The following is a 144,179-nucleotide window of genomic DNA, read 5'->3' as shown; positions in this document are numbered from 1 at the left end:
TTCGGAAAGTTCTTCCCAACACTGTTGCAGAAGTTCCCACAATTGTATTGCACTTGTAGGTTGCTTTGCTTTCACCCTTCTGTCCAGTTCATCCCAAACCACCTCGATGGGGTTTAAGTCTGGAGACTCTGCTGGCCATTCCATGATTTGAAGCCTACCGTCTTGTTCTTTTCTTCTAAGGTAGTTCTGACATAGCCCGGAGGTATGTTTTGGGTCATTATCTTGCTGTAGGATGAACCCCTGACCAACTAGGCGTATACCAGAGGGTATTGCATGGCGCTGCAAAATGCTGTGGTAGCAGTTTTGGTTCAGGGTGCCACTCACTCTGTGCAAGTCGCCGATTCTGGATCCAGCAAAAGAGCCCCAGACCATCACGCTTCCTCCTCCATGTTTGACAGTTGGTGTCACACACCGAGGAACCATCCTTTCGCATACTTGACGGCGTACAAAAACCCTGCGTGATTAAGATTTCAAATATCGATTCATCGGTCCATAAGACCTTCTTCCAGTCTTCAGTAGTCCACTGGCGGTGCTTCATGGCCCAGGCAAGCCTCTTTTTCATATTTTGCCATCTTAGCAATGGCTTTCTTACTGCCACTCGACCTGTCAAACCTGCAGCTCGAAGTCTTCTCTTCACAGTTGAAACTGAGACTTGCTTACTTCAAACAGTGTTAAGCTGTGCTTGAAGCTGTTGTCATGTGAGCCGCCTATCACGCAAGCTGTTGACTCTCAGAAACTTGTCTTCTGATTCTGTTGTGGCTTTGGGTCTACCAGACCTCTTCCTGTCAGAGTTTCCTCCAGTTTCCAAGTGCCTTTTGACGGTGTAGGAAACTGCACTCACTGACACCTTGGCTTTCTTTGAATTTCTCTAAAGGAAAGACCTACACTTTTAAGGGTTATAATGGTCTGTCTGTCTTCCTTTGTTAATGCCTTTTTCTCGCCATTATGAGAGCAATATACTACTTCCTGCAGTACAATACTGTCCAAATAATGCTTAAGAGGGTGTAGTAACACAGTCTGTTCCAACACTGCTTTTATACAGACAGAGGGTTTGTAAGTAATCAACAAAAGTTGGAACACCTGTAGGAATTGTTAGCATCAACTTTCAAGGCTTAATTTACTTCCATTGCTGCAGAACAGCTGTAAGTTGTTAACCCATTACTTGTTCCCTGAAAAAGGCCTTTTTGTATAACTCTGAAATGTACATTATTTTTCAGTTTTTGGTAACCTAAACTTTTTTTTTTAACCTCTGGCAGTTTACCACTTATCTTTGTACCATTTCAGGTTATTCACTGGACTTGAACTGCTTAAATTTCAATAAAAACTGGAAAAATGGGGGTGTTCTAAAACTTTTGACCGGTAGTGTACGTATAAAAACTACGACTGGTTTTGCTAAAAAATAAAAATGTCATATATAACCGATAACCCAAAATTTTGCTGAGACTGAAATTGGCTAAAAAAAAAAACAAAACACTGAAATGTTAAAAAAAAAACCATGAACACTGAAAAACCGGAAACCTCAAATATATACTATGATCCATAAAATACTTTCCCTGTTCCTTTCTCCTGAAACCAAAAAAAAAAGTACACTTACGAAGGGCACAAATGCTGCTTTCTTTTGCCCTTTCCTTTCTTTGAAGACTTCTCTTTGGCAGAACCGTCATCTATCCAAAGCGACAAGACCAGGAGAAGAAAGGCCAGCTTTAAGACCTTCATTTTCTGACACATCAACCCTGACAGGAAATGCTTTCTGCAACACAAAAAAGGTAATTAAAGTTTTGAGAATTCAATCTTTTCTGCCAGGGGGAATACATCGGACGTAGGCCTAATACTGGTATACAAGAAAGCTGTGATTTTTTAAATTCATCTGTTAGTGTATTACTAATATATACTTGCAGATTATGTCCCAAACTAGGTTTATTTTAAGTGACCACTTACTGCAATGTGATTGCAGCAAAGCACACAGCACTAAAGTGTGAAGCATGTCACAGGTAACCCATCAGAATAAGCTTGGTGTACAAGTGAATACATCACTAGAATATTTAATTTATAAATAGATTATAAGCCGTTTTAAAATGAAAATACCAGAGAACAGTTCCTCTCTCCAACTAATTTGAAGTTAACCTAAGTGTCAGTTTAAGTATCTTGAGCTCTTTTCCACAAATGAAAGTTGATTATTAGGGTGATTTGTTCTTTAGTTAGAGTTACAAATAGGTTTCAAACACAACACTATAGTTTGAAGCAAAGGCAATATTTCTGAAAAGAATAAAACTAAATTAACAAAAAAGGGTCCTATAAAAAGTCCCTAAATTCTGTAATGCAGGTCCATCTAACTCAAGTGGACCATAGATGCCCCAGTTTAAACTTTCAAAATAGTGCTAAATTAAAACAAACGTTTAAAAACTGCCATTTATGTACATAAGAGAACCTGTGAAAATGTTGCGAATGCCATTAAGAGAAAATAATTTTAAAGCACTGGTTATCACCCCTTTAAATCGCACAGGTACTTTGGTTCACCTACAGGAGTACTATCGAATTGTGCATCACAGATTGTTTGACAGCGAATGTAGGAACATAAACACACAAAGCAGTATTAATAGAATCAACAAAGTGTATGACACCAGTGTAATGCTGTGTTTGATTTCAAAGCTATTTATATAATAAAGAAAAACGTCAGATTACAATTAAGGTTTACCTTCCAGATATAATTTCACTCAATGACGTCCAACTCAGAGAAAGTTTGATAATCCTCAAATTTACAACTAAATAGTGCAACGTGCCTGAATTAAAACTATAAACATTAATCATGTGTTAATCGATTTATCCATGTGTGGTTGAATAACAACCATTGCATTATCTTCAGAAAGGTTGATTTAAGTCTAGTCTGCTCTGAATAGTTGTGTTCTCTTTTAAGCCTATTTTTTTTCCTTATTCTGTTTTTGCTATTCATGCGCACAAAAAAGAACCTGGAAAAACAAATGCACTGTATTGCAATTCAAATCAATGGGGTGTAGAAATCCTTTGAGGTGTATGACCGATACAATGTATGCTTACGCAACATACACCATACTGACAGACAAGCTAATATTTGAATTTTAAACATGATGCGCATATCCCCTAGCTAAGCTGTGCTTATCATCCACACCGAAGTGAGGGTAGGATGCACTAAGGAATGCAGAGAAAACAAAAACGTCAATACTGACTGGAATGGCGTCTCCTCTTAAATTCTACCATGATCACAAACACACCAAAGATTAAAGCACGCATATTAACGACAAACAAAATATCACTCTTACCTTAGTATTATATTTTCTAGCAACAATTATTTTTTGGGACCGTTTACAAACAAATTAATATGGAATTCTACAATACAGCTGATTGCAAATAGCAAGCCATCATTACGAATCGCGCAGTCTCTTCAGTCAGTAGCTTCAGGCGACCGATCAAATAACAGCTATTAGCAGTTTCGTTTATATGTTTTTCACCCACTGCGATATTTATTAATACATGTTAAAAAAAACAACAAAACAAACAGTATATATGTTTTCTTGTCCTCGCTCTGCTCTAGGATGTTCAAGATGGAGGCTGCGTGGACCTGGAACATGCGCAGTAGCTCCAAAGCAGTGACTATTAATCACTGGATCAGCATCAGCAGCAGAAGCAGGAAAGCTTTCAAAGGGATAACCGGCTGTCTGTTTATTGTGCAAAGCAACGTCTCTGCATATGTGTGCATGTTTATTTTGTACAGGATCAGCAACATTGCGGTTAAATCAACAGAATACTCAAGCAAAAGGGCATCTAGTTAAATTGATGCCTCTTGCAAATGCAAAGGAGATCAAAAACAGCGTAGCTTGTGTATTTATATTTCAATATATTAAATGTACCAATATTGACTACTGTAACACATTTTAAATGTATTTCTTTTTTTGTATATATTTTGTAGATATTAAATCCGAATATATTTGAATATGTTAAATATGGCCATTTTGAATATTGCATCAAATTTTAAATATATTTTTAAAATTATGTTTTTTGTATAATAATCAGACTCTATTTCAGTCAAAATTTTAGACTGAAAGTGTATTATTATTATTATTATTATTATTATTATTATTATTATTATTATTATTATTGTAAAGCATGGTAAACTATAGTGTTTTCTATATGTTTACAATAGCTCTTCAAGATGAAAACAAAGATGTTAGAGAAACTGAACAATGCATTAAGGATGTTTCTAGCTGCAATGTGCCTAACTGCAATGTACAGCACACGACCATTCAATGAGTATAACAGACCAACACTGCTTGTGGAGTACAGGACTTCAAGCCCAGGGTGTGTTTGCACCTAGTCACACAAATAGAGAAAATGCTTTACTGGACACACTGTGGCTGCCAGCAGTGTTGATTTCTGGTAATTGAATGTATACTGGTTCCATGTGCTATGTAAAGCAACATGGATGAAGGAAAACATCAGAGCAGACCATTGTGGCCATTGTGGTGTATTCAGTGTAGGTTGAACCATGTCCTGGTCTTTAGAGACTGTTGCTGAAAATGGTTCTCCCAATGGTCTGGCTCCAGCATACTTTACAGACTTACTCCATAAGTCCCTGGTCACACTTTACAATCACTGAGTGCATGTTTGTTAAATAAACAGATTGCAGTTATACCCCATTCCCACCCGACTGCAGTTCCATTCCCAAGATCATCTGAGACCCCAAGGTCAATACACATATTCACATCTGTATTAAAGTTGTTTTGTATTTGTTTTAGCCTAGTCTCTGCATAGTTTCATACTGGGCATGGGGATTCTGTGGGGGTGTCTGGTCTGCTATTTACGGTATGCTCTTATCTCACTGCTTCCTCCGGTTTTGTTTTATTATTACAAACTTACTATTTGATGTAATATATTTATTTTATTTTTTGTCAAATTAAGGAATATAAGAACATTTACAAATGAGAGGAGGCTATTCCATAGCCTCACAACTATCTGTGTAAAGAAATGTCTTCTACCCTCTGTCCTAAGCCTACATAATAGTCCAACTGTGTCCCCTGGTCCTGGTTTCTGTGTTGTGCTTAAAATATTGGTTGGTTTTGAACTTTGTCAGCTCCTTTTAACATTTTAAAGACTTCAGGTTCCACCTAATTCTTCTTTGGATAAATATATTTAGGTCATTCAATTTATCTTCTTAGCTAATTCCCTTAAGCCCTGGGATTAGTCTGGTTGCTCCTTCATTAGATTCTCTAAAAGGCCACAATGTCCTTTTGGTAATTTGGTGACCAGTGTGCTGTACAACCTCCTAAGGTTTGTACTGTTGACAATATAGCATGAAGCATGAAGTTTTAACATCTACTCTCGTGTAATGGAAATCATGAAGATCTGGATACGTCCAGTGACTGCTGTGAATAGTGCAGCTGGCAACAAGGGAAAGACCTTGTGACAGCCTGGAGAGACAGCTGACAGGAGGAAAGAGACCCCATTGGGGCTGGTAAGGGTTAGCTACCCTTGTCGGCAGTATCCAGCTCTGTGTTTACAGGATGCTGGAGACACCCGCCCAAGGCTTCTAAGAAATTAAAGAGAAAAATACCCCTAGAGTCTGCGAGAGCGGGGGCGGAAGATGACTCAACGTTGGACAACACGGTTAACGACTTAGGAACGGAAACGGATATGAGTATGGAGAGTACTTCACAAAAGACTAGTTCAAGATCTGCAGTTAACAAAGACATGGAACTCCAGGTTTGTGTCTGCGGCTGGAGCAAGGCGACAACTGTCAGGGGTTTGAAGATTCATCAAGGGAGAATGAAATGCTTGAGGGAGAAGGGACAAGGGCCTCGCATTGATCAGTACTTCTTACGAAGTCAGTCAAGTCAGTCGAATGAAATCCAGCGACAGGAAGCAAACCACAGTTCGCAGGATATCAGCACCCCTGTCATAGATGTGAGGAGGACTTGCATGGACACAGTTAGTGATGAACCTAATGATCCTTGTGAACCCGGTCAGACAAACCAGCATAAGAGAGAAAAGAACCTCAACGGGCACAAGCCTGGAGTTAAATGGCCAAGAGCTTGTGAGAAAACTGCATGGGACACAGTAAACACAGATCTCTGCGTTGCATTGGAAAGATTAAGTGGAACAGTTGAAAAGAAGCTGGATAAATTTGGGGACATCATCTACGCATATGGAAGTGAGAGGTTTGGAGTTGAAAAAAGGAAGGAAAAAGTACAAACTATTCCTGGAAAGTCTAGACGACAGCAGGAGATTGAACGCTTAGTTAGAGAAAGGAGACAGCTGAGGAACCAATGGAGAAGAGCAGAACAAAGTCAGAAGGAGGGACTCAATCTCTTACAAAGGGTCATAAAAGATAAGCTTGCAACATTGCGCAGAGCTGAGCGCCTACGGAAACGCTACAAAAAGAAGGAGCGTGCGAGAGCTAACTTTTATAAAGACCCATTCAAATTTGTAAAGAAGTTATTCACCAGTGAGAAGAATGGCACACTAAAAGCATCTAAGGTTGAGCTGGAGAGATATTTGGAGGAAACACATACAGATTCAAAAAGGCAGGAGCCTATGTCAATTCCGTCAGACATCCCACCTATCAATCCACCAGAATACCAAATGGAGGACTGTGCACCTAAGTGGAAAGAAATAGAGCAAGCTGTGAAAAAAGCAAGGGCTTCATCATCTCCAGGGCCTAATGGAGTTCCGTACAGAGTGTACAAGAGTGCTTCAGGAGTTCTACGAATTCTGTGGAAATTGATGAAAGTGGCATGGGAAAAACAGGTTGTACCAAGAGCATGGCGCCGAGCAGGTGGAGTCTTTATACCTAAAGAAAAAGATTCTACAAGCATCAGTCAGTTTCGTCCCATTTCCCTATTAAACGTAGAAGGCAAGATTTTCTTCAGCATTATTGCTCAGAGATTGTCAGCTTACCTATTAAAGAACTGCTTCATTGACACTTCAATACAAAAAGCGGGCATTCCAGGTTTCCCAGGTTGCTTAGAACACATCAATGTGATCTGGCAACAAATTCAATCAGCTAAAAAGGAGAGGAAGGAGCTCCATGTGACATTCCTGGATTTGGCTAATGCATATGGTTCAGTGCCACATGAACTACTTTGGGCAGCATTTGATTTTTTCAGTGTACCGATGACAATAACAAATTTAGTGAAAGCCTATTTTGGAGATTTGCAATTCAGTTTTTCAACTTCAGAATTCAGCACTACATGGCAATGCCTAGAGGTTGGAATAATGGCAGGATGCACCATTTCTCCACTGGCTTTTACCATGGCAATGGAAGTAATCATTAGGGCATCAAAATGGGTAGTAGGAGGAGAGCGCTTGGCTTCTGGAATGCGACTACCACCAATTCGAGCATACATGGATGACATGACAACCATGACTACAACAGTAGCCTGCACTAATCGATTATTGGGCAAATTAACCAATAACATTGAATGGGCACGAATGCAATTCAAGCCCACTAAATCAAGGAGCATCTCTATAATTAAAGGCAAAGTAGTAGATAAAACATTCTTCATTAATGGTGAGGCAATACCAACAGTGTCTGAGAAGCCAGTGAAGAGTCTTGGGAGATGGTACGACGGGGATCTAAAGGACACAGTTCGTGTGGGAGAAGTTAGACAACAAGCAGTGGAAGGGTTGAAGAGCATAGACAGCTGCGCTCTACCAGGTAAACTAAAACTCTGGTGCTTTCAGTTTGGTCTACTGCCGAGGTTGCTGTGGCCACTGACTGTGTACGAGGTTTCTTTGACAACAGTAGAGAAGCTGGAAGCTTTAATCAGTTCATACATCAGGAAATGGTTGGGAGTTCCACGCTGCCTCAGCAGAGTGGGACTTTATGGTAAAGGAATACTGCAGCTACCAGTCTCTGCTCTAACCGAGGAGTTTAAGTGCGCCAAGGTCAGACTGGAAATGACATTAGTAGAGTCACGCGATAAATGCGTAAGGGAGGCAGCACCTGTGTTGAAAACTGGAAGAAAGTGGGCGGCAAAGAAAGCTGTGGAAGATGCAAAGGCTGCCCTTCGAATTGGTGATATCATGGGGCAAGTTCAGCATGGAAGAGGGGGTCTTGGTTTCAGTTCAACTCCTCCTACATGGCACAAGGCGGCCCCAGCTCAAAGAAGGAAGCTGGTAGTCAACGAGGTGCAAAAGCAGGAGGAGAGGATGAGGTGTATAAAGGCCATTTCCCAGGCCAAACAGGGAGAATGGATGAGATGGGAGAGTGTGGAACAACGCAAGATTGGCTGGCAAGACCTATGGTCAATGGAACAGAGCAGGATCAGTTTCCTCATCAGGTCAACATATGATGTTCTCCCATCACCACAGAACCTAAACCTCTGGGTAGGAGAGGATCCCTCATGTCCTTTGTGTTCATCACCTGGGCTGAGTTGAGTGGGGGACGGAGGGGGGTGATGCTGGGACGCCAGAATCACCGTCGAGCCCTCTTGAGGTGTCGTGGGCTAGTCGACGAAACACTGAGGATGGAAGGTGCCCACTTGAAAACCCCAGAGATGTACCCTACTTAGCTCAATCCAGACGGTTGTCATGCTGATGCGCTGGGGAGGCCGCACTTTGGTTGATCCCCGGAGCCAGCATCGCAGCCGTTGTGTGTGCTGATGCGCCAGGGAGGCAAAATAAGCTGATCCCTGGAGCCAGCATTACACTTCAGCCATTAACACCAGACAGAAGGATATCTACATCATCATATGGAAGGAAACGTAAATGGATGGAGACGCATATGGATCACATTAGTTTACTGTAAAGCTACGTCTTAGTTGGTGCTTATCTTGGCGAGAGCCGAGTTCAAATCAGCATGAAGTTTTAACATCTACTCTCGTGTAATGGAAATCATAGCTAAGTGTTCTCTTTGCCTTTTTAATTGTTTCCCCACACTGTCTCGTTACTGACCGTGATGGGTCTATTACAACATCAAGGACTTTATCTTGGTGGGCCTGTTCTAGTTCTATACCACCAATTTCAGTTGTCTGGTAATGTGAGATGACTGCATGAAAAAGCATGTTATCAGTGGTTTGTTGGTGGTGGTTGAGTGACTCATCAGGTATCCAAAAGATTCCAGACAGATTTATATTTGTGATAATGCTGACTCATGGTGCTCCTATTTAATTTATACAGATGACTGTCCATTTATGAGATTATATTTATGTGGTGCCCACTATAGGCCAAAGATTACGCCACCTTTAGATATTACCAGGAGTAAGAGGAGCCTGAATACACAATTGGAATTCTCCTCAATTATAATTATTTAAAGTCCACACACACAAATCCTTATCAAATTGAAAGATAAACCAAAGGAAACAGGTATCGTATAGAAACAGATATTTTATTAAGTGCTCCAGCTCCAACACTGGGCACCAACAGAATAAAGAAATCATTTACAAAAAGTCTAAAACAAACAATTACACGGAACTGATCAGTTCGGAAGTGCAATACCAATTGTTACCACAAAAGGATCGACAAAGTGTGAGAATTTTAACATAGCCAGGTTAAACAATATCCCTAAGTGCCTCCGGCGACTGGAACTAGTGGGATCTTCAAAGATAAAACAAAAACAAAACATATAAATAAAACACACAAACAAACCAAGTGCATAAATAATTACCAGTAGTGACTAAAAGGGATGGAATGGAAAGTTTGTATTTTTATTATAATAACAAAACCTTGTCTTCATATTTTCTTTGTATACTATGAATCCTTTAAAAAAAATTAAAATGTGCCAGAAGTAATTTACACAAAGTTGGTATATGAACCAGGTCTATTGCATTACAACCCTAAGTGTTCAGAGGCTTTTGCCCCACCGTATAAAATAAATTCCCCAAAACAACTTCACTTCACCTTGATAGGACTAAGTGTTCCCTATTAAACTGCAATAATTTTGTCCTGGGGAATAATTCCTGAAAATAGGAATTGCCAATCAAAGTACCTCCCCTATATGTTAATTTTGTCCACTGACAATAGATGTTAGTGTTCCGAGGTCTTTGACCCACAATATAAATCAAGTCCCAAAAACAATTACACCTTATGTTAGTAGGACTAAGTGTCCCTGTGAATGGGACAGAATAAATGTGAGTTGCAAATCTCCCTCCCAACCTGTAAGGGTGCTAAGTAAGGTTGGGAGGGAGTACGCCTTTAGAGGGATAGGCCGACTCTTGAGGAAAAGGCGCAGCTGCAGGACTGCTGAATGCCTCTATTGTGATCAGCTGTGTTGTGTGCAGCAATTGGATATGCGTGGCACCACACTGAGCTCAGGGAGGAGTTTAGCAGTACAGAGGGGACACAGCTACGTGAGTACGGACCCTCACGTTGAAACGTGACCCAGCCAGAGCACTGCTCTGTTTTGCTTTGTTTTGCTTTGGCAGACGAAGATCATAGGATTAAACAGTCAGCCCACGGAAGCCATGTTCTCTTTTTGCTTCTCAAGACGGTAAGGTAAGACCTCTGTGTACAAACTGAACGTATTTGAAAAGAGCTTTTCCGAGTCGACTGCAGTTCCCCTGCATTTGTGCTGAAAGCTGGCTTGCCGCTTTCGTGGAATCAGCGGCTCTAAAATAAACCCTGTTTTTCTCCTTTCTTCAGCAGCCTGCCTTGCTTGCGTAGAAGGCTGCCTTTTCTTACTGTCTGTCATATGTGTGCGACTGCCTGTGCAGTATTGATTTAAAGGAGTGTGTGTGTGTCTATTCAAGCCTACACTCTTGGGGAGAACGCGGCTCCTCCGCCAGAGCTAGGCCTTGCTGTACCCCCACCGTTGAGTGATTCCGCCAGCTGCCATGCATTCAGTATTGCAAAATATAAATAAATAAAATTGTACTGTTGTTGTTGCGTGACCGATCGCACAACCCAGCTTGCCTGCATTGTGCTGTGGATTCAGCTGCAGTGCAGTGTTTAAAAACAACAACAACAGCCAGTCAGCCCTGTATTTCCTCCACCGGGGCTGCGTTTTTATCTGCCCCGCTGTAGAGTAGACCTCGCCAGATGCCTTGGCCTGCCCACCCCCTGTTGTTTTTCAATTCGCCCACGGCGGCTTTAGCCTGTGTGTCTCCCTGGTATATGCTACGCTCTGACCAGGTGTGTGACTACACGTGGTCAGGACAGGCATCGCTATTTTAGCTGCCCCCCGGTGCTTCGGTACCTCCGTGCAAGCTCAGCCCTTGGTACTTCGGTGCTTGGTGCACACGGTGCATACAGTGCCTGGTGCTCATGGTGCTCGATGCACTCGGTGACCATGGTACTTCGGTGCCTCGGTGTGTGTAGCGCCTCAGTGTGCTCGGTGCAGACGGTGCTCGGTGCATGCGGTACTCGGTGCGCTTAGCGCACTCGGTGCTCGGAACAAGCAAGGGTCCCCGATGCAGATAAGGCAGCGCTGTTAGACGTGTCCATATCCCTGGGGCATACTTTTGTGCCGGCTGTGGAGACAATCCTGCAGCGCTCCCACCGAGAACGCGAGGCATTTCTGCAAGTGGCCGTGCTACTCCCTCCCAGTGCTCCGGCACCGGGCAGGTTGAGTCATTGGCAATCTCCCCAGGCACGTACTATTACCAGGACGGTTCCCAAGGCTTGTGGCCTCAGACCCATCTGTTTTCTACACACCAGCTGCAATACTGGCGCGCTTGCACCTCGGACACCTGGGTGCTTGCCACAGTGCACAATGATTACGCGCTACAATTCTGCATGGGGCCTACTCTCTTTTGAGTGGTCATGAATACATCCATGACAGACCCTCTTCAGGTCTCGGTCTTCAGGTGCTGTGCAAGTGAGCCATTCGTCTTGTAGACCCCACAGGTGGTGATGACGGACGCCTCCAACTTGGTCGGGCCATTGGACATCCCTGCACATAAACATGCTGGAGTTGCAGGCTGTTTTCCTTGCCCTCCAACACTTTCTCCCGGTGCTGCAAGGAACACATGTGTTGGCCCGGACATACAACGCATGGTGGTGAATGTCAACCACCAGGGTGGCCTTCGGTCCCCGGGGTTGCATTGCCTACTGCCTCTTGATTTGGGCTCAAAGAAACCTGCTGTCCCTACGGGTGAACTGGGCAGTGGACCTCCTTTCGAGGGAGAGTGTGCATCTGTCGGAGTGGCGACTCCACCCTCAAGTGGTGGAGTGCATTTGGGAATGGTTTGAGAAGGCGCAGGTCGATCTCTTCGCCTTGGCGGAGACAACATACTGCCCCCTATGGTACTCCCTCCACTGCTTAGCCGGTCCACTCGACGTCGATGCCCTAGCCCACACGTTGCCTCTGATGCTCCTTTATGCGTTCCTGCTGATACCATTGCTCCTGGCCTTCTTAGAGAAGGTCCGGTTAGAGAAGGCAACAGTTCTCCTAGTTGCCCCCTGGTGCCATCTCTTACAAGGCCAGCCCTGGGAGATCCCGCTTTGCCTTTACCTCCTCAGTCAGGCGAGAGGCATTCTCTGGCATTCGGAACCAGGCAGGTTCTTATTATGGGTCTGGCCCCTGAATGGGACCGCTGGTCAGCCCTAGGGCTATCTGACACTGTACTTTGCAAAACTAGGGCAGGCTCCACTAGGGCATTATACGCCTACAAATGGAGATATTTTCAGAACTGGTGTCTGACTAAGGGTCATCACCCAGTCTCTTGCCCTATGCAAGTTATCTTGCAGTTTCTGCAAGAACTGCTCGATGCCGGTAGGTCACCTTCTACACTGAAGGTGCACTTGGCGGCCATTTCTGCGTGCCATGGCCCCATTAATTCTGTATCTCTGGGTGAGCATTTCTTGGCAACCCGGTTTCTCAAGGGTGCTCAGCGATTACACCCTCCAAGGAAGGTCGTTCTCCCCGAATGGAGCCTTGATATTGTGCTGGAGGCCCTCATTAAGGCCCTGTTTAACCCCATACACTCCATAGATCAGAAATATCTGTCTATGAAGGCAGCCTTCCTCTTGGCTATTACCGCCGCGAAGTGGCGCTGTCGGTGCACAGCTCCTGTATGCGTATTTGGGACGATGGCAGCAGGGTGTCACTACGTACAAACCATGCTTTCCTCCCTAAGGTGATCACAGCATTCCACATGAACTAGTCTGTGGAACTGGAGTCTTTCTATCCACCTCTGTTTTTTTCGGAGGCGGATAGGAGATTGAACTTCCTCTGCCTGGTGCGGGCATTGAGGTGTTACGTGGATAGAACAAGAGCTCTGCATCATTCTGACCAGCTCTTTGTCTGTCACGGGATACAGACCCTAGGACAGCCCCTCTCGAAGCAGCGACTGTCGCACTGGATTGTGGACACAGTCTCGACTGCGTATGATAGTGCCGGCTTGACCCCACCTGGGAGGGTAGCTGCGCATTCTACTAGAGGTTTGGCTACATCTTGGGCCCTCTTCAAAGGGGCCTCGCTGTCCGATATCTTCTCCAGGTTCTATCGCCTCAATGTGATAGATCCTTCCTTGCCTTCATTCGCCCTCACGGGTTCGATGCAAAAAGAGAACATGGCTTCCATGGGCTGACGGTTTAATCCCTCAGTAGGCGGGACCGGACGTCACCCCAGGAAGGGGCCTATTGGCAACTCTGATATAAAGAGCTCAGTGAATATCTGCCAATTGGAAGGCATATCCCATAAGTAATGTTTTGGTCTTCTCTTTCAGGGAACCAGGGTTACGGTAAGTAACCTAACTTTCTGTATACAAAACCCATACGGAACAAAATTAAAAAAAAAGGAATACATAAAAAGAAATGGAAGGAAAACAAGGGTTAACGCTGGAACCAAATAATCCCAAGTAGCTCAAGACACCGCAGCCAAAACCACCTCATTCGGGAACCCTGAAAAGAAACTCATGCCGCACACCTGAAGGGAAGTGGCTTTTATCTGCTGTTAGGCCAATTTACAATTAATTAAGCACGATTGCTGTGTCCCACCCGTTACATTCATTTATGTAATAAATCGCCTTCACTAGGTTAATATAAAATGAAGATGGAGTATGTATATTGCAGGTTGGTTCATGTAACCTGACATACCGCTATTAAGCAATGCCATGTTCACAACCCTAGTAAAGGTATTCCTCATTGGGAAATGGACATTTTTACAGTATTTCATTATTATTATTTTTACAACAGTTGTTTTGATACTTTGGTCATTATTTGTCTCTGTCATGTACTATACAGACACAGACATTGCTGCACGTCTTCTAACTTCTATTATTTAGACAGATATAGAGTAGTACTGTTTTTTTCTTGGCATTTGCTGACCAGCCTGTCACATTTCTAATTGTTTTGTCTTATCACATGATTAAGGGTTTAAAGAGAACATACATTATCCATAAAAAAAAATCTTATTGCCCATTCCTTTTATACAGTATTTTTTAAATTTTATTCACCTTATACTGAAATACTATGGGTAAATATGTATTGACAGATTGTTAATTTAAAAACTGATGAAACATACTTGATTTAAGTTTAGCACTTCAGTATCATCTGCCTTCTGTAGTCAATTTCCCTTTGACAGTTTTTTAAAATATGGTTTCTAGCAACGTTCATATAATGTTGAATTACATAGACGGCTTCACATTTACAGAAGTGTGCCAGCAAATTTAAAAAAGAAAACCTGCTACCCACAAGGTATGACCAGAGCTACAAGCCACTTGTTGAAGACTGTGACTCTATTACAGTTTGTTTCCTGGAAAGCTAACTTGTCTATTATTCAGATTAAATCTAGTCTCTCCTGTTTTTAGTTGAATATTATTTAAAATAAAAAATAAAAAATAAAAACTTGGGAATTGCAAAATTAGATTTGTTGTCTTTTCTAAACAAATTGAAAATATTCAGCTACTAATTATTTTAACAAGTGAGTTCTGTTTTAACTAAATCAACAACAATAACCAGTGTAAAAAAAGTGCCTCCTATTTTCTGTTCTGAATGCCCCTTTATCTAATCTCCATTTATGACCCCTGGTCCTTGTTTCTTTTTTCAGGTCAAAGAAGTCCCCCGGGTCGACATTGTCAATACCTTTTAGGATTTTGAATGCTTGAATCAGATCAACGCGTAGTCTTCTTTGTTCAAGACTGAAGAGATTCAATTCTTTTAGCCTGTCTGCATATGACATGCCTTTTAAACCTGGGATAATTCTGGTTGCTCTTCTTTGCACTCTTTCTAGAGCAGCAATATCCTTTTTGTAACGAGGTGACCAGAACTGAACACAATATTCTAGGTGAGGTCTTACTAATGCATTGTAGAGTTTTAACATTACTTCCCTTGATTTAAATTCAACACTTCTCACAATATATCCAAGCATCTTGTTAGCCTTTTTTATAGCTTCCCCACATTGTCTAGATGAAGACATTTCTGAGTCAACATAAAATCCTAGGTCTTTTTCATAGTTCCCTTCTTCAATTTCACTATCTCCCATATGATATTTATAATGCACATTTTTATTGCCCGCATGCAATACTTTACACTTTTCTCTATTAAATTTCATTTGCCATGTGTCTGCCCAATTTTGAATGCTGTCTAGATCATTTTGAATGACCTTTGCTGCTTCAACAGTGTCTGCCACTCCTCCTATTTTTGTGTCGTCTGCAAATTTAACGAGTTTGCTTACTATATCAGAGTCTAAATCATTAATGTAGATTAGGAATAGTTTCCATAAGTTTCCATATAATAGAAGTCAGGCTTATTGGTCTGTAGTTACCTGGTTCGGTTTTGTCTCCCTTTTTGTGGATTGGTATTACGTTTGCTATTTTCCAGTCTGTTGGTACAACCCCTGTGTCAAGAGACTGTTGCATGATCTTGGTTAGCGGTTTGTAAATAACTTCTTTCATTTCTTTGAGTACTATTGGGAGGATCTCATCTGGCCCAGGGGATTTGTTTATTTTAAGAGCTCCTAGTCCCTTTAACACTTCTGCCTCTGTTATGCTAAAGTAATATATTTGCTATTTTTTTTTCTTCATCTATGATTTTGCCATAGATGAAGTGTACTTATTAGGGTGATTAATTTAACTGTCAATCAGTACGTATACATGACAAAGTGTTTTCCGAAAACTAATGTTTTCGGAAAACTGAATCAGAAAACATGTTTAGGCAGTAAATAGCCTAAAAGTTTCTGTGAGAATGGTCAAGTGGTCTGGTTTGTACAGGAAATACAAATACATCAATCAAACCAAAAACAAAATAAACAAAAATCCTAAATGCAAGTCTATACTTGTTAGTTTCTTTTTAGTAGGCTTACAAAGGGCACTATGTTATCCCTCAGCCTATTCTCACCATCATTCAAATCCACCCCAGACTCAGACTGAAAGTGCCTTATTTATACCCAACAGGTAACCCCGCCTCACGACTAGCCCAGGTGGATGGATGAATTTAAAATCCAAGCATTTTTACACTTTGCTTATAATTCAATAAATAGATTTACATTCCTCATATCACCAAGACAATTATATATGTATAAACATTATTAACATGTTTTACATTTTTAGTTTACCTTACAGCAAGTAACACACCATCAGCCAAACTTATAGAATCCCCCTCTTACTCAGCCATTAATGGTACCTTCCTATAAGCATGACTGATCCTAAGGTAAGTATTATAAGGGCTTGAGCCCAAAATGGCTTCCCTATTGCTCCAAAATGGAGACTTCCCAGGAAAAAACAACCGGGATTGGCCATCCTGGAGTTTGTGTTTTGTCAGTCTGTCTGTCTGCCTGTCTATGCAGTAGTGGGAACGCAGCATTTGAAGTTTGCAGCGATGAGTAAGAGAGACTGAAACGGACCAGTAAATGGAGCATTCAATAAGTATTAGGCTGATTGTATGCCGGTGTTGAATAATGAACGTGAGCGGTTTTAGCCTGTCAGTAGCTGACCGGAGTTTAGGAACTGAAACCAAAGAAAAAGGCTATATTGTAATGCTGTTTTCTCTCGCTGTCTTTTTCTGTGTGTGTTCCCTCCCCTGTAGGTATTGTGTGTGTGTGTGTATTTTAGATTTAGACCGTGGTATCTTGTTTTTATTATTATTGTTTTACTGTGTTTTTAAAATGTATATCCCCTCTATTTGCTGGGTAGCAGTGTTGTTGCATTTGCACTTTGCGAAATAAATTATTCCAGTTAATGTGAACCTTGTTTATTTCTTCGAAATCTCACTACCTGTTTATAGGTGAATGGAATGAGTGTCTTAAACAAGTACTACCTTTTAAACAATGTGTTGCTATTATCGGATTCTTTTTTACAATAAACACACTTCTTTAAAATGTATCTGTGTGTGCAGCATGTTGGCTCGTGTGGTGACGTCAGACGAGGAAGTAGACAGACACAGATAGCACTGGGGTATGAATGTGCTGCTTGCATGTTTTAATGATAAATAAACAAGGTTTGAACAAAACAGAACATTTCACAGAAACAAAACAGCACGATGGCCAAAACAAACAGGTAAAATAAGTCAACAAGTAGTGTGCTGGTGTAAACCCAGCACGGGTAGCAATTGTTATTATTTTATGTTTGAATTCTCTAACTTACGGCTCTTGTTCCACATCTGAACACACTCCACCCCGTTCAGCCAAAGCTGCTTGTTTTTATATTGGGATTAAATAGCTATCAGTTGCCTAGTTTACCCCCCAACCACATTCGGCACAGGGTTTCTCATATGCGTGGTCAACAACCAGTTTGTCAATAATCACTTGCTGTTGACCATGCATTCTGGGCATTTTAACCCCATCCAGTCTGTCAAACAATAATGATCAAAAACATTGTGTTTTTACAAACTAAACCCTAGAGGAAAGTGGGGCACGATGAGACATGGAGCACAGTGAAACAAAGGCTGCCAGCACTTGAATTTTACACCATACCTGGCCTCCCTCTGAAGTCAGAAACAATTACTACAGGGCTTCATTTCAGCCATCTTTGTAAATGGCTACCATGTGTTTTGCCTGGAATGCAGCCCAAGCGTGTCTTTCAAGAGGTGAAAGTAACCTTTTCTCTTTGAAGCAATTTTTTAAACAGTTTTTTATAACTAGTGACAATTACACAGAAAAACAATGATTTGATGGGTGAAATCAATGAGCATAAAGAATGGCAATTTCGATTTCAATCTAGAAAGTGAGGCAGCATTTTGGGGCACAGTGAGACAATGTCCTTGTTGAGTTCTGTGACACAAAGAAAAGTAAGCATAAGGTTTACTACAGTGGCAAAGTACTGAAAGAAAAGGATGAGGATAATGATTATGAATATGAAATCAGCTTCTTGCGTGCTAGCAGAAAAATGTCTGGTAAATTTCTAATGCCAGAAATTCTAGATATCTCATCAGTAAATGAAGAAAGCGTTAGGGCTATATTGCCAAGGCCATTGTTCTCTGGCCACACAAGACGCCAGATGGGAAACTTCTCTTTTGAAGTTGGTTTTGGAAACATTGAAATTCGCTAAACACAGGGGGCAGTACATGTATTACAGTCATTGTTCTTTTGCCAGAGAAAATCCCAGTTGGTGAATTTATATTTTGAGAGAGAGGTTTGTGACCTTAACATTTGTTAAAAGGAACTGAGATTTACTGGAGTAGTAGAGTTCTAGGCCTGATAGAAAGCCAGTTGGCTAATTGTCTCTTTGATTTTGTAATTGCGTTACTGTTATATCTAAGGCAATGTAAGGAGGTAACCTAATCTAACTTTTGTTAATTTTGTTAACAGTTTTGTGTTTAATAAATGGTGTTATGTAAATAAAAGTGATGGCGTTGTCTTTAAGCAATTGCTATATATCTGGGCCTCTCACACACATCGTCTCATTCTGCCCCATGTACTGTCTCAAAGCACCCCACTAGTGGGGCACAGTGAGAAGTTGTGGTCACTCATTTGGATGGCCACAGCTTCCTTGTTTTCCATCTGACAAACCTAATGTCCCTTTTATATATAAATAACTTCATAGCCTACAGCTGCAAGATGTTTTTAATCTCTCAGCATTACAGGTCTGTGCCTGTTTAAAACTTTTGTGTCTCACTGTGCCTCACTTTCCCCTACATTTTAAATAATACAACAAATACAAATACAAAATAACACACACACACATGGGCGGTGTGTACACAGTGTGATTCTTGTTCATTTGGTGTTCATTTGCTGAGGATTGATCACTGAGCACTGAGGTTAAAACTGACGATTTCATGATAGATTAGATGTAATAAAATTCAAGGGCAAAATCATGAGAGAGAGAGAGAGAGAGAGAGAGAGAGAGAGAGAGAGAGAGAGAGAGAGAGAGAGAGAGAGAGAGAGTGAGAGAGAGAGAGAGAGAGAGAGGTCCTTTAATTTCACATTAAAATCCATTACAAATTCAACAAAACAAAAATACAATTATTCATATTAAAATCCATTAGAAAAAATAACTAGAAGGTAAAACCACAAAAATATGAAATCAAGATTCTGCCGAAACCTCCCCAATGCATCAGCATAAAATAATCTTTAAAACAGATATTTTTACCTTATAAAAAACAGATTTCAAAAACAAACAATAACCATTTACCTATTCCAGGTTACGATCCATTAGTAAAAAATACACAACAACGGTACTTTTACTAAAACAGATTTTAACCAAATTCTAATATCTAAAAGCAAATTTACTAAAACAGCACATTGAGCTCTCCCTCCTCACTGACAGAGCATGAGTGTCTCCCACACACCACCTCTCCTGAAAGCCCAGTAGATCATTAACCACATTAAAATAGGTGTAATCCACCTTTAACCTGCTGACCACCAGCACTCTGAACAGCACAACCACATCTGTCAGCCCTGCTCCAGACAGCTTGTTCTTCCGAGATTTTAAAATTGACAGTTTTGCTTGGCCTGTGTCACAGGATGGCTTGAGCGGTGACGTCAGACCCGGAACAAACACACACAGCACTGCGAGTGAAATGAAAGAAAGTGCTGCTTGCACTGTTCAATAAATTAACAAATAAATGTTTTGAACAAAAGCACAAACACTGACACAAAACAAACAGACAAACAAACAGTGGATAATTACTAAACAAGTATTGTGCGAATCCTCTCATACGAGTACACAACCCCGAGTGAGTGAATTGTGCAACTATTTATACAGCTGTGCTGGGATTCTATTACTAATTAGTAATAAAATTAATTAAACCACATGTTCTCCTTCATTTAAAACTATAGGTGGTTCCAAAAATACGGCAGCACTGTCAGGGCAGCGGCCTGAGTCTCTCACAGTTGCTGTATGTATGGAAAACTGTCTCTTCCTGCCCACAGAAACTGAGCTGATTGATTTTTTTGAGGCTGCAACATCGAAAATAGATAATTGCAAAGCATATGACATGGTTTATTTAGATTTCCAGAAAGCTTTTGACAAAGTCCTACATAAAAGATTAATTCTCAAACTGAAAGCAGTAGGGATTCAAGGACATGCAGGCACATGGATTAGGGAGTGGTTAACATGTAGAAAACAGAAAGTACTGATTAGAGGAGAAACCTCAAAATTGAGTGAGGTAACCAGTGGTGTACCACAGGGATCAGTATTAGGTCCTGTGCTATTCCTAATCTACATTATTGATTTAGATTCTGGTATAATAAGCAAACTTGTTAAATTTGTAGACAACACAAAAATAGGAGGAGTGGCAAACACTGTTGCAGCAGCAAAGGTCATTCAAAATGATCTAGACAGCATTCAGAACTAGGCAGACACATGGCAAATGACATTTAATAGAGAAAAGTGTAAAGTACTATATATTGTGAAAAGTGTTGAATTTAAATCAAGGGAAGTAATGTTAAAACTTTACAATGCATTAGTAAGACCTCACCTAGAATATTGTGTTCAGTTCTGGTCACCTTGTTACAAAAGGATATTGCTGCTCTAGAAAGAGTGCAAAGAAGAGCGACCAGAATTATCCCAGGTTTAAAAGGCATGTCGTATGCAGACAGGCTAAAATAATTGAATCTATTCAGTCTTGAACAAATAAGATTACGCGGTGATCTGATTCAAGCATTCAAAATTCTAAAAGGTACTGACAATGTAGACCCTGGGGAATTTTTCGACCTGAAAAAAGAAACAAGGACCAGGGGTCACAAATGGAGATTAGATAAAGGGGCATTCAGAACAGAAAATAGGAGGCACTTTTTTACACAGAGAATTGTGAGGGTCTAGAACCAACTCCCCAGTAATGTTGTTGAAGCTCACCCTGGGATCCTTCAAGAAGCTGCTTGATGAGATTCTTGGATCAATAAGCTACTAACAACCAAACGAGCAAGATGGGCCGATGGCCTCCTCTCGTTTGTAAACTTTCTTATGTTCTTATGATAGCACTATGAGAGTCCACTCTGTGCAGGAACCTCTCTGTGGCCAAAATGCCATGAAGTAGCCTCCATTGTAAGTCTCCAGCTCTCTTATCTAAGGGTGGTTTATATAAGACTCTCCACATTGGGGCTTCCTCCTTTCCCTCAGACAGATGGTCCCTCCATTTGGAGTCAGACACCCCACTAACATTTTAAAACAAGTTATCTTTATATTAAAAATATACAAACTTTTGTTCTTGAGCTCATGAAAAACTCTTTTATCTGACTCTGCTCTTGTCCTCGAATCATCTCCTCCCTCAGGACCTCTCTGAGCCCTGGAGAGAGACAGCTCCTGATCTCAGCCAATATCCTGTCAACCTGTCTCTCGCAGTGCCAGCCCAGCCTGCCACCCAATTCGGCAGCACTGAGCCAACGAGAAAACCCAGGAGACTTAAGGTGGGACAGTGGTCACACCTGCTCTCACCAACCTTGCACACAGTGCCTGTGACTGAAGACAATGTGCTGGAAAAAGACTGTTAAATAAGAGAGGCTCTTCCAACAGACCCTGGCCTGTCAGAATCTTCTCCTCTCTCTTCACCCTTACAGTTTACCAAATTAAAAAAATATTGGCATAAAATAGGGGCAGGTTAGAACAGTTCAGAGTACTGTGGTCAATAACAAACATGTGTCTTCCATCCCCAACCCCCCTACCTTGTTAAGAAAGAAGCAGACTACCTTCCTCCAGTGAGCCTCCTCCCCAGCATACAGGAGCCACTGCACCACCAATCTCCTGAAAGCTGCTACCCTGCTAGTAATGCTGGCCAGCCCTTGCCCTCCTTCATCTCGGGGGAGATACAGCACTGCTGGTTTCAGCCAATGTCTCCCTCCCCAAAAGAACTCCAGAAATAGATTCTGCAACTCCTCTATTATTCCTTTGGGAGGGTCCAGCACATTAGTATGTGCCACAGCATAGAAGCTGCCAAGTTATTAATTACTAAGACCCTCCCCCTGTAGGACAGGCTGATCAGCAACCCTTGCCAACTCTGAAACCTCCCTCTCACTTTATCCACCAGGCCCTCCCAGTTCTGTTCCATAAAGGTATCTGTCCCTACGAAAATTCCTAATACTTTTAGCCCTGTTCTGTCCCATCTCAGAACATGAGGCAGCACAGGAAGGCCATTCTTCTGCCAGCTGCCAGACAGGAAAGTGTCACTCTTGGCCCAATTAACTTTTGCTGATGATGCTTTTTGAAAGGTCTCAAGGCACTGCTGTAAAAACATTCACATCATCAGCATAGGCTGACACCTTCACTGCCACGGGAGGGACGGAGCAGGGCACACAGCAGCCTGACAGCCTGCTCCACAGCATACCCTGCAGAGGCTCAATAGAGAGGGAATACAGCATACCAGACAGGGAGCAGCCTTGTCTGATGCCCCTGAGCACTGGGAATGGACGGCTCAACCCGCTATTCATTTTTTAGAAATGCTAAAACATTACTATATAAAAGTTTAATATGATTAATGAACACATGGCCAAACCCAAGGCTTGCAGGGTTTTAAATAGGTAGTGTGGTCAACACGATCAAACACTTTTTCTTAATCTATGGAGACCAGCCCCACATTAAAATCACCCATTTCGGTCAGATAAAAAAAAATCTCTTATTAAAAACAGATTATTAAAAATTGACCATCCTGGCACACAGTATGTCTGATCAGTGTAAATTATTCAAGCAGTTCTTTAGCTTATTCGACAAACTTTTTGATATTATTTTTAAATATACACATAATAACGAGACTGGTCTCCAGTTCTTAAGTTGGCACAGGTCTCCCTTCTTCGGCAGCAGAGTGATGACAGCCCTGCGGCAACTGAGCAGCAGCTCTCCAGCTTTCAGGCTCTCCTGCAGCACCAGCAGCAGGTCCGGCCCCAGCTCCTTCCAGAAGTGCTGATATAATTCAGCTGGCAGGCCATCAATCCCTGGGGCTTTTCCACTGGCCATCTGCATGACGGTGGTGGTCAGTTCCTGTAAAGACAGCTGTGTTTCCAGACTCCCTTGCTCATCCTGGCCTAAGCTGGGCAGTCCTTGTAGCAACGTATTTGTGTCAGTCTGGTCACAGAGCTCTCTGGAAAACAGCTCAATGTAGAACTGCACCGCCGCCTCGCCAATCTCCTCCTGGCCAAGTAGCTCCCTGCCACTGGTCAGTCGGACAAAGGTCAACCACTTACTGCGCTCTCTCTTTTTTTCAAGTCCTTGGGGGCATCTATGTCTCTGAGCTCAATAAAACAGGATCACACTTGTGCCCCCGCACCTTCTCCTCCAGCAGACTGCCCAGGGCTTGTCTCTGCAATAGTTTTGTATTGAAATGCCAATATGCTGCCCTATGAGTTACTTTGGTTATTATAGCTGTTATCAGGATGCAGGAGATTATAAGGAATCAGGATTATAGGGAATACAAGTTGTTGAACTAATTTAAACCGTGTTGTAAAATTTAAACAATGTCGCGGACCATACAATACTCCGAGCCTCCTACCAATTTTATTACATACATCTTTAATATGTTTTTCAAATTTAAGAGATGTGTCAATATAAACACCTAGATATTTAAAAGGGTCAACTCTCTCCAACGGTGTAGTATTACAAGTAACAATAGTAACATTTGAATTAGTATTTTGTATAATTTTCTCCGAACCAAATAGCATAATATTTGTCTTTTTTCATTTAAGATCAGACCATTTTCATCAAACCTTTTTTGAAGTTCCAGAAAATCACTCTGTAGTATCTTATCTTATATTATCAGAACTATCCGCATACATATGTACAGACCTTTTCTTGCAATTGTTCTAATTTCATAAATAAAAATAGAAAATAAAAGAGGTCCAAGAATTGACCCTTGCGGGACACCTAGGGATATGGGCATGAAGTAAGATTTATTTTTTCCAAAGACAACAGCTTGTGAACGTTCCGATAAATATGATTTAAACCACGACAATGTACTTCCTGTAACTCCAAGATTACTTAACTTATTAAGAAGTATTGTATGGTCAACTAGGTCAAAAGCTTTAGGAAGTCAATAAAAATGGTATCAGTGAGTTTCTTTGCCCCTATTGCCTGATATATATCATTTGTTAGTTTTAATAATGCAGTTGTGGTCGAGTGAGCTTTTCGGAAACCAGACTGATAATCAGTAAATACATTATTTGTTGTTAGATAATAATTAGTCAATTGAGTTTGCATGATTTTTTCAATAGTCTTTGATAATACTGGTAAGACAGATATAGGTCTATAATTACCAAGGGCCGACATCTTCACTTTTAAAGATGGGAGATACTGTAGCTTGTTTTAACTGGTGAGGCATTTCACTAGACATGAGACATATTAATTAATATAGTGAGTGTCTTTTCAAGGGGTAGGCAGCAGCTTTGAGGAGTCTGGGTTCTATTCCATCTGCACCTGCTTTTTTTGGAAACATCAATTTGCATTAAGAGTTTATATACTTCACCCTCATTTAACGGTTTAAATTAAAATTTGAGGCAAGATTCAAAATTGAGGCCAGTAAGGGGTTTATAATCAAAAGTTGTAAAATAGTGGTTAAAAACAAGATCTGCACTGACTGACTACCTATTTTTCCTTGCAGGTTTAAGTGCGAGGTAAAAACCCTTTCCCTCTATTAAATAATGTATTAAAACCTTGCCAGAAGGTATGCAGATTTTTAAAATTTGTATCTATGTAATTTAAGAAATATTCAGCTTTTGCTTTTCGCATTAAGGCTGTACTTTTAGTTCTCAGTTGTCTGTATATTATTTTATCAGAATGATCTCCAGTTAACCTAGATCTCTGCCATGCCTGATCTCTCGTACAAAACAGCTCTATTAGGTCTGGGGTTACCCAAGGTAAGTGATGTGATTTAACGGGGCATGTTTATCGCATACCATTATGAATTCTGAGAAAAAAAAGAGACCAGGCAGATTTTGAGTCCAGAATTATATTTGTTACATCATTAACAAAGGCATTCAGCTCAAATTTATGAAAAGACCTGTACAAGATCATTTTGGCTGGTCCTTTATTTGTTTTAGCCTTCTAAATACAATAGACTGGACGATGGTCGCTAAACTCATCTGCTAGTACCCCACATTGGGTAACTGCCTGTTTTTGAGACCATAATCCAGTCTATAATAGAGTGATTACCTGACTGAGTATTTATCCCAGTAGGCTGATTAATAATTTGATCTAACTGCCAATCATCCAGCAAACTTTATGCTTTTTCAGAACTCCTACCTTGCCTTTTTAGATTTACATCGCCCATTAACATCAATTCCTTGCCTGATATTTGCTAACTCCACTCCATTGCACATTCACTAATGAGCACAGCCTCATCCCTTGAGCCAAACTGCAGTTATGGATCCTTTTTCAAAGAAGCTATGAAACATTTTGGCACGTGGTTCATGTAAATAAAAAAATCTGATGATGTTTCAATAATATACAAAACCAACAACTTTAATTTACAATCATAATGGCTTTAAAATCGTATCTGCATTAAAGGTATACAAAGTGGATAAACTGCTTTATTAATTTCTGCTAATGAAATTTAACTGATATCTTGTGTGGCTCATATCATCTGTAAATTTAATGTTGTGGTGTTATATAATAAAGTTAATATCTGTGTAGTTTATCATTAGATTTTACAGTGGCTTCAAAATAATGTAACTTATGAAAAAAAAGAAGCAGAAGAGTTACTGTACTTGGTATAATGTCATGTTTAAAACACGTATACAGTATAAGAGAATAGCACAGGCAGCTTCATATAGGGCAATCTCAAGGGGCTCTCTTGGTGATTTTAATAACTAACTAAATCTTTAATAAATAAATAAATAAATACATAAATAAATAAAGACTCCCCCCCCCCCCCCAACTCCAACAAATTGTAATTTTTTTTTTTTTTTTCATAGTGAGAGACTGGTGATGGTGAGAACAACTTCATGTCCCACTTTAGTTTTTGTACTGGTTGTTAGGGGTGTGCAGGAATTGAGATTTAACTGGGCATTTGCTCTTCCAATACAGGTCTTAAATGAAATAACTGTAGTGGAATTGCCATCCTAATAGTAAGGGCAGTCACTGTTTTAAAATAAACTTTTAAATGATCGTTAAAAATGAATAGTGTAATTACAATATTTTGCCACCAGGTAGCACCAAGCGCTAAGTAAAAATCAATAATAAATCAAACATCTCAATATAAAACAAATGTTAGGGTAGGATGAATATAATCTTAAAATCAAGGGCTGCAGCTTTTTTCAGTGCTTACTAAGGAGATCAAGTAGGAACTTGAAGGAGCTTTGTGGGTTAACTTCTAGCATGTTTAGCTGGAAAATAGCATTCAAACAAAAGTATTTCTGTGGAAAAGATCAACAGAAAGAATGTAGCAACTAAAGGTTAAAATGTTTAGGTAGAACATAACTGAGTAAATCCAATGCACCTAAATGGTGGTGGGTCTTATTATTGCAACTGTTTAATAATAATAATACAATTTTAAAAAAACAGGACCTAATGTTTGTAGACAAATGAGACTCCATATACTCAGACGTGGCTCTGAGGCTCAAGGTAAATGCTAGTGGTATCTAAAGGTGACATTATTTCCTAAGGGGACATTTTCCAAAGTTGTGCTATTAAACCTTCTTCTCTCTTCTTTTCCATGACCATTTAATATGGTGTTATACACAAAACACATCTTTGTGTCTTACCTAACCACATTAATATTGAACACTAATGCAAAAACTGAAATGCCCTTTTAGCCAGATACATATTTTTGTTTACACCTCTTATCTTTCCTTCATTTTCCTATGGCGGGGTTCACTTAGGAGCCTCACTATTCAGAAGAACAAAAAGACAAACATAAAATGCACTCAAGAAGCACTGACATCTATGTAGAAGAATATCTGACTAATATTATACCATATGCACATGTGACAAATATTTATTTCTGATATCCATGCATATATTGTTTAGTATAGCAATATAACTAGAAACATGAATTAATTAGAATGTTTATAAACTATTTGTCTATATAATACTAAAATGCAGATTATTAACATTATAAAATTTTATTACTGTGTGTTTCCTTGACTTCAAATACCGTATGAAGTACTTGTGAAAATGTGGTGTAAAGTGAGACATCATAAGGGGATTCCACAGTTAATATTGAAAGAAAAACAAATAATTATTGTTGGTACTTTTTAAAAGCCGCTAAATGATACGATATAATCATATTATTATTATTATTATTATTATTATTATTATTATTATTATTATTATTATTATTATTATTATTGTATAATAATAATAATAATAATAATAATAATAATAATAATAATAATAATAATAATAATATACTTTGAATTGATTGAAATCTGCATGCAGAAGATCCAGTACATCAATGGTTAATAGTTCCCCGGGGGAGTTTCCTGTGTTGGGAAAGTTTTACTTTATATTATACCACCTGTTGTGTCGCCAGTTGGCAGTCTGTGTTCACCCAGGAGTCAGACACTGCAGTCTCAGCATTGCAACTCTATTCCATTTTCTGTACAGGAGATCAGACTTCACACAACTCTGGGAATCCTTCTTTACTGGATCAGCCGGAATTTCACCCGCGGGCTCACAGATAAATCTTTAGCTACGGCGCGAGATACATCTCTACTTGGAATGCACGACTTTGGAAGTTATTTTTAAGAGGTGGACAATACAGTTTATGGTTTAAAAAAAGAACACTTTTGAAAGGCATAAGCATACAAATGGAAAGTAAAGCAAAGTCAATTTACCAGGTTATTTAAAATTAAATGAAACGTACCGTAACATTTTTTTTTTTGCATGAATATGATCATGCTTTCTTTGTTCAAACATGATTGACCCTGCCTGTTATTTATATTGCTAAGTAAATATTTCGGCGGACAGTTTATATGTGTCAAACGTAAAGCTATCATCGAGTTTCTACAAGTTGTGCCAAGTTTTTATAAAGCTGACAGGTGCTTTGCACTAACTTCTCATCCTGCCTCTGGTGAAGTACGTCCATCATTTCTTGGAGAATTGTTTAGTCTCAGGGTGCCAGCGAAGGTCCCGGTTTCTATTTCTTTAGCCTTTTGGATGGGATATTATAGATACTACCCTGTGATTATCTGCTACAAATGTTGCCAAGCCAGGATCAAAGTTTTCTTCCTACTGAAGTTAGTGCATGGTAAAATTGACTCCGAAACAACAATTGTGAAGTGCATATAGCTGCCGCAACATTCATCCAAATGATCCCATCATTATTATTACTCCTATTATCTTCACTCCAACAACATGGATCAGAAGCTGAATCCAGCATCAGCAACAAGTTTCAGCTTTCCAGTATGAAAGAAGCAAACGGTAAGAACCCTACTGTAATACATTCAGCAATGCCGTGTTGACTGCACGCCTCTACTGTTCTTTAAATAATTTTTGCAACTCGGGGTTGAAAAGTGCAACACAGCTTGGGAAGCAGGCGTGTACATATTCCATTGAATTTTATGTTGGTTCTTAAAAAAAAAAAAATACTGTCTTTTTCAAGGCAGTAACTTCCCCTGAGAGCTAATGTTAGTGAATGGACACGTTTTGTTTCCTACAAACTGCCCTATCCTGCGTAGGAAGTGGAAATTACTTTAGCTTTCAAGTGTACCAAAAGAAACGCTAAAATCCTTATTCTCATGGGAGCAAGTTTCTTCAAAGCTGTACAAGGCTTCTTTCATACAGAGGGCAGCTTCAGGGTGTGTAATTTGCTTACCCTCTGAACCTCTCCTAATTTACACTGTTTTTCTAAATCAGTTCCTGAACTAAGGTTATTACCTCCGTTTATCAATAAATAAATAAATAAATTAAGATTTTGGTATACTTGAGATCTGACAACAAGCAAGGTGTTGGGTTATCTTTTCACCATTTCCCCAAGCAATTTAGCATATACATTGATGTCAAGGTTAGTGCATCATAAAGACTGGATTTGAAACAAAAAAAAAAAGTGATTGCGATTTTAAATACTCCATTGAAATGCACTGTCTTAAAATTAAGAAAAATGTTCTAAAATATCAATCAATCAATCAATTTATTTTTATATAGCAACTTTCATGGCACACCATTCCAAAGCGCTTTACAAAACAAGGAACAAAAAAAAAAAACATTATTTACAACGATTAAAATACTAACACAAATATTACATTTCTATTTTCCATATGCTTGAAAAAAACAGTACATTTTTAATAAAGATTTAAATTCCTCCAGTGTGCCAGAGTTTCTGACAACTGGAGGCAGGGAATTCCAGAGGGAGGGAGCACAAGTAGAAAAACTATGACATCCCAGAGTGACATACCTAAATGAAGGAATGGTGAGCAACTTAAAACCCGAAGAGCGCAGGTGACGTATAGGGATATAGGGATGCAGCAAATTAGATAAATATGTAGGCCCTATTCCCTGAACAGCTTTATAAGTCAAGAGTAAGATCTGAAATGTAATACGAAACTTGACGGGCAGCCAGTGCATTTTGGACCAGTTGTAACCAAATCACCGAGTGAGAAGACAGACCAATCAGCAATACTTTACAGTAATCAATAGGCGATGTCTAAGACCAGAATCTATGGTTACTCCCAGATTCCTGGCTGAAGCAGATACAGCAATGTCCAGACCACAGAAGGTCAGGGATAGTGATGTAGTTTGAAGTTGTTTCCTAGTGCCTACCAAAATAATGTATCTCTTATTAAGAACATAAGAACATAAGAACATAAGAAAGTTTACAAACGAGAGGAGGCCATTCAGCCCATCTTGCTCGTTTGGTTGTTAGTAGCTTATTGATCCCAGAATCTCATCAAGCAGCTTCTTGAAGGATCCCAGGGTGTCAGCTTCAACAACATTACTGGGGAGTTGGTTCCAGACCCTCACAATTCTCTGTGTAAAAAAGTGCCTCCTATTTTCTGTTCTGAATGCCCCTTTATCTAATCTCCATTTGTGACCCCTGGTCCTTGTTTCTTTTTTCAGGTCGAAAAATTCCCCAGGGTCTACATTGTCAGTACCTTTTAGAATTTTGAATGCTTGAATCAGATCACCGCGTAGTCTTCTTTGTTCAAGACTGAATAGATTAAATTATTTTAGCCTGTCTGCATACGACATGCCTTTTAAACCTGGGATAATTCTGGTTGCTCTTCTTTGCACTCTTTCTAGAGCAGCAATATCCTTTTTGTAACGAGGTGACCAGAACTGAACACAATATTCTAGGTGAGGTCTTACTAATGCATTGTAGAGTTTTAACATTACTTCCCTTGATTTAAATTCAACACTTCTCACAATATATCCAAGCATCTTGTTAGCCTTTTTTATAGCTTCCCCACATTGTCTAGATGAAGACATTTCTGAGTCAACATAAACTCCTAGGTCTTTTTCATAGTTCCCTTCTTCAATTTCAGTATCTCCCATATGATATTTATAATGCACATTTTTACTGCCCGCATGCAATACTTTTCTCTTTTACACTTTTCTCTATTAAATTTCATTTGCCATGTGTCTGCCCAATTTTGAATGCTGTCTAGATCATTTTGAATGACCTTTGCTGCTTCAACAGTGTCTGCCACTCCTCCTATTTTTGTGTCGTCTGCAAATTTAACGAGTTTGCTTACTATATCAGAGTCTAAATCATTAATGTAGATTAGGAATAGCAGAGGACCTAATACTGATCCATGTGGTACACCACTAGTTACCTCACTCCATTTTGAGGTTTCTCCTCTAATCAGTACTTTCTGTTTTCTACCTGTTAACCACTCCCTAATCCATGTGCATGCATTTCCTTGAATCCCTACTGCGTTCAGTTTGAGAATTAATCTTTTATTCGGGACTTTGTCAAAAGCTTTCTGGAAATCTAAATAAACCATGTCGTATGCTTTGCAGTTATCCATTTTCAATGTTGCATCCTCAAAAAAGTCAAGCAGGTTAGTTAGACATGATCTCCCTTTCCTAAAACCATGCTGGCTGTCTCCCAGGATATTGTTACCATATAAGTAATTTTCCATTTTGGATCTTATTATAGTTTCCATAAGTTTACATATAATAGAAGTCAGGCTTATTGGTCTGTAGTTACCTGGTTCGGTTTTGTCTCCCTTTTTGTGGATTGGTATTACATTTGCTATTTTCCAGTCTGTTGGTACAACCCCTGTGTCAAGAGACTGTTGCATGATCTTGGTTAGCGGTTTGTAAATAACTTCTTTCATTTCTTTGAGTACTATTGGGAGGATCTCATCCGGCCCAGGGGATTTGTTTATTTTAAGAGCTCCTAGTCCCTTTAACACTTCTGCCTCTGTTATGCTAAAGTTATTTAAAACTGGATAGGAACAGGTCGACATGTGGGGCATGTTGTCTGTGTCTCCTTTGTAAAAACCTGTGAAAAGTAATCATTTAATATATTTGCTATTTTTTTTCTTGATCTATGATTTTGCCATTTGTGTCTCTTAGACATTTAACCTCCTCTTTGAATGTTCTCTTGCTGTTATAATATTGGAAAAACATTTTGGAATTGGTTTTAGCCCCCTTAGCAATATTGATTTCTATCTCTCTCTTGGCCTTTCTAACTTCCTTTTTTACTTGTGTTTGCAGTTCCAAGTACTCTTTCTGTGTGCTTTGTTTTTGGTCCCTTTTAAACGCTCTGTAAAGTGCCTTTTTTCGCTGAATATTTTTTTTAATTGATCTATTAAACCATTTTGGCCATTTTGTTTTAGATTTAGATTTGTCTACTTTTGGGATGTAATTGTTTTGTGCCTCTAGTACTACATTTTTAAAAAACAGCCACCCTTTTTCTGTGGATGTTTTCTCTATTTTACTCCAATCTACTTCTGTTAGTCTCTGTTTCATACCTTTGTAGTTTGCTTTTCTAAAATTGTAAACCTTAGCTTTAGTTATTACTTTTGGGGTTTTAAAAAATATTTCAAATGAGACCATGTTGTGGTCTGAGTTTGCCAATGGCTCTCTGACCTCTGTTTTAGTTATTCTGTCTTCATTATTTGAAAAGACTAAGTCAAGGCATGCCTCCCCTCTAGTCGGTGCCTTGACAAATTGCGTTAGGAAGCAGTCATTTGTCATTTCCACCATTTCAATTTCGTCCGTCGTGCCCCCCATTGGGTTTTCCCATTTTATATGTGGGAAGTTGAAATCCCCCTTTAGTATGGCTAATTAGTATTAGAATTCAACTGTAGAAAGTTTTTAGTCATCCAAACTACAATATCATCCAAACAAGCAGATAACCTACAATCAGCATTTGTAGTGCCAGTAGTAAATTCAATATACACTTGTGTGTAATCAGCATAACTTTAATCCATGCTTTCGAATTACGTTTCCTTGTGGGAGCATATAGAGATTAAAAAGCAAAGGGCCTAGAACAGATCACTGCGGGTCAGCCGATGACACATTAGACATAGTACAGTTAGCACCAACTTAGGATACAGAATGCTTCCGATTGGATAAGTAAGAACTAAACCAGGAGAGCACAGTTCCACTCAATCCAACATACTTATCCAGTTGATCTAGTGAAATGTAATGATCAATGGTATCGAAGGCAGCAGTGATGTCTAATAAAATAAGTGCTGATGGCTTGCCATTATCTGCTGACTCAGTAGTGTGCTTTGTCCAAAATCCAGATAGAAATTGTTTCAAGAACATCATTATTAGAAAGATATTCTAGTAATTGTTTAGTGTAAATAGTTTTCTCCAGAACCTTAGCCCAAAAAGGGAGGTTCGATATTGGGACGGTAATTGTTTAAAACATCAGAATCCAATGAGGGTTTTTTTAAGAATAGGAGTTACAGTGGAAAGTTTTAGGCTGCTGGAACCACCCCAGATTCCAAAGACAGCTTTTTTAGTTTTGGTAATAAAGGAAGCAAGATAGTCAATGCATTGAAGCTTAGTTGGCCAAGGATCCAGAGAACAGGTCGAGGTACAGGTAGAGAGCACAAATTATTCATTGTAGTAACAATATTGTCAACCTTAGCTACAGTAAAATTAGAAAGGTTTAGAGTAGATTAATTTTCTATGGTAAAATTAATGTCTTGAGCATTAAGTGACAGCAAATAAGTTCTAATGGATTCAACTTTATCTGTAAAAAATTTAGCAAAATCCTCACAATGTAGAGAGGAAGTAGAGCCAGCATTATGGTTAGGACGTAGAATTTTGCTAAAGGTCCTGAACAATACTTTAGAGTTGCCATGACCCTTAATAATAATGTCAGAGTAATGAACAGTTCTGAGCATGATTATAAGTAGATACATGGTCCTTCCAGATCTCCCTATGGACAGTCACAGCGAGCTACTCCATTTACGTTCCAGGTTACGTCCAGTCCTTTTTAAATTTCTAAGACGGTCTGTATACTAGGACAAGGATGGACATGAGTTACATTCCTAGTTTTCTAGAGGAGCAACGTGATCAATAATGTCAGTAAGGGTGGAGTTATAGATGGTAACTGCATCATCAACACATGTAGGTTCTGTATTAAAAGTGGAAAACAAGAGGAAATCAAGAAGGTTAGAGGCAGACAGTAGTGCCTTAGAACGGTAGGTTATAAGTTTTGAAGTTGGTCTTAAGGGGGAGAAGAAGCATTTATGTTAGGACTAATAATGAAGTGATCAGAGTTAGTCAGATCTTTTATGGTAATGTTTGGGAGAGTAAAACCCTGAGAAATAAGAAGATAATGTATGACCATGAACATGTGTTGGAGAGTGTATAGACTGTATGAGACCAAAACAATCAAGAACAGGTTGTAAACCTGCAGCCAAAGGAGAAGATAAGGAGTCAATATGGATATTAATATCTCCAGTAATCAGTAAGTCATTTGAGTCAATAGAAATTAAAGATAACAACTCTGACAATTCTGTAATAAAACTTGAACAGTATTTTAGTGGACAATAGATAAACGACTAGAGAATTTAATTGTGAGTTAATTTTCCTGGTTTTAAATATTTTCAGTCCGATTTTCATAGAAATAAATAGTTTTATGATCTTCATTCCCTACACTAAAAGGCATGAGTGAGGACGTTTAGGATAAAGTCGAATCTGAATCATATCTCACTAATAGCTTCCTTCCTATCGGACAGCAGTTTCAAAGAGTAGCCATTACAGTCACTTCAATCAAATCTGTAATCGAGAAATGTGTTAGAGAAATGTGAAAAATTCAGTAGAATTATCCCTTCCTCCACACTCCCAAACTGTTAATTCATCTTCCAATACATAAAGAGACAAATGTAGTTGTTGGAAAGTATAACCACATAAGCGTTATTTATTTATTTATTTATTTATGTATTTGTTGTTTGAAGAAAATCATTTTTTAAGTATCTTTGTATAATATAGAGTAAGTATGTTACTTTTCACACTAGGCTGTGAAAAATTAAATTATACACTACATATTTCTTGGCTATGTATCAATTGGATATTATCTCATTCATTACAGAATAGCTCCACAGGTTATAGGCAACAATTCTTATTACAAGTATAAGGACTTGTGGTTCTGCATAGTGTTTTCAGCATCACAAATGACGTCTTATGCAAGTTCAAAACAAGGCAGTGCAGCAATGTTTAAAGTGCTGTTTTTCAATACTATCAAGTTCTGTCATGCACTGCAGCCAAGTCAGCTATGTGGCATAGTTATCTGTCTTTAAAAGTCAAGGGCAGAGCAAATGCTTCACAGTCTTCTGTGAAATTTTTGCTTATTTAAGCAGGCAACTGTGTTTAGCCAAAGAAATTAATGTTGTTCTTCCATGCTGTTTGTTAACGTGATGACATGTGGCACCAGCAGACTGCCAGGGCTACTGATCAAAGAGCTCCCCTGGGATCAATCTATAATCAGTGTGGCTTGGAAAAAAACAGGGTGGGGAAAGCGATCAAAATAGGCTGGATACCAGCGCCACATTGAGTGAAAACTAGCCAGGGTATAACCTTTGACATAAACATGCAGTCCTCCTTTTTGGATGACTGAAATCAGATGCCACTAGGAACCCTGCTATTGATGTGTGAAAATGTAGCTTGCATTCATAATGGCCATTGTATAGTGCCTCCTGGGTTCAGTGTGATCATTTGTGCATGCTGTGCCACGTGGTGGCTTCATAACTTGAAGAAAACATGGTAACTTTAAGTAGATTGAAAAAGCCATACATAATTTGGAACTTTAGTTATTCAATTGGTGTTTTTTTTCACATAGACTCCATAAGGTGGACATAATTGAATTATTCCCTAATTTAGAGTTTATTACCATTTAACTAGATGGAATTATAATTTTACACCAGGTTAATACACTTAGGCCACATTAAAGAGGGATTTGTGGATTAGAACCCTGCTTACGAAGGATTAGTTTGTGAGTTTTACTCAGTATGGGCTTGGCCTGTGTAAACTTGGCCCAATTGGCATATTATTTTGTGTTTTATCTTTCTTAAAGTAAACAGACCTGGACACAAATGACAAGGCTTCTGGGAGTGCTGTTTATGCTTTTAGAAATTTGGTGTCGTTGTTAAAAAAATAAAGTATGAAAAGGAATCTAACAACTTACTATGTTCACATGCAGTGCAGGGCATTCAAGACCAGGGTCTTTTAGTCATGAATCTGTTCTAGACCGTTTTGGGCTTATTTAACAACCTGGATAACACCATTTCATGAATATCAAACTTTGTTTTATTCATAAAATACACATTATTTACAATAGACAAATGCAAGGCAAGCTTTGTGCATAATTCTTTCGTGACATCTTAAACGCTTCCCCATCCCGTCTCGACTTGGAGAAAATACTTTCTAATTAGGCCGGATTCTCAAATAGATATACACATGTAAATCCACTGGGTCTCTGTTGGTCTTGTTTGCTTGCACGCATCCCTTTGAAAGACAGGCATATTGGGGGTGATGTAAGTATAGGCGCAGTGCAAATAATTGTGGATGCAAAATTCAAATTGCATTGTGGGCAGGCAATTATTTTGCACTGTGCCCTATGGAAGCTTAAGAGCAATGCAAATGACTCAACACGCACAAATAATGATCCGCAATTATGATAATGAGGGTCTCAATGAGCACATTGGTCTATTTAGCAGCCGCACTTGCAGAGTTAGGAGTACAGAGAGCAGTAGTCGCTGTATGACATTTGTGGAGCTTGAACATGCAAACCAGTGGCCCTAGGTTGATACTGGGGTCCAGCTCATCCCTCAATTCAGTTATGAGGTCAAGGATGACCTGCGGAGTGAGACGATAATGCTTTAGCAACGCATCCTCCGGCATCCCAAACAAAGTGCCCTGGGATTGAATATACGGGGTCTCCTTTGCCTTGCCTTTCTCCTCCGAACGTGTTCCTGTCTCTCCTCAACAAGAGCCAAGTGTGGTCGCATCAGGAGGTGTACCACAGCAGCCATCCTGAAGCCAATGACAGGTCTCTGCAGGTGTGTGCTTTTATGCAGCTCTTAGTTACTCACTTCTACAATGGTTTGCACCTTGTAAGAAGAGGTGTAAAGATTTTGGAGGGTCAGCATTTGCCTAAGTGCAAGGCAAAATTCTTACGTCACATTATAATGTTTTCACCTGCTTAGGATCCAGATCTCATCTTCATTTGAATGCATTTCAATATAATTTTAATGGAAACCCTTTGCTGCCTACGCAGAATGACCATATTTAGTCATGAATATAAACACTTTGTGTTTAAGCGCTTGTAGTTTCCAGTGAGATCATTTATTTTGTTGTGGGATCTATTATATTTTTTTATATAAGCTACACTTCCCAAAAAATATTGAAAAATGTAAAATAATAAAAAAAACTAATAGTAAAAACTATTTTTAAAAACTGCCAATTTCAACCTCTTTCCAAGTTCTATATAAAAAAATTGGAGCATATGGTAGCTGCGCGATGTTCCAAGGATTTCAAATTTGAAATCAGAATTGAAATATCTTGTACAGTTCCAGAGCTAGACAAGGTTTTATAATGCGTAATTATTACTCTTCTTCTTCTTCTTCTTCTTCTTCTTCTTCTTCTTCTTCTTCTTCTTCTTCTTCTTCGTGCAAAAAAGAATGGTAACTGCATTTTGGTCAAGTGCTACTATCTCTAAACCAAATATATCTCCTGTTATTGGCACAGCAGTCTGACATTTATTTTAAATAAATACAGCCAAAGTTTTCACTCCTTATTAAGTCTTTTTACTCCATACCAAGATCCTATCCTACTGTATACTGTACATCCTGTTTCAATCACAAAATATTTTAGATACACTTCTTTAAAACATTTGGTACATGCTAAGCCCTTTTTCAAATGATCTCTTTACAATGAAGAGTACATGAATTCTAAATCATAAAAACAGTCATTACAGCTAGTGCATCTAATAACACACTGCATGAGCCAAGAGAGAGACACGTGGAGGTCAATGGAACAGTGTACCAAAATAAACTCTGGTTCTGCATAGTAGCAAGAGGAGAAAACTATTAGTAAAAATGACACCAAAACGAGCTCTGTATAAAAAAACAGATCATCTTTACTATCTAGTGCTTATCCTCTAAGTTCAGAAATGTGTGACAATCTTCTGAAAACTCTTATAAAGTACTTAAGAAATACAAACATATATCCCAGGTGAAATGGCTCATTTATTCCAAAGATTTTAGATATACTATAAGGATAATGTAATGCTGTGATGGATAGCCAATGTTTAACTTTTACAATGTTCTTCGGTCAGAATTGCAAGTGCTGTTTGCCAGTTACAAACACTCTATCACTGGCTGAACAGTGAATAACATTGTGACAACAATATTCCTAAAACTGAAAAACATTTGATGGATGATTCATGTTTTTGTATTCAAAATTGAAATTCTAATATAATTTAATTTTTGTTATTTAAAACGTTCTCAGTCAGCGTTAATTACAAAATTAAAGCAGTGTTGTAATTCAATTAAGCAGTATTTAAATTTGACATTATTAATTCATTAAATTATCCCCTTTAAAAGTTTACCACATAATTTTTTTCACAGTATTTTTACACTTTTCCCATATTATAGTCTGTCTTTACCATCATGTAACCTGGTTTGCCATGCTTTTAAATATGCTTTACTGTACCTCTCTGTACTTTGCATGCTTACCCATGCGTTCCACTTTGCTATGCTTTTACTATGGGAAACTTTTATAAGGGATGGTCCTTGTCATGAAACTATATGCCTTTCATCCCAACATATCAGTAAGAATTCCAAAACTAATTCGACCTTAGACAGCCACTGTTTTTTACGTGTACATTTTGAAATATAAAATACACACACAAATGCCTTGATATTTATTTATTTATTTATTTTTTCTGTAAACTACAACTGCTTTATAAGTATTTAGCAGTACATCACAGATGAAAGTCCTAAATTAGACAAAATATTGTTGCATTCCAAGTAGTACATTGAAAGGCGAACATAGAAAATGAGCAACAAATGAGTAACAAATGAGCCTGTGTGTTAAAGAGAATGAACCATTATAAAAGGGGGATTTGTTACGTGTGGGTCGTCACTGGATAATAATGAGGCAGACACAGAGCACTGGGTGTTGACACGCTGCACAGGCACACAGATTTAATTACACACAGGTGTTGACACTTGGGTACCAGCAATGGTAGGCCTAGTGTCACATTAATAAAGAAAATAAAGCAAAAGAAATCTAAAAATAAAAGTTTGCCACACAAATGGCGAGTGCTAGTCTCACTAAAAGAAACGTCCCACTTCAGGAACCTACAACCCTATGAAAACCCTCTCTATACACTGTTTGGGATCAACCTCCCCAAAACTAACCTACTTCTGGGCTCCCGGAGTCCCGTTCTTCTCACAGCGTCTCCTACCTCTTCACACGGCCTTGGCTGGGCAATTCCTTCTGTCTTGCAGTTCAAAGGTTCTGTAGTAGTTCTCTCCATGGAGCAGATGCTCTCCTCCTCAATGTCAACAAAGCACAAGCTTTCGCTCAGCACCCGTCTGTGCAGCAATGGCCATGCAGCAGCCTCGAACTGTGTCACAAATGCTTTTTGAGCTCCGTGCACCTTTCCGGACACATCCCCTAGCCAATACGCACCTCCCGATCAGCTCAGCGCCGGGCGAGCCTAAGTGCTCAATTAGTTGCCTAGCAACATGTCTCAGCTGCACACACTTGTGCAAGAATCAGCGACAGGGCTCTCCCTGCCACAACCATTGATATGCATATTTTTAGGTAATTTATCAAACTGCCACTTAGATGTAAATTCCAATGTTAAACCTTTAAAATACTTTTTAAGAGGCAAAAATAAATTATTAACAAGCTATGTTTTGATTTCTGTCAGGACCTTTGAAGAGACATATTACCGCTTTCAGACAGTTCTCAAATACATGGCCCCTTGAATCAACATGAAATAGCTGAAGTCATGTTTAAGACACATACTTCTTGTGAGAAGTTGTGTGATTATATTTTGACCTAATAAAACCAAACTACAAAGGGTTAAAACAGATCTAATGTGATTCCCTTTTTTGCTTAAAACATACAACCCTTATTCATAAAACAAACCAATACTGTATCAGTGAGCACATTCCAGAAACGAGGAAGGTCCAAATGTGTGTATGTCACTATTCAAGCATGAAACTTTTTCAAACCACTAAATCCTGGATATGTGTGCCTAGCTTGGTAAGTCTCATCAGGTGCCTGAGCAGAAGGCAAGGTTAGAAATCACTGCACCCATTCCTGGGTTTTAGAATTACTGTCATTTTGGTATATTAATCAAATGATCTGTGGAATAAATCATCTCCAAAAGCTGCATTAACAATTCATAATAGTACATTTACAGACTCAGGTGGGACATATTCATGCTATGATAGCTATTCTAACCCTGCATGAATTGCAAAATCCAATCTATCTCAGCACAGACATGATTGGAATGATTTAATATGTAGCTTTCTTCACTCTAAGCAGCAGTGATTTTACTAGGTAAGACACCGGGGACTCCCAACTATGCAGTTCAATGCACCACTGAAGAAGAATTGCCATGTTGTGTTCTTTAACCAGAGGTTTCCTGAGTGGTATTGCTAACACTCACCATGGTGAGCAGTTGCATCATGGTGTGATTTTTATATGGGTCTTGGTCATTCAGAGTGCTTGGGTTGAACAAGCGTATTCATCCGGCCTAATTCTGTGCTGGATACATGCTGTTCATAACTTTTACTGGTGGGGTTAGTCAGCCGTCCTTGATGTTTAGGTTGCATTCACATACACAGATACACCAACCAGCTGGGAACCTTTTGAGGGGTATGCCTATTAAAGTGACTGTACCCTTATAAAGTACCACATAGTCTTTTCCAAATTACAGAAGTTGCTTTATTTTTAATTTATATTTTTGTTTTTCATTCCACCTTAAAGTAATAAAGTTGTGTGTTAAAATAAAGGTCCAGTCATCAGGGCTGTGTGGCTTAGTGGAGTTGAGTGGGATATGAAGCTGTTGCAGGACCAAGCTGGTTCACCAGGCAACACAAAGAAAGGCACTTGCAGGAAAGGAAATGTGTTTTAGCGCACTTTTATTATTTTAAAATAACAAAGCAACTTAAACAAAACTGGCGTACCATAAGTTTTCACTACAGCTAGGTTCTTGGTTCCTCTGGAGTTTCTGTGTGAACTAAGGACTCCCTGCTCTCTTTATGTGCATGTGGCCAGGTTAAATTGGCAATTGATTACCCTGTTTAACCTGACCATATTCACACCTGCCTTTGGCTCCTCTACAAACAGCAGAGGAGGCATTCTCACATGACTGGATTGCCTGCCTGATGGAGAGGAAGCAAACACAACTAATACATGAACTAAACACTGTCCCTACCAAAACATACCTAATAATACCATTAGGTGTTTTATAGTTTTATAGTTTGTCCCCATTCACTTTTTAAAACAGAAACTGAAGAGGCAAGATTCAAATATATAATCCTGGTATCTTCAACTGCCCTGTTTATACATTGTGAAGCACAGTACTGTATATTTCATTCCATTTTATATTATGACTTTTAAAATGTGGTGTCAAATCGTATCTAGAGTATTGGTGTTGACACAGTTGTCATCTTAATCTGTCAACAGTAAGAAATGTTATTGGCAAACTGTCAACCTTAATAACAAATGTTGATAAAAAATGTCAGCACTTTTACAGTTTTATCTAGCTTGTTATATACTGAAAGAATATGAATTTGTCATAACTGTGATTCAAGTTTGCTTACACTCAGATACATACAGTGCACATGGTCATGGTTTTGTATCAGTTGGATATTTTTTTGTGTTTTAAAACTGAACACACTCACATCAACAAGTCGGTTATTTCCCTAACAGCTAGTCCAAACAGGCAAATTAGCTTATTATATCTTTACAACAGACTTACAGAGACACAGTTCAGCTTCAGCAGACAAGATTAAACATGCCTTGAAGAACATTCAATATGTGTGTCTTCCTAGCAAGACAGGAAAGTACATATATCGTGATGTATTGCCCTTCTTCATTTGGTGCAATTGTACAAGTTGATGGGCTTCATAAAGCACAGGATTCTCTGCTATGATCAACACCACACCTAAGAGGATGCCATCATCAGTGGAGAAGATACAGACCACTAGCAATGCCTCACTTGCATGATTAATTATTCAGTTTTTTTTATTTTATTTTTTTTGCCAAATATTAAGAATATAATTCTTCTACAGCAGCTGAAGACTTTTCCAAAGGATTTTTGTTGGGTTACACCATGGCCTAAAAAATAGTCATCCACATCAGCAACTGTAGATTAAAATAAATGGTGTAGGATCTTGTAAAATCTTGAGATGTATATTCACTGAATACTTAATTACTTAAGTTAATTACTGTACTATTACATACTGATTATCATTTCACCAATTTCAAATCATCCTTTTCTTGGGAGTACTCTTTTCATGATAACAGAATTTTATATTAATGTTATTGTGGCAGGGCTGAGGCCCTGCGTGTGTAAATAATATGTTTTGTTGGGTTTATAAATAGCATTTGTAAGTACAGTTTGTACTATATATGACGGGGCTGAGAGGTTAGAATTCCCTCCCTGCCTAATTGAAATCCATGTGCAGCAGGTGGGCAGGTGTTGATTGACCAATTGATTATCAATGAACCCTGGCCACATGCTTTTAAAAAGGAGCTGAAAAAGCCAGTCGCTTGTTCTTGGTTCTTGGTTTGTTGTTTGTCAACAAGCTGGCGGTGTGTTTTAACTGGGATCTGAGTGCTCAGAATAGGGATTAATTTCAGGGATTTAAATCCCACAACAGTGTATTTTAGTTGTGTCAGGGAATTGACCACTGTTGGGTCAACTTAACTTTTGTAGTTGTTTTGAACAGTGTTTTATTTTTGTATTTTTTGTATAATGTTCACGTACACGTGTGTGTATGACCTCCCACACTAGGGTTACCATTGCTGATACCCTAGTGGCAGCCACCTAACAGTGCACCTGCCTGTGTGTTAATTGTTTAATAAAACCTGGACGCTTGAGTGGCATTTCAACATTTCAATACCCACACAGTAACAGAACACCGCTGTTACAGTTACGTATTGTATTGCTTTCTCTTTTTTTATGTATTTATGTGCATTTGCAGTATGTTAAGAGTATAGCAACACATTAATACAGTGTATCAATACATTATAACAATAATGTAAGACTCAGGAGTCAACTTAAAGCAGTAATTCATTTTATTTATTTTGGTGCCAAGCAAGTTTCTGTTTTAACAAGGCAAATGGGAGAAATACTTTTGGATGTGGAATTTTCTTGGGTAGTTTTGCACCCCATTATGCTTTTGGAAGCCAGTCCTTGCTTGTGTTGGCAGCGGGTTGGTGTCTTTTTGTTCTTTTTTTCTCTCATGGCTACTTTTATAGGGGAGTGTGAACAGGATGGCTGCAGGGGTGACGTCAGACCAGAAACAGAAACCACAACAAGGGATGGCAGGGCAAACCAAGACGCTACGGCACTCAGTATTTTATCAAACAAACAAAAGTAAATGTTTTAACAAAACAAAACACTCAAAACAAAAGGGAACGTTGGCCAAACAAATAAACAATAACAATAACAAGTATCATGCCGGTTTAGACCCAGCACATTTAGCAATTGTTATCTCTTTTAATTAAATTATGACCTCCTTTCCACACCCGTTCTCCACTCTCGAACACCCTTCCTCGAACAAGCAAAGCTGCAGGCTTTTATATCTGTGATCGAGGGATTAACCAGCTATAACGATCTTATTCTGTCACATTCTGCACGGGTTTAATAAGGATGCGTGACTGTCAGCTAGTTAAATAATCAGTAGCTGATCAGTCACGCATCCTCATGAGGTTTTTAAAATAAAACAATAACAATACCATGGTGGCCAGCATCTTGCTTATCCGGCCAAACAATAATAAAATACCATTAACACAGCTTTTTGCCGTCATATACAAAACATAAATCATAATAATACAAGTAATAAACAAAGGGGCGGGACACTTCGCCACAGGGAGTGTCCAGTTTTTCCTGGATTCAAGTTAAATTTGTTTCTGGTTATTTTTAAATCTGTGCATAAAACAGCTGCCATTTTTATGTCTAGTGAAAGTTGATCAGCCCATACTTTCAATGTGGTGAAAATAAAAACCATATCCTGTGCTTCAAGACCTGTTTGCCACTCATTTAAAGCAGCTTTAAATGTAGCTATTTTGTTTTTTGCTTAACACACACTACCCATATTTGAAAAAGAAAAACCACACTAGAACTTAAACTGACTCTTTACTGGTATGGTGTAATTGTGCAAACAGACACTTGCGCTGGTGCAAGAAATCCATATTATTGACTTTAATCATCAATCAGTTTTATCAACTCAACTTGCCAAGCTGTTGTATAGCAATGCAGATTATAAACATCTTGGCCCCTTACTTGCATTTACTTACCTTCAGTTGTGGGGACACATACTTGGAGACAGAGGCATGGGCTTATAAATGAAACAGAATTTTCTTAGAAAACTGTAGGTACCTGTGTATAAGCATGTGCACTGAATAGTTCACAACAGTATCAAAATACTTTAATATGTTTACTTACTTGCAAGGCCAATTACACTAGTGTTCTTGTGAGGTAGCAGTATGAAATGCCTTAGGCTATGAAAACAGTATCTCTATTGTTAATAAAATCAATAGAGGTCTATCCTGAGGTCTTAAGGAAGGGGTATCAATACTTCAATTCCTTTGAAAGGAATACACTCCTTTAAAGCTTTGGTAACAATTTGAATCTTGTAATTCAGTCTTGGATAAAACATGGTTTAGGTGTTGTAGGATCATTACAATGTGGTATGCCAAATAGTGATTGTGGGTGACCAATAAGACAAGGGGGTCCTCCTCACTAAGCTTTAACTTTTGTTTGTGTGTGTGAATGAACTATTCGATACTGCAACTGACACATGAATATCAAATAGCAATTTACTTTTGAAAACAGAAAACATTGGTTCATGGTTTAAAGCTTTAAAAAGCTATATGTAACTATATAGGGCAGCAGTGTGGAGTAGTGGTTAGGGTTCTGGACTCTTGACCGGAGGGTTGTGGGTTCAATCCCCAGTGGGGGACACTGCTGTTGTACCCTTGAGCAAGGTACTTTACCTAGATTGCTCCAGTAAAAACCCAACTGTATAAATGGGTAATTGTATGTAAAGTAATGTGATATCTGTATAATGTGAAATAATGTAATATCTTGTAACAATTGTAAGTCGCCCTGGATAAGGGCGTCTGCTAATAAATAAATAATAATAATGTGATATATTTAATCTCCAAAATAGGATTAACATTGTTGTGATAAAGGCAATGCACTAAATGGTAAGAATCAGAGTTGGAGTCTATGGAGAGTTTTAAACTTGTTATTGTTAGCTGCAGAAGTACATACTCTGAGAACCAGAGGCTAAATGTAACACACTAAATGCAAACAGAAATACAAATCTAAACCTAGCAAATGAAGACAGCTTGTGCCCCATTTAAAGACAGGGCTTAATGTCTGCAATCTTTGCAGCTCTATCTTTCCAGTAGTAACATGATCTGTGTTTTTTGTAACCTTTGGGCATTTTTATTGTTACTACTTGAAGGCTTTGGCGTAAAAAAAAGTATCAGATTGGTGTCAGAAGAATATAATATATAAAAAGAAAGAAGAAAAAACAGGAAAAATTTGGGATCTATCCAGAGCACAAGTCTGTGTCTTCTGAGTCAGGGCAGATGTCTGCATACATTAACTGGTCTGCTTTCATATTCCTGTTCAAGGTAATTTAACTTTACTTGTAATATAAGAGAGATCAATTAAAGTACTGTTGCCCAAAGCTTTCACATAGGAGGACATGTCAATGGCCTGAGTGCCAGTAAAAGCATATCAACGTCTCCCTGTATCTAATTACTCCAGGAGTTAGTGAGGTATTCAGCTATTCATATCTATTTCAAGAACCAGGCTAAATTGAACATTTTGTACTGACACAATACACAAATGCATACTTAAAATCAAAAGCTTGACAGTAAAAGGTTTATTTGAAAACAATTACATTGTGCTTTTGTTCAATAAAAAACTGAGTTCTCTGTTGTCTGTATTTTACATGCCTGGTATATTTGTTTAAGAAACTGTCAGCTGAGTAGTACTGGGTAAAACAAAAAGATGACAACTGACACATTTTGGCCCTGATGAATTGTTTTCAACAGGAAACCTTATCAAAAGGCCACTTGATTTTGGCGTTGCCATTTATTACTGGCAAGGAACAATAGCTACCCAATGCTGGTTTTGAATTCTAACTGATTAACTGATTTACTGTATCACCCTGAGCAAGTCACTTAATCTGAACAGTGCTTTATGTTTACCACACTGTAGAACCTGGAAAAAGCTATTTTATTGTGAGGGAATTAGAGGGTGGTGAGAAAGGCAGAAGTCTGCTTTGATCAATTTCACAAACGTCAATAAATTTCCCCCATAATTTTTTTCTTTGTGGTTATTCTGATGTACTTTATGCACAAATTACAGTGACGTTTGTTTAGTGAGCAGATGTGTCAGTCATCCTGTATTTCCCAATCTGTATCTCATGTTGTGCAATATGTATCTGTGTTATTGCATCAGTATATGATTGTGATGTCAAGTTTGCTCAGCCTGTAGGGAGAGGGTGGATGCCAATTAGAGGATATATGATGCAGGCTATATCTGGACATAGTCAGGCTTATCTCTGTCTGCTGTACAAAAAGCTAAATTTCCCCATTTGACGACAGTCTTTCACCTTAACTGCTCAGATCCAAATACAGTATCATCTGTAGTGCAGACATTTCAAAACAATACATCTTTTGCCAAGACAATACCTTCTAAAGTGTTATGGTTTGACATCATCTGTAATTCTGATTACCCTTTAAAATGAATGAATCGATTCCAAAGAATTGAGGGCAATATACTGTTAAACAGACTAAGGGGTAGTGACAGTTTTTAGAGAACTGAAGAGTGGGAATCAGGCCCGCCGGCAGCAATTCCGGGCCCCAAGGCAGATCAGTCAAAGGCCCCCCTAGAAAAGGATGGCTGAGGGTTATGACACTACGTTTTATCCTAAATAACACATTAGAACCCAATATGCGTAAGTTGTGGAAGCACAAAGCACAAAGAAAACATCCAAAACATCATTTAGGCTAATTAAACACCAAATCGTGATTCATGATCATGTAATCTAAAAATAAACAAACAAAAAAACTAACGAAAAAATATACAAAATGTAACTGAATTATTATTATTTATTTCTTAGCAGACCCCCTTATCTAGGGCAACTTACAATTGTTACAAGATATCACATTATTTTTACATACAATTACACATTTATACAGTTGGGTTTTTACTGGAGCAATCTAGGTAAAGTACCTTGCTCAAGGGTACAGCAGCAGCGTCCCCCACCTGGGATTGAACCCACGACCCTCCAGTCAAGAGTCATAACCACTACTCCACACTGCCGCCCAACAAAGTTAAAATATACAATAATAAAACAGGTATTTAAAAAGGTATAATACTCTCATAATATGGGGAAGGGGTCCTAAAACCGGGTATGGTACAGAAAATCCGCAGAGCCACAGTGACATTAGGAAAAATACATTCCAACTTAAGCTCATGAAGTTTATTTAACAGTTCTAGTGGTTTGAGAGGTGCACTTCCAAAGTTTGCCTTATAAATTGCTTTCATGTGTTTCACCTCATCGATGATGTCCATGGATACATCGTTGTCATATTCTCTGCAGAAAGCTGAACACTTTAGAATCAAACACTTTTCAATTTGAGTATCAGTGAATTCCAAAAATAACCACAAAAAGCTGAAAGAATTATTGATATCTTTGGCCAAGACAAACCGCTGTGTTAACCCCCCGATTACACAGTCAACAAGCTTGTAAAAAATATTCACTTTAAAGTCTCCCTCATTGACTTCTCCCAGTTGGACTTCTGGTGTTTCATCGTGAAACAGTTTTCTCTTTTTTGTGCGCTTCTCTGGGATTTCAGTTTCGGTTGGGCAGGTCTGTTGACACGGCTTCGGCTGCACGCTTGACTTTTGAAAGAAGAGTTTCCCACTTATCACGAAACTCTTTAAGCTCCTCAATCAAGTTGTCAATGTTTTGTACTTCCACGTCAAGAGTTGCCTCTCTTGATTGAAGAACCTTATTATGTTGATCTATGGCAACCAGTATTTTGAGCCATATTGTTGCCATCAAAGTACACTTAAATGACTGTATGTAGCGTTGAATTCCCTTTAGCTCTGTTTTGCACTCAGAAGACAGATTTAGTTCCTGGCACTCGATAATTGCATGAGAGACTGTGCAACGAACATCCAATCTTTGCTTACAATATCTCCCATCGTTGAGGGCTGGTAGCAAAAAAATTGTAGATTTTTTGTATGATTCCAAAAAATGTTATCATGTCATCACAGCATTCAGCAGCATTTGAGCCACACAAATTTAAGCTATGAGCTCCACAATTAGAACATTTGGCGAAATCGTTCTTTGATAACAAAACATGTATTGTTGTCTAAAACGTATGTTAGGATTATCGTAGTTTGCTCTGTGTGAGAAGAATCAGGGGTAGCATCGACAAGCACAGAAAAATATTTTCGTCTTTCCGATAGTATTTATTTAACTACTTTTGCACTACATGTCTGGATAAACTCATTCTGGCAGTCTGCAGAAAGATAATGAGCTTGAAGTTGTTTTCCATCGTCTTGAGATTGCCTCACTTTAGTAACATTATCCTGAAGAACTGGATCGTACTTGGCAAGCAATTCAATAATTTCAAGAAAATTACTATTATTGCTGTTTCCGATTTTATTAGAAGTTCCCCTGAAAGCAAGTCCTCTCTCACCCAGGAACAGAGTCCCTGACAGAATTCGATTTAGCAAATCCCTCCAGTACTTCGCTTTAGCTTCTATTTCTTTATCTAGCTGTGAATTTATATCAGTTCCTTGGGCAAGTCTTCTCCCTAAATCTCGCCATTTCAGATAACATTGCTTGTGATGATCACTGACTTCGTGAGCAGGCAATTTATCATACAATTTGCGCCATGACATTTCTTTTTTCCAGCCGTTGTCACTTGCCAAAACCTATTTGCAAGAAACGGGGTTTGAACTGAATAGTCTACACAGAAAACAAAAGAGCAATTCTGCACTTTCACTCCACACAAGCCAGTCCCTGTCAGCAACGTCTCTGTTTTTTTTTTTTTGGTTGATTTTAATATGGAATTTGGAAACTTTTTCCATCATTAGGAAATGTGTCTGGATGCCTAGATGGCCCTTTTCAAACAACAGTTTCTATCAGAGTTGCAGATAGCGCAGTGTTTGATAATAGCCCAATATCAAATCCATATCCTTCATTCTCTTGAAGTGCAATATTACTTTCAACAGTGTTTGTTTTGCCAATCTCGTTTGTATCAAGTCTTTCTTCCCATTCAACAGTACTAGCTTGGACTGTTTTTATACTTAAATCAGTCATTTTAACATAATCATAGGTTAGCAGTTCTGCCTGATCTTCTTTACTAGGCCTAACCCCACATTCAAATAAAGTGTGACAACCCTTCTTACTTTTTTGAAGTCTGGCTTCTTTGTCTTGTTTGTCTCTCCTCTTCTGAGCTCCGAATTTATGTTTGTATTCCATAATGACTAATAAGATAAACCAGGACTGATTCGCAATACCAAATTTCAGTTGAGACGTCACACTTAGATATCGTACTCAGGCTGCTGTTGCTGACGGTCTGTCAGACCAGCAGGGGGAGGGCAGCAGTTATAACACAGTGTAGAGTGGAATGCCAGTGACGTATCATCTAGTGTATTATTATGTATATCTACGGCAGCGCTGTTACAGCGTTCTGCACAGGGCAGCAGCAGCAGGAAACCAATTTTTTTGTTTTTTTTGCAAATCTTAATTTTAAATGAAAAATACATATCTATCCCATCTGCCCGGGCCCCTGGGCAATAGCCCCCTTTGCACCCCCTTTCGGCAGGCCTGGTGGGAATTATGATACTGTAGTGTGCTACGGGGGTAGGGGTCAGGGTTGGTAGGTGACGCAATCAAATATGAAGACATAAGCCCGATACCAGTTCCTGCAAGGGAGCCAGCTCTTTTGTACATTGGTATCAGCACTATGCTTCAGAGCGGGAGGTCCCGGGTTCACGTCCCACCTCCCACCCTGCCTTGCCACAATACTTTCATTTTTAATCGCAGCTAGGGGGGAGACTGTTCACCTGCTTGTGTCTTGGTTTGCCCTCGCTGTAGGAGGCTGTGTGGTCCAGTGGTTAAAGAAAAGGGCTTGTAACCAGGAGGTCCCCGGTTCAAATCCCACCTCAGCCACAGACTCATTGTGTGACCATAAGCAAGTCACTTAACCTCCTTGTGCTCTGTCTTTCGGGTGAGACGTATTTGTAAGTGATTCTGCAGCTGATGCATAGTTCACACACCCTAGTCTCTGTAAGTCGCCTTGGATAAAGGCGTCCGCTAAATAATAATACTGTAATGATCTCAATATAAATTGCCAATTTAAATATTCTACATACTGTACATTGACACCTCTTTCTAAAAATGTGATTCCAGTGTCAGTTTACCCCATTTTTCCATCGTTTAGCATTCTGTGTACTTAACTTCTGTAGATGGTACACCATGTTTACAATCTAGTTTTTTTTTGTACCTTATTTTTTTATTGTAGTATACCATGAATAAGCATACAGTGTCAGAAAACATACTGAAAGCATTTGCAAAAGTTGTTAAATCATGACAAAGCCATTGATGTTTACTGAATATAATTTCAGACTGGTTTCTGTGCAACACAAGGGACTGAAAGGTCTTTTAAAGTTATAGGTACTTGAGCTCTGCTTTAGTATTCCTATACCAACATACTAACTATCTGATACTCTGACTTCTAACTAGTACCAGTACTAAAAGCTTTAAGTAGCCCTTGGAGATCAAATATAATATTTTCAGCACTCATTTCAACATTTGAAACTTTTAAGTGGAATTTGATCCCCATGGTTCCAAAAACCTATGCAGACATTAAGGCACACCCATTATGAATGACCTTTGTAACTGTTAAAATGTTTCTTTGTCTGTAGCAGTGGACTGAGAATCTGAGATAGCAACATGAACTCCTGAAAATGTGCAATATTAACATAAATACCATATGACCTGATAAAATCAATGCTTCGATGTCTGCTAGGGTAATTGAAAACCACTTGGGTTGTATTTCACATTAAAGAGCAGCACAGTTTAAGTAATCCTTAGTTTTGCCCCCATTTTTGACAAAATGTCTTTTAAAAAAGGAGAGTTCATTAGAATCAGTATTGGAATAGACATTGACACACCTTATAACAATATCAAACACCAAGGGCTAAGTTCAATAAAGCTTATGCAGTTTGCCAGTTAAAAATAACTTTATTATGTCTTGAGTTTGTCAGAAGATTATGTTAAATAAAATAAGGATGTAAGTAAACAATGATAAAACCTTGAGAAAAGCTTGCTAATCATGTGAGTGCTTGTTGTATTGTACCTCCAGTGCATAGCTGTTGTAGGAATATATGCTCTTCAGCATGTAACTGCAGGTAACATAATATGAAACCATATTTACTGCACTGGAATGTTGAACTTACACTGTATGTACTTTGATAGTTTTAAAATTTTGTAGTTTTTGAAATACAGTGCTGTGTTTTTGGGGACTGTATATCTACATACTACATTATGACGTCCAAAAGAATGTACCATAACATTTTCTGAAAAGCATTCCAGCTGATGATTTTTTTTATAGGGTAGGTCTGCATTACCATTTACTAAGTTAGGCTCACTTGTTATTTAAAGACTGTTTTTTAAAGTGAGATACATTAAATAACGTGGTGTATTTATTGAGCCTTTATACAACAGTCAAGAACAGTTCAGAAATATCGAGAGGAACAGTAGTTCCTCGTGCCAAGTTATAGCGAAGTGCGAGAACTGCCAGTGACTATTTGACTATCTTCTTTTTCTTCTTACATACATGTAGTAATACTAAAACAAGGGTATAATTCTTTGACAAGGAAAAAAAAAAACATTTGTCTCTCCCCTTTTCTCTGATAAGTGGCAGAAACAACACATCTCAAAGATTAACTTTCCAATTATTTCATTATTAGGAGGCTGTTCTTGCTATCCTATATACTGACTCAAAGGATTCAAGATAATATCAGTAGTTCTGTCTGACCTCTGTAGGTTTACCAATCCTCAGCAATGAATATCCAAGTAACCTCAGGTCAAGCATTGCATTTTTTTAATGATTGTGGTTATAATCTAGGCTTGGCATAATCTAAAGGTAAATCTGAAAGTGCAATTTAGGACACAAAGGCTGCCAGACTTTTGTAATTACTATTTAGTAATATGATAAAATAGCCACATATTTGGTTTGTTGATCATTTATTTTCAGTAGAAGTACAATACAAAAATTAAAAAAAGCATACAACACTGTCTGCTAGAGCAGTGTGTTTTTCAGTAAACCTCAGATTGTTTTGAAGTTGCTCATTATCACAACCTTGATGTTTAACAATATTTTTAAGATGCGGCAGCTCATTATTGATACAATCTAGATAGAATCTATGTTGTAATATTTTAAAAAACAGTCCTAGCTTTCAGCTGGAGAAGTGAGTGAACTGTTTACATCATATCAAGGCAAACAATTATTTTCTGCTCCCCAGATTAATGTATTTTCTATCTTGATACATCTCTCAAGGTTTCAGTTTGTATAAATGTATTTACAGCCTTAATGATTCCTTGCCCACTGCCATGTGTAAGAGCCACTTGCTTCTCCTTCGCAGAATCTACTGGAAAATGACGTTGTAGCACATTTTGTCCCCCAAAACAAGTCCAGGTACAGGCTGAATTAAGAAAGGGATGTTGAACAAGACATAACAAGTCTAGTTGTAGCAAAACCATTTATAAAATCAGATTTGGGCTTGACACAGGAATTCATGAAAAGGGAACTAAACTAGATAAAATTAGTTCATTTCATCCACAGTTTTTTCAATGCCTTCTGGGTTTTTATCATACTGAAACTGTTATACTGAAAAAAAAATTAAGAAATGTTATAATTCCCCAGACTTTCCAATCTCAAACATATGCATTTTTGTATCTTTTAAACTGATTACTTCTCCAAATAATTAACATCCTTGTTTTCTTAACAGGAGAAGTAAAACAATCTTCAGTTTGAAAGTGTACAATTGTCACAAGGCTTTGCTTGCACTTCACTTAAAAGCAATGGAATTCTGTTAATTTCTCAGAGTTTCAAACAAAAAAAGGTTGCCTGGGGCAGTGTTAGTGATTGTTTGACAGCCTGGTAATATCACACCCTTTACATAAAAAAAACAAAAAACAAAAAAAATGCATTGTGGAGGATCAATCAGAGCTAATACAGTTTGTGTCATGCCTAGATTTCATTCAGTGTTGTGGTGGTGTCTATTTATGAAGATTGGCTTGGTCTGTGCTCTGCTGCTGCTGTTTGGCAAAAAAATGAATTCTGGTTTAAGAAAGCATTTCTGATAAACATTCATGAGTAGCAGATGCTACAGAGAGCATTTAAACCAAAAAACAAGCAATAATTAGAAGCCCTAACAACTGATGTTAAGTTTTCATGCTATTATCAAGCTGTTTCCATGATGATATTCACATGTGATGAAACATTTTCCCTACATTAATATCTAGAACATTTAAAAATAGTAAGACAATATTATTTTGCATGTACTGAACTACAAGGAGTATACATTTTCCCCACATTATTGGTTTCAGTACCATGAAAATGACATCAACTGCATTAAGAATTGCTCATAAAAATGCTTTTAGTTTTTAAAACAAATTAAGTGCATCCTAAAATATCAGACCTTGTTTTAAAGCAGACACCTACAGTAAGGCAAATCACAGTACAGTGCTTATTTATTTATTTATTTATTTATTTATTTATTTGACAGACATTTTGAAAAAATAAGTAATGTACATTTCAGGGCAAAAAGTTTTTAAAAAAAATTACCCCCCGCTTACTGTATGTGTGTTGTGTTCATTCTGTGTAAGAGAAGTAGATTGTAATAAGTTAAAATGTCACGCACTGTAAAATTCAATTCAACCCAATAATTATTGATGTGACGTGTTTCAGTTCAAACACAGCACGTGTTGGTTTCCTTACTAATGTTCCATATCACCATCAACCTGAGTTCTGTACCTTTTCTGTGCTGAAGCTCACAGCATATGTCCTTTACCGCACAGATAAAAGGAGCTGTCAACTCTAATATTATTGCAAATTTATTTTATGGTAAAGGATAATAAATGACCCAATAAGTTATGAAAAAGGACAGGACATGTGAAAGAAAAACCAAATACATATATAGCAAAATGTAACATTTAATATAGTACAACTGTCACCAAAATTAATATACATAGATATTTGCCCCATATTCAGAATATATATATAGGAGCTTATTTATTTATTCAGTGTGTAACCCTCCTTTATCTGTGACAGATTTGACAGCTGTGGTCTTCAAAATACAAGCTACACATTTTAGCTTCTCAATTAACTGGTTCAAACAACTAAACTCTCAATCGTGCTAAATTTAGAGATACTCAAAGAAACTTAAATTTAGTGACAAACATTTAGATGGGACATCACAGTGTTACCCAGACAGGTTTGCTCTATACCATGTTACAGCCAAATCAGCAGGTTTGTTTTCCGTTACCATAATAAAGAATATGTACTCAAACGCAGTTAAATTAAACGTCTTTTTCTTGTTCTGCTCACAATGTTTTGATAAAGGGGCTGCCCATGGAGGATTAGACCTCATTACAGACAATGGGCCAATGTAGCCTATGGAGACCAGAGATCTTTCAAGCTTGGTACTTTTATTTCATTCTTCTCAATTGAAGTCATCCTCGTGGTCCTAGGTAAGTTACATAGTGTGAATGATAGGAGTCTGCAGTCCTTACCATGGTGAAAGATGGAAGGCTGATGGCCGGTGGCTTAAACAAAATTCACAGCAGTAGGTTAGGCTCTGGCTCTGGAACATTCCTTAAATCTCACAAGGGGATTATTTTCACTTAATACAGGCTTTATGAAAGTCTAGTATGCTTAACTTGTAGCAGTTTTTAGTTCCTCTGACCATGCCCCATGTATTTTAACAAACTTTCCACAGTCCTCCTACATACAGTGTTTACTAGATAGTGAAATACAGGTCACAAAGACTCTTTTGTAAACTGCCCTATGCATATTTGTACATTATAGATATTTAAGGAAACCAAAATAAAAGCTACCCCAGACTGGCATTCTGTCAATTGTTTAATCGCTTATCAATCTCAATTTGTGTGTTTTAGAGCCAATAAATTAATGGTAGATCTGAATAACTTACATGTACTATATAATTAGAGATTGAACTAAAATCTTTTAGATGTAAGATACACAGTATTTATAGCTTGAACTTTCAAATTCTTCTTCTTTTCATTTTGATCAGCTTCATTAAACAGTGCCTGACTCGGTGGACTAGGGGTGATATTGAGAGCATGCAACTTGAATGTCAATCATAAATTATGACCTCTTTCTTATCAGCACAATTCATCAATAAGGACCTAGGGTCTAATAGCATATTCATGTTTACCCGCATATTCAAACACAGGGTCACTTTGTTTGGGATGGATTGTCCTCTCCACTTGTCTCTCCAGTGGTGTCAGCTGTGATGTGGACGGTGGCCATCCTCCTATTCCTGCTGCATGCCTGTGCTGCATTGCGAGCTTCACTTTTGTTCGCCATCGCAGGTCCTGCCATCTTTTCATCACCTGGTTGGCTGTCCTCCTGGTAACACCGACAGCATTGACTTTCTCCATTATAGAGGACCATATGGTCTCTTTGGAGGCATAACTGATGTTTCATGCTGAAATGTTTCATGAACTAAATTTCATGCTGAGTGACCTCAGCTGTGAGGACTCTCAGTTCCTCCTCAGAAGACTTTTCTTTTCCATGTGCAAAGAGGACTTTGCTGCCCTTCCTCTGACATATGTTTTTGTTTGGATTGACTTTCATGCTCCACAAATCTCATACAGCGTCTTCTGCTCTCTGTACTCCTCACCTTTGGGCTGTAAGCCTGGTCGCTAAATAACCCGATGCACCGGCAGCTACTCATTGCAACCTTGTGGCTTATTATTTGTCCGTATAGTAATCTGCATTGCTCTTAAGCTTACACAGGCCGCAGTGCAAAATAATTGCCTGGCTGCTAGGCAATTTGGATTTTGCAGCTGCAATTGTTGGCACTGTGGCTATCCTTACATCAGCCCCATAGTGTTACAGTTTCAAATCCTTATTTTAGGTGACAGAATGCCTTGACGAGCAGAGTTGAATTTAAAACGGAAGTGCATTATTATTCTATGCAGGTTAATATATCTCATGCAGCAAGTGCTCCTGCCCCATTGGGTTCTTAATTTGTTTTTGAAAAAATAATTATGAGCTATGTACTGTATATAGGTGCTATATAATTGAAAATTAATTGCAGCTTAATTAAATATAATGTAGCCTAACATTTTCAGGCTTGGAGGGGGCTAGGTGAGTTCCAGTTACTGAGAATGTATTATTATTATTATTATTATTTATTTCTTAGCAGACGCCCTTATCCAGGGCGACTTACAATTGTTACAACATATCACATTATACATTATTTCACATTATACAGATATCACATCATTTTTACATACAATTACCCATTTATACAGTTGGGTTTTTACTGGAGCAATCTAGGCTACCTTGCTCAAGGGTACAACAGCAGCGTCCCCCACTGGGGATTGAACCCACAACCCTCCGGTCAAGAGTCCAGAGCCCTAACCACTACTCCACACTGCTGCCCTGTAAGTTCGTATCCAGTAATTCATCCTGGTCTGACGACTCTTGGTTAATTTTTAAATGAGTGGCATGTTTATATTTAGGGAAGCACGATGAAGTTCACAATCTGGAGCATTTGCTGGCATTCGTTTAGGATGATTGAAGGTTTTCAAGCATGCTGCTTGTCCACAGATTTAACTACCTGATAAGGTGACCCTCAGCAAGATAACAGCAGCTGTCAAGATGACAACACAGTTGTCCACATGGCTGCATGTTTGAAGAAGAACATCATAATATGTCCCTGCATTTGTACTGACATTAACCCCAACAAGCCTTTATGATATGTTTGTGAAAGTATTGGCCTGTACTCGACTGTCAATATCTTTAATGGGATTGGAACAATTAAGCCATGCACGACTATTGATCATAGATACTAGCAGCTGTGTACCATAAATATTATACACCCAGTCCATGCAGTGTAAACACCAACTGTTCTGAGTACCCGTAGAGGACCATCCACATATTGAATCATATTATATATTGTAATGTTTTGTGTAAACTGTAATTTAGCTCAAAGAAAAGATAGGAACTAGAAACCAAATTAAAACAATTTTACAACATAGCCTATACCAGCTTTGACTGGACTTTCTCGCCACACACAAAACACTTAAGGTTAAGGTTATTCCCATAAGAGTAAGGTGGAGCATTTTTATATGAGAGATCAACATTTTCTTTGCATTTCTAAAGCTTAAGCAAAGGGAAGGTTAGGGGTAACAAAAAAAGTAATTGCAACCAGCATCTATTTTATAATTTTAAACAGGAGTCAGGTGAGCTATGTCAGTTTTAGAGTTAATGCATTTGTAGTAATTTAATATTCAATTTATATTACCTACAGATACACTTCTCCAAATCCAACATGGGGTATTAATTTACTGAAAAGGGACACACTATAAACTGCTAGTGATTTATATCTACTGTTCTAAATCCAAGTTTAAACCTTATATGATTTTGGACAGAGCCATTGCTAAATTGAGCTAAACTTTAAACCCAAAACACAGTATGATGTATGGAATGTCACTCATCAAAGACATTTAGTTCTGGATCTTTAATCAGTCGTAATAACAGTATCTTGAGCTTGCAATGCAAGCTGCCAGCTAATATTGCTGGGCTGGATAACATTGTAATTTACTCCCTGATTCCAGCTGCTAGTGTCTGACAGCTGTGACTACCAAGGCTGTAGAGCTAACTCTATAAAGGCAGAAGGTGTGTTAATTTATTCTCACAGCTTTTGCAGTTTTTTTTTTAAAGAAGCAATTAATACGTATTTTGTGCCACAGTCTGTTCTAAAATTATGTGCAATTTTCAAATTAACACCTAAAGTCAGTAAAGAAGTTTCTTCATTGATTTTCCTGTCTCCATTCTGTTGGCCCTTGATGGATTGGACATTAGGCCATTCTTGGAGATTTGTTTTCTGACAGGCTAACCTGTTTTTTGCAATGACATCAGATTTTTTTCCAGCTCTGTCACTGCTACTGATGTTGGTTTTTATTTTGCATACCTAGGTGTTTCATATATTTACAGAGTTCAGTAAATCAAATCACACAAATAAGTACAGAAAAATAATAGAACAGCCCGGTTGTGAATTATGGATTGTATAATGCACAATTCTCCTTTAAACAGTATTGGAATTGCAAAGATGATGTCAGGACTAAGTTAAGACTAAGGATCAAGGTGGAGGTCAAGTGGCACCTGCCATATCCATATACATAGGAATTCTCAATGGAGGTGTGACTGCAAGGCCTGTCAAAATGTAAACTGACACAGAAAACTCAGCGGTGGAGGTATATTAACTTCTGACACAAAGGCGTAGATGTACTAAACCAGATGCAAACGAGTCGGAAGTCTAGAGTGAAATGTACAAAACAAGCGCAATGTTGTTAGCGTTCCTGCATACATTCGCAAAAATGCGGTGGAGATAGTGTAAATGAGGGTTCTCAAGTATTATAATGAGATGTACTAAAGCTGCCGGCAATTACGAACTTACAATTGCATCAATTTGTTAAGAACTTTTGAAAAACATGTTTTAAACACTTTTCACAATATATCCGAGCATCTTGTTGGCCTTTTTTTATAGCTTCCCCACATTGGCTAGATGAAGACATTTCAAATTTTGTCATTTGTATCTCTTAGACATTTAACCTCCTCTTTTGAATGTTCTCTTGCTGTTATAATATTGGAAAAACATTTTGGAATTGGTTTTAGCCCCCTTAGCAATGTTCATTTCTATCTCTCTCTTGGCCTTTCTAACTTCCTTTTTGACTTGTGTTTGCAGTTCCAAGTACTCTTTCTGTGTACTTTGTTTTTAGTCCCTTTTAAACGCTCTGTAAAGTGCCTTTTTTGCTGATTTTTTTTTTAATTGATCTATTAAACCATTTTGGCCATTTTGTTTTAGATTTAGATTTGTTTACTTTTGCGCCTCTAGTACTACATTTTTGAAAAACAGCCAACCTTTTTCTGTGGATGTTTTCTCTATTTTACTCCAATCTACTTCTGTTAGTCTCTGTTTCATACCTTCATAGTTTGTTTGCTTTTCTAAAATTGTGAACCTTAGCTTTAGTCATTACTTTTTGGGTTTTAAAAATCACTTCAAATGAGACCATGTTGTGGTCTGAGTTTGCCAATGGTTCTCTGACCTCTGTTTCAGTTATTCTGTCTTTGTTATTTGAAAAGACTAAATCAAGGCATGCCTCCCCTCTAGTCAGTGCCTTGACAAATTGTGTTAGGAAGCAGTCATTTGTTATTTTCACCATTTCAATTTCATCCATCGTGCTCCCCACCGGGTTTTCCCATTTTATATGGGAGAAGTTGAAATCCCCCATTAGTATGGCTTCTCTTTTGCTACACGCATTTCTAATTTCATTGTATAACAGATTATTTTGCTCGGCGTCTGAATTTGGCTGCCTATAAATAAAAACTGACAGTATACATTTGGCTTATAGGCTACTCATGATAATACAAAAGTGGTATAATGCAACATTTGTTGCTGGTCCCTTGAAATTCATATTAAAGAGAATTAGCTGTCCTCCTGTAAGTATCATAACTTGTCAATGCGGCACCATGATCTATTTTGTGTTAATTGTCTAGGTTACTAAGTAGGCCAAGTTCATAATAATAACTAAACAATGATAAAATCATTTAATTTCAATTTAAAATAATCTTTTATTCGCATTATACACCAATGTGTACAATGCAGCAGCAACATGATTTATTTAGCTAAAGTAAAAAGAAAGTGTGCTAGTTATTCATTTGATTTCACTACTACTGTAATGTGTAGCCTACCCAAAACACATTACTGTCATTTCAGTGCAATGATTAATATATTTAAAATACATCAAGCACTGTAAATGTATGATTTTATTGTATTTTTGTAAACCTGACACGTCCTTTTGTCAGACAAACATATCCGGTTTAGCGACGGCCTACTGTATGATTATGAAAAGCTTTTTGATAGAAACACATTTTTTATTTGGGGGAGAAGGTGGGGGCCCCACTATAGAATCTGATGGCATTAAATTGCCTTTCACTATTTATTCGAAAAAATGTCTCACACAAGAAGGCATTTACCAAACGTTGGCAAGCCAGATAAAGAAAAAAGACAAAAATAAAAATGTAATGCAAATGTTTACAGAAAATGTGGGATACTTGCATAGATCTAGACTGTGTTTGCTATTATATATTAAGAGAATAATATATTGTTGCCTGAATGCTGGTTAGCAGGAATATTTTGTATAACATGACCACAACCTAAATGTATGTGTGTGGTGGATTGATCAGCCTTATCTGTAAGGAGCAAAAACTAAATGGTATTATTCCTAAGAAATATGGGTCTCCAGGGGACTTGCTGATAAATTAATATTTAGGAATATGAACCTGAAATATGAATATTTGTAATTCCGGACATATACAATGGCAGGACACTTACTATACGAGTGTCAGAATGATAAAAACATCACAAATAGGGGTCTCCAGGCATTATTTATAAAGAAATATTTAGGAACATGTACCTGAAATATGAGTGTTCTTTAGGCTGTAGGGAGTAATCCGGACATATATAATGGCAGGACATGTACAATGTTAAGAGTGGCAGAATGTGTTAAGGCTGGTGAAGTTGGCAAGAAGTTCCTTTGAAAGCCATCTCTAAGGACCTGTGGTAGATAAAGGCCCCTGTATAATTTGGTAACCTGGAGTATGTATTGAGTTTGTTTTCAATAACTTTATACAATGTTTTGCCTGTCCACAATGACATGACTTTGACCCTGGAACACCATTGCAAATACGTAATGTAGCTTATAGCATAATATAAATGATTTCTGTACAAGGAAGTCTTTAGTCTGGTGGGGAAGTCTGTAGACCAAGATGTAGCACAGTGTGCATCTGACATTTTGTAATGATTAGCTGAAGACAGAGGAAAGCCTTACAGAAGTTAAAGGAATGCAGCAACAAGCCTGGAAGCAGTAATGCTTCTACAGTATACATAGCTCCGTCAGCACTTCCATAGATTATAATGAATGTAATGGCATTTCCACAGCTGTTACTTCTTGTAAACCATTTTTGTCAGGTGTCACATTCCAGTTCTAGTTTGTAAAATACTATAACACAATATGCAGACAAGAGGCCCAAACTTTACTTGAGTAAAAAGTAGGTTTTCGAAGTTAATGGCACTAGTTTGGGAAACATTAAAAAAAAAACATAAACAATCCCAGCATATTCAATATATATATATATATATATATATATATATATATATATATATATATATATATATACAGTGTTTGCTCCAGGACTTACAGACTGAGGGTCAATGTGGCCCCCCCTCAAAATTTTAGGGGGACATTTTCTTCAGTGAGGGGGTCAATATGTTTGATTCAGAACCAACCACCAATTCTTCTTTTTGTTTATTTTAAATATGCCAACAGAGTTTAATGACCTTTTGTTTCTGAAGAACAAAAAATAAAAATGTAAAGCTGTAGATACAACCAAGGTGTCTCTACAATACTCACTGTCACTTTTGGGGAAAATATTGGGAAATGTGTCACAGTGATGCTGGTGTATCACTGAGTTGAGGATATTCATTGTACCAAATCACATTAGAACAGGGGTTTTCAATCTTTTTAAGCTGCGTGCCCCTTTCCAAAAAATGTAGTCCACCGCGTACCCCCATCTGAGACAGAGTCGTAATAAAATGAAAACAGAAAAAAAGGTCTGTGCAAAAACATGATACAACAAAACTCGCAAGCCTAGGAAAAGTTATAGTATTACAATGGAAAAAAAATATTATATTTACTTTTGGATTAAAATAGTCCCTCAAACAGGTTTCTAGTTGTTGGAAACAGCAACATCATTTTATTGTAATTACTAATTAATTAAAATCAATAAAGCCTCCATGCTAGCCTCAATCACTCAGAAATGACACCTCCGTGCTAGCCTCAATCACTCAGAAATGACATAGGACTATTCCGTAATAGCAAATGGCAATCATGTATTTTTATTGATAACAAAATTACAGAAAAGAAGGCAAAGAAAAGTTCACTATCCACGCATCTCTACAGCTGACCTCATTACGAAAACATATTATTGGCATTGTTAAATGCTTGGTGACTAAAATGTACAGTACTGATGCTAATTAAAAAACGCTTACCTAGTATCAATGTGATGGATGTCCCTGCTTGTTACCACACAAGTCACTGATGATGGCAGGGAAAGTGGAGTGAGCTTCAGTCGCAAGACATTTTTGGCGATTTTTAATCTCTGACTATATTATTTCGTCTTGATTGCCCTTTGCTAGTAATGTACTAGTATTGAGCCAACAATCCATGTTTTTTTCACTGGATTGAAAGTTAAAAACTCGTAACTCTCACACCAGACGTAACGGCTTGTCAAATTAGACCGCATTGCAATACTTCGGTTTCTGATTGACCCTACATTCTGTATTTTGAAATATGGATTTGCAGGCACGAACGCACACAGGAAATAAAATTACTAAAAAACTAGGCTTTTAGTTTTTTAAAATATGTATATATATATTTTTTTATCCCACATGTGCAGCTAACCCCTCCATTCTGAACATCTGTATATATATATAGGAAATACACCTATTCTATTAATGTGCCGGTGGTTTATAATTGTGCATAATTTAGCACGCGCCACTAAGAACATAAGAACATAAGAAAGTTTACAAACGAGAGGAGGCCATTCGGCCCATCTTGCTCATTTGGTTGTTAGTAGCTTAATCCCAGAATCTCATCAAGCAGCTTCTTGAAGGATCCCGGGGTGTCAGCTTCAACAACATTACTGGGGAGTTGGTTCCAGACCCTCCTCCAAAAAGTGCCTCCTATTTTCTGTTCTGAATGCCCCTTTATCTAATCTCCATTTGTGACCCCTGGTCCTTGTTTCTTTTTTCAGGTCGAAAAAGTCCCCTGGGTCGACATTGTCTATACCTTTTAGAATTTTGAATGCTTGAATCAGATCACCATGTAGTCTTCTTTGTTCAAGACTGAACAGATTCAATTCTTTTAGCCTGTCTGCATACGACATGCCTTTTAAACCCGGGATAATTCTGGCCGCTCTTCTTTGCACTCTTTCTTGAGCAGTAATATCCTTTTTGCAGTGAGGTGACCAGAACTGAACACAATATTCTAGGTGAGGTCTTACTAATGCATTGTAAAGTTTTAACATTTCTTCCCTTGATTTAAATTCAACACTTTTCACAGACTGCAGTAACCGCCCAACTGTTTATATGACATAACAACAGGGCTTATTTAAAAACTTACATATTTAATATGTAAATTAGTCATGTGTGCACTGAACGCTCTGTCACAGCACATCAGTCTGGTGTTAGTGATTAAATGTTGATTACATTACAAGTTTGTAATAGATTGGCAAGTGGTACTAAATAAAATGCGTTGTCCGCTATTTCAGAATTTCTCGCGTACCCCAGTTTGAAAACCGCTGCATTAGAATAAACCACATTACCAACAGATACAGTTTAATAGTACTGACTGGTAAATTCTTACCTTCCAGTTATTTTGACAATTTCCATATCAAAAATGGCATTTTTATTCTTTACATTTTTCATTCTTAACCCCCAAGTAAATATTTTGGACTGAGTAGAAAGCTAACTTAGTTATGTTTTTTGTCAAGACACCAAGGCAATAGTAAAATACACTTCACAAGTTTTTTTTTTTTAAATATTTTTAAACATCGATAAAGTAAGCTCAAAGCAGCTCAATCTGACATCTGTCCATTGACTGTCAGTAGAAAATCTTCTTCCGAGCTCTATATCCCACAACCCTTTAGACACAACTTGAAAGAGGTTCCCATAGAGAATCAGTGGAGTTGAGTATATTGGTGTAATACAGAATATTTTTTATGCAAGTGTATCGATATAAACCATCTTAAATGTGGACAGGTATATCGCAACAGTATCGGTCTTGTACTGGTGTTGAAAAGTGAATTAGGACAGAAAGTGGTATTGTATCGGTATATTCTAAACAGAAACTAATTTTACCAGTGTTGTTCTGATGCAAGTATGAACAGAGCAGTGTGTCCATGGCAGCAGCAGACACTTGGCAGGATTTTCAAAAGATCGTAAATGATAACTCCAGTGTTAATCAAAAAATTGGTATAGCATTGATTTTGGCATTTTCAAGCAGCCGTTAAGCCTATTTCTTTATTAAATAATTGTGTTAATATGATTTCCAAAATTATGTTAATTTACGAAATAATGTTAATATCTTAACAAGCAGTGCTTCTTGTGACTATTTATTTTGTTTCCGTGGGAATTTAAAAGGAAATCCATGTTAATTGTCATAATTTATCAGGAGTTAATTTGCACTTGGCAGCAGCAGTCGCAGCAAATACAATTTTAGAGCGTGTGTGAGAGCTTGAGATTGACAGACCTCGGCTGAGGCGCCGACGATACAGAGAGACAGTGTACAGGACGGGGGTTAATTTCTTAGATTTACCAGATGCCAATCTAAAAACTAGATTGCGTCTGTATAGGGCATTTTGTCGACCTCTGTCAGACTCTGCGGGAGGACCTTGAATTGCCTACGAAATGAGGCCGTGCCGTACCCCCGCATATCAAGGGCTTGGCAGCATTGTCCTTCTATGTCTCTGGGTTATTTCAGAGGGGCATGGGTGACTTGATAAACAGGGTAAAAGATTATGTCAGTATCCCACTTAATCAGTAGCAGCTGCAAAATTTTAAAAGGGAGGTGTGGCAATGTGGCTTGCATTGTGCAAGTGTAGTTGGTGCAGTGCTCAGGAATAACACACACAAGACAGTGAAAGCTCATTTGTTTGTCTGGGTTGTGTGTCAACAACACTTAAATAATAAGCACAGGCTCTACACAGCAATGTGTATCGCTCCGTGCAAAACAAGGGTTTCAGTCCCGAAATACTCTAGGATCATACGACCACTTCTCCAGACAGTGAGTGCTCAAGTGCAGGTGGGTGAAATACAGCCGTTCATGAAACAGTGCTGCAGTGTGGTCAGTTCATGAAACAGTGGTACAGTGTAGTCAGTTCATGAATCAGTGGTGCAGTGTAGTCAGTTCATGAAACAGTGGTACAGTGTAGTCAGTTCATGAAACAGTGGTACAGTGTAGTCAGTTCATGAAACAGTGGTACAGTGTAGTCAGTTCATGAAACAGTGGTGCAGTGTAGTCAGTTCATGAAACAGTGCTGCAGTGTAGTCAGTTCATGAAACAGTGGTGCAGTGTAGTCAGTTCATGAAACAGTGGTGCAGTGTAGTCAGTTCATGAAACAGAGGTGCAGTATAGTCAGTTCATGAAACAGTGCTGCAGTGTAGTCAGTTCATGAAACAGTGCTGCAGTGTAGTCAGTTCATGAAACAGTGGTGCAGTGTAGTCAGTTCATGAAACAGTGGTGCAGTGTAGTCAGTTCATGAAACAGAGGTGCAGTATAGTCAGTTCATGAAACAGTGCTGCAGTGTAGTCAGTTCATGAAACAGAGGTGCAGTGTAGTCAGTTCATGAAACAGTGGTGCAGTGTAGTCAGTTCATGAAACAGTGGTGCAGTGTAGTCAGTTCATGAAACAGTGGTGCAGTGTAGTCAGTTCATGAAACAGTGCTGCAGTGTAGTCAGTTCATGAAACAGTGGTGCAGTGTAGTCAGTTCATGAAACAGTGCTGCAGTGTAGTCAGTTCATGAAACAGTGCTGCAGTGTAGTTAGTTCATGAAACAGTGGTGCAGTGTAGTCAGTTCATGAAACAGTGCTGCAGTGTAGTTAGTTCATGAAACAGTGGTGCAGTGTAGTCAGTTCATGAAACAGTGGTGCAGTGTAGTCTGGGTTTTGGTGCTGGCTAGTAGCGACAGCTCCCGGTTTTGACAGGGCCTCATTCACTAAAATTAAATTCACAGTGAAAATAAAACAATTTAGCCGATTAATTTTCACAGTACCTAATTCCACTAATTCACAAACCCAATGCATCTGATTTTCTTCATGCAATTTTTTTCCTCCCATTATACTCCCATTTCTATCAGTTGTAGGTGAAAAAGCAGAAAAACTTTCCAAAAAGGCCAAACCTGTGATTCCAGATTTACAATGGAAGAACCCGTTTGGGGAATTGTTCAGAAAGTATAAGGCTGACAGAATAGAAAAAAGGAAAAACATGGAAAAAGGTCATAAGCCACAGCTTAAAAAAACGAAAATGGTGAATGAGCTCCTTACTAGCAAATACTTTCCCATTTTAAAATGGATGTGATATTTTATTAGTAATAAACATTTTATAGAAACTGTTGGAATTTTGATGAATGTCAGGCACGTATATAAAAACACAAACAATAAACCAGACAGCTTTAAATGGCAACAGCATGTATTGTTAACAATGTTAATTAAAGCAATTACTCTACAAACCACTGCTGAGCTTACTGATTATCAGCTTTAATTGAAGAATGCACTTGTCCAGCCTTTGGGAAGTATTCTATAATGTTAGATAGATGCAGAACATAAAAAAAGGACACAGATAAACACAATACGTGTCCTTCCGGGTCGTTCCTTAACCATAAACGAAGGTACAGATCACGTCGCTCTATTTGTACCGTCACACATGACCCCTTGGTAAACGATTGCAGCTGCTTCTCCAATCCGCGGCTTCCACATCGTTTCCCTTCCAGGTCGATGAGTTAGTGCGGCAAAGTTCCACCCCCTTTCTAGATGACCTGGGAATGAATTGTCAGGCCAACCAGTCCAGGGTACTCTGTTCCTGTTACTTAGCGCCCTCACAGGTTGGGAGGGAGATTTACTACCAAGAATCATTCTATTTCTGTCACACCAACTCTCGCAGCTCATCTTGCCGTTGTTTAGCTTGGGCAAACAACAGTCTATTGGTCTCTTGTTGAGCCTCCATGAGTCTCGCAGTTCGCTCTTGGTGAACCCTAAGAACATAAGAAAGTTTACAAACGAGAGGAGGCCATTCAGCCCATCTTGCTCGTTTGGTTGTTAGTAGCTTATTGATCCCAGAATCTCATCAAGCAGCTTCTTGAAGGATCCCAGGGTGTCAGCTTCAACAACATTACTGGGGAGTTGGTTCCAGACCCTCACAATTCTCTGTGTAAAAAAGTGCCTCCTATTTTCTGCTCTGAATGCCCCTTTATCTAATCTCCATTTGTGACCCCTGGTCCTTGTTTCTTTTTTCAGGTCAAAGAAGTCCCCTGTTTGTCTCTTGCTGAACTGTAGTGGCTTGTACTAACGCTTGTAGTAGTTCTTCCATGTTTCACACTTTGTTTCCAACCTACACACAGACAAAAAGAGCAGTAGATGCCTGCATTCTCCACCATATGTGGTAAAGTGGGGGAGCTTTGTCCACAGTTCAGGATGTTTTACTACTTTCTTCTACTGTAAGAAATAAATGTCTTTACAAAACCGCATGAGTTTAAACAGGGCAGTACCTGTATATTTATTATTATTATTACTGTCCCTGTGCAAAGGGTTAAAGTAACAAACACAAAATCAAATACAACTAGAGTTGCCAGCAACTTTACAGCTTCCAGTACCAGTACCAATAACATTACCAGTACCAAATTTAGTAAATAGTGCACAATGCCAGTACCAGTACCAAACACTAGCAAATAGTGCACAATGCCAGTACCAGTACCAGTACCAAACACTTTAGCAAATAGTGCAGAATGCCATTTTTAAATAGTAACCATGACCCTATGCACTCTATAAGGAGTTGTTAGCCTGTTTTTTTTTATTGTAGCAACTTCCCTTTAACACCCTTTAAAGACAATCACACTAAGATCATGTGTGCCAATTTTTGGTTCAATCAGACTAACGGTTTCAGTTTTTGTAAGCCAGTTGTGTATGTTGATGATGTCATCCAACATGGCTGCCATGTTTTTTATTGTAGCAACTTCCCTTTAACACCCTTTAAAGACAACCACACTACGATCATATGTGCCATTGGGTTTGTTTCAATCAGACTAGCGGTTTGGGAGAAGAGGATCGTGATTATGATGTCTGTACCATGCAATTTTGATGTCATGCAGCATGGCCACCATACCACAAAATCAGCTTCTTACGAACACCAGTTAATCTTGGACTATCCGTCAACAAGTTTACCAACTTTTAGGACTCTGCAATAAGTGGTTTGCGAAAGACTAATTTTTACATTTAGACTAAATGTTTTTTTTCAATCCAATATGGCGGCCAAACCATGTGACCTAAGACATTATTCAGTTAACAGTTCAATTAACATTTACCAACTTCCCATAAGCATCTACCATCCTACCAAATTTTGTCAGTTTTCAATCAACTTTTGGTGGAAATAATAATAATAATAATAATAATAATAATAATAATAATAATAATAATAATAATAATAATAATAATAATAGGCTTCCCAGCCTATAGTCTGGAAGCCTAATAATAATAATGACTAAAGTTGCCAGCAACTTCAAGGCTTCCAGTACCAGTACCAGTAACAGTACCAGTAACAAACACTTTAGCAAATAGTGTAGAATGCAGTACCAGTACCAAACACTTTAGCAAATCGTGCAAAATGCCAATTTTACATAGTAACCATGACCCTATGTGCACTCTCTCAGGACTTATAAGCCAGTTTTATATTTGACCTTTAGGAAAGGTCAGAGGTCACAGGCAATGACATATTTTGATAGAGCATACATGGGTTACTATGTGTGTTCCATAGTAACCATGGCCCTATCTGCACTCTACAAGGAGTTATTAGCCAGTTTTGTAAGTTGATGATGTCATCCAACATGGCCGCCATGTTTTTTTTATTGTTGCAACTTCCCTTGAACAACATTTAAAGACAACAACACTAGGATCATGCGTGCTATTGGGTTTATTTCAATTGGACTAGCGGTTTGGGAGAAGATCTTTGTAGTTTGTGATTATGACGTCTGTACCGTGTGATTTTGACATCATGCAGCATGGCCACCATACCACACAACCTATCAGCTTCTTACGAACACCAGTTAATCTTGGACTATCCCTCCACAATTATACCAACTTTCAGCACTCTGCAATAAGTGGTTTTTGAAAGACACATTTTTACATTTAGGCAAAATGTTTTTTTTTCAATCCAATATGGCAGCTTCAGTTGGTCTGATTGTCTGTGGGTGATTGTGACAATGTGCCCCACCCCTGTGCATTTCTGTGTTGTATGTTGCGTGTGGTGTGTTAATGTTGGTGTATAGATATGGCTGCACGGGATATAAATAGGTGTGTGCAGCACGAGTTATTTAAAATGTATAGTTGTATTTAAGCACGGGGATTGCACATCACTTCAAGTGCATTTAAAGTAATTAATATGCGAGCACAAGGTTGCACATAATTAATTCACGTGCTGGGATTCAAGTGAATAATTAATTAGTAATTGAATCCCGGCACAACAGTATATATAGATGCACATTTCATTCACTCGGGGTGTTCGGTGAGTGGAGAACGAGTGTGGAGAAGGAGAAACTAAAAAGTTTATAACAATTGCTATCGCGTGCTGGTAGGACCAGCACGATACTTGTTTGTTTATTTGTACTTGCCGTGTTTGTGTGTCTGTCCGTCCACCATTTAAGTGTTAGTCAGTTTTGTTTGTCTGTTTTATTTGGCCTCAAGTGCCGTGTCCTGTCTTCTGTTTTCTGTTTAAAACCTTTTGTTTGTTTATTAAACGCACTGAGCGCAGCCATTGCGTCTCAGTTTCAAGCTCAGTACCGTCTGTCTGTGTGTTTCTTTCTGGCCTGAAGTCCTCCCTGCAGCTAGCCTGTCACAGTGATTGATAAAGACAGATTTGTAGATGTATTCTATTCAAAAAAAGAAAAGAAAAGAAATAAATTATGTAATTAGTACCATGCAGATCTTTCCCTGTTGTTATGTCTTCCTCCCGCTAAGAAATGATGTACTTCAAACTGTAATCTGTAATGTTGCACTGGCACTCCTAAACTTCAATAGTTTTGAGTTTGGCTAACAGTATTAGTGCAATACCTGCCAAAAACAATTCATGCTATTGCTGGTACAGTACATCTAATATTACCTGAAATATTAGGCATTGTTGCTTGCTATTTATATGGTGTGGGGGTTATATTTTATTAAACAACCTTTATGAAAGTTTATTTCAGTACAATTTATCAAGGTAACTCAGCAATGCAGTAAAGTATAATAAAAGAATTATGAAAGCACGGTTAAGAACAAGCAAGCTAGGTGGATTTTGGACCATAACAGTTGTTTTAAAATACTTCATTTTATATAAACATGATAACATTTTTGTGGGGGTCTTATTTTTATGTAATTAATTCATTTAAAAGAAATGAACAAATAATCGTTGTACTGAATTGGGGCCATGTCAAGATGATGTCATCATGCCAGGTTAAAAATGTTCAGAGTGAATCAAGTTATATGACATTGTGAGGCATGTGAGTATTAATGGAATGTCCAGACAACAATTTATGTGCAACCAAATATGTTTTTTATTATTTTTAGTTACACGATAAAATAAAAGAATGGTGTGAGGGAGGGGGTGCTGGAATAAATAACAAAAAGAATGGAGGGTTCGTATTTCAGTCCTCTTCACGATATCCCGAACATGAAAGGGATAAAAACAAAAGAGCCGTTATTGTATTTTCCAAACACCGTGATAAGAAACCAAAAACAAACCACTGTGTCTCTCCCTCAAGCCCAATAACCCCGCCTATGTTTTCAAGGACCAACCCGGAACACAGTAGCGTGTTCTCTTTAGTATGCAAAGCCCTGCCCCTGTAGTCAGTGGAACACCAATCCCAAACTGACAAGTGTCCTTGCAACTCACTTGACTCGTGGCCGGGATTTACATACTCGCACTTCCGCCCCTAACCAAGGTGATGCCCCTCATAAAGATGACTTTCATCATGGTCACGAGACCTTGGTAAGGGAAGTCCCAAGTTAGCTTGATGCCTTCTACTGTCAGGAGGCTGAATTACAGACCGAAAACCCATTTGACTCATCACAGACGCATACACTGCTTATCATCAGCATAACTTTAAATGCCTTCATTCAGACATTAATTGTTACATATTTTGAAAACTGCACCTAGTAAATTCCATCAAAACTGTCAATAGTTTCAAATGATTCAACAGCATTAGAACAGCAACAAAAGCCCCATATGTTTTGACAAAAGCAATAAAAAAACCTATACAATCCAGAAATGATAAGCTTTATGAAATGTTTTTAATTATTTTATTATTGTGTTCTTGTTGACGCACATTGTAATGTTATTATAGGTTCTGTTAAAGCGTCTTGGCTTCTTTGACTCTAGTGATGGTTATGATGACGTTTTGTATTCACGCTCACACTGTTGATATGCACCTGTGCTACTATAGCTTGAGGGGCACAACGTGAGAAAACTAAACTATAATTTGAATGCTGGTTGCTTTGGAAGAATAATTAGTTTATGTCTATTTCTCTTGTGCTATAAAAAAGTTTTCTCATAAAAAGTTGATGATTTCTTGGGCTACTTAGTTTGGATTTAATTACATTACGTCTTAAAAATGCAATGTGTGTTTGTGATTAGCAATATTGGCTTACCAAAAACTTAAATCATGCAACAAAGGGATAATATTTCTTCATATAAACCCCAAATGTTCTTACTTTAATTACCATAGCGGTTGTTAGAATTTCCATATAAAATGTGCATCATTTGCCTCCTAATTTGAGGGTACATACAATTTAAGTTTTAGAAAGTTAATGATTACCATTGGTTTCTTGGTAGGAGACCTAGTAATATGTAACAAAGCACAAAGGGAATATTGTACCACTATATTATCTCTGTTTTTTGTTGTGATCACAGTTGTTCAGCTAAAAAATGGTGTCAAAGAAAAATCATGTTTGATGTAATTAGCTAAAGAGATCAACTTGTGCAGTTTAATGTAACATGATTTAACCAGAACAGGGGTGTGTGGTAGAGTGGCTGGGTGTCTACGGTAGTCAGGAGACAGAAAGGGAGACTCAGGACTTGAAGACTGCAGGTTTATTTTTTTAATGAATCACAATTAACAACAAAACTTAACTCAACAAGCCAAAATAAAAGGTTTAAACAAAAACAAATCGTAAACACAAAAGGCAACAATAAATCCCTCACCCAAGTCTTGCACTATTGTGGTGCGGTTTTAAATGAAAATTACAGGCGCGGTCGGTCGGTCGGTCGGTCGGTCGGTCAGTCGGTCGGTCGGTCGGTCGGTCGGTCGCAAACCTCTGAGTTTCCAGATCTCTGGTCGCCGCCCTAATGGAGCTCTGGGCTCTCCTTTTATATGACATGGCTGCTACTAATTAGCACCAATTATTCTATTAAGGAGCAGCCACATTCTCACATGATTTTGGCAGGGACAGGAATTAACCCCATCCCTGCCAACCACCACCAAAACACAAAAACACACTTTATTTATAGGCAGAGCTCTCGCTCTGCCACAGGGGGTCTCTAAGTCTATCCTTTTCTTAAAATAAATGGGAAACTAGCTCAATCATATACAAAACAACCCTTAGAAACCTAGCCATTGCTGACACATAGTTCACCTTTGCTTTACAGAGCTACTTTTGTTATCGGCTGTTGTGTGTTTCTATGAGAATAGGGTTGTTTTTTCCTTGTTTGTAACTATACTGGGTTTGTATGTATTAACATGGTTTTGGATGGTAATGGTCTAAAGCCATCCTCCAACCGGGTGGAAGGGGATAAAATTTCCATTGCTCAAGGAGTCAGACAAAACTCAACAATACTGAACTCGTCCATTGCCACTTCCATGTAAAAAGACTCAAATTCCTGTTTCCCACTAGTTAATTCATAAGCGAGCGAAAAAGAACAAAAACTGAACATTTCAATATATTCTATCATCGTCTGGTTTGAGGAGGGCTTCATGGATTTATGGATTTATTTCATTATCTCAAAAACTGTAATAGATCACAAGCATTTGCTTAACTCAGCTATTCACACCAATGTGTGGGATACTATAATTATGCTTACATCTATTAATAGCCAGTTGGTAGGTTTTCTAGGTTTTGGTGGAATGCTTTGTTATAACAATCTGCAATTGAGCATATTTCATTCCACCACCATTATGAAGGTGCTTATAACACAAGTTCTAAAGATCATTGAAACAAACTTCCAAACATAAACCAGAACATCCATAAAAGAAAGCATATAAAACCACCCTTGCGCTGCAGGTTTGTGTACAAAAATATGCACCTTTGGCAGGAATAATCTGTTATAGATTAATTTATAGAAAAAAAAAGGTTTTTAGGCAAATCATAGAATCTATAAAACCCCCACCCCACAATGTTCTGTAATCTGTTTAAATATTAATTTCTTACTGATTGACTGACTGTTAACATTGGGGTTTGATTTATTTAAAACTTTGATTTCAATTATGTTATGTTTAATTAGGTTCTTTAAGAACTATTGTTAGAACTATTTTAGGTGCAATAGTTCTTAAATGAGTTACTTGGCAGATTTTCTTTGAAACCCTACTGTATAGAGTCAGTTCTTGTTTAATTACCATAGTGTGTAAAGGGAGGCTTTCATTGCATTACAACCAAATGTACTCCATATACACCACGAGTCAAATACCTGTACATGGCGGTATCTAAAATGCATATTTACAGTAATCAATGTGTAAGAAATTGGCCAGGTTTTTGCTCAAGTGTAATTCCAATGTAATTAAAAGCATGTTGGCATTATGGGAGCAGATGCCTCTGTGGTAATGACGGATTGTGCGCCAGTAGTTTCTCACTCAAGCATATCAAACTGGGTAGGGAATACTATAGAAAAACAAAACAGTGAAAGGGATCAAATAGAAATGCATTGCTGTTTGGAACTAGCTGAACAAGATTAAAGGAACTAACCAACTTTGTCATGGAAAATAAACCACCAACACATACTTTGCCGAAGCCACTATAAAATGACCCTGTTTATATAACTTTAAATTGTAAGTGTATTTGTTCCTGTACAGGAGCTGTGTTTGCAATATATAGCAACCAATATATAACCGTTACATTGTTGTCTGGGTGATTGTCAAATTGAGTGTTTTATTGCACAATTTATCTAATGATAATACTCCATGTACAGGTCATGCATTGCAGGAATGAGCTTGTGATAGTTTACCAAACATAACATACAATGTGTATTTTACATTAGGCATTAGTTTATAGAGTATATACTGAAGGACATAAATATGTGTAGAAAGGTTACCATGCTTAAAGTGCTCAAACGGGCAGGTGAACCGCTGGAAATCAATTTGAATAAATTAAATTGAAATATTTTAAATTTTTTCCCCAAAGTGAAAATAAATGGAAAAACACCTTCAAAGCTGACAAATGATGTGAACAGCTGAGCACAATGTAGTGCTCTAATAATAGGACACATCAAATAAATATTAAACTGGTTACTCCTGTGAGCGGTAGAGATGAAAATAAAGCAACACATTCTAGCTATGATAGTGAAAAACCCTGGGTAGGGGGGTTTTATTGAATTTAAACAAAAATAATTTAGTTAGGTGGTGAGGGAAACAAGAGGTGACGAAAAATAAATACAGCAGAGCCCAGCCTCCAGCGGGTCCGCCTTCGGGATTTATAAGGTAGCGTATTCAGCCTTCCTCAAAATATGCTGTGTGCAAAACACACACACACAAGTTTAAATTTCCCTTCTCTCATCCTGAGTACAACAATGCATTCCCTTTGTACTCGAAACTACACCCCTGAGATCAGTGGAACACCAGTCTGCTAGCCTCAGGTGTTCTTAATACACGTGACCTAAGTGCACAGGGTTAGCATAACCTTCTTAAAAGGTTTGATATTATTATAATAATTTGGAATGTATTCAGTAGGAAATCATATGCCTGTTAAAAATTCAAGCAACCAGCAATGGTCTATCCTGGCCATTTTTAAATGACCATGCTGGTTCAAGAGCTAGTTAGACTGGTCCAAAAAAAAAAAAAAAAAGCTAATTTGCGGTATTTCAATTGTAAGAAACCAGTACACATTTATTCCAATTCCCAACTTCTTACACTAGCCACTTTTAAACCGGGTTTGAGGCAGCTTAGGTCTTTTTTTTTGTAATATAAACTTAGCCATTCCAGGTCCTGGCTAGGTCCAGCTGTCCTAAAAGTGGCCTGCTCCAGAATAATTGTTTTGGTTTATTGTGAATGCAGCGGTCCGTGAGATGGCTCAGGTTTGCCACATACGCTCATGGGCTACGCCTCCAAAGCAGCACAAACAACAGCAACAGGAAGTTGGGATAGCAACTAAGATAACAAAACCAAAATACTTTGACAGAACGCTAAGAGAGACAGAGGCAGACAATTCAAAAATACAAATAGACTTTTATATTTGTGCTATAATGTAAAAAATACATTCAAACATGTATAATGTATGTGGGATAAATGTGAAACAAGTCTAGTTACCCCAAAACTGTATTGTCAGAAATATTATTTTGTATACAAATCTACAAACATAACCTGTGATCGCATTATGATATGTATCATTATGAGGAATTGTTCGTTTTTGTGGGGACCTCTATCTAGAATTAAAAATGAAAAAGTAGTTTCCTTCATAAAAATGTTTTTAGACCTACACATAGCACTTGTATTTGCATCATAGCACTAACAATTTGACAAATAAAGCCGCAAGCTTGTGGAAGTTTAATACATTTAAATGTATAGGCTTTATTTTTGAAAGTGATATGAATACATAAGTGATGTGAAATTGTGTCATTGTAAGTGATGTGAATATGTGTATAAGCACTAACTTCAGGTCCAGAAGCACTTACTTTTAAACAAAGGACTGTATTCACCCCTAGAAGGACATCTTTGGATTTACAAATGGTTTTAAAATGGTATCATCGATAGTACCGTGATGTGTTTTTAGTATATGGCTCGGGGGAGAAGGTACACAATTGAAAGTTGCAGATGTTTCTTTTTAGCTATTAAACAAATTAGTTTTGCTTATGTTAAATAGCAAAAGTGAATATTTTTCATGGATACGATAATAATATTACTTACATTATGTATAAGAAGAGTTGTCAGACATGATGTGTAAATGTATATAATAACACCCATCTCTTTAAATGTCCACATACCCCTGAAGAAGAGACTTTGGAAGTGGAAATTTAAAACTACAGATGAGCCTGACAGTATTGATATTCAAGTTTTCAATGCTTTGCTCCATTTCTTGAGGTCAAAATTAAATCTTGATTAGCACGGACCATCTTGAAGTAGAAACACACAAGTGGCACAAATGACATGCTTGTTCTTAATTTAAACACTTCCGCCTCTGTGTTTTGTGGCGGGGAAATGTCTACACGCAAGGGGCAGTTTTTATGAAGTCATCGGGCATGCACGACAGTTCAGACTACTGTGGATGAAAATGATTTATTTATCTAAAAAATGAGTAATACCATCAAGGAGTCCATATAATAAGACCATTGTACCAGCATCCCCCAGTCTTGTTGATATTGCAGATCTCTGTCAAAATACAAGAATGGACCTTTCTACCCTAAGGCCTGTTTATGAAGCACTGACTGACAGTTCTTTTTAGTCTTCAGAGGTGAGTCATGGAGACTATGCTACTCTACTCTACGTGATATATTGACTAAATGTCTGAAGTGCTAACACTGATGAAGTAATTTGGAAACACATTTCTTCAACTATTATTTGACCTAAGTGAAAATCAAGGTGCTTTCATATTTTGTTTTAGTGATGGGTTACTTTAGTGCTTGAACAGCAGCTTATTGACTGTGTCTCCTTCCTGCTAATAACATCTTGGGCCACAGCGCTATCCTGTCACAAAGTCAAGAGTCAAGAAGCTGCATTTCAAGTGCTAAAGCGCACATTTATTAAACAAACAGAAAATAAAATAAGCACAGCATGAAGGCCAAAATAAAAGGCTAACACAAAACAATACAGGCTGGGCATTCACCATCACTATAAAGTTTACACTCCAAAACACAGGTACACTCTCCCACACAAAGGATTTCTCCTCACGTTTAAATAGGTGGCCATTCTCCAATTAGCACTCAAGTACTGGTGGAGTAGTGGTTAGGGCTCTGGACTCTTGACTGGAGGGTCGTGGGTTCAATCCCAGGTGGGGGACACTGCTGCTGTACCCTTGAGCAAGGTACTTTACCTAGATTGCTCCAGTAAAAACCCAGCTGTATAAATGGGTAATTGTATGTAAAAATAATGTGTAAAAAAATAATGTGATATCTTGTAACAATTGTAAGCCACCCTGGATAAGGGCGTCTGCTAAGAAATAAATCATAATAATATGATTGGTGGCAGGGAGAGAATTAACCCCGTCCCTGCCAACCTTACATACTATTTAAACAAGCAGGGCTTTTGCCACAGCAGATTCTAGAAAAAAAGCAAAGCTTTGTTGTAAACCTGAATATAAATTAAAGATCAGACACAGTCCTAAAATATATCCAATTTTACTGATATTTATGTCATACTGTCCCCTGTGAAGCTAGTTGTATCATGGTTTTTTTAAACAAGCCAACAGAACATATTGTATTGTCTCAGGTGAGAAGTGAAGCTTGTATTACAGCACTCATTCAGATCAGAAGAGCACAGCTATTACAAGACAGCTCTAATTAATCTGGGGAATAAACTATATGGTGGAGATAGTTGTTATCTGTGGTTGTTTTTATGAAACAGTATTAAATAAGCTGTATCATAAGTTGGAGTATGTAAAATATTAAAAGTTCAGGTGATTTTGTAAAATCCCTTACCATATTTTTGTTCACACTGAAAACATATTACTTTAGTAATACTGTTTTCATATTAATATTAATTTATAGTGATTCAGTGCCATCTCAGCAGAAGGGTACCTAAAGAATCAATAGAAGTTCAAGCGAAATCTAGATTTTAAAGAGTTGTTTTAGAGAAAATAATGAGAAAAAACATTTTTTAATCGCGATAGCCCTCTCGATGAAGGCTGTACCATGTGGTAGTTGACTTTGACTTTCGTTAGTGACCTCTTCTTTGGCTCGGGACGCATAACTCCCATTGCAGTCATCTACCGCACTGTAGAGCCTTCATTGACGGGAACTATAGTCTAAAACAGGGGTCTCCAATCCTGGTCCTGGAGAGTCTCTGTCCAGCAGGTTTTTTAGGTGTCTTTATATCATCAGTGGCTAAAGATCTGGAACACCTGTTAATCTTGACTAATTAAGCCAATAACTGGTTCAATTAAGTAACTGAGAGATTGGTTGAAACGAAAACCAGCAGCCCCAGTAGCTCTCCAGGACCAGGGTTGGAGACCCCTGGTCTAAAAGAACCACACATTCAGTGCGTTTACATGAGCATAAGAATTCAGATATTTTTCGGAAAACTTATTCCGATATCAAAAGACATGTAAATACAGTTTTTGGAAAATGTATCGGAATATTCCGAAAGTCAGTTTTCAGAAAATAGCACCTAGAAATATCCGAAAACTAACAAAATGTATATCACGTAAACACACTTTTCGGAAAACTTATTCCGATAGCGTACTATTTTACCTTCATTCCTGCATGTGGTTTTACAAAACAGAGAAAATAATAATCTGTAGTCAGTCTGCATGCATCCATTTGTCTAGTTAGGGATAAAGTAATACATTTGTTAAAGTCTGTATGTATTTGTTAATAGCCCATACTGAAGCAGCAAATGTTTTCCAGTTTTAAAATGACGTGATAATTTAAAATAATGTCTGCAAAAGAAACTGGTAATATAGAACAGGATGAGCTGTTGGAAAGGTTGATTGCACATTGTGGGGAATCTGAATAGAGGTATCAGATAGTAATCTTTGAATTTAAGTCTGACACTTCGATAAAGCACTATATTGGATTGGTCTCCGTTCTATCGCAGAAATGTCCGGTCAGTTCAAATTGTACTTAGGCTACTACAGTACTTTGCATGTGAAAATATCCTGCGTTTTCTGAAAACTTCAATCCATGTATACAGTTGAATTCTGATTAGATTTTCTATCGTTAATCATGTAAACACAGAAAAATGATGTTTTAAGAAAATCAGTTTTCTGATTCAGTTTTCCTGCAACATTAGTTTTCGGAAAACGCTTTGTCATGTAAAGGTACTGATTGACTGCCTGGCCTCTCTTTAGGAATTTTAATCATAGTTTGTATAAGCCTGCTTTTAGAAACATATTATTGTACTTAGCAATATATATATATATATATATATATATATATATATATATATATATATATATATATATATATATATATATATATATACAATTCTCATTAATACGTATTTCAAGGGACCAGCAAAAGAAATGTGTCTTATCAGTAATTAGTATTATCAGAAATTTAAAGCAAAATGTATAATGTCAGTTTTTATTGAAGTAACAGCAACAAGACATCAAATTTAAATTACAGAACAATGAAAAGTATTATACATTTTAAAGTACTGTGCATTTTATTAAAAATAAGACTGTAAGTGAACTTTTAAAAAGTATACATTGCAAACTGCACTTGAAACCTGCATGTCCCATTCTGATCACAGGCATTTTTAAACAATAAAAGCAAGGTGTCTTCAACATCAGGGTATTAAGCAAATCAGAAACATTTCTGACTTGCATCCACAATTTGCTGCTCATAAGCCTGTTGTATTGTATCCTGTTTTTTTAGAATGGTTCATAAAGTATTCGTGGGAATGTTGAAATCTGTAGCAACATCTTTCTTTTCCTTGTACAACGGTGCATTATCCATCGATTTCAACACCTCCACTTTGGTCTGCAAGGATAGTACATATTTCTGCATGAGCACTATGGCAACTCAAAATCCATCACAGGATCTGTAGTCCACAAACAGCACTACAATACAGTAAAGAGGCACTAATGTGGATGCAAGTTAATACATTTCCCAATATCCTTTACACTCAGTGGTTCGAACTAAGGCATTTAGTTTTATTCAAATTTTTCTTCCCTGGGAGGACTCCAAAATAATTTGCACTAACAGGAGATTCGTGTTAAGTGAATTTATATTATAAGAAGTAGTTTACAATAAGCAACTGCCGGGACCTTATAGAAAATTCATTTTAATGAGAACTGATTAAGAGAAAAACCAGCATACTGTATTGGGAATTGACTATGTGTGTGTGTGTGTGTGTGTGTGTGTGTGTGGTAGTGACTGAGGATTGGACCTGGATTGGTAATTCTTTATGGGAGGCTATGTACTATTGTAACAGAGATAACCTCTTTATTCAGAGCAGATGTTTATATAGTCACTACTGAACTCAGTCAACTACTGGCAAGAATTCATTGCACATTCCCCAGCTTAAGAAAGCTTGTACACACATGTCTTGTCTACCGAGGCTCAGGTAGCATTGAACTTGGGGCTTGTCACTGTGACCACTTAGCCAGTCGTCAGGGAAGGAAATGTGTAAATGCTGCTCAATTATGCAGAAAACAAAGTGACATAGGCAATTATGTGAGAAGGATAATATCTTTGCCATTTACTTTAATTTTGTTTCCAAATTCTGTTATCCAAAGTCTTCCCTTCACAGCACAGCTGTGAAAAAGGAAAGCCTAAAGCACATACCATATAACAGCTACAGTATAACCAGAGGACTTATTGAGTGTGCATGGAGACAGCCATCTCCCTCGATGGTATAACATTCTTGCCTGATTTTATCAACTCAAAATATTGCTTGTACATTTGATGCGCCTGGTAGCTGCTGCCTAAATATCTGCAGAAAATAAATTACCATTTTCAGCCATCGGGGGAGGATTGTTTTTTTAGGCTCCACTTTAAGGAGCTACTGGGAATTTACATCAGTTTCATATACAGTAGGCGCTAGTGGGTCGAATGTGGGTCTCTTGGACCAGAAACTAACATGCTGCCTGCTGCACTAAAATAGACAAGCTGTTAACAAAGCTGACTGATGATGAAGTCTGTATAGTTACTACTCATTCAAAATGGGGGCAGTAAAGTGTAAGGCATTGCTACCTGGAACAGTAATGAGGCTGTATAATAAAGAGCCAGGCTATAAATACAGGAATGAGGGAAGGCAAGCAAGCAGCAGGAAGCCAATGAAACTTGGATGCAGAGGCAGGGAGCCTGAATGTAACGTACAAAAGACAAGGAAAGGCAAACAGTCTGCAGGTACCTACAAGCAAGCTCTATTTTTCAACAGCTATAAGGTCTGCCAGCTTCTACATCTATCAGTTAGCTGGCAAGATCACAGAACTGTTTTTGTTTCAATCACACAGAGAAAGCACAAGAACTGTCTAGAGTTGAAATTCACAGAATTTTAGAAGTACCTAGTTTTCTGTCATCACTGCACTTAATATGTAATAGATGTCAAATAGGATATTGTTTTAATTATTATTATCATTATTATTATTATTTATTTCTTAGCAGACGCCCTTATACAGGGCGACTTACAATCGTAAGCAAATACATTTCAAGTGTTACAATACAAGTAATACAATAAGAGCAAGAAATACAATAACTTTTGTTCAAGCAAAGTACAAGTGTGACAAACCAAAATTCAATAATACAGCAGATAATAGTGATAGTTACATCAGGATATGATTAAATAGTGATAGTTACATCAGGATATGATTAAATACAAAGTGCTACAGGTTAAACACTTGGCAGATTACAGTATTCTGAAGTACAGGATTAAATGCAGTAAAATAGGGGGCAGATAAGAGCAAAATAAAGCACATTTACATGAAGGGTGATAGTGTCCCAGGATACAAACAGAGGAGTTCTACAGGTGCTGTTTGAAGAGGTGAGTCTTAAGGAGGCGCCGGAATGTGGTCAGGGACTGGGCAGTCCTGACATCTGTAGGAAGGTCATTCCACCACTGCGGAGCAAGGGTGGAGAAGGAGCGGGCTCTGGAGGCAGGGGAGCGTAGCGGAGGTAGAGCCAGTCTTCTAGTGCAGGCGGAGCGGAGAGGTCGAGTGGGGGTGTAGGGAGAGATGAGGGTCTGGAGGTAGCTGGGTGCAGTCTGGTCAAGGCATCTGTAGGCTAGTACAAGAGTCTTGAACTGGATGCGAGCGGTGATCGGGAGCCAGTGGAGCGAGCGGAGTAGTGGAGTAGCGTGGGCGAAGCGAGGCAGAGAGAACACCAGGCGGGCAGCAGAGTTCTGGATGAGCTGGAGCGGACGGGTGGCGGATGCAGGGAGGCCAGCCAGGAGGGAGTTGCAGTAGTCTAGGTGGGAAAGTACCAGGGCCTGGACCAGGAGCTGAGTAGCATAGTTGGTGAGGAAGGGTCGGATTCTTCGGATGTTGCTCAGGAAGAATCGGCAAGTGTGTGCCAGAGTGGAGATGTGCTGGGAATAAGAGAGGCAGGGGTTCAGGGTGACTCCAAGGTTCTTAGCTGAGGAAGAGGGAGAGAGTGTGGTAGATTCCAGAGGAACAGAGATAGAGAGATCAGAGGAGGGGGAGGAGGAGGGAAAGAAAAGGAGGTCAGATTAATCAGTGATGCTGCGCCTAATTGAACTTGCCACATACACTTTGGAAGTAAAACACCAGAACCAGCATATTAGCCTTCAGCTACTTTTAGCTTAAGTGTATTGCTTACTTAGTCCATGTGGCTAGATACAGATATATATCATAGCTGCTGGCAAAAGCACTTAATAACGTAATACCCATTTCAGGTCTATGTTCTGTGATGACAGAAGAATAAATAAGTAAACTGGAGGGTGATTTTTCTATTTCTTTTTCACATGCATAGGTGGACATATTTTTGATAAAATGGCTTTGATAAATTAAACGCCGTGATTGGTTGAACAAGATCACACGACCCTGCAGTAAGAATTGTGTTATGCAAGGCTAGATCAAAGCACCCCTGTGTCAGCTACAGTATGGTCTCCTGCCTCACAACGCACCCATCCGTGCGTGCGATATGTCTACCTGCACACCCTGTCATGGCTTATAAAATGGTTATATGTTTACTTTATAAAAAGAAAACATATCCCCTACAGTCCCTTTTATGCTCATGATTTTAAACTACTTTTCACAGAAGAGTAATTTTGAACACAGCATTTAATATTGCTGAAATAATCGTGGGGTTTGCATGTTTGAGTACTATTTCAAAATTTAAATGTATATTTTTAAATTTTTAATTGAACCATTTTACAGTATAAAAAAAAAAATGCATGTGTAAAATAAACCCGCTGGAACACCATCAAATGACCTATTAAAGAAAGACGTGAAACACTGTTCTGTACAGTAGAATATGTGTTATTCATTTTAGACGTATGTAGAAATACTAAAACAAACTGAAAATCAATGATAAATGTTTCCACTAGAAGCCTGGAAAGGCTTTGAAAAAGACTTCTAGTCGAAATGTTTGTCATTGAATTTCGGATTATTCTAGCATTTCTAAATTCAGCACTATTGAGTGTTTAATTGTTAAGGAACACTTAATTTATGTACTGGTTTCCTTTGCATGATATCTTTCTGATGAAAACATTTCGAAATTCTGTACGGATATGGCTATTTTGTGCAACAAATTAAATTCAAGCAGTGTTATTATTTATTTGTTTATATTCCAATATTTGGTCCAGCATTTTAATTCTGTTCTCACATATGTGAACCCAGGGCCCAAAGGTGATACACGTCTTTGAAAAGTGGAAAACAGACTCTTTCAGACATATTCTGTTGTGGCACAATTGCCAACATAAGAAACATATTGCCAGAACATCCTCATCTGAATGCCCTCGTTATTAAATAGCTGAAATTCACACTAAATCTCTTGGCTTCCCTTTTTCTTTGGCATGACATGCTAGGGCAGTTCCTTACCACATCAAAGTGCTTATATATGATTTGTAGTTACCCTCCCAAGTGAACCATTCAAAGGAAAAAGCCATTGCAACCCTATTTAATAGATGTTATCACAACCTGCTCCTGTGGTCACCACCTGCTCAATCATGTATATATAGGGCAGCAGTGTGGAGTAGTGGTTAGGGCTCTGGACTCTTGACCAGAGGGTCATGGGTTCAATCCCAGGTGGGGGACACGGCTGTTATACCCTTGAGCAAGGTACTTTACCTAGATTGCTCCTGTATAAATGGGTAATTGTATGTAAAATAATAACAATAATAATGTGATATCTTGTAACAATTGTAAGTCGCCCTGGATAAGGGCATCTGCTAAGAAATAAATAATAATATAAGATATTTGTTTTGTAATGCTGTAATTTGCAACCATATGCTGTGTGCCATTTCTCATGCAGCAATTTAATTATTTTCTATCTCACACCTGGATCCTGTTGATCAGGTGTTAAGTTAGAGCAGGATGTGAACTGTAAAGCAATGAATGTATCCAAGTTTTTTTTTTTTAGTTTTTTTTTTCTGGTTGATGGGTGTTATTCACTGGATGACCAGCTTCATGACTTGACGTGGAAATTACAGAAACAGAACCACAGTTTACAAAATAAAATCAAATAATATTATCTTTGTCAGATCATGCAGATGCTGTCATAACCGCCTTTGGAAAAGGGAGCTAACAAGCTGCAATTAACTTTATTTGAACCTTTAAACAGTTTACTGAAGGCAGGACTTTACAAATAAAATAAGTAATCATCAGATTGCACTGTTACTGTCTAATAGTAGACTAATAACTCGAGAGCTAATGGTGTTCTTAAGCGTTGCCAAGGTATTAAGGTCACTGATCCTTTAATGGACTGACTGTCTATCTATAGTAGGTTGTTAAAGTTGATGATAGGAGTACCAGTGACACAATCACACCGGTGCTGTTCTTACTGCAATATCTAAGCTCGATTACTCATGACTACTCCACTACTCCGCTCGCTCCACTGGCTCCCGATCACCGCTCGCATCCAGTTCAAGACTCTTGTACTAGCCTACAGATGCCTTGACCAGACTGCACCCAGCTACCTCCAGACCCTCATTCATCTCTCCCTACACCCCCACTCGACCTCTCCACTCCGCCTGCACTAGAAGACTGGCTCTACCTCCGCTACGCTCCCGTCTCCAGAGCCCGCTCCTTCTCCACCCTTGCTCCGCAGTGGTGGAATGACCTTCCTACAGGTGTCAGGACTGCCCAGTCCCTGACCACATTCCGGCGCCTCCTTAAGACTCACCTCTTCAAAGAGCACCTGTAGAACTCCTCTGTTTGTATCCTGGGACACTATCACCCTTCATGTAAATGTGCTTTATTTTGCTCTTATCTGCCCCCTATTTTACTGCATTTAATCCTATACTTCAGAATACTGTAATCTGCCAAGTGTTTAACCTGTAGTATTTTGTATTTAATCATATCCTGATGTAACTATCACTATTATCTGCTGTACTATTGAATTGTGGTTTGTCACACTTGAACAAAAGTTATTTTATTTCTTGCTCTTATTGTATTACTTGTATTGTAACACTTGAAATGTATTTGCTTACGATTGTAAGTCGCCCTGGATAAGGGCGTCTGCTAAGAAATAAATAATAATAATAATAATAATAATGACTGATGCCCATGTTTTAATATATGTAATTATTTATGTTTTGTTTTATGTATAACATGAACTTTTTAAGCCAGACACATTTAAACTGCTAGTTCTTGTTTTGATTCCAGCAATTGCATTCATATTATTTTAAGACTTAAAAGACCAAATTCACAAAGGAATATAAGCCTCCAAAAAATCAGCCAGAAAATCTCCATTTTAGGAACCTTCATGAGAGGACTTCTCCACTTATCACATAGGGTCTATGTTAATGTTAATGATGCAGGGGTTGATCTTAATGTTGCTACCATGGGTGATTATTATTAGACCGTAACTAAAAACAATAACTATCCAGTGGAAAGAGTTCCATATACAGGTTTTACAAATTTAAGATAGGCAAGACAAGATCATTACAATAAACACTATTATATATCGTAAATATTTAACCCAAGACTGATTGTCAGGGTATACAGCATTAAATACATCCCCAAAAGTACTATTTCTAAATCTCCCCTTCTGTTTTTCCATAGGAGTACAAGATTCACAGCATGAGAAAATCATTACAGTATCAGGAGATGGAGTAGTCCACAGTCCAGAGTTCCCGCGTGCTTACCCTCGCAACAAGGTGTTAGTGTGGAGGCTAATCGCACTGGATGAAGGCATGCAAATACAGCTGACATTTGATGAAAGGTTTGGGCTGGAGGACCCAGAGGATGGCATATGCAAGTAAGCAGCTTATCTGGGAATGATGTGCTATTTAAATGAGCAGTAATCTTTTCAGAGTCAAAATATATGGGAACCAAGTTGTGTTTCACAAGGTCACCTTTAAATCTAACAGCATGTACTGTACAGCATAGTGAAAATTGGGGACGCTGAAATAGCATTAATTAAGCAATAACACCCAAAGCAAGTAGCCGTCTTTACTTGCTAGGTAATTGACTCTGGGGACATTTAAGAGACTGAAGCCAAAGACAAGGTCACATTTTGTCAACAAATTAGAGCAGAAGTGTATGTTTAAGTGAATGTTTATGTGTTTTTTTTTTTTAAGTGACATATGAATGATATGCTTAAGCAGGTCTTTTTAAAACAGAACTGCTAAGCAGTGTTGTCAGTTTAGGTGTGTTGTTGGTTCTAGTATCAACAATATCCAGATCCTCTATAATTTTTTTTTTAAAAAAACAGAAAAAGGTTGTTAAGCAACATTTATTTATAAACACTGCAATAAAAGAGAAAACTGGCACATTAAATGGCATAAACATATTTTGTTATAAATATCTTCATTATGCTACTGGTCAGTGGTTTACCACAGTAGTTTTTGCATTTGAAACATATTTTTATTTTGCAGTGTAGACTGTGGTGACATTTTCATTACCAAGCTTTCAAAACCATGCCAATAATCCAACAACAAGCGAGTTAAAGGTTTTTGATTGGTTACTAGTATCAAATGGTCATCTAATGGGGGACTATTTTGTTAAAAGACAATAATTAGTTAGGAGAGTAGGTATTCACACCAACTATAAAACACACTTATTGATCATTCAAAAAACATTAAGTGAACTAGAATGAGCTATAGTATGATACATACCTCTATTATGATACAATATTCATGAATAATGTAAATAAAATATCATGATTCATCGACACACAATTAATCGTTACACCCCACAACAGTAGAGCTTCTTTTAAGGTACCTATTGGAGAAAACAATTGGACATTGTAAAAAAAAAAAGTATTATACATGTATTTGAAACCTCCATAACTCTTAAACTTAACATTTTTGCTAAATAAATTACTTTTTTGGTTGCTAAGTAGCATTATCTTTATCTATATGTAACACATTTGACTTATATATCCCCTTCATACAAGTATGTAGAGTAGGGAAGTTTCTTTATATTACAACTCGTCATTTTACCTCATATACTTCAGGCACATCTGTCGATTCCATACTTGCCATGGACAGTACTGACCCACTGCTCTATGTAATGTCCCAGGTCATTTACCTACAGCTGCTTTTCATTTTATCAGGCAGCTAAAAGAATGCTGTCTGCGCTAAAAACTTATATTTATCATAAAATCCAAATGAACTCAAGACTTGCTGATGTATTGTGAACCACTACATAAACATTGGCTCTTTAAACGAATGAGCTTGAACTCAGAATTCCTGAGTAATTACCACCTAATGTGAAGCTGGTGAAACTCAGAACTCAGTTCATAGCAAAGAGAGCCGTCATTTGCAAATGTCCCGCCTCTGAGAATTATGAAATCGTAAATTAATTCCAGGTAGTGGGTATCTTTACAGCACAATTAAAATATTGTAGTTTTAAAATGCTTTCAGGTGTTCTCAACATTTTTTGATGCAGATACATTAAGAACAGTTATTTTTTTATTTTTTTAAATAATTGGGATTATTTACATTTTTGGAGCAGTGATCCTGGAGTACTTTACATTTTTAGACTGTGACTGTCTCTTTTTAAGTAGATTAAACCTTATGATTTCGAAGTCTCTGCAGTGAATATATCATCATTTTAGATTGTATTTTTTTTACTTTCTTTCTGTCCTTCAACTTTTGTAATTCCATTTCTCTTTCTCAAAGAGCCTGATCTGCATCACCTATAAATGAGAATATTTACTTTCCTGTGTATTTTTTCCACTGCTGGTTTGTGTACAAGCACTGAGAGAGCAGCATGTTGCAGCTCAGTTTTGCTGTAAATGTGATAAGAACACTCAAGTTAGTGTCCTTTCTACAGTCAGTAAGAAGCCTTTTGTGAGTGTATGTTTTCTTACCCCCGGGTTAGATCCAGTAACTATGTAGACATAGTATTATTGCTGCCAATAGGATCTGTTTCTGCGAGGCATATTTCCTGTAACTTTTAATATTATAAAACTTGTTATAATGTATTTTCTTGTCCTTGCTTGGTCTATACTGTTAACTATTTTACTCTTCTCTGAAATTTCTATTTGACTTCAGAAAATACTGGACCCTCCTCATCTTACCATAACTAATTTCAGTTACATTGCACTATGATTTAAAAAGATTTAAAAACAATGTAACACACACACACACAACTGTTATTCCAAATACTGTAAACATTCTGTATAAGAACAGTACATACGTTTGAACTGCAGACATCTGTCCCTGAATACTCACACACTATTAACAGAGTGATAAGTGACTACTGTGAAACTAAACATAGTGGAGCCACCCTTATAAAAGTTTATCATAGGTAAAGAATAGTTATAAACCTGAGGTAAGCATTGTAAAGCAAAGAGGAATGGCATAGCATATTAAAAAACATGAGACATCTTGGTAAACTATGGAAATGCATGGGAAAACTGGCAAATTAGCATGCAAATTTACTGTGGTAAACTTTTATAAGGGTAAATACGGTAACTACACAACTTTTTGAAGACTCAAAATTTGTCAAACAAGGTTAGATTTATGTTCATCCCATTATTTTTTAATTAAACCTATTTTAATTGTGTATGTAACATTTTCTTACGGGAGGGAAATGCCAAGTTTATACTTTTGCCTGTAGCTTCTTGCTATGCTTATTGTGTGAGTGTGTGTGTGTTTCTTTCAGAATAACTTGCGTACATAAACAAGGTTTAGAATCCTATTGAAAAAGCATTCGAATCCCAAGTCTGGGTCAAATCTGTTACTATTAACTGTATCACAATACAATTTCACAACACAACCTGAACCTGGCAAGTCATATATAATAAAATTCTAGAACCTTATTAAACAGCAGTTTGGTTACCACTATCAAAGTGTAAATATTCCATTACCACAGATGATGTTACTGCAATGGCTCTATTTTGACAAAACAACCTGAAACTTGGTAGAAAGTCAGATTGAATCAAGGTCCAAAACCCTACTTAAAAGCAGTTTGATCACAAGTTTCTAAGTGGGTAAAAAGTATTTATGAACTCAAAAACTCACTTGACAGCTGTGTGTAAAGGTTTTCCAAAATGGTAATCATGTTTATAGAGCTAATAGAGAAATGTTGGCAGATCTCCACAATGGCATTCCTATTTGAAATGTATAATAACATTAGACTGAGGGCAAAATTGGAAGATATTTAGAAGACTGCTTTGTTGATGTGACAGGTATTTTAAAGTCATAGGCAGACATGAAAAAAAAAAACATTCTAAAAATAGGAAAATAAAGGGGATTTGAACTGAAAAACCCTACCGCATCCCCCACAATACTCAAAGCTAGTTTCGTGCTTAGAATCTGTGCTGCAAACGACCCAGGTGTGTTTTTTATGACAATGATGACTTCAGTAAAGATTTTAAACAAAAATACAAACCATTTGTCAGCATATAATTATGCTTCATTTCAGAATATATATATATATATATATATATATATATATATATATATATAGTAAATATGGACTGGAGAGGAGGGCTATAGTAGAAAATGATTGACCAGAGGGAAGACTATGATTACTGACAGGGGGCTATAATTAAGACTGTGAAAATCATGGGAAATGTGCACTGAACTATTTTATAAATTATGTGTACAGATTTTCTGGTTTTTTTTTTAAAGATCAAATATAAAGATAAAGGCAATGACATCAAAATCAACATAAAAGTTATTCAAGCACTTTACAATAGCTTGTGAAACAGTGTTGTAATTAACAGTCTGTATGTAAAGTGTATCTGCAGGGACAGCTTTCAGTTCTAGTACGTACGTCAGATGCATGTTCACCATTTAGGTCTTGCAAAACAAATACAATGTGTAACCCATACTGATCTTGTGCATCAGTCGACTCATCAGTGACCACTGACAAATAACCAGACTGTTTTACCAATTCCATAATCTCCTGCTTGTAATACTCGGCAGCTTTAGGTAGGCCTAAGTATTCATGTCTCAGCTGGGCTGATGATGGAATCACTCCACCATTTGCTACACTCAGTCTGAAGAATTTACGTAACTTTTGGTTGTCCAATTTTTCAAGAGGGATATTTGCGCAAACAAACGCATCTGTCAGGTCAAAATGTAATGTGTTTCGTGCTTCACGGTTTTCAGTGGACCTTTGAAACATGGAAGTCACCGTTTTCTGTTTCTTTGCAAGTAAAGCAGTTGCAGTACTGCTCTAGAGTTCTGCCTTTCTCTTTTGGTGAATACTTGAATCTAAATGCTTGTCAACAGCCAATTCTCGATAGTGATCTACAGTAACGTTGCAGGACGTACAGAAGAGCTTACCTCCATCGCCGTGTAAATCTGCTACAGACACATTTTTAGAGACATCCATTTTCTTGTTTACAGTGTGTAGTATTTTAATTTCCTGCCAAGGTGGCATATAGTCACATGACAATCACTGCACAGCACTACGTGCATGGCGAATAGTAAACGCAAGCACACAGCAGAGCTGTACAGTTTCGTTAATGTGATTTTTTTTGTATGAAATACAAATTATGAAAAATATTTTTATTTCTTAATATTGTAAGAATCACATATCATTTCACAATTTTCCATGCAGCCTGAAAATAAAATATTTTTTGAATCTTTTAAACCTTGTGTAAATTTTTTGAAAACCTTTTCTTTCACATGCCTTCAATTTTGTACACTATTCAGCAAGTGATGTGATACTATATATATATATATATATATATATATATATATATAGTAGTTTGAGAAAAAGGAAAACTGCTGTGTACCAAAATGATCAATAAGAAAAAAGAAAAGGATAGTTCAGCTACTTAAAAAGGTAGAATAATTGATTACAAATCAATTATCAGGACGTTTCGGACTACAAGTCCTTCATCGGCTGAATACAAAAAAACAGTGCTTTAAGAAGTTGATAAAAAACAAACAAGTAGTCTTTTAAACAAAATTCCAGAATGTTGATGATGATGATGATGATGATGACGACCTCAGAATAGAATGTTCATTCCAAATGGCTCCAAAGTGCCTCGTTTGAAAATAAGTTCACATTCCTTTTGTTTCCTGACAGCATTAGTTCCAAAGCATTGAACCATCCCACAAATTGTGATGTCTTCTATAGTGTGGTCATTTCTGTTAAAATGTCTAACGACAGGAAAGGCAGGTATATATATATATATATATATATATATATATATATAAAACAAAACTGCTACTACTCTGGTTCGTTACTCCTTTAAAAACAGACCCAGGACACAGGAAATGGAGGTTTAAAGCGCTCTTGCGCTTTTTTTAATAATAACAAAAACAAAAATAAACAAAACAAACACCTGGCTCTTTCTTGAGCACTAACTAAACACCACACAGGAACCTAACTAAAAAACAGGACAGCTAAGCTGTTTACCTGTAACACAAAAACAAAAGATTCAAACAAAAACAAAACCAGACAGGTTTACACTACCTTTTGTTGTCATTTGCTTGTGCACACTAACAAGCAGGCTCCTATACACACCACACAGCAACCCTGAACAGACTGGCTGCTTTCTTTAAATACCCTGCACCTGGGTCTAATTTACAATGATAGCCAGGTGCAGGGGATCATTACTAATCAAACAATTAAACATAATTACAGCTTTTCAGCCTGTGTTCTTCTGGGAAGTGTAGTTCTTTTTTTCCCCCAAGACTACGCTCTCACAATATACATATCTCCTTGTTTTAATTGAAGTCTATGGAGACCTAGCATGAGATGAAGGGATAAAACAGAATCCTTTGAGGCCAAATATACATATTGACAGAATAGTACTAATGCATAAAATATACACATCAGTCACACTTTAAGGATTAATTCCAGTCTTGCCAGCTTCCCTGAATAGACCAACATTTCATGAGCATGCAATTACTTTAACTAGTTAACTGTCTAAATTTGTTTGGGGGCTGATGTGGGCAGACGGGATTTCCCCTGCCTATGTAATGGCAGACGTCTTCCTACTACTCTAGAGTATAAGAATGGGATTAATACTTCATTTTTTAAAAGCTGACTTCTCTTGGTTTTAATAATGCTCTACTGAGAAGGTGCTAACATGTGTCCTATACCTTTGTTTTAATTATATAATTATAACAGGAATTTCCCAATTGTGTTCACAAATCGCTATTAAGAAAACATGGCCTAATTCAAACACACAGACTGTGGGTTAGATCACTTGCTGAAGAAGGGTATTATTACTGATATTAAACCAGAAATGTTAGTATCAGCAACAAAACCATTCTGTGAATCAAGCAGCAAATAGTAAACAGGTAACATTTTGGGGGTAGGACTGCATCGTTCAGGAAATTTCACTTACACCCCTAGTCGTCCTTTATTTATTCTCCTGTGCTGTGGGGTCATTTGTCATAAATCATTGTATGCATCACTGGAGCTTCTCTGAGTGTAAACAGGGCTGTCACTTCAAATTAACGTTAACATAAAAATGTCTGCAGACTAGTGTTGTGTTTCAAGGAAAATGTTTGCTGTGCATTTCTCCAAGCTCTTAGAAGCTCATTTTTTTCAGTCTGCAATGCATCTATAATGGAGGCCCTGTCTTTTTAAAGCTTGTCTTGTTATTATATAGCTAATTATTATATAATGCTGAAAACGTCAGTGTCCTTCAGTGAGTAATGACATTTACATGCAAAACGTGGTGTGCATGTGCGTCATTTCTATTTTGTTCTCGAAGAAAACCTCAATTTGTATACCCCTTAGATAAATATTTCCCTTTCAATTTACATTTTTGTTCTCTTTTAAAGTGTTCATTTCATTTTAGTTATGTGCAGTCTGTAATACTAATGTAACATCAAGGGCAGTTTTGTGATAACAAAGTTAGTCATACATTTAATGGGTTTCTCTTTTTTCTCAGTTCTGCTGCCCACTCGTGAATAACATACTCCTGAAGATGTTATAAATGAAGACAAGAGACAACTAAGACTAATAAACAATTAACCATGCTTTCAAAAGCTTATTATTATGAATGCATGAGCAAGAGTACAATGCTTTATTTATTTATTTATTTATTTATTTATTTATTTTTATTAAAACATAATGGGATTTTTTTCTGTAACAAATTATGAAAATAATCTCTTTGGTACAAATAGAGGAATTGAGGGATTGGAAGATAAATACAAACACAAACCAACTGAGAAATAATGTCTGAAATCTGCACACTAAACACCCAGGTAAAAGAGAGGGTTCAGAGGGTGTGCCAGTCTTTATCTGTGCAAATAATGTTTTCTCTCACATCATTTAATAAAAAGCCAGGAAAGGTAAACTCATGTTAAACTATCCTATGTTTGTACAAGAGATACATACATTTACAAAGTACCAAAGCAAAGTAACCTGTATTGTATGCGACAAGCATTTTCTTTTATCATACTTTTGTAGCGTTTCACAGGGCAGCCAGAAAACAGGAGAGACAGACATGCTTGTTTCTAGTTCCAAAAGCTTTATTCAGCGGTTTCTTCCCTCGCACACTCAGAGTCCACAGCTCCACCGAGGAGATCTTCCAGTCTGCCTTCCCACCAGGTCTGGGATCTCTCCGCAGCTCTCTGTCAGCTTCTCCGGAACCATGGCAACAAGAACACAACAACAACAACCGGGCGTCGCAGTGTCTCTTATAATCCCAGCCCTGCCCCTTTATTCTAAGTTTACACATCCCTTTGGTCCTCAGTCGCACACTTTGGGCCAATGGGAACACACAGAACACGTGAACACATAGTGACTCACAGATGGGACCAATCACAGGGGAGACACAGACCATGCATTACACGACTGAAACAACGGGACAGGACCAATCACAGGGGAGACACAGACCATGCATTTCACCACTGATACAACAGGACAGGACCAATCACAGGGGAGACGCAGAACATGCCCCCGCGCACAGGCTAGGGTCACACAGCAACAGAGGCAAAGTTAAACAATGGCGGGAAATACAGAGGGGGAAGGGAACACAATTACAAACAACGGAAACGACATAAGACACACACAGCACGTAAACACACATACACATACACAGCCGAATTACGGTACAAACACAAATGCACAGATCGTTACAGTAACTTACATAAACCTTTTTCTAGTGCTCCTGGCACACAGGAGGAAACCCCTGCAGGCATTTTTAATACAATAATAGCAAACTTCTTACTGTCACACTGAAGAGAAGAAAGGGCGTACAATGAATTTTATGTGCGTGTGACAGTGTCTAATGGAGATTAAATACCCCCCAAAATATCTTATATTAAAAATGTCGTCCAAATCATAAAACGTTTAAAAATAAATATTTTAAAATTACAGCTGCTTGGGGGGCAATTACTGTCATTGTCACTAAACAAATGCAATGGTGCTTATTGCTTTTAGTTCCCCTCTGAGGTTATATATTGTATAGATTTTACTGAGCTTGTTTTTTACATTTAATAAAAACAGTAAATAATACATTTCCACCAGGTCCTCGGGTACATAAAAGCAATGTTTGTAAACCACTTAACTGCATATTGTTGCCCTACGAGTACTGCGAAAGCAAGTTGAGTAAATACTAGACATAGTAATTTGGGCAATTGTCTGCTGTGCAATGCAGTTTGCTTAAGTGGGTTTCCGAAATTGCACTGCTTTCAAAACAGTCGCATAACAACACAATTTTGTAATTTGTTGTTGAAAAGGCAAAAAGCCTGGTGTGATTACAGAAGTTTAACGTCTTTTTTTGTCTTTTTTTTTATGAATGAAGTACCGTAGTTTAATTTGAATTAATTTTCTTCATAAGTTTGTTGGCTTCTTTATATGTTCTATATACAGTATAACAAATATGATTTAACTTATACAAACCGTAAAAAACAAAGGTCTTTAAATATCAAGTTTTGTAAATAGGTCCCTAATATAAATGTCCAAGGTCTCAGCAGAACATCTTTACAATGTCTCCCTTCCTTTGTCCTGTACAGGTATGACTTTGTAGAAATTGAAGAGCCTGCTGATGGCACTATTTTAGGCCGATGGTGTGGATCCAAGCCAATACCTGGAAAACAGGTATCCAAAGGGAACCAGATTAGGATTCACTTTATATCTGATGAATACTTTCCTTCAGAACCAGGATTCTGCATTCACTACTCCCTACTTCCATTGGTAAGAATATTTCCTTCATTTACACAGTATCTAAATGAAACACAAAATCCCCAAAGATGGTAATTATAATGTGTTGTAGAACAACGGCATGCCTATGGGATAATGGCATATAGTGCAACTAGCATTCTTGCAAGAGACTGACATTAAAGCAGACGATACAATAGTTTGAGCATGTACTTTAATAGGCATTAATTTTATTTCATACATCATGTATACTATACAAACACATTGCATACATTAAACTGATAACAGCAAGTAGAATTATAATAAAATAACAAGATAGATCTTGATTGTGGTTGAATTGCAGATATTTGATTGTATATTGGGAGGTTTAGTTTTATTTAGTTGTTTTATATTGCTAACAAAACACATTTTCTTGTGTTCCAAACTTTTCTCCCTATTTCTGTCATGTTGCTTTCTCAAAAACTGGTGAGAAAGAAAAGTAGTGTGCTCCTCTGCATTTTGACATATTTAAAAAGCTTGTTGGCCTCTTGAGCATGGATAAGTTAATTCTCTGATTAATTGGAAAAGTGACATAAAGGATTAGTCTAACTCTGCTAAAGGTTGATCAGGCAGGCAAAAGCTGACAATGTAGTACAGCAATGTGAGGCTGTTTCTTTTAGTGTTGGACCACACAGGGTTAGGGACACTCACCTTTGGCACTGGTTATTCCTTTAAAGTTAAACAGTATTAAGCTGAATTAAAAAAGGGATATGTTTGTTTTCACAGATAGGGCTCGCTGGGCTCTGCATTGACAGCGACAACCAATACCATAATGGTTACACTTCAAAATACGTGCTTGAATAAGTGTGGTAGAATGATGTAATGCAAATAAGCTTGTTTCACATGTAGGTGTTTATACTTATTACGAAATGAATAGGAATTCAACATTAAGTCATTCATAATTAAATCTGTGATGTGGCTGACACTATAATGACATCAGTATTAACTGCTATGAAATTATTCTTACAGTATAAGGCTGTAAAAATATGCTGTCAAGCACATTACTATAATATTGGAGGGACAAAAATAAACATGCTATACAAATAGGAATAGAAGGTTAGATAAGTCTAGGTCAAAAGCTCTGTTGAGGAGCTCATTAAAATCTTAGAAAATGTGGGCACTGTTTAGTGTTTAATGCATTAAAGGGCTATCATATAACAGTCTGGTGCCACAGGTACAAGCTCCATCAGGATTTAGAAAGGGTGATGGCAAAAGAAACACAATCTGATATCAAAATCAATAATCAAAAACATACATTACTGCCCAATTGTTCTTCCAACAGAGATAAGTGGTGACCTGTTTTTCTCCTTTGGAGCGTGGCAGAAATGGAAAAGTGTTACCCAATGTTTAAACAATAAGACAGTGGGGAATTTGTTCACAGTGAAACTTAAATTCATGATGAAAGCTTTTGTAATGGGCTTAAGTTTATGTTGTTTGAACAGTTTATGCATACCACATGTAAAGCAGTTTAAACAAATGTACTCTCACTGAGTAAATTAACATAAGACATCTGGTAACATTAAGGACTTGAAAAGACAGTTAAGCAGCCAAGCAGACAGGTAGACATGGATATAGAAACATGACTAAGTAGAAAAAAAATGCATTTTAACAAATATTTATTGTACCTGTGAAGGCTAAATGTTTCACCCAGTGTTTTTGATCTGTTGTAACCCTGGTTCATATTGTTCTAAAGTCTTAACATGATGGTTGTTTTTGTGTGTTGGGACTGGTCGAAACCCAGCACCTAGATTAGATTTTGTTATTTATACAGTATACAGGACACATACTGAAGAATATCTTGTTTACATAGTAATCTTTTTAGCAGCAGCATCAGCACACTATACAGGTGCCTAGACATTAAATATCAATTTTCTTGTTGTTTTTTTATCCTTCTCTACACTCCAGTAGTACCGGTCATTGTTTTTTCATATTTAAATGGACAGCTTGTAGCACTGACGTCACATTAGTAAATTCCACAAGCTTTGAATTCATCAATCTATCATCATAAGAAAATGGTTAAAGAGTAAGTATACTAGTTTCACCTTCATTGTGATAGTTAGGGAGTGTAGGGAGTGATGAGGGTGTGGAGGTAGCTGGGTGCAGTCTGGTCAAGGCATCTGTAGGCTAGTACAAGAGTCTTGAACTGGATGCGAGCCAGCCAGGAGGGAGTTGCAGTAGTCTAGGCGGGAGAGTACCAGGGCCTGGACCAGGAGCTGGGTAGCATAGTTGGTGAGGAAGGGTCGGATTCTTCGGATGTTGCTCAGGAAGAATCGGCAAGTGCGTGCCAGAGTGGAGATGTGCTGGGAATATGAGAGGCAGGAGTCCAGGGTGACTCCAAGGTTCTTAGCGGAGGAAGAGGGAGAGAGTGTGGTAGATTCCAGAGGAACAGAGATAGAGAGATCAGAGGAGGGGGAGGAGGAGGGAAAGAAAAGGAGGTCAGATTTAGAGAGGTTGAGTTTGAGGTGCATGTATCCTTTATTCAATTCTGAACTTTTATAAGGTTAGACCTAAACCATCAATTTTCTGGCACACCTGCCTGCTTCTGTACAGAACCTTTTTTTATTGATTTGATCAGTGGCAGATCTAAATACTTCTGTCTTTTAACTGTATATTAATTTTCCTTGTGTTTTACCTCAACTGTGATTTACTGACTCCAGATACAATATACAATATGTAAAATAAGGACTGCAGAACATTAGATACATTTTTGTGTATCTGTCTATAGATAATTAAAAGAGACCCCTTTGGCTACAAGGCCTAATGCATGTTAAGGGTGAAAAGCCCTGCTGAGTCAACTGGCTCGTGATGTGTTTATTGTTTCCAACGTGGACTGACGTCTCTATCTTTACATGCACTATTTAGTCTATCGTTAGGTCTGCAACTTATCAAACAATGACTAAGCAACATTGACTATGTTTTCTCAGGCTAGGCATGACCTGATTCTGCCTGTGTTTTTTTATTTTTTTTGTTTAAATATATACAGTAATCCGTCTCATATCAGACTGCGGTTGGACCAGAGTAAGGGCAGATATGTAAAAAGTAAAATAAAGGAATCCTGTTTTAAATACCCTTATACACAGCTGTAACAATTACTATATTCACACAATTATTGTTTTGAGATTCAGCTTTTATTAGGCAGCTCCCCTAAATCCCTGGTTTAGAAAGATACAGGGTAGTAATGCTTGCGACAGGGTAGCCGTCTGCCATGTGGGTGCGTACATTTGCTGCTGAGTGACAGGCAGGAGGTCGAGCCGGAGGTTGAAGTTGATACACCCCACAGGTGAACAGGACTTATTTACATATCAACACACTGAACAGCTCACGTGACACTACCAGCAATGGTTGCGCACAGATCACATACAACACAGTGTACGAAAACTTCGGTAGGATCTACAATATCTGAACTAATCTTCTCTTTTCAATAATAAACTAACATTGCTGAAGAGCCTAACCATGGCAGATAAACTGTTAGGGTGGATATATGACAGGCGGATACGCAATGGATTACTGTACTGTCATTATCCCTACATTACTAAGTAAGTGAGCACATCAAAGTGAATGCGTCTAGATTCTAAGAACTATTTCCTGACACAGTGGAGGAGAAGCTGTGATTATTTCTATTTCTATAGAAGCTGTCATTTTCTATAACTTTAATTCACATTATGACTCAATGTATATTTATTTTAAAACGTTTTTATGCAATGTTTTGTACTGTGAAGCTGTTAGATTATGGAGTCTCACTAGGCTATAACAAAGATAGCATTATTATCCCCTGCAGGGGCTGAAATCCCTGGCGATGGGGGTAAAGTGGAGCTAGGTGTACATACATGGCACACTTTACATTTTTCCCTATATCTGGAAACCGGTTATCCAACAATACCTAATTTGCTTACCTAATGATATATAGGTCTTAAATACCACTTATCCAATTTTCATTGGACTGTTCATTGCCATTTCTTATTCTATACTATTCTGTACACTGTTGATATATGTCATGGCCATAACGATAGCTCCAATTTATTAGCTGTGGCAGGGGATATATGTAATTGACATATATCTTTATTTAAGAAGTCCATTATTCTTGCATTATGTGATTTGTTTTTAAAGATAAAAAATGTAGATTTTTTTTATCAGCACGACATGTCACTAGTTTTCACATCATCACAGATTGTCTCTTTTGCTTCATAGAACCGGGGCAAGATTATTTACTCTAAATGGTCATTTGCACATTTAATTAAGGGGCTTCGAAAATCAAGCCAAGGTTGTTGTCCTAACATACACATAGAATAGGGGGGGGGGGGGGGGGCAAGACATTTGATGTCTTATTCATTAAACACTCAAAACATTAGACATACTAGAGGTACTAAAAAGGAGTTAGTAATTCTTAGACAATTACATTTACAGAATACATTAATATAGACTTATCAAGTAATTATATACGTTCTGCAAGACATTTTAGGCATCTTGCAGACTCCAACACTTCATTGAGGTGGGCCAACCCAATATTATCTGTGGGGACCTAAAAAAAGTGTCCAGAATGGGCCAATGAGTTCTATGAACTAAAACCATCCCATAAAGTTACCCGTGTGGACTCCGGTATACAGAAGCTCAAGAAACTACAGTGCACTGTTTTGATCTAGTAAGCCAGACCAGTGTAGTATTCCCAAAGAGCAAAGATCATTCTCCAACAAGTGAATGGACATAGTAAGTAAGGGTTAAGCCAGTCTGCCTTTCTCATGAGGGCAGCTTGCCAGTGTTCTGTTGGAATACAAATGAGAGAGAAGCCAGATTGCTAAGGCACTGCCTGGCTTTTCATATACATTCCTTACTAGTGGAAACCCAGGCACACAGCAGCCCTCTGTTTCTCTGTGGTAAACCAAGCTACTGGGACCTTGGTCCATGGAGCAGCAGTAAGTTTATATTTAAACTGACATAATTCTTCTTCACCACTTCCATGAAAGGAAAAGAAAACAGGCTGTATTTTAAAGGAAGAGATTTTGGAAACACTAAGGCCATGCAGAGGTTGTAAAAACATTGCTCTCAGAAGTAAGATTCACTTGAACGGCTTGAAATAAAATTGTCTTTTTAGACATCAAGCTCCAGTGACCTGCATCTAGAAGCTTCTACAGGCTGGCCATTGTCCACTGCACTATGACTCATTGCATATATGCCCTTAACTCTCCACAGTGGTTATCCTGTCAACAGGGAAAATGGGAAGTGTTTCTGTGATTTTGAAAAGGGAAAAAAAACAAGTCAAGGGAGAAGTAATTGTAGTTTCTGAGTGCATTATGGGGGTGTGTATGTAAGTGGATTGGCAAGGTAATTTGCTGTTAAGTTGCCACTTCAATTACAACTGATTGTGTCTAACTAACCTGCTTGACTTTTTTGAGAATGAAACATCGACAATGGATAACTGCAAAGCATATGACATGGTTTATTTAGATTTCCCGAAAACTTTTGACAAAGTCCCACATAAAAGATTAATTCTCAAACTTTCAAGGAAATGCATGCACATGGATTAGGGAATGGTTAACATGTAGAAAACAGAAAATACTGATTAGAGAAGAAACCTCAAAATGGAGCAAAGTAACCAGTGGAGTACCACAGGGATCAGTATTAGGTCCTCTGCTATTCGTAATCTACATTAACGACTTAGATTCTGGTATAGTAAGCAAACTTGTTAAATTTGCAGACGACACAAAAATAGGAGAAGTGGCAAACACCGTTGCAGCAGCAAAGGTCATTCAAGATGATCTAGACAGCATTCAGAACTGGGCAGACACATGGCAAATTACATTTAATAGAGAAAAGTGTAAGGTACTGCACGCAGGCAATAACAATGTGCATTATAAATATCATATGGGAGATACTGAAATTGAAGGAGGAATCTATGAAAAAGACCTAAGAGTTTATGTTGACTCAGAAATGTCTTCATCACAAAAAAAAGGCCAACAAGATGCTTGGATATATAATGAAAGTGTTGAATTTAAATCAAGGAAGTAATGTTAAAACTGTACACTGCATTAGTAAGACCCATCTAGAATATTGTGTTCAGTTCTGGTCACCTCGTTACAAAAAGGATATTGCTACTCTAGAAAGAGTGCAAAGAAGAGCGACCAGAATTATCCTGGGTTTAAAAGGCATGTCATATGCAGACAGGCTAAAAGAATTGAATCTATTCAGTCTAGAACAAAGAAGAATATGTGGCGATCCGATTCAAGCAATCAAAATTCTAAAAGGTATTGACAATGTTGACCCAAGAGACCTGAAAAAAGAAACAAAGACCAGGGGTCACAAATGGAGATTAGATAAAGGGGCATTCAGAACAGAAAATAGGAGGCACTTTTTTACACAGAGAATTGTGAGGATCTGGAACCAACTCCCCAGTAATGTTGTTGAAGCCGACACCCTGGCATCCTTCAAGAAGCTGCTTGATGAGATTCTGGGATGCTCGGATATATTGTGAGAAGTGTTGAATTTAAATCAAGGGAAGTAATGTTAAAACTTTACAATGCATTAGTAAGACCTCGCCTAGAATATTGTGTTCAGTTCTGGTCATCTCGTTACAAAAAGGATATTGCTGCTCTAGAAAGAGTGCAAAGAAGAGGGACCAGAATTATCCCGGGTTTAAAAGGCATGTCGTATGTAGACAGGCTAAAATAATTGAATCTCTTCAGTCTTGAACAAAGAAGACTACGCGGTGATCTGATTCAAGCATTCAAAATTCTAAAAGGTATAGACAATGTCGACCCGGGGGACTTTTTTGACCTGAAAAAAGAAAAAAGGACCATGGGTTACAAATGGAGATTAGATAAAGGGGCATTCAGAACAGAATATAGGAGGCACTTTTTTACACAGAGAATTGTGAGGGTCTGGAACCAACTCCCCAGTAATGTTGTTGAAGCTGACACCCTGGGATCCTTCAAGAAGCTGCTTGATGAGATTCTTGGATTAATAAGCTACTAACAACTGTAAACGAGCGACCCTCGCTCGGGTTCGTTGCCCCTTTAAAAATACAACCCAGGACACTGAAATGGATTTTTCTTGCACGTTTGCGCTAATTTTTAATAAACACAAACATAAATACAAAGCAAAACAAACACCTAGCTCCTCTTGGAGCGCTAACTCAACTTTCAGGAACCCTTCTTAACACGGGACAGCTAAGCTGTTTTCCCGTCTTCACAAAACCCAGGTTTAACACTGCACTTACTCTTCTCTCTTCAATGGTACGCTTTTCACCTCCTCCCTAGGCTCCAGAAGTGGCAGCTCCTCCCCTCTGGGCTCTGGCAGCGGCAGCTCCTCCCCTCTGGGCTCTGGCAGCGGCAGCTCCTCCCCTCTGGGCTCTGGCAGCGGCAGCTCCTCCCCTCTGGGCTCTGGGCTCCGGCAGCTCCTCCCCTCTGGGCTCCGGCAGCTCCTCCCCTCTGGGCTCCGGCAGCTCCTCCCCTCTGGGCTCCGGCAGCGGCGGCTCCTCCCCTCTGGGCTCCGGCAGCGGCAGCTCCTCCCCCTCTGGCTCGGGAGGCTGCTGAGCTCCGCTAGCCTGCTCCCACTCTTGGAGCAACAGCTCCAATTCTGTTGGCTCCCTTCTCTTCATTGGAGCCAACCCCATCTCTCTCTCCCATCTCTTAAGTTGCTCTCCCTGAGCAACAGCATTCCTGGTGATCTGCTCAATCATCTTCTCTGGGTCTTAGGGGCGCCCACACTCTCTGACACCAAATGTAAAAAATTGACCCTCGCTCGGGTTCGTTGCCCCTTTAAAAATACGACCCAGGACACTGAAATGGATTTTTCTTGCGCGTTTGCGCTAATTTTTAATAAACACAAACAACATAAATACAAAGCAAAACAAACACCTAGCTCCTCTTGGAGCGCTAACTCAACTTTCAGGAACCCTTCCAAACACGGGACAGCTAAGCTGTTTTCCCGTCTTCACAAAACCCAGGTTTAACACTGCACTTACTCTTCTCTCTTCTCTCTTCTCTCTTCTCTCTTCTCTCTTCTCTCTTCTCTCTTCTCTCTTCTCTCTTCTCTCTTCTCTCTTCTCTCTTCAATGGCTACTCGGAGACAGCGCACCTCTCTGCCTCCTTCCCCTCAGCAGCCTCTAGCAGACTGCCTGCTCTCCTTTTAAATCCCGCACCTGGGTCTAATTCCCCAATAACGCCCAGGTGAGGATGATAATTAATAATCAACAATTAAACAATAATACAATTAACAAATCAATTAGAAAATTAAATGAAACAATAAAGCAACACAAATCAAACAAAAAGGTGCATTTTCACATGTTTTTTTCTTTTTTTCTTTGCAGGGAGGTTTTAACCCCCTCCCTGCCGTCTCTCACAACCCGCTATATTACACAACCAAACGAGCAAGATGGGCTGAATGGCCTCCTCTCGTCTGTAAACTTTCTTATGTTCTTATATTCTTAACAATAAGCTACTAATAACCAAACGAGCAAGATGGGCTGAATGGCCTCCTCTCATTTGTAAACTTTCTTATGTTCTTAATGATGGAAACTCATTTCCTTATAATGACTAATTTAGGCAGAGCAATAGTTTTCTTATTGAGGTGTTTTAATTTCTAAGATTGTTATCTTTTTTCCAACAACATTGTATGAAATTGGTATGGGTCTTGGATAAAGTAGGGCAAATTGAATTGGCTGCAGGGTATATGAAACATACATCTGATATTTATTTGTGACATTTATTCATGTGTTGACCTATTTATGGAAATGACGAGTCATGGCTATAAATGGCTTCCTCTTGCAACTAGACACATTAGACACATATCAACCAGGGCAGCAGTGTGGAGTAGTGGTTAGGGCTCTGGACTCTTGCCTGAAGGGTTGTGGGTTCAATCCCAGGTGGGGAACACCACTGCTGTACCCTTGAGCAAGGTACTTTACCTAGATTGCTCCAGTAAAAACCCAGCTGTATAAATGGGTAATTGTATGTAAAAAAAAAAATAATAATAATAATGTGTAAAAAAAATAAAATAATTATAATGTAATTGTATGTAAAAATAATGTGATATCTTGTAACAATTGTAAGTTGCCCTAGATAAGGGCATCTGCTAAGAAATAAATATTAATAATAGACCACATGACTAGTCCAATTCCATTGCTGAATTACACACTGTAGTTTTGGCGCCCTATTTGAAAAGCGAGAAATAAAATTCCTGACCTAAACTAATGCACTGTACAGTACCTATTGGGTTACCACCACTTACTGAAATGTGGGTAAATGTGTTTTGGGTAGTCCCAGTTTGGAATAAAAGGAATATAGGTTTATATGTTTGGATATACAGCACAAAATAAATAATTTTTGTCTTTAGAAACACTTGTATGGAAAACACAGAGTGCTTACTTTCATTGAATTAAACTATATCAATATTTTGACCTTTCACCATTTTAATCGTGATTAATTAAAAAAAACAAAAAAAAACTTTGGGGCTTCCAGTAAAGGCGCTCCACGCGGAGTGCAGGATGTGCCCTATAGCCTGGAGATCGCAGGTTCGAATCCAGGCTATGTCACAGCCGGCCGTGACCGGGAGTTCCTAGGGGGCGGCGCTCAATTGGCTGAGCGCTGCCCGGGTAGGGAGGGCTTAGGTCGGCAGGGGAATCCACGGCTCACCGCGCATCAGCGACCCCTGTGGCCGATAGGGCGCCTGTAGTTCTGCAGTGGAGCTGCCAGATCTGTGTTGTCCTCCGGCACTATAGGTCTGGTGGCATTGCTGTGGATCTGCAGTGCGAAAAATGACGGCTTGGCTGGAGCACGTTTCGGAGGACGCGTGTTCCAGCCGCCGTTTCCCGAGTCGGCGGGGGGGTTGCGAGCGGTGAGCCGAGGATACAGATAATAATTGGGCATACTAAATTGGGGAGAAAAACCGGGGTAAAAAAATTGGCAACGACTAAATTATAAAAATATATTATTATTATTATTATTCGAGTGGGGGTGTAGGAAGAGATGAGGGTCTGGAGGTAGCTGGGTGCAGACTGGTCAAGGCATCTGTAGGCTAGTACAAGAGTCTTGAACTGGATGCGAGCGGTGATCGGGAGCCAGTGGAGCGAGCGGAGTAGTGGAGTAGCGTGGGCGAAGCGAGGCAGAGAGAACACCAGGCGGGCATATATATGAAAAAAAAAAAAAAAAACTTTTACAATTAATGCCAGACATTATCTGGAGCTTTAATGGGCATCCTCTCATTTCTCTTACATAACCCTCAATACCTTCAGTAAGTTGCCAGGTTATGTCTGACACAGGCATTTTAGCCTGTGGCTATTATCAAAGTAAACCATATGAAGCTAACAAGGTTAAAAACTCAAGAATAATGTATGTATTTGATTTTTACTGTCTCTCACATATATCTTGCATGGCATATTTAATTATTTATAGCAAGAAAAAAAACAGTAATATCTAAAAACATTATTACATATTCATTTTTAAAACAAAGTCCTGGAAACAGACATATTACATTGCCCCTGGTAAACACTGTACAACAGTTTTGCCTCAAGCTAGTTCTCTAATTAAACTTTAATAACACAAGGTATATCACAACGATTCGGAAATGACTTACAATGGTTTCTTCTTTTTTCTGAGAAATAAATGTTGTTGTTTTAAAACTAGATTTTTTTTCCCTGCTGGTTTTGTTCATTGCCAGTAACGGTGACACTAGCTCATTGTACGGTGTATTGCACAGAATGTTCTGTTTAAGCACCCAGTTAAATAAAACAGTGAGTGACTATTGAATGAATGCTCAATTTGCTCTGTATAATTTTAAATACTGTTATTTGGCTTCTGCCCTGAAGGAAGGACAAGCTGTGATTTGCAGCTCTTGTTCCTGTGGAATGTGGGGTAGGAGCTTGCAGCAATGTACATCACAGAACTAAACAAACAGAGAAGCGGCTTAAATAAAATGAGTTTTGGAAAGCAAATGAAAACAAGAAAGAGGATGAAACATAAAGGAATGCATGCTACCTACTTGTTTGAACACTTACTTCTCAACATACAGGGTAGAAGAGTCAGTTTTAATTTTCCACCATTGGCACATTCATGCAATAGTGTAATATACAGTAGTAATAAAACAAACTATAGAACCATTTGTAAGTTCATCTGGGATATGTCCTTGGGGATATAGAAAATTAGAAGTTACCAGAACAATAATGCAGATTAAGAGTTCTGCAGATTCAGGTCTAGTTAAAGACTTACCCAAAAAGACAGCTGTAATTGCTGCCAAAGGTGCTTCTACCAAGTATTGACTCAGGGGGGTGAATACTTATGCAACCAACAAATGTCTTTTTTTTTGGTTTAATTAACTTTTGTGTCACAATAAAAAATATTTTACACCTTCAAAGTGTTAAGTATGTTGTGTAAATCAAATGGTAAAAATCCATTTTAATTCTAGGTTGTAACACTACAAAATGTGGGAAAGTCCAAGAGGGGTGAATACTTATGCAAGGCACAAATTATATATATATATATATATATATATATATATATATATATATATATATATATATATATATATGTGTGTATATATATATATATATATATATATATATATATATATATATATATATATATATATATATAATGTGGAGTAAGGGTTAGGGCTCTGGACTCTTGACCGGAGGGTCGTGGGTTCAATCCCAGGTGGGGGACACTACTACTGTACCCTTGAGCAAGGTACTTTACCTAGATTGCTCCAGTAAAAACCCAACTGTATAAATGGGTAATTGTATGTAAAAAATAATGTGATATCTTCTAACAATTGTAAGTCACCCTGGGTAAGGGTGACTGCTAAGAAATAAATAATAATAATTATATATATATATATATATATATATATATATATATATATATATATATATATATATATATATATACAGGTATATACAGTATATATATATAAGAACATAAGAACTTAAGAAAGTTTACAAACGAGAGGAGGCCATTCGGCGCATTCTGCTCATTTGGTTGTTAGCAGCTTCTTGAAGGATCCCAGGGTGTCAGCTTCAGACCCTCACAATTCTCTGTGTAAGAACTGAACACAATATTCTAGGTGAGGTCTTACTAATGCATTGTAAAGTTTTAACATTACTTCCCTTGATTTAAATTCAACACTTCTCACAATATATCCGAGCATCCCAGAATCTCATCAAGCAGCTTCTTGAAGGATGCCAGGGTGTCGGCTTCAACCACAGTACTGGGGAGTTGGTTCCAGATCCTCACAATTCTCTGTGTAAAAAAGTGCCTCCTATTTTCTGTTCTGAATGCCCCTTTATCTAATCTCCATTTGTGACCCCTGGTCTTTGTTTCTTTTTTCAGGTCCCTTGGGTCAACATTGTCAATACCTTTTAGAATTTTGATTGCTTGAATTGGATCGCCACATAGTCTTCTTTGTTCAAGACTGAAGAGATTCAATTCTTTTAGCCTGTCTGCATACGACATGCCTTTTAAAACCAGGATAATTCTTGTCGCTCTTCTTTGCACTCTTTCTAGAGCAGCAATATCCTTTTTGTAACGAGGTGACCAGAACTGAACACAATATTCTAGATGGGTCTTACTAATGCATTGTAAAGTTTTAACATTTGTTAAGTGTTTGCCACTCCTCCTATTTTTGTGTCGTCTGCAAATTTAACAAGTTTGCTTACTATACCAGAATCTAAATCATTAATGTAGATTAGGAATAGCAGAGGACCTAATACTGATTCCTGTGGTACTCCACTGGTTACCTCACTCTATTTTGAGGTTTCTCCTCTAATCAGTACTTTCTGTTTTCTACATGTTAACCACTCCCTAATCCATGTGCATGCATTTCCTTGAATCCCTACTGCGTTCAGTTTGAGAATTAATCTTTTATGCGGGACTTTGTCAAAAGCTTTCTGGAAATCTAAATAAACCATGTCATATGCTTTGCGATTATCCATTGTCGATGTTGCATCCTCAAAAAAATCAAGCAGGTTAGTTAGACACGATCTCCCTTTCCTAAAACCATGCTGACTGTCTCCCAGGAAACTGTTACCATATAGGTAATTTTCCATTTTGGTTCTTATTATAGTTTCCATAAGTTTACATATAATAGAAGTCAGGCTTATTGGTCTGTAGTTACCTGGTTCGGTTTTGTCTCCCTTTTTGTGGATCAGTATTATGTTTGCAATTCTCCAGTCTGTTGGTACAACCCCTGTGTCAAGAGACTGTTGCATGATCTTGGTTAGAGGTTTGTAAATAACTTCTTTCATTATAGATGCATGATGAGCCAAGTTGATTTTGTAATATTGATGAATAGTAAATTCATAACAATGGTACCGATAAATAGTGCATACATATAATGTACTTTTTTTTATTTAATCAAGGTACAGTTGTGTAATATTTTGTTGCAAGAAAATAATCACTTGTTTTTCCACCGATACCGAACATCTCATCTGTGTGTTTTGGCACTCCAGGAAATGTCTCAGTAAATGACAAAGACACATATACGACTCCTTAGACATGCGTACATTTTTAATCCAGTCATTTGGAAACCACTCAAGCAGTGGTGTAGTCCAGGGTATACACAGGTAAACGGTGTTTACCTACTTCTGATTTGGGTGATATACCTACTTCTCATATAAGGGGCAGACGTAGGACCTATACTTTTGCTGTGACCAGCGACATGTCTGTTATGTTGCTGCGCGCTCACTTCATAAAATCATACGTACAGCACTCATATAGCTTTGGACCCTGAGAATATATATTTTTCTGGATATTAACGCTGCACCGCCACAGAGGTATCAATCACCTGCTTTGCATATATCAGTTTGGACAGCAGGGAAATCCTATTGGTTAAGAGATGCAAAGAGCTAACTCTTGTATCCATTTTTTAGTACATGAAACATAAATCCCTACAACACAATTGACCTTGCTGTCTTAAAACTTATAGAGATGGCATCATCTTTACAACACCATTTAAAATAAAAAATAAAAAAATACAAATGCCTATAATCTCTGTTATGTTTACAGTTTTGCATGTTCGATGCTACAGCGGTGACGTAATGGGGGACTGCGGAAATGGGGTGATGAATGTTGTTCCTGTGAAGACAGCGTGAGCTAGGAGCACAGTCAAACAGTCAGACAGTCAAAAATAAAGCTAAGTGTTAGTGAGTGTTTGTTCTGACATTTAATAAACAACAACGTTTGTAAGTACAAGAGTCTTGCATCTACCTGACACAACATTTGGCAATGAGGATGGTTGATTATTCGTTACCTCCGCCGGCATTATTCTTGTCCGTCCCAGGCGAGACCACAGTCCCACGGCGCCAGTGGTATCAATCCTTCCAAACTTACTTAATAGCGCTGAGTTTACAAGATGTGGCGGATGCATGGAAGAGAGCCATTCTTTTACACTGTTTGGGCGCGGAAGGCCAGCGCATTTTCTCTACTTTGGAACTGGTGGACGACACGTTTAAAGCATCTGTTGATGCCCTGTCTGCACATTTCGGCCCCTGGCAGAGTGTTCTTCTCAACCGCTTTCAGTTTCGTCAGAGAGCTTAGCAGCCAGGTGAGCCAATTATACAGTTCATATCAGCATTGAGAGAGCTAGTACAGCACTGCAAATTTGGAGCGCTGCAGGACGAATTAATAAGGGATAAGTTAATTGAAAAAATGTCTTGTGCACAACTGAGGGCATGCCTGTTATTAGAATCTGATGACTTATCATTGGGGAAAGCAGTGGGTATCAGGAAGCAAGTGGACGCTGCATTAGCAGCTGCTAGTAAACTAGCAGGCTCCTCAACACCGCCATCTTTAGACATAACAGCACAAGTGCCTGTACAAAAAGTGCAAAATAATTCTCCATCACGTCCCAGGCAGTGCACTAATTGTGGGTCACTCAGGCATGCTACTCATTCTCCTGAGTGTCCAGCAACTGGCCAGTGATGTAGGAACTGCCAAAGATTGAATCACTTTCCCCGGTGGTGCCGTTCCGACACTACAACTTCATCACCAGTAGCATTCAACTCAGTGTCCCAGCCAGCCACTCCCTTTAACCCCTTGCGGTCCATTGTCGGACTGGGTCCGACATTGCAATTATTCCTCTCAGGTCCTTTGTCGGACTGGGTCCGACATCATTATAGCAACGCAAAAAACGGGTTTCTAGTCGTTTTTTCTCCGGAAAAAGCCGAGAAAACCATTCAATTGCCGAGTGGTAGCGACAGGAGCCGAGACAAGTCGGAAAAAAAAAAAAAAAAAAAGGCGTATCTCATGATATGGCCCTGGTATCAGATAACGGGGCGGTCATAGTAAACAAGCTGGCTGAGTGCGTCAGCGCACAGAGACTATCATGGACTTTTTTCAGATGTTATAGTAATAAAATAATGACTTTGATCGCAATATTGAGGAGTTTGGTGATAAAACGAGTGATCCGGAAATGATTGATCGGTAAGTACGACTATTATTTTTATTATTATTTATTTCTTACATAGATGAAAGCGATAGCGAACGAAAGGGTGGGGCGGGGCTGGAGAAGCCTAGTGAGTGCTTGGTTGATATGCAGGGCCATTTAAACCCGTTTGACTGTGAAAAAAATACATTTTAAACAGCGCATCTAAAATTAACTGCGCGTGTGAAAATAAATTGGACCTGACGCACCTGACGCGCACTTAATAAATGGACTGCAAAGGGTTAAAACCTGTGGTTGCTATGTGAATGACATTTTGATTCCGCTGCTGGTTGATACTCGCTCATAAATAAGACAACTTATGATTTTTTTTCACACATTTCCCTACAGCAGACTTCAGTGACTCTCTCTGGTTATGGCCATGCCCCAATCACTGTGCTGGGCACTGTCTGCCTGTCTGTGCAGTACAAAAACCACACCCCTGACCCTTTGATTTTCTACATCACTGCTACTGGTGCCAATTTGATGGGGCTGGACTTATTTCAAAGCCTACACTTTCGTCTGTCTGATTCTTGTGGCACAGACATCCTGCATGTCACAACCACCTGGCACCAAACGTTCCCCGCATTGTTTACAGGCCTGGGGTGCATCACTGACTTTGTACACCAGCCCACAGTCAACACGGCTGTAACCCCAGTCATCCAACCCCTGTGGAGAGTGTCTCTATCCCTCCGAGATCAGGTCACAGCAGAACTACAGCGCCTCCTTGACTCGGACATCATCGAATCCATCAACGCCTCCCCTTGGATTTCAAACCTGGTCATCGCACACAAAAAAGCTGGAGAACTGCTCCTGTGTGTGGACCGCCGTGCAGTCAACAAAGCCATAATTCCAGATAAATACCCCCTGCCCATCACAGAAGAACTCACCACACATTTCAATGGCTCCACTGTTTTCAGCAAACTTTATTTAAAGCAGGGCTATCTTCAAGTGCCCCTTGCACCTGCCAGCTGAGACCTCACGGCTTTTGTCACACATATGGGGGTTTTCCGATATAAACGTATACCCTTTGGCCTCAGCTCCGCCCCCCAGCTGCTTCCAGAAGATAATGTCCCTTCTTCTAGCTGGCATACCTGGGGTGTCCATCTACTTGGACGATATTGTAGTTCATGGAACCATCCAGTCTCAACATGATGCCCGTCTACTTCAGGTTTTCCGTCAGCTGTCTGCCCATCACGTCATGCTCAACACTGAGAAGTGCCTACTCAGTGTTCCGGAGATAGAGTTTGTAGGGTACAAGCTCACAGGGCAAGGCATCACTCCTATCTTCTCGCATGTGGACGCCATCCAGACCCTCCCTGACCCACAGTCAGTATCCCAAATGGCATCTTTTCTGGGCATGGCCACATATTACCTGATGACGGTGTAGAGAAACCGGTGACATTTGCTTCCTGCTTCCTCACTCCAGCTGAACAAAAGTACTCGGTAGGTGAGAGGGAAGCGTTGGACTGCATTTGGGCGTGTGAGCGCTGGCATCTCTACCTCTATGGCAGAGCCTTCACAATGCGAACTGACCATCAAGCTCTCACTGCACTTTTGTCCACTAGCAGCTTGGGACATAAACCACTACAGCTACTGAGATGGGCTGACTGCTTAAACCAGTACAATTATACATTGAGAGCAGAGTTATCCTGCTGCGAGGACGTCTGTATCGCCAGGGGTTACTGCACCCTGATTCCAGCAGCTCTGAGGGCACAGGTCTTGAGAATGGCACATGAAGGACATCTTGTGGTGGTTAAACTTAAACAGCGCTGCAGAGACATTGTCTGGTGGCCAAACATCGACCAAGACATCGAGCTGATGGTCAAGGATTGCACTGCATGCCTCCTCAGCAACAATTCTTCTCCACCGACTCCTGCCCCTCTGTCTCCTGTGCAGTGGCCGTCCGCACCTTGGAAGCATCTCCACGTAGACCTCTGTAGAGAACTGCATGGCGCTCCAGCTCATGCTCGATACCTCTTAGTGGTGCATGACCTTCATTCAAAATGGCCAGAAGCTCTGTAGATGAGGTCAGTCACCACTCAAGCAGTGATTCAAAGGCTGGATTCATTGTTTGCTCGTTGGGGCCTACCAGATCATTACCACAGACAACGGGCCCCAATTCATCTCAGCCACCTTTACCATGTACCTGGCACAAAAAGCTATAAAACACATCAGGACAGCCATATACCACCCCCAGGCTAACGGAGATGTGGAGCGCCTCAACCAGACGCTAAAGAATGGCATTCGTGTTTACCAAACTGAGGGCTGGCAGTTTGAAGCAGCTCTCCTGCAAACGCTCCTACACTTCTGTGCCTCTATGCACACAACTACAGGGGTGTCTCCAGCGTTGCTGATGCTGAGGTTTGACCACTCCAGAAAGGCCAAACCACCTACATTGCAGGAGCTAGACTGGGTGCGTGTCTGGCTTCCCCGGCATCACAGCAAGCTACAGCCTCAATGGTCAGAACCGTCACAGATCATGAAAAAGCTGGGTCCAGCTACTTACTGTCTGCAGGATGGGTCACGATGGCATGCAGATCGCCTGAGGAAGGTTCCTGTGCCGACAGAAGCACAGGGGGGGGGGGGGGGGAGCGCTCCTTCACTTCTTTCCTGGCAGCCCCCGGCTGTGATTGACAACAGGCCTGCAGTCCCACCTGCACCTCCGAAAGCTCCTCAAGTTGTACAGCGACCTCAGAGGGCCAAACAGCATACTTGGATGAAGGACTATGTGACTGGCTAATTGTGTTTAAAAAGGCAGGGGGAATGTTATGTTTACAGTTTTACATGTTTGATGCTACAGGGGTGACGTAATGGGGGGCTGCAGAAATTGGGTGACAAGTGTTGTCCCTGTAGAGACAGCGTGGGCTACGAACACAGAGTCAGACAGTCTAAAATAAAGCTACGTGTTAGTGAGTGTTTGTTCTGAGTTCTGACGACATTTATAAGTACAAGAGTCTTCCATCTTACCTGACACAACAGTCTCTTAGAAAAGTTTGAGTATATAGTAGTATGTGGACTTTTTGATTAACTGCAAAGGTGTGTGAATACTGCGTTTCTCTTCATTTTACCGTAGATAATACTGTGTGTGACTCAGTGCGATGTTACTTATTTGGTTTGGTAATTAATAGGATGGCGCTGAAAGGATGACAAGTGTAGTCGGATGATGTTAAAAAAACTGTCATGAAAACCCAATTTAAAAAATGTGAACAATGGTCAACCCAAGTTCCTACCATGCCACTGTCTGGCCTGGAGCACCGAACAGGGGAGTTTACCCACTTTTTCATTTACCACTACACCACTGCACTCAAGTCGTTCCCACCAGCTTTCTGGTCGGAAGATCGCCAAAATGTTTCGATCTACCGTCATGGTACTGCAGATCATTGCCACTGTATTTAGCAGTGCAGAAAAAGCAAAACAGTGTCTCCGCTGGTTTTACAGAAAAGAGCAGAGCTGTGCTTGACGAGCTCTCGATCGATTATGTACAGTAATTTCTTCCAAAAGCATAAACAAAAACACAGCCTCCATGTTGTCAGACAAAACCTCACGATCGGCATGTAATGATGGCACGAGTTCAGTGGTTTGTTTAAACAGGGAGTGACTCACTTCAGTAATGAAAGGTGTGTGTGTACAACAAACAACCGCAGCGAGTGCTGTTTGTAAATACGGTTGTCGAGCCAATTGCATTGTGTGTGTACGTAATGGTACTACAGTACGGGTAATTGACAAAATGTGTATTAATAACAAAAAATAACTTACAAACACCTGTAAAATTAACTACAGGAGGTTGATATTTTAATAAGTCAAACATGTGTTTGTAAGTTGTTTATTATTATTATTACAATAACATTACCGTAACAAAAAATTACAAAAGAATAAATAGCCTAAACAAAATGTCAAAATGACAGTTCTGAGTGACTAGGCTTCTGGTTAAGAGCAGGGCACAAGATGACAACCCAACACTAGTTCTGACCTGAGCTCACAACCTGCAGTCTTGGCATTGCATTTATGTATACAATTTACGGAAATTAAAAAATTTAATTTTGATGGTGCTAAAAATACAAAATATAACCGATAGGCCCTGGAGTTCATTTATCCCAGATGACTCTGCTCGTGACTCCAGGCAGACTGTATCCTCGAATCCTGAGCAGCATCTGTAAAAGTTATTTTGGGGGAACTCTTGAGTGTGAATAATAGGTGCATCAACTTTTATTGACGACTTTTGTCGTGGTGCACCATGCTACCAGCTGTCTGAAAAAATTAAGACGTTCATTTCAGGATGGCTATTTAATGGCACATCAAGGGATCTGCAGCGATTTCCAGTTCTGCTTTAACGTCAGAGAAATGAATGGGAGACAGTCCATCCCAACAAAATTCAACTCAGACCATTAACAAGCTCTCTAGCTCCCTTTTCATCTGAAACCAAAGACAGGACCACACTGTAAATTTGACTTAACTGGATATGTCAACAAATGAGTAATGAGTAATTGTATAATGAAAGGCACGTGTATTGCTGCTCTGACTGGGCACATAGCTCAGTGTTTACCGAAACTGGGTACTGATGTCCCCCACATAGCAGGCTTTGTTTTAAGCTTCTTTTCCATGTGACGCTGTCATCACTTTTGAGGCAGTTCCTTGTGACGCATAAGTAATTTGTGTAGTGTGGGGACGATGGCTCACTGTTAAAGTCTGTGAGATCTGCGGTCTTACTTATGACAAACAACTGGATGTAGATGCATTCTTTAAATAGTACATGATGATAAGGACATTCAATTTACACACGTTGCAAAGCTAGTAAGAAAGCTAAAGGTGCAGTTTGCATCTGTTGTCAGCAAGAGAAAATCCTCACCCAGAATCTCTAGTGGACTTGTACATTGCAGTTACATTTTGTCCTTTTTATTTTGTTACTGCTTTCTTTTTATACCTACAGTTGTTAATTTTACATGTTCTTGTGCTCCTGAAAAAATATATATAATACAGTGGTCTCCTATTATACTGCAACATGTCTTCAGTTAGCTGTTCCTTTGTTGATTTATGCCTACACAGAGCCTATTGTCAGTTGTTCCTGGCATACATTTGTGTCTGTGTGCCCCTGTCTGCTTTCTAAGCCATTTTCCCTTTTAAAGATTGACACAGCCTGCAACAAATTTGAAACACCTTTTAGTCAGGGCAGCAAAGTACAATGGAAGTTATTCTTTATTTACTAGATGAAAACTTTTTTTTCATACCTTAGAAGAGTAATCCACTCTGCATTTTTGTCCTTTCTGTGAGGTATGCTGGAGGTTAAAGTTATCATATCAGTTTTAAATTTAAAGAATTATTTTGGCAGAGGAGGCACAAACATAAATCTCATATGTGTAGGAGCCCAAATATGTTGCAGCTGTTGCTAGGTTAGGTAAGGTAATCTTTATCAAGTCTGCAAACAAAAGGGATGTAAACACAGGGTTGTATAAACCTACAGTGGTTTTATAGCCGCATTAACTCAGCATAGTGTTTTGTACTACAGGTAAGTTAATATGCTGTGGTTAATAGCAATAAACCATGGTTAACCACAAGTTTTTAAATCTGTCATCATGATACTTAATCGTAAACTTTACTTACTTTGGTGAGAATTAAATATAGCAGGGGTGCAAATTTGGTGCTATGGCACCAGTGTGCCTTTTTTAAAAATGTTATTTTATAACAACCATAGAGGAAGATAGTTTCTGATTGGGTATGAACAACTCACATGACCCACCCACACTCAGTAGAGAAAGTTTGTGTCATGTGGGAAGTTTTAACTGCAGAAGCTGGTTGCAAACAGGTCTTCTCAGTGCACTTTTTCCCAATTACCAATTCAATCTTTGTTCAGCAAGTCCAAAAGGTATGTGGGCAATAGTAGACCTGACAAGCAATGATAAATGCATTTCATAAAACACTACAAACTCATTGAAGAGAGGGGGAGGGGGCTTGATAAGGGAAAGGTTTTATAATTTAGCACCAGTATGCTCTCTGCTGCTAAACCTTTAAAACAGTTTAGCACCAATTTTCAAAACAATTTGCATCCCTGACAGTTTTCCATAAGCTTCAGATATAAACCAATATTTCTTAATAAGCAGTGATATACAGTATGCAATGCAAATTGCTCTTTAGGTCATACACTGTACATTTTCTACACATGGGAAATGTGGGGAAATTCCTCTGATATCAGCCAAAAGTTCATTACAATGTAAGCCAGTAGCAAGGTACAGAGAGGTCAAGACTAAATATATTGGCATTTTTGCTCTGATAACACACCTAACCAAAAAAACAAAAATAACAGAAACTTATTTTGGATACAAAGTAAGCTTATGCCATAACTACAAGATAAGGGTGAATGCTTTTTTTTCAGGAAAAACACAGAAGATTAAGGAATGGTAGAAAAGGAGATGACAACGTCAGTGAAAACCTCTTGCAAAGTTTAACTGTGGATGGAATACTTTTGACATGTATTTTATTATCATAGGAGTAAGTGACTAATGTATTTGTGTAAATAGTATAGCTGCACTTCACAGCAACAGAGTAAACAACATAAATGCCAATATAAAAATGGATGCCCGCACAGTCCCTATGGTTTAGTATGCTTACATTTTGGTCAAAAGGCAACAGGGTCTTGGAAGCATTTCATCTGGTTTAGCTCTGTTTTATTATCACCCATGAGAGATGGTATCCTTGGAAACAGGGATAAAGTGGAGGTACCTCTGAATGTTTAAATGTGCCTTTATGTCACTCTGTCCATTTTAGCTTGAGAACCACCCAAGATTTTGCATATTGTGACAAACAATTTTTAAGGATGACATGATGATCAATGTATCACTGTACTGAACCTTATTAGCTGAGCTATGGAATACTAGATCTTGGGAAGCACTTGAAACACACTAGAACAAATGATAAAATTTGATCATGACAGTAGACACTGACATCATGTCTTGGGTAAATGATTTATTTATTTATTTACTATTTATTTACTATTTATTTCTTAGCAGACGCCCTTATCCAGGGCGACTTACAATTGTTACAAGATGTCACATTATTTTTACATACAGTTACCCATTTATACAGTTGGGTTTTTACTGGAGCAATCTAGGTAAAGTACCTTGCTCAAGGGTACAACAGCGGTGTCCCCTACCAGGGATTGAACCCATGACCCTCCGGTCAAGAGTCCAGAGCCCTAACCACTACTCCACACTGCTGCCCATAAATATTTATTTCTTAGCAGACGCCCTTATCCAGGGTGACTTACAAGTGTTCACAGCACAAAGTATCGCATTATAAAATAGTACATTACAGAATATCATAACACAGATAAGAGCAGTTATGAAAGTGCAATAAGATCAAATTCAAGTAAGACCAAAATAAAGAATACAGTAAATTATAAGTAAGAGTGAGTTTGAGTAAGAGCAGTTAAAACTTATAGTAAATATCTGCTTATATGAGTAAAGTCCAGTAAGAATACGTGGGCGGGTACAGCTAGTCTGTTAAATGTATTGTTATGTATTATTAGAGCTACAAGATGAATTACAACTTCAACACTGGTATGTGCAGCATGCATCCATCTGTCATGTTGACTCCTCTACTGTTACAGTCCTGCTTTTCATTTTTACCTTAACGTAAATCAGATTTGATCAAAGGATATAAGGTTGTCATTGTGCACTGTAATTACTGAAAGTTTATTACTGTAACTGTAGTGTGAATTATTTTTTATTTGAACCAATTCAAATTCTAGAGCATTGTTGAAACACATTTTGTGGGGTTTGTTAGGTGAAAGGATTCTCAGTATATCAACGGATGTGACAGAAAAGGAGAAAAACAACACAACACAGTATAAATTATTCTGCAATGATCAATGGATGCAGAGAAAGAGGCAGACAGATACGTAGATATTGTTACATTCAGTGTATAAGGTATTTTTTTTTGGTTTTGGATTCACCCACACTTTATAAAATACAGGTATTCATTTTAACAAAATTGTTAATTGTTACATTATTAAGTGACATATTCATTGAAGAAAAGGGAAATATCTTTTAAACTTCTAGGAATCATAATTCAAGGGTTTATCAGATGTTAATTACACTAGAAACAAATTTCAGTTAAGCCACTATATCTCTACTGTTATCCTAATTGTAAAATCAAGTCATGATATTAGAAGAGTAAAGGATGAATTACTTACCCCGAAATAGAGTAAATCTATTACACAGAGATTGAATCAAATAAATTGATGTGACACTAAGATAGAAGCACATACATTATATTGTTTGAATTGTAGTTCATCAAAATTAGAATACTTCTTTCTAATATTTCATTTTTTGATAAGCTGAAGAATGCTCATGTTCATCCTTGTACTGCGTGGCATAAAGACTTTTTGTTATGAAAAGTTTTACATTACTCTTCACCTCCCCTGTTCATTTCATACTTTGATCAAGTAGAAGCAGCGCTACAGTAGCTGTAGTGTACACGGTCCGGTGTCAATGCATTTGTTTACTATGGCAACGGGGTCAAACAAATACCGGCTTCATGATTGGTGAATTCCTTATACTGGACAATGACGTAACATGCGAGTCAGAGGCGGGAAGATAAAATGGTTGTTTAGATATTGTTGAAGTGTTAGTTTGCAGTGTAAGATTAACATTAAAAATGCAGACAGCTGACAAAAAAAGCTAAATTAATTTCAACAGAAGATCGCGTTCAGAGCTATGAAAAGGGGACATTGCATGCAGATGGTGGGATTATGTTTTGCTCAACTTGTAATTTGTCTTTGGATCATCTAAGAAAAGGTACTATTGACAAGCATCTTGACAGCACAGTAAAAAAAAAAACAAGAACATTAAACTTGAAGTTCAGGCTAAACAATTACTGAACAGATCACAATCACAGGATTGTTTAAAAATTATTATTATTATTATTTATTTCTTAGCAGGCCCCCTTATCCAGGGCGACTTACAATTGTTACAAGATATCACAATTACCCATTTATACAGTTGGGTTTTTACTGGAGCAATCTAAGTAAAGTACCTTGCTCAAGGGTACAGCAGCAGTGTCCCCCACCTGGGATTGAACCAACGACCATCCGGTCAAGAGTCCAGAGCCCTAACCACTACTCCACACTGCTGCCCTAAAAAGAGCACAGAAAGTGGAGAAACATGTAATGTCAACACGTTTGATTCAGTGGAAGCTTTTAGTGAAGCAAACAAACATACCACTACAAGGCTGGTCAATTAAATATTATGAAGATTTTTAATGAAAAAAAAAAAATCCCAAATTGTGGAGCCATGCCTAACACGTCCCGCTGAACACGGAGCCATATGGTCACCTTACTTTAGTGTCAGAACACTTTGATGTTGTACTTGAATATGTTAGCAACCAACTTGCTCCTAAAGTGCTGCCCAACAATTGGATTGGGCAACCAATGTTTTTGGCCTAGGAGCCATGGATTTTAGTGGGTTTGGGGGTCTCTTGAAAAAAATAGAAACACAAGGCATATAGAAATGAGCTTTTTATTGCTACATAACACAACATGGCAATCTATTTTACAACAGTATCTGGCAGTGTGGCATACTGTTTATCAGACTGCCACTGAATTTAGCATTTAATCCATGGTCTTTTTTTGCATGCATCTCATTAATGTCAGTGTATGTTTCAACAAGGTGGTTCTTTGCAATCTCACTGGTTTAGTTTTAGAAAAGGCTTCTCATGGACCTTTACACATTCAGTATAGAGTGTAAAATATGTCCAATCATGTAACATGTATGAGGTGGAAGATTAAAACACTATAGAGCAGTGAACAGCTTTTGACTTTTATAAGTTAAATGCAATTAATTTAAGTGTTTCATGTGCCCTGAGCAATATTAATTAATTGATGCATTCCCTTCAAAATGTCTCATCGTCTCTTATTCTGTGTTAAAAATAAAGCCCTTATCAGCCATCAAAACCGATGACCAGTGATGTGGTTAAAAAAAAAAACAACAAAAAAAAAAAACTTTTATTTAGATAAAGTATGGAGCAATTTGACATTAAACAATTATAGCAGTAACATGCATCCCCTGTCACGGCTGTACATTTAAAATAAGAGCTCTCGAAAAAGTTTGTACAGAATAGTATATAAGAAGAAATGGTAATGAATAGTTTAATACACATTGAATAAGTGCTATTTAAGAACCTTGGTACAGTAAGTGTGATGTATTTAATAATAAAAAATAAAAAAATAAAAAATAAATCATTGATATAAGAAATCAGATATCTAATTGTACAGGCAATTTAAGAAATCCGATATTTAATAGTACAGGCAATTTAAACAAGCCGTCCTACATCACTGACAAAACTATTTCTCTGGGCCCTGCTACACCAGACCAAACTTTTGATTCTTTCACCTTAATTAATTAGCTACATTTAATTGACTTAGTAAGTAACACAAAATCCATTACATGTGCTTTAGACCCTGTTCCTACTAAACCGCTTTTAGATCTAAGTGCAGCATTTGACACTAGTGATCGTCCTATTTTGATTGAATGTCTCAAGAGTCTTCTAAGATTGTCAGGTAGTGTACTGTCCTGGTTTAAATCCTATCTTTCAAATAGGCTACAATATGTTAAAATTGAGGAAGATTCTTCCATTCTATCTGAAGTTACATGTGGCGTCCCCCAGGTTTCTGTTCTCAGGCCTGTTTTATTTTCCACTATGCTGCCCTTGGGCGGTACTGTCTGTAGGCATGAGGTCAATTTTCATTGCTATGCTGATGATACTCAATTATATTTGGCTCTAAAACCGGGTGATACTTTATCTTCAATTATGCTGACTACCTGCCTCGCTGATGTTAAGCTATGGATGTCGGACAACGTTTTATTGTTAAATTCAGATAAAACAGGTAATGCTTTTGGGACCAAAGGGTCAACTAAACAATAGAAATCCATGTGTTTTTCCAGTGGGCCGCTTCCCTTGCTCGCTGAAAGCTGAAATGAGGAACTTGGGTGTCATTTTTGACCCAGATCTTTCATTTGAACTGCATATCAGGAATGTAACCACTTCAAAATTTTTTCACCTTACAAATATTGCTAAAGTAAGACCCTTTCTTTCACTGCAGGATGCTGAGAGATTGATGCGTACCTTTGTATCATCTAGTCTTGATTATTGCAACACCAGAAAATACCATATATCCCATGCTAGCAGCCCTACATTGGCTCCCGGTGTGGTCTAGGATTGATTTTAAGGTCCTACTGTCCCAAGGGCTTTTAAGAAAAACACAGGTGGTAGAGTGTTCAGTTGTAGGGCCCCTGTACTGTGGAACTTTCTCCCTGGCTCTATAAGAGAGGCCTCAACCATTGCCAAGTCAAGATTGAAAACCCATTTGTATGATCTATCGTTTCCATTTTAATCTGGCTGTCATTTTTATTTTACTGTTTTGTTGTTTTTACTGTTTTCATTTTATTTTATGTACTAGTATTACTGTTTTTATGTTTTTTGCAGTTTTATTGTTGATGTTTTGAACTGTTTTCTGTTAAACACCTTGAGGTGGCTCTGCCATGAAAGGTGCTATATAAATAAAGTTTGATTTGATACAGATGGACAAGTGTATGGACAGACAGCTAATAATAGCTGTGGAGCATACCTAATTAACTCATAACACTTCAGAACTTCATAAGTCCAGGAAATATTAAACAATTCAAAACAGCAGACCAGTAGCACTAATCATATTTTATATACAGTTGTAGTCAAAAGTTTACATACCCCAATGGAAATGTACAATTTCTAGAAATGTCTCAAAAACAAATAGTTATAGGAAAAATCTTCTGTAGCAAAAGTTTTGCTTTTGTGGATGAGGAAAAAAGTTACAAGAAATAGATAGTTATTTAGTTCAGCAATTTGCAAATTTTGCTGAAATAAATATTTTTTATTTCTAATTCAAAAGTATTCCTACCCTGACAAGGAAAATGAAATTAATATCTAGTTGAGCCGCCTTTAGCAGTAATAACCTATTTTAATGATTAGGATATTTGTCAATGAGTTTTTGGCAAGATTCTTTAATGATTTCTGACCATTCTTCAACGCAAAATTGTTCCAGTTCATTCACATTCCGAGGACTTCTCATGTGCACAACATTCAACTCATACCAAAGATTCTCAATCGGATTTAGATCAGGACTTTGACTAGGTCATTCCAGAACCTTGTTGAAGTAGATTTTGATGTGTGCTTTGGATTGTGCGTTGTCGTGTTGGAACGTCCAGTTGCGCTTTAAACCAAGTTTTGTAGTGGAGGGTTTCAGATGATTGGCCAATATCTTTTGGTATTATGGAATCCATTTTACCATGTATTGGAACTAAATGTCCTGTGCCAAACGTAACGACTATCAGTGTGACCAAATAGCTCGATTTTTGTTTCATCACTCCACAAAACCTTTGACCAGAACTCATATCCGTCATTCAAATGCCATTTTGTTAACTTTAAGCGATTGTCCTTGTGACGTTTTCCTAAGAGTGGCTTTTTCCTTGGCCTGCGACCATTGAGACCTTTACCATGCAATACTCGACCTATGGTTGAAATGGAAACCCCAGTCCCACTTGTAGCCAATTCACTTTGAATATCTTTGGCAGTCAATCTCGGATTGTTATTAACCCTCACAATTCTTCTACTTGTTCTTGGTGAAAGAACCTTCTTTCTTCCTGAGTGAGCGTTGTAACAGTACCACGAGTCTTGTACTTCTTGATAATAGAAACAATAGTTGAAATTGGGATACTCAAATGCTTGGAAATCTTCTTGTATCATTCTCCAGCTTTATGACAATAAATACATTTTCTGATTAAGGTCTTCAGATAGCGCTTTACTTTTTCCCATATTGACTTATTGGTAATGACAGCAATCATCCTATGCCTCACCCTTTTATACTCTTTAAGAATGACTTTTCTAGAATTAAGTTCTGTATTATCATATTGCAATTTCTAGCACCTTGTAGACAATACTATGATAGCATCAAAGGGTATGAATACTTTTGAATTAGCATTTTTGGAGTTTTGCAAAAAATTGCTGAAATAAATCCTTGTAGACATCTTTCTTGTAACTTTTTTCCTCATCCACAAAAGCAAAACTTTTGCTACAAAAGATTCTTCCTATAAAGGGCTAAACACACTACAGTGTTTATTCACTGCGTTTTTTACGCCAGCTGATTTTTGTATTCACACATGAGCGTTTTTCTCTTCTTCAAATGTCCATTGGAACGTCTGCTTCTAGCAGTGCATTGTTCTGTATAAGCAGCACAATACACATCTTGTTATGCAATACAAACAGAAAATAAGGGAAAATATGTGAGGAAATCGAAATTACAGTTAACACTATTTTAATTTTAAAATAAATAATTCTGCTAAGCCTCTCCTAAGTGGTCTTGATTAAAGGGGGTTAGGAGAAGTCTCTTGATTGGCTAGTTACTATCAGAGTTGACACATCCTAGTATTAAAAGAGTTAAGTGCTGTATGAATGTAAGAATGATCTTAAATATTTTGGGACTGCAACCTGTTGTTTTGGAACAGTGCAATACACATTGCTGTGTATTGTCTGGGATTATTTTTTGTGGTCGCCAGACCAGGATTATAAAATAAAACCTGTTTGTTGTCTGTCTTCTGTTTCACAATCACATCACCTGCGCACTGTAAACCACTTTGCCACACACTCCCAGTATATATTAGGTCTTATTTATATTTTCCTATAAATATATCTTTCTTTTGTATAGAACATGTCGAGGTTCAATTAAGGTGGATGAGGGCTTTCATTTAGTTATTTTTTAAGTTATTCTTAATGCTATCTTACTTATTATTATTTATTTCTTAGCAGACGTCCTTATCCAGGGCGACTTACAATTGTTACAAGATATTACCTAGCAATCTAGGTAAAGTACCTTGCTCAAGGGTACAGCAGTAGTGTTCCCCACCTGGGATTGAACCCACGACGCTCCGGTCAAGAGTTCAGAGCCCTAACCACTACTCCACACTGCTACCCCTGCTATTACAGCTATTTATTACTAATTTGTTTGGTTCATATCTATGTGATATCTTTTTTTTAGTATCAGTTTTTTTTTCTTTTTCTATGGACTTTATTTATTACCTATTTTGTTTGAAATCTTTTCATTTTCCTAAATATCTTTTAGGAAATTGACTATGGTTCTATTAGCCCTACCGGGACCTTGAGGGGCCAGCGAGTATATATCGTTATCAGGTTTGCCAAGAGATCTTCCTTTGAAGCAAATGTGTTAAGCCTTACTGCTTTGACTGGTGTTGCTTTCGTTTACTTTCTGAACAATTTACCTTAAGGAATCTTTATTTGAAAGACTAGTCATAGTGTTGCTGAAATTGTAGTCTTAAAGTAGTTACTTAGATTACTTATCTGTCTGTATTGTTAAAATAAGTCAATATGACCTACATAGTTTTCATTTAGTGTCATGTTGTTTAAAATGAATACTAGTCTTGGAGTTGCAGGACACGGCTGCAATTACCATATAGAATTACAAACATTTTCATAAAGCTTTTTCAGATGCACACCCTGGGCAGAAATGCTGGTATCAAGAAGAAAAAAAAAAAACTATTGTACTGTACATATGCTTCTACAGTAAGTTGCCATTATACAATATTACACTTTTTATGCATTCGTCTATGTTACTGTGTGAAAAGTTATGCCTAAAAAAAACAGATATGCCCAACAGGAAGGACAATTTAAACTGCTGCGTTAACTGTAACGTTGCTTTTTGACTGAAACATACCTGTACTGGCCATGTCACAACAGCCTTTCTCTTTCATAATTTTGCCCAATCGTGTTTGTCCATCCATCTGTCTCTGCCTGTCACACTCTACATGGTGAACACGATAACTGGCTTCATTTTGCACAAATCTTCAGCAAACTGTTATTGTACCCTCCTAGCCTCATACAGACCTTTCAAATGGATTTGGCTGTAACCCGATAAATGTGTACACATATTTTAACCAGTACATGCACTCTTTCACGTTCTTTGAGGACCCATTGGTTACAAGTAATGGTCGCATGTAACTTTATTCAATGACAGCAGCTGGACCTGTTCATTTACAGGAGGGAGTGGGTGAAATCAGGACCAAAACAAAACTAAAATAATGCACATTGTCTTGAAAACTATACCACGTGATTACTCCTGTCTATAGTCTATATGATTTGTGTGTGCAAATGATTTTTAAAAGCACAAATAGTCATTTATTTTAAAAGAAAATATATACACGATAAACCACTTGAAGTAGGATAGATGTTTTTTAAGCATAAGGTGTAAGCTACATAAAATCTTAGACCATAATGAGGTTTACAAATAAATTCAAACACATTTTTTAGCTTGTATGCAAGGAACAAAAAATTATATAATCTAATAAAATTAAAATAAAATCTACTTGCATGTCTATTTTATAATCTCCATAATAACTACCTTAAAATGACTCAATATATGAAAACATGACTATATCAAAGTGGTATTTAAAATAAAACTTGAAACAAATTACTCTACAATAGTGATATATCAGTACTTGAATTTCTTATCAAACTGGGATGCGTTCTTGCAGAACTCCACACATCACTCTGGTTTGGACAGAAAACACTGCTCTGAGAATTGTAAACTTGGTTGCTTTTCTGCAAAGGAGAATCCGCCCCTAACCAACACGTCATCAGCAAGCGCATAAAAGCTCTGTGTGTTATTCTTTCATGTCGCTTCTTTTTGTTTCGGCTGCTCAGTCAAGCGCTGGGAGGCCGAAACGGGAGTTGACCACTTAGAGCCTGGAGGAAGGGATCCCCTCAGCCACAGATACCCTGAGGTTTCCCCCTAAAAATTAAAAAAATATGTGTTTAGGGTTTTTTTCCTTACCTGAGCGCTGAGCACTTAGTTCGTATTTAGTTCTGCAGGGTGCGTGGTCGGGCTGGAGAGGCTGGGCTCTCTCCCCCAGCGCAGTCATGCTCTGGGGGACGGGCCGTGTCTCAGCTGTTGATTTTGATTAAGTTCAATATTTGGGGGATAGGTGGCTGTGTGCCACTGTGGAGCCCGTTAATTATTTATTACATTCATGGTTTGGCGGCCTCGTCTTTTTGGGGGGAGGTGGCCACAGCCACTTCCTATCTGCGGCACTGGGATGCATGTAACTGTTCATGTTTTTCCAGCCGGCCTCACGCATGTAGCAGTCAGGTACCCACGGACGAGGCCTCCGGCCAAATTTATCTCGCCATTGTGGAGTGCGTTAATTATTTATTATTATTCTCCATTCATGGTTTGGCAGCCTTGTCTTTTTGGGGGGAGATGGCCCATAGCCACTTCCTATTTGCGGCACTGGGATGCATGTAACTGTTCATGTTTTTCCAGTCGGCCTCACGCAGGTCATCAGGGCCCTGAGCGCCCTTCACAGTTCATAAATCATCTGCAATTGCAATCATCATCATTCATTCATTGCCATTCATTCATAGCGGATTCTCCGTGCTGAATTGTAAACTTGGTTGCTTTTCTGCAACAGAGAATCCGCCCCTAACCAACACGTCATCAGCAAGCGCATAAAAGCTCTGTGTGTTATTCTTTCATGTCGCTTCTTTTTGTTTCGACCTCCATCCTTCCCAGCCACCACCTCGCAGCGTGCCTCGTCACAGTTCATAAATCATCTGCAATTGCAATCATGTAATTTGTATTTTTGTTTACGACTGTAAGTCGCCCTGGATAAGGTTGTCTGCTAAGAAATAAATAAATAAATAAATAATAATAATAATAATAATAATAATAATAATAATAATAATAATAATAATAATAATAATAATAATAATAATAATAATACTAGACTGCCAGCAATTGCAACACTTACAATTGCATCAATTTGTTAAGAACTTTTGAAAGCATGTTTTAAACAGTCGCAATTGTTGCTGGCATGCAGGCAAACACCCAAATATCGATTTTTCAGTATAAGCAGAGTGTACTTACAAGCTTTGAAAACAAATTTCTATGACATTTCTGGTTTCCTCAACGTGTTGGAAGCAATAGAACCCGTGTTGGAACCCTTCCAGCTCATTCTGAACATCTGTATAGGATTAGTAAACACAATTATTCTATTAATGTGCAGGTGGTTTGTAATTGTGCACAATTTAGCAATGCACCCGACTAACTTAAATAAAAACTGACACTATACACTTGGCTTATAGGCTACTCATGATAATACAAATTAGTGGGATAATGCAAAATTTGTTGTTGGTCCCTTGAAATTCGTATTAATGAAAATTGACTGTCCTGTAAGTATCATAACTTGTCAATGCGGCACCATGATCTATTTTGTATTAATTGTCTAGGCTACTAAGTAGACCAAGTTAATAATACTAATATTTATAAAATGCTAATTTAAATGTTTCAATTTAAAGTAATCTTTTATTTACAATGTACACCAATGTGTGCAATGCAGCAGCATGATATATTTTGTGTTACCAGTAGCCTACAGGCTAAAGTAAAAAGAAAGTGCACTAGGTATTCATTTGATTTTACTACTGTACTGCGTACTGTACAGATTTATATTTTTTTCATAATGTAATGTGTAGCTTACCCAAAACACATTAGTGTTATTTCAGCGCAATGCTAGAGCTCTTGCTAAGATGACTCAACAAATATTTAAATTAGTATACTGTGTCTCCCTTTATTAACATATTTTCTCTTAGTACATACGACAAAATGTATACTTTGCGAATTGTTGCAACAGAAATGCAAATTGCAGTATGTTTGCGCTGCGACTGGCCCATATTACTACATCTTAAAAAAAAAGCATTTTCTAAACAGTATAACATAACAGTGAGGTTTAGCTCATATATTGATTTTAATTAGGTATTGTTACTGTTTATTGTGAACTCATGTCACTAACTGCATAGCTTTTTTGACACTGTGGGCTTTATCATTTGGTAGAAAGGAAGAAATTAAGTTTTCCCTCCGGTTTTAATATTGCATTTGCCTATTTTGTTTTTCAATCCAGAACCTTCCTGAACCAGAAGCCCCTTCAGTGCTGCCACCATCACTGCAGAGTGTGGACTTCCTAAATGAAGCAGTCTCTGGCTTCAGCACTGTGGAGGAGGTCATCAAGTACTTGGATCCTGACAGATGGCAGCTGGATATTGAAGACTTGTATAAGCCAACATGGCACGTGCTTGGGAAGTCATTCATCCATCCCAGGAAATCCAGAGGTAGAAATCTTATTATTTTAAGTGTCAGACTCCCGTGTGACACATTAGACATAACATGAAATGCCCTCTGCAGTCTCTGCATTTGTTAAGCAAACATTCTTTAAATAGAGCACTATAAATATGATACAATCTCTGAAGAGTTGCTAAAAAATAATTTTCATGCTAAATTTGTATGTAGGATCCTAAAGAAATGGGAATACAGTAATCCGTTGCATATCCGACTGCAGTGGGACCAGAGTAAGGGCGGACATGAATCCTGTATAAAATACAATTATACACAGCTGTAACAATTACTATATTCACACAATTATTGTTTTGAGATTCAGCTTTTATTATGGAGCTCCCCTAAATCTCTGGTTTAGAAAGATACAGGGTAGTAATGCTTGCGACAGGGTAGCCATCTGCTGTGTGGGTGCGTACATTCGCTGCTGAGTGACAGGCAGGAGGTCAAGCCGGAGACTGAAGTTGATACACCCCACAGGCAAACAGGACTTATTTACATATCAACACACTGAACAGCTCACGTGACACTTCCAGCAATGGTTGCGCACAGAGCACATACAACACAGTGTACGAAAACTTTGGTAGGATCTACAATATCTGAACCAATCTTCTCTTTTCAATAATAAACTAACGTTGCTGAAGAGATTGATGATGGCGGATAAACAGTTAGGGCAGATATGTGACAAGAGGATATGTGACAGGTGCATACGTGATGGATTACTGTATTAAGGGGCAGCAGTGTGGAGTAGTGGTTAGGGCTCTTGACTCTTGACCGAAGGGTTGTTGGTTCAATCCCAGGTGGGGACACTGCTGCTGGTACTGCTGCGGGGACACTGAGCAAGGTACTTTACCTAGATTTCTCCAGTAAAAACCCAACTGTATAAATAGGTAATTGTATGTAAAAATAATGTGATATCTTGTAACAATTGTAAGTCGCCCTGGATAGGGGCATCTGCTAAGAAATAAATAATAATAATAATAATTAAACAAGTGAAGGTAAGCTCTGTTTTGTTGAACTTCCACACCTATAAATATTCACTCTATTATGCTTTAGCAAAATTGATGCATTTGGTTTAAATTTTTTAACTCCTCTCATCCAAATGCCTGACTCTCAAATATCTTAACCCTTTGTGGTCCTATGTCGGACCTGGTCCAACATCGCAATTTTCCCTTTCTGGTCCAATGTCGGACCCTGTCCGACATCATCAAAAAGACGCAAAAAACAGGTCTCTAGTCGTTTTCTTCTCCGGAAAAAGCCAAGAAAACCATTTAATGGCCGAGTGAGACCGAAAGGAGCCGAAAGAAGCCGAAAAAAAGGGCGTATCTCATGAATACTGATAGTCCCGGCATCACATAGATAACACGGACATAAACAAACAAGATAGCTGCTTCCACATCCAGCGCTTAAAGAATATCACAGACATTTGCAGAGCTTTTTTTAGATGTTATAGTAATAAAATAATGACTTGGGGATCGCATTATTGAGGAGTTTGGTGATAAAACGAGTGATCAAGAGATGATTTATCGGTATGTACTATTATTAAGAGTTATTTGAAAAAGAGGGGTGGGGCGGTGCTGGTGATGCAGTACTGAGTGTCTTGTTGATATGCAGTGCCTTTCAAACCTGTTTTACTGTGAAAAAAAATACATTTAAACAGCACGTCTGAAATAAACTGCGCGTGTGAAAATAAATTGGACCTGACGCGCCTGACACGCACTGAATAAAAGGACAGCAAAGGGTTAAACCCAACAACAATAACGTATTTGCAATACAGTAAATCACCCATGTTTCAGACCCTCCACAGTACATTTCCCAATACATTTATTTACAAGCTGTACTTTGCCCTGCCCCACTAATTATGTGCAGGGCTCTCTTCTGCCCTGCTACATATCCCCCCCCCCCCGTGCGAACAGGCTGGCTCCTCTGGCAGGGGCAATCCTGGCAGGGGGAACGCTGGCAGTGGAAATGATGACAGCGGCCATGCTGGCTCCTCCAGCCAAGTCAATGCTGTCAGTGGAAAGGCAGACAGCGGGGTGGCACCCTCCAGGTGTGGCGGTGGCACTGGCAACGGCAATGCTGCCCTCAGTGTGGGACACTCCGGCGGTAGCAGAGGCGCTGGGCACTCTGGACGTGGTGTTGGTGCTGGCAGTAGCAATGGCGTGCCACACTCCAGCAGTAATGGTGGCGATGGCAGCAGTCTCCTGACCTCCCCCCTTCTCTGTAGCTGGCGGCTCCCTCTTCTTGGGCTCTGGCCACAGAATTTCCAGCAGCTAAACTGGCCTGGTGACACAAGCAACTTTCATTGATGGCAACATGAGGGAGACTTGTGTTGCCGGCGTGTTGCCTTGTGTGACCATGCTGGTCAACATGCTGTCAACAACGTGGCAATAAGCCAGCTACGTGTTGCCCAGTTTAGGACACTGTCCTATTTTGTTGGTGACTCAGCAGTAACAAACTCAATGCTAGCCAATCATATCTGATACTTGTGTCACTTGGAAAATAATACAGTTGATAGTTTTCCATGAACAAGATAGGTTGTATTAAATGTGGTCTGGCAGAGGTGGGGTTAGCAGCTCATATCTGCCAGACAGCTTGTGTGAATGCATGGTCGGCAGTCAGTGATTATTGATAAATTGATTGTCAGCCATGCAAACTAAAACTCTCATGCAGAATGTGGATGTCTCCGAATTAATTAATTGGTTGTTAATTCGAAGATGGCCACGTTATATAAACCTGTTTGTGTGTTTGTTGTGGGTGTTTGAGAGGAGGAACAATAGTAAAAACGGGAGAAAATCTAAAACGAAAGCAATTGCTACTCATGTTGGGAAGCACCAGCACAGTACTAGTTTTGGGTGCAGGGAAATATTTGTGTGTGTGACCTGTTTTTGTATGCACTTTTGTTTTTCTCTGTGAGCAGTGTTTTTTTGTAAATCCTTTTCATTTGTTTTTGTTGAAATAAAAATGGCACACCAGCGTTCTTTTCACCAGCAAGTACCTGTCTGCCTCTTTGTTAGCTTTCTGTCTGGTCTGGGAACATCACTACTCAGCAGTCCTGCCACACGTGGTAGTAGAGGTAGGGTTCTAGCGCTTCCATGGACCCAGGCCAGAACAGGTACTGCAGGTGCACTTTTTTTAAAGTATTTTTTTTGTGAAGAAAAACTGAAGGTTCGTGGTGCCTGCACTTCACAGAGGTGAGGCACTACAGAAGAGAATGACCTGTCCAGAGGGGACAGGAAGGGCCACCTGTCCAGAGAGGAACGGAAAGGTATGAGAGCAGACCCCAGGACCCCACTGTGGCTGAGAACAGAGGGGAGTACTCTGCTGGGGGACAGTCACCTGGATATCCCCCTGGATTTCTGTCCAGCTGAAGCCCGAGATCCAGCTGAAGGGGATCACTAGAGGGTATCCAGGGCTCATGGAGGCCTTGGAGGCAATGACCAAGGTCATGGACTAGGTCTACCAGGAGTGAGAGCCAGAGTACTACACCGTTGAATGGGATGACGAGGAGTGGTGCACATATTGCCTGTGCTATGGGCATGAGGAGGACAGCTGCCCAGAGGCCGACTGGGACCCAGACACCTGGAAGGGGGGAGCCCGAGTGTCCAGCGCCCAGAAAGGGGGAGCCCGAGCGTCCACAGCCCAAGAAGGGGAAGGCCTTGTGTCCAGAGCCTAAGAAGGGGAATCCTGCATGTCCAGTGACTGGGGGAGAGCTGCACCAGTCTCCAGTGACTGAAGGAGAGCCGCACCATTCTCCAGTGACCGAGGGAGAGCCGCACCAGTTACCAGTGACCGAGGGAGAGCCGCACCAGTCTCCAGAGACAGAGGGAGACTACCTGCTGCTCCCACCTCCACCACAAGAGGGAGACTACCTGCTGCTCCCGCCTCCACTGCTAGAGGGAGTCTACCTTTTGCTCCTGCCTCCACCGCTAGAGGGAGACTACCTGCTGCTTCCACCTCCACCACGAGAGGAGCTGGAGCTGCTTCCCATGGGTCCGCTGCTGCTGTCGCCTCCCGAGGGTCCACTGCTGGCGTCGCCTCCCGAGGGTCCGCTGCTGCCGTCACCTCCCGAGGATCCACACCGGCCGTTGCCTCCCGAGGGACCGCTCCTGCCCTGTCCTGCAATGCCTAGGGCTGCCAAGCCTGCATCGCCTAGGGCTGCAAAGCCTGCATTGCCTGGGGATGCCAGTTCGCCATAGCCTGGGGATGTCAGTTCGCCATTGCCCAGGGAGACCAGTTTGCCATTTCCCAGGGAGGCCAGTTTGCCATCACCCGGTGATGCCATTGCCCAGGGATGCCTACACGTCACCACGCCGTGCAAACTAAAACTCTTGTGCAGAATGTAGCCATTTCCAAATTAATTAATTAATTGGTTGTTAATTTGGAGATGGCCACATGTAAATGTTGTGGGTGTTTGAGAGGAGAAACAATAGTGAAACGGGAGAAAATCTAAAACAAAAGTAAAAAGAAAAGAAAGCAATTGCTACTCATGCTGCGACGCACCAGCACAGTACTTGTTTTGGGTGGAGGGAGATATTTGTGTTTGTGACCTGTTTTGTATGTACTTTTGTTTTGCTCTGTGAACAGTGTTTTTTGTATATCTTTTTCATTTATTTTTGTTGAAATAAAAATGGCGCACCAGCATTATTTTTACCAGCAAGTGCCTGTCTGCCTCTTTGTCAGTTTCCAGGTCTGGTCTGGGAACGTCACTATTCAGCCGTCCTGCCACACAATGTGATAATTTTTTTTCAAAAATAACACAAAGGAAAGGCATCTTTTAATTAATGAGTGCCTGTGTAAATGTATATAAGGCACCCCAGATTCATAGATTCAGCAGATACCTAAACCCAAAACAGTTTGGTTTTAAAGGCATCCATTTTGGACTTCTTCAGTACAGAGCTCTAATTGACTGCCCTTTGTAATCACATTCATAAAAAGAGTGAACTGTGCATTAATAAAGTAAATGATTCATTTCATTTCATTAAAAAGAATACCATAGTGACTATGAGAAAGTAAAAATAAGTATAAAACATCTTGGCACATTAGAGATGATGCTTGAACAATTGCAAGAAAATGAAATGTCAAATTGTTTTCCTATGTTAGCAACAATTCTAAATTGAATTATGTTTTTGCACTAAAACAGAAACACATCTTTATGTGATGCAAGCAACATAAAATCTGGGGAAAAAAGAACCAACCACAACTTGGACTTCCTTACATTCATGATTCATCATCAGTAAAGAAAGCTAAGACCTAGAAAGTGCTTGTGAGTCAGATTCTAATCTGAAAATACCACTACTGTAATTAATTATGAAAGGGAAAATATACATTTTCACCACATAAAATGTTTTTTTAAATACACTTTACATTTGAACTCGTGCCAGGAGTTAATACTCAAATTGATAAAAGAGGTTTTGGTTTAAGTGCTTTCTATGAATTCTGAAGTGATGCCAATATTATGAGATAAGAGTTCTTTCCATATTTGTAAATGTACAGCTATGGCCAAAGTTTTGCATCACCCTATATAATTAACAGATTTTGCTTCATAAAGTCAAATGAAACCTGCTGAATAATGTTACGTTAACATATTGAACTAGATGGTAACTTTACAAGTAAAGTTGTGGGGCTTGCTTTGGGGAAAGTGGTCAAAATTTCAGTTGTTTATAAAAAGTTAGAGAAAATTTAGTTGGTGCGGTTACTAAAACAGGTGTACCTCTTGATTGGTAAAAGTTATTTCTGTTTTGATTTCAGATTAGAATAGCAGAGAAGTAGAGGATGATTTCATATGCTCTAACTTTTTGTCTTACTTGTTAGGAAAGTCTCTCTTGCTTCGCAAGCCCCACTAATTACGTACCACTTTGTAGTTTTCCATCCAGTAGACTTTTGTGATATCATGTAGTAGTTTCTTTGATTACATGATGTTAAATAAAATATCTTCATTATGTTCTAACCTCTGCCCATATTTTGGCTGTATTTTAATAGCTGAATGACTTTCAATGAAATTATTTTATTCAATGATCATTTTTATGCTGGAAACTATTGATGCAAACCAGACCGGGCGCCATGAGTTGTCTGATCCAAATCTATGGAAGTCCAATACAGTTCCGGTGTACCTTAAGGAAGGCCAGTCTGTTGACCGGTCCATCTTATATATTATATATTATATATTATATATTATATATTATATATTATATATATTATATATTATATATTATATATTATATACACACCGTGGCCGCACTTGCTCGTCTTTGTATTTTTTAAATGGTTGGAGTGTGATTGAATTAACTTTTTAAATAGCTCTACAATGAAGAATATATGATCTATAGTAAAAATAAAAATGTAATTCACAAATTTTTACAGACTGCATATACAACTAAATCCCATCTTGTGGTTATTCTTTTTATGTCTGAAGCAGAAAACATTCAACATAACACAATGCAGTACAGCGCACACTAGACCTAGTTACACTGTCACCCCATGTATATATTTCTACATGGAAACAAACCAATTAATTCAAACTTAGTGATTGACCTTATCCATTTAATTCAGAAATCCAGAAGCGCCTTTACTTAAATTTGTCATATCTGTCATGTCTACATTCTTTAAAACTTCAGTGTAATGGTTACTGCACTGCAAATGGGAAACACGTGTGACTGTATGTGTCAGTAACCTTAGCTGCGACATAACAGGTGTTACCAGAGCAACAGCCCGCAGCCATAATAAAGTCACTGGCAACAAATTCCCAGCTATGCTAATTTAATACATATTTCGGTACAAACACACTTTTTTTGTCCTTGGTAGGTACCCATGATAGATGCTACTTAAGGCTAGTGTACAGTCTATTGCATTTTATTGCTAAGGGACAGAAAAGTCTAAGCTTAAAGCAAATGTTCTATCCGATCACCAAACATGAAGATAGCAAAAGTGTAAAAGGATGAAAAAAAGGCTGTGCTTTGCAAAGGGCTTCGTTATTTATTTATTTATTTATTTATTTATTTATTTATGTATTGCATAGGGTTGCATTTTTTTATTTGTAGTCACAAGTATTGTTTTTCTAACCTTGCTTATAAAACAACCAAACTATAAAGCACTATCATTTTATGAGTCAAATGGCAGTTATTTGAAATGTTGAATAAATGGTGTCATATAAAAAAAACAATACTGAATGATGAGGTATCTAAACCATCTCATATTGTATGTTTTCTTTCCTATTTGGTCAACAAACCTTGCCATGGCTACTTCTAACAGATCTCAGATAATAAAGTATAGCTTGGTACAGCCTTTTGTAGTAGAAAGCTATGCGAGATCACAAACGAGATTTTAACTGCTGAATTCTTGTAAGCATAAGGTACGGCTTTCTGAGATGTTTCCATGCAAATTGCTAAATTGTACATCTTGTTAGCATGAGAAGGCGATTTACCCACCCTTTAAAGTCATACAATGTTTTAGACGTGCACTACGTATAACATGCAGAATGTGCATAGCATGTGTCGACTTTCCCCCAGCCAATGTAGAAGCGCCTGCTTTTTAAGGGAAAAGTCCCTTAAAAAGTTAAATATAATTAAATTCAATTGAGGTTGCCTCAAGGTGAGGTAGTATCCCTATGTATGTGCAAGTGGTTTTCAGCTTTGAGTGGATCTATCAAATCTGTTCAGGATGAGCCAAAAACATTTCTCTGCCACCTGCAGTCTTGTATGGTTTAAACAAACACCAGTCATATAGCTAAATGAATTTCTTTATTATCTCCTGTCTGTGCACCTGGCTCGGCTTAGCTGATCCTCTCATGTGGGATACTGTACAGAAGACATGTTATTGTGCTAGAGCCACAATTTGAAACAAATATGTGCCACACTCCTATCTCCAAGCCTAAGAGATCAAGTAACAAAAGGATTCTGTCTTATGCTTTTTTTTTCTAGTGGTGGATTTGAATCTCCTGAAGGAAGAGGTGAGGTTGTACAGCTGCACCCCACGCAATTTCTCTGTGTCCCTGAGAGAGGAGCTCAAGCGCACTGACACCATCTTTTGGCCAAACTGCCTACTGGTCAAGCGATGTGGAGGAAACTGTGCTTGTTGTGAACACAGCTGCCATGACTGCCAATGTGTCCCCACTAAAGTCACAAAAAAATACCACGAGGTATCTAAAGCTAAACTAAAGTGCAAATAACAATGTGCTTGTGTGTACGTAATATTATTTCATTATTTCTTTATTGTATCAGTGACACTACCATAATTTCACACCTGGACATGCAGATCAATGAAAGTTCTAAAATTCCACTGTAAATTTTATATTGTAAGGATAGATTTCATATAATGCTGAGAAGCTGTGGAAATTGTGCAGCTTTCCAATTTGCGATTTATCTTACGGAGCACCAAATCAAACCTAAAATTTAAGGTGTGCAAAATGGGAGGAGAGATATAACACATGGGTGTTTTACCTTTTGGGAGGGAACTGAAGTTTGAATTTACACAAATTAGACAAACCTTTATTGAAAGAAAAGAATGGACTGTAACCACACAAACACCCATGTTAGGAGTTTAATGTTTGTTTTCTTAAATTATGTTTTGTGCAAACAAATAAGACAAAGAAATGAATTAAAAAAAAAAAAAAAAAAAATCTGCACTTCACTCAAACAGTTGCTGAAGATGAATTTGTCTACTACAGTATTATCTCGGGTGTGTGTGTGTCTTTTTGATTTGTACCCGGCAGGAAACAGGTTAGCTTTTAACTTGTTTACTTCAGCATCAGAACAAGAGTGTGAGTGAACAGTTACAGCTCCATGTGTTTCAGCATTAACTGTGAAGTGCATGTCAGGGGCGTTGCCAACTAACACATAAACATATCCCCCCAGCTGCTATCAGCACTTTCAATACATCACATAAAGTATTGATATAAATAAAAAAAATACGTGATTACAGTAGAGTCAATTATTCAAACTTATTGGGACTGATACTGGTTTGCATAATCGATTTGTATTGGTAATCGAACAGGTATTAATAACAATTACTGTACCTTTAATAATGTATAGAATAAGGTTAACATACACAAGTACTTAATACACAAGTACCTACTTATGATATAGAGCTAGTAACCTATTCTATTACATTAAGCATACAAAATTACAAAGCTTTACAAATCATTAAATTAATGCAATTCAGTAAAACTAACACCTACAGTTAAGGTAATGAAATACTGTAATTAAACGTACCATATACCAAATCATCAAATAATACAATTCAGTACCACTATGACCCATTACAGAACTTTAGGAATAATTAAACTTCACAAATTTAGTATAATGTTTCAATACTTAGATACTTCCTGTTAAGGCATTGTAATAACGTGCAATTGAAACAAATAAAATAAACGTTCTCAGCTGCTCAGTAATATTGACAGGATCTCCAGCCCTTCCTGACAAAATAGAAGAAAAATCAAAAACAAGGTGACTGTTTTAATTTGCTTAACTGCAACAATTTAAATCACACAATGCTCCATCTAAGGTTTTGGTGATCTGAATAATTCTGTAGCTTTCATTTGCCTCAGTCTGCTGGTCCTTTTCTGGCAGCTAAATCGCGTAGACATTTTAGCAGCAGAAGCTGTGTGCGTAATACACCACACATAATTCATCACTTGATTACAGGTGTGTTCGGGTGATTAGACAGTACGGTTGATGAAAGATTGGATAATTGACTCTCTACTGTATATATATAAACACTTAACAAAAATGATCTCAGCTGAATATGCCTATACAGTATAGCATATGGTTACTTGTAGCCACTCAGTGCAAAACCTACTATAGAATTTGTGGCATCCAATAGTATATAGTAAAACCTGTCTTACCCAGCACCCCTTATGACCAGACAATTGTGCTGTATAATACAGTGTGCTGGTTTACAGAGGTACCTTTGAAATCTAATAATGTACCTAAAAAAAAGTATAAATAACAATATTATTTGAAAACTGTATACAGTAGTACTGTTCAGGTATACCCTGCAATTATAAACATATTAGTTAGACAGACAAGACTGCCAGTATGTTGAGGGGCAGGGATTATACAGGGTTTACCGTGTATTTTGTTATTGTATCTTTAAGAAAATGAAAACAACAATAACAAGTACACAAATCTATGTATTTTCAATGTATGTTTTGTCTAATTTACACTGTAGTTGTTTGGTGTACTGTGGTATGATATAATGCCCATTTTATATTTCATTTATATGTTGTGTTATTTTTTTAAAACATGAATCTTCAAGCGTGCTGTAGATGAGCAACTTCAAAACTGTCTTTAAAAAGGAATTGCTTTACCAAATGTATACTAATATTCATATCTCACAACATGTAAACCCATATTTGTATTTAAGGCACAATATAACACAAATGAAAATACAAGTTCACCCTATAATTTTCCTACATTTGATCACATTTACACAATTTACAGTTATTCCTACAGTGGAGGAATATGCAACAGTATATTATGGCACATCACAAAATCTATATTCAGCAAAATGCAGCCAGGCAATAGGTTGATGGCTTGTGTATTATTTCAGGTTCTCCAGTTAAGACACAGAAGTGGTGGAAGAGGATGGCAAAAATCCATGACAGATGTACCCTTGGAACACCACGAGGAATGCGACTGTGTGTGCAAAGGCAATTCAGATGGATAAAAATATCAGACAGTGTGCTTTCCTCAAAGCACTCCTCCAAAAAACATCTGAGGGTGGTGTTTGTGAGTCTATCTCAGTGGTCTCTAATGGAACATGATGGATTAACAGTGAACTGGGGTGTGGTGACCCCAGCTGCCCAGTCTATATCAATCCAGGATTTAGTACTACAGGATGAGAGTTGTGTTGCTATGAGCCTGTACTTTTCTGTAAGGTCCATAAAAAGGGGAAAGAGATTGAAAAAAGGCAACTGTTAATTGTCTCTCCTTTTTCTATTATTGAAAGGCTTTTACCAGTTTTCGAATGCTGTCGAAAATAGCAATTGAAAAGAACTCTGAAGAGCTGGACTGTTTTGAAGTTGAGCTGGCAGCACTGGTTTCTGACTCCCTTCATGCTTTTTCTCTAAAGAAAGCTCAGTTTCTTAATATGTGGCTTTATTGAGTATTTTGGAAGAATATCCTTTTTTGTTTTACTTTCAAATACTACTGTGTACATTTAAAAAAAGCCTTTTCATGTCCTGCCTTCTGCTACTTTGTTGTTGTTTTGTTTTATTTACAGAACTGGGAATCAAAGAATCGTCTATCAATTATTTTATTGAGCTGGTCCAATTTTGCCAAGTTTTATTATTATTATTATTATTATTTTTTATATGTTCTAGATATGTCTTCGAATTGCAGCTTCTCCCACAGTTTTGATGATTGATTAACAAAGAATTGTCCACACTAAAACAGTGAAAATTACACCATTGCTCATTTAGAAACCATAAGCATTTTTTTTCTGTAAAGTACATTTTTAGTGTCTTTTTTTAGAACAACACTTGATGTCTCATTTTACAATCGTATTCCATATTGCTATGTATTTTTATGAAAGGTATTTATCACGTCTTGTGTTATCTTTTCACCTTCATGTTGGCAGCTGCTTGAGATGCCCTGGAGTGCCCCTCTTTATTTCCTGTAGTGCTTAAAAGAACCTGCTAGATAATTATTTTGACAAATATCTAAACTCCATGTTTAGGAGAGTGTTGCAAAAGGAACTAGGGGACAAAAAAAGGAAATGTGTTTCACCGTGATCTGCATCTACAGTAAATGCTGCCTTAAGAACTGCAGTACCAAGTTTAGGCATAAATTTGGGAGAGATGTTGGCTGGCTGAATATGTTGTTTGCCAATGGACACTTTTTGGGCAGATTCAGTAGTGACTAGTATAAGGCAGGGTATTGTCATTATTATTATAGAAACTTTGTGTTTTAGCTTCAAGTGAACTTATGCAAGGTTGACTACAATGATGTGTATGTGGGATCAAAACAGGACAGACAATTTATGGTCCAATACTACAATGGCAAGAATGTTTATTTCTTTATTTCATCCCATATCTCTCTGTTGCTTCCAACATAAAGATCGAGTTCAAGTAGTGTTTCCCATCTGCTCATTGTAATAAGTGCACTCCGATGAATGTTATTCATGTATTAGTAAAATTCCCAGGGCTCAGATAACGACCCCACCAGCTTGGTCCATGTACTGTAGCCTATACAGATTTTACACTGTGTGAAGATCTAAGAAAGGAAATCATAGGTACAGCACAGTGTTTTTACAATGTCTTGGAATACATTTGTGGCCAGCTCTTTAAGGGACTCCAAGGTGATTCCATTTAAAAGTAGCAGGACAGTCAATGACAAGGATAATAAGCAATAACACTACTCACAAATCTTTAACTTATGAGTTATTTAAACCTAAAAAAAAAGTCTGGTGTGAATAATAATAAAAACAATACCAAAAGTGATATTAGTGAAACCTTTTCACAATGGTGGTTTAAGTCAATCAATGCTTTAAATAGCTAATTAGTTACAGTAAAATGTTGTGGAGAGGACCCAATGTGGGATTTTCATATCAACCATTCACAGGTCATGAAGCCAAAACCATTCATTATTAAAGGGTTAAAGGATGGTGATCACATGTTACTGAAGGTTTTTTTTTACACTCTACAAGTGTTTTTCAGTTCATGATCAACCTTTTGTCCATTGTGATTTTCATTGATAAGGAAAAGGTTGATGAAGAGAATACCATTATGTGGCTCAGATACATTGCCGATTGTGATGTCACCAATTTGAATACACTGCAGTTTAAAGGAGTCTGAGGTAGGGAATTTTAAGCCTCATGTACAGCATTTTAAAGCAGGTGATGTCAAGCGTACTGTTATTTAGAATAAAGTCTGATAGAACACAACGATGTCATGAATGGGGTTTCTTTGTGTTGTGGTTTGCATGTGCTCTGATTGGCTGAAAGATCCTAAGCTGCTTATAATGCCTCTTAAAAAGAAACAATAACCCTAACCAATTGGTGAAAAAAACTTCAGCTTTTACCACCTTTCCTCAGAATACTCAAAAATAATGTTTTATTACAATGAAAAGTGCTGTTATAAAGTGTACAGTCTAGAACATTTTGTTTGTCATTATTTTAACAGGTTATATCATTTCAAGATTAATAATCTTGCAGATGGTTAAAGAGGTGCCTTTTAAATAATGTATAAAGCTGTGTTATAATTGATTACATCATATCTTCTACATAGATACACTGAGTATACTGCTTATAGTTATACAAAATACTCCTGCAGTGCTTTAAGTACAGTATATTATATGGTTGTATCATCACAAGTTACCATCCCAATAAAAATATGCAACAGGTAGGTTGTTTTCAGTTTATCTACTGAATCATTAAATACTATCATCTATAGCTAATCTTTTTTTTTTTTTTTTTTTTTGATTTCCACGTATATCTTTCCAAGTGTGAGTGATGCAGCATAATAAAATAGAACAATCTCCTTTGCCTATAATATTTCAAAGATTTAACTGAAAAACTGAAGAAAGCATGCCAGGTCACAAGTAGCACATCATTAAAACCCATGTTTGTGTACATTGTGTTCAAAACTGTGTTTATTCCCATGAAAGGCTTAATAAAATGCTTTGTTTTGAACATATAGAAAGTGTCTACCCTTTATTCCTGTAATCTGTTAATTAAAATATTTGACATAATTTAAAGAAAATTGCTACAACTGTTTAAATAATGTACCTGTAATTTGTCTTTTCATTGTTAACATCCAAACAACTTATTTACACTTATAACTAAAGTCTGTTTCAAAGCTCTTTTCAAAATGGCCCCTCTAGTGCACTGGGGTTTGAGACCAGATCTCATGTCTAAATCACTGTAGGAAGAGCAATTAAAAAAAAAAAACACAAAAAATAACAAGTGCTCTGGCTTTTCTCTTCCGTACCACATCATGGATCATAAAGTTATAGGTGTAAAAAGTTGTCAGGATGTTAACTGAAAAAAATACAGGTACTGTATGTTATTTAAACACTTGTAGTAATACGTGGGGGCGTGTGACACTATATTTTTTCAGAACCCCGCTACTTACTCTTTAAGGTACATGACCATTAAATAAATTGTTCAGAGAAATATGTTAGCCTGCTCTTTTTTTTAAAGATGGTTTGCATTCTTAGACTTTTTTTGTACTATTTGAATGTATATAACGGTTATTTGGTTTGTATTTGTATTGTTATGTGTTTTTGTATTAACAAGGATTTTGTAGAAAGTTCAGCTTATTAAAAATACATTTTCATTTTGTTTCTACATTTTGAGCTTTGAAAACATTGTTGCATTTGTCTAATGAAAGCACAGCTGTGTTTTGTTTTTCCTGAGTAATAACCACCAATTTAATTTTTAATTGCAAGTTATCTTCAAATACACAGTTGCCATCATACAACATTGATATGCCATCAAATATTTGTAGAAATATGGATTTATGTGTGGAGCTTCTCATGTAATTTACAATTTACAATTGTCTGCTTTACCCTATCTGCTATAAATAATATGCAATTAGGAATTATCATTCATAAGGTGCAATCACCAAAAAGATCATAACCACCTTTTCAGGAACTCACATGCTCTTAAAGTGAGGTCACATGAGAGGTCTTGTTTAGTCTAAAGATGTTCATAGAGATTTTCTACATACAACATGAAAATCAGAACAGTGTTATTTTAACATTGATGACTTGTCAGCCTAACTAACACACCTTTTTCATGAAAATTGTTAATTTGAAATGGCCCCATGTTCTGGGTGGTATTTTGTTTAGACAAAGTTACTCTGCATGATCTTGAAAGGACCCCCTGATGAGATACCCTTTCTTAACCCAGCTCTTACAAACTAAAAAAAGGTGAGACCTACTAGGGGTGTGCCCAAGTAAGAGTACAAATGAGTATTTGTAATGGGTATGGCCATTATTTTACGAGTAAGAGAGCTGCACCAGTAATATTACTA

The 144,179-nt window shown here is 38.2% G+C and overlaps 2 protein-coding genes across 7 annotated transcripts in view; one reads left to right on the top strand and one right to left on the bottom strand.

Moving 5' to 3' along the window:
• Positions 1-3,642, bottom strand: part of LOC117409324 (glycine receptor subunit beta-like) — a 45,204-nt gene extending 41,562 nt beyond the window's left edge. For 2 of the 5 annotated variants that reach the window (XM_034015186.3, XM_034015184.3), the window contains exons 1-2: positions 3,297-3,640; positions 1,595-1,750 (exon numbers count right to left, since the gene is read on the bottom strand). In XM_034015186.3, the coding sequence (XP_033871077.2) occupies positions 1,595-1,728 (134 nt within the window). In that variant the 5' untranslated portion in view covers positions 1,729-1,750; positions 3,297-3,640. Of the gene's footprint in view, positions 1-1,594; positions 1,751-3,296 lie in introns of all 5 variants that reach the window. The other 3 variants (XM_034015183.3, XM_034015185.3, XM_034015182.3) reach the window with 3 other exon arrangements.
• A 24,055-nt stretch (positions 3,643-27,697) lies between these two features.
• On the top strand, positions 27,698-143,487 carry LOC117408382 (platelet-derived growth factor C-like). Of its 2 annotated transcripts, none has more exons than XM_059002293.1 (6): positions 27,698-28,631; positions 86,089-86,284; positions 95,415-95,595; positions 128,997-129,204; positions 137,125-137,386; positions 139,754-139,862. In XM_059002293.1, the coding sequence occupies exons 1-5, from the start codon at positions 28,520-28,522 to the stop codon at positions 137,370-137,372; spliced, it is 945 nt and encodes a 314-aa protein (XP_058858276.1). In that variant the 5' UTR covers positions 27,698-28,519; the 3' UTR covers positions 137,373-137,386; positions 139,754-139,862. The 2 variants fall into 2 exon arrangements, with proteins under 2 accessions (XP_058858276.1, XP_033869217.1); XM_034013326.3 differs by having other exon boundaries at positions 27,706-28,631; positions 137,125-137,342; positions 139,754-143,487.
• Positions 143,488-144,179: the final 692 nt, after the last annotated feature.

Source organism: Acipenser ruthenus, chromosome 2, assembly GCF_902713425.1.
Source record: "Acipenser ruthenus chromosome 2, fAciRut3.2 maternal haplotype, whole genome shotgun sequence".
Taxonomy (NCBI): Eukaryota; Metazoa; Chordata; class Actinopteri; order Acipenseriformes; family Acipenseridae; genus Acipenser; species Acipenser ruthenus.
This window is presented reverse-complemented; position numbering and strand designations above follow the sequence as displayed.

Excerpts from the sequence above, each read along its gene's own strand:
- LOC117408382 (XM_034013326.3), top strand. The coding sequence starts at position 28,520 with ATGATCCCATCATTATTATTACTCCTATTATCTTCACTCCAACAACAT. Across the intron at positions 95,596-128,996 it reads ACTACTCCCTACTTCCATTG|AACCTTCCTGAACCAGAAGC; the intron begins GTAAGAATATTT and ends TTTTCAATCCAG. Across the intron at positions 137,343-139,753 it reads TCACAAAAAAATACCACGAG|GTTCTCCAGTTAAGACACAG; the intron begins GTATCTAAAGCT and ends GTATTATTTCAG.